This window comes from Falco biarmicus, chromosome 3 (genome assembly GCF_023638135.1).
Source record: "Falco biarmicus isolate bFalBia1 chromosome 3, bFalBia1.pri, whole genome shotgun sequence".
Classification (NCBI taxonomy): Eukaryota; Metazoa; Chordata; class Aves; order Falconiformes; family Falconidae; genus Falco; species Falco biarmicus.
The window spans coordinates 18,148,762-18,286,883 of NC_079290.1; the positions used below are offsets into that span (position 1 = coordinate 18,148,762).

At 42.9% G+C, this 138,122-nt stretch overlaps 1 protein-coding gene across 1 annotated transcript; it reads right to left on the minus strand.

The window, feature by feature from the left end:
• Window positions 1–47,034: 47,034 nt before the first annotated feature.
• FER1L6 (fer-1 like family member 6) lies at window positions 47,035–120,054 on the minus strand. The gene is made up of 41 exons (XM_056330414.1): window positions 119,981–120,054; window positions 119,161–119,243; window positions 115,988–116,114; window positions 115,311–115,365; window positions 115,084–115,215; window positions 114,294–114,356; window positions 112,694–112,772; window positions 108,822–108,978; window positions 107,665–107,851; window positions 105,864–106,056; window positions 104,472–104,815; window positions 100,984–101,092; window positions 99,026–99,206; window positions 91,627–91,747; window positions 90,225–90,325; window positions 89,503–89,593; window positions 88,597–88,716; window positions 87,349–87,501; window positions 85,822–86,008; window positions 85,129–85,253; window positions 83,061–83,195; window positions 82,348–82,497; window positions 78,412–78,522; window positions 76,083–76,244; window positions 74,749–74,932; window positions 74,364–74,548; window positions 72,743–72,865; window positions 72,572–72,611; window positions 70,748–70,860; window positions 69,485–69,616; window positions 68,326–68,451; window positions 67,177–67,304; window positions 65,146–65,316; window positions 63,803–63,963; window positions 61,664–61,806; window positions 60,259–60,347; window positions 58,180–58,278; window positions 55,515–55,756; window positions 55,006–55,169; window positions 52,191–52,291; window positions 47,035–47,548 (listed from the first exon to the last, which is right to left on the minus strand). The coding sequence occupies exons 1-41, from the start codon at window positions 120,052–120,054 to the stop codon at window positions 47,368–47,370; spliced, it is 5,622 nt and encodes a 1,873-aa protein (XP_056186389.1). The 3' UTR covers window positions 47,035–47,367.
• Between the last annotated feature and the right edge of the window lie 18,068 nt (window positions 120,055–138,122).

Genomic DNA, 138,122 nt, shown 5'->3' on the forward strand with positions numbered 1-138,122 from the left:
AGAGATTGGCATGCCATGAAGCTGTCAGCTGGGGGCTATCCCTGGGGGCATCAGGAGATACATCTGCCCTTACCAAGAGCCCTGAGCATCTTCTAATAGCAGTTAGAGCTGCAGGAATAGCAATATGCTGACATAAACATCTTTCTCTAGCTTCCCCAAAATGATCAAGCCAAGAAGCAGTGGATGAAACAGTGTTCAATCCTTCTCTGTGCCTAGGATATGGTTTTCCATAAAATGCTCAGGAAAAAAATGGGAAAATTATTCTCATGGAAAAGTTAATTCCAGCCTTCTAAAATTAAGAACGAAGGAGTTTGCTGGAAGTCTGGTGTCTATGAAGACAAAGGTGTGTGGCAAGTACATTGCTCTTATGTAGTGCAAGAGTTTTCAGAGCATTGTAAAGTGCCATGAAGATGAGTGAAGTTGTCTTTTGGCCTCACAGGAGGATGTCTGGAAGCCTCTTATGGTTTCTTCAGTCTCTGCATCTGCAGGTCCACATTTGTCAAGGCTGCAAATTGGACCAGCCAACAGAAGTGCTTTGACATGTATTGGCTGGCAACAGCCTATGCAGTTTTATCCTGCTCAGAACAGACATGCAGCTCTGTGGCCACTGCCTCCAACTCAGCGTGCCTCCACATGAGAGCTCCAGGGTGTACTGGGGTATGGGTCACTTAAACTTCAGCAGCAAACTGATACGACACCCAGCATCCACCCCGGTAGGCACAGGGCTGTACTCTCCCCCTGCCTTATAATCCCCATCAGACTGAAACTGTTCTTTATAGGGATGTAATGAAAACTGGCACCTCAAAAGCAGTCAAAGACACCAGTCTTCATTTTCAAAAAAGTGTTACAAGCAGAAAAAATGGCACCACATCAGAATAGATCTGTTACTGGCAGTTACGGTGCTTTTGAGTGTCCAGGTTTGCAAAATGCCAGGGTGAGATTAACAGAGACATAGTCTTAAGTAGTTTGCATGCGTGTGTGCGTATGTCTGTGTGCACGCACACTTGTGTTCAGATTTCTAAAATGCAAAAATAGCAGAAAATAAGAAAAAACTTACAGGGAAACAGATAAAGTGTTTTCAGGCTGATGACATGTCAAATGCAAATACATTTCTTCCATTCACATTTCTGCTTGTCTTGTTATCCTAAAAGGACTTTGATTCATTAAAACTGTAATAGAAGTCTGTAATCCTGCCAGCTGGATGGACCAGTGAGGAAAGCACATTTGCTGCCATTCCTTATGAAAACCCAGTGGAAGAATATGAAAGTCGATTTTGTTTCATGCACCATAGCAATTCTTCCAAACAAACTTGCAGAAGGAGAACATGAACGTACATTATATTCAATTACTTTCAAGGTAGGAATAACAAGTTAACAAGGCAAACCGAGCAGCCTGACATAATAATAAATTTAGTGCTGTTGGATCACCCAACATCAACCATTACCATGACATACTGAGGCATCAACACTCCTCTTACTGGCCAGCCTGGAAGTTAGACTTAGCTCTATCCTCCATAAGATAGTTACAAAAAAATATATCACTTTAATTCCATTTCAATGTGTCTAACATTATCAAGAGCTGAGCTGTAGAAGGGAGGCTCCAGTTCCCTTTCTCTGTATTGGAGGTGATCAGATTTCTGTAGGTTTGCTTCCCACTATGACCCTTCCTAATTTGTGACACCTCCCCCACTCAGCTGTGGTATTTTTCCATGTTTGAAACTTCATGAAAGTTTTGGATTTTCAGCTGGTGTTTGGTTACTTGGCCACTTCTTACACACGAAAGAAGCTGGAGAGGTGGGAGAAGCCTGAGGGCTTTTGGCACTGAGCTGTGACATGAAAAATTTTGGTCATTTATGCATAACTGCAGTAGATGTGGGTCTCAGTTTCAGAGCAGGCTTCTCCTGGGGCTGCAGCATGGGAACAGAGTAAGAGAGGGTTTCTGTTAGTGCTGAGCCAATATCCCTGCACACAGCTAAAGAAAGCAGGTTTAATGAGCTCTCTTAAAAACTCAGTTTCCTCTTAGAAAAAAGTATTAACAGAAAAATTTCAGCCAGCCTTGAAGAGAAAATGCGTCTTAATAGTGCTACCATCTACACGCTCTGTCCTCCCAGAGAGCCCATAATGAAAGCTACAGGCATTTGTAACTATCGCACGTCCTGGTACAAGGACCCCTGAGTGGCCTTGATCGGCCCCATTTTGGAGCTCTGACCTCTCCTGTGATCTGGTGACCGTATTAAACACAAATGGGGACACACCAGCTCCTGGTCTCGCTCTACTGACATAGGAAACCCTGTCTGATGATCACAGAATTGTAGAACAGCCCAGGTTGGAAAGGACCTTGAAACATCATCTGATCCAACCTTTTGTGGAAAAGGGAGCCTATATGAGATTATCTAGCACCCTGCCTAATCACATCTTGAAAACTTCCAGTGATCAAGACTCCACCACATCGCTGGGGAGGTTGTCCCAGTGTATGGTCGTTTTCACTGTAAAAGTTGTCTTTCTTATATTGAGATGAAACCTCTTCTGGTGCAACTTGTGCCCATGGGCCCTTGTCCTCTCTGTGTGGCTCCTTTGTGAAGAGAGCCTCCATCCTCTTTGTATTTTCCCTTTACATACTTGAGTACTGTGATAAGGTCCTCCACTAAGTCCTCTCTTCTCCAAGGTGAAAAGACCTAATTCCTTCCATCTTCTCACACAAGGCAGGTTCTCAAGCCCTTTGATCATCTTTGTGGCCCTATCCAGTCTGTCCGTGTCTTTTCTGAATTGTGAGGACCAGAACTGGTCACAGTAAATGATCTCCAAGTGCAGGTTCATCTTTAACTATTGTCCTTTTATTGTTACCCTGCTCTGACATTACCATCCATATCCAACTTTTCATACACAGACCACACAAGAATTGCAAATGGAGCTGAGGATTTGAAATAAGGTTCACTTGAAGGACTTTGGAAAGTTTGCAGAATTTGGGAAATATTCAGCAAGCAGTACCTAATCCCTCAGAAAGTTTTATGAACGATTATTATCCCTAGCTGTAAAATGACACTTCAGAATGAGAGCTGAAATGGCTGTAATTTTAATCTTAATGAGTGGTATTAAAAGATACACATAGACTTTTTGATTATTATTTTTATTTATAGTCGGCCTCATATGGTAACTTCTGATGAAGCTTCAGGATGCTCCTGATAATGCTTGAAAATACATTTGTCTCCACTGCAAAGCAGGAAGGGAGTGTTACTTGTGACAGCAGGAGAAAGCACAGAGGTGCATTTTGGCCATTTCATATAGCTGAATAATAAACTTTTATTCCATAAGAAAGTACCATTTAAAAATGTTCCTGAGAAACTATTTTTAACTTGCATGCCTTGAATGTAATGACAAAGATTCCATTTACTATAAAGCGGCAGAATCATGCACTTTATGAACATACACTGGTTTGAAAAAGATAATTTCTCTGGTCTGGTCAGTTCCATAATATTTTTGCTGCTGCAGCATCCTGTAATAAATCACTTCAGTAAGATTGAATGGCAGGTTTACTGCTTGTCCTTTTCTCCAACACAGAATTTGGTGTTTCAGAGCTGAGACTTTCCCTAATTAAAAGTTATTGATGTGACATAGAAATCTTGTTAACTAGGTATTTTTATAATAGATAAAAAAACTCAGTCACTTGTAACTTTGGCATTCCATTGTCCCCCAAATTGAGATGATTCCTCAGACTGCAAATTCAACCGTTTGCCTTCCAACGCTTTTGTGGCTTTCCCTAGCTCATTTAAGCTAACATCAGATGCCACAGACAACCCTTTTGTGCCTCTGCCTCTTTCATTTCACGCTTTGAGTCCTTGTTCCCCAGTATTCTCTCGACATCCAATTTCAAACTGCCACGGTGCTGCCAGAGTTATCAATGCAGCGAATATCAAGTAACAGACTCGTTAATCATGCTTATCTTTAATACATCAACATGTGGAATAGTGTGTGGGGGTCAGGTCGCCCTGTCTCCAGAAGGGTACAGTACCACTTGAAACAGAACCGAGAAAGGCAACAAGGGTGATCTCATCGCTTTAGTATGAGGAAAGGCTTTGAAAGACACCTCCGTCTGGAATGAAAACAACAGAGAGGGGATGTTGCAGAAGTCTGTAAAATTGTGAACATGGAGGAGGAAAGAAATGACTATTCATTACTTTTCATAATACATTGCACAGGTAGAACCCAATTAAATTACTAGGTAATAGGTTTAAAACAAAGAAAAGGACATACTGGTTAATAGAAGGGCAACTTCACAGCTGGGCTTCTTAAAGGAGGTCGAAAGTACAAACAAGCTCCAAAATGGAATAGATAAATTCACACAGTAATGCGCTGTCAGTAGGTATTAGACACAGTTATCTGGGTGAAGCTTCTGCCTAAGAGATCATCAAAGCAACTGTTTAAGGACATAATAATTATTTCAGGGTGGTTAATTTGGGCTAGCTCCACTCTGCCTCTGAAGGCCGAACACCCATCAGCACCCATCAGCAGTGGGAGTGCTTGGAGTGCTCCTGGAGCACAACTCAGAATTTACTTCAGCTGAAAGAAGTGCAGGTCCTGTCCAGCAGCGCCTGGGGACACAGACAGAAACAAAGTAAGTAAAGACGATCAAGAGGTTTGGTTCTGAAGTTCACTCTTGATGTGAACAGAGCACATGAAGGCTCACTGCTATACAGTTATGACCAAAGCACCTTGACTTCAGCGGGGTCACTTTCTTTGGAAGGGGAGAGTGGGAGAAAGATCACCTCTTCACATTAGTATGCAGATGGGGTAGAGGCATGAAATGCATTTAGTGCACCTAAATATAGGAAATGGCCTAAACATACAATAACACCATGAAGCACCCATGGGTTTGCTCATGGTGACCATGTGGAAAATGGCCTTTGATTGGAAAATGGGTTTGGCTCTCAAGGGTGGAAAATGGGTTTGACTTCCATGGCTGCCACCAAGGTTTCAAATTTTGTACCTGCAGGGACCAGTTTTCATGGTATATGTCCTCTCCTCCTGATCCAACAGCAGAAGTTTTAAGGGTCATATATGAATATTCACTGGTTTACACTTGACTAAGGATTAGATTCAGGCTTTGAAATTCACTTCTTTTAAAGAAATGCAGCACATAAAAGCTGCCTTGCTTTGATACACCAGAAAAGGAGAAAGAAAACAGAGGAATGTGGAAATTCTGAAATTTGATCCTTTTTGGTGTGAATACATTCGAAGTTACCAGTGCCTAAGAACCAACCCCAGTCCATGCAGGGTGTCAGGGCACACTGCCCTTGACACTAACGCCTTTGTTCGGTCTGCCTGGTAGGTGACTGATGGAATGACACCAAGTATTTTTGCATGCCCTTTTCTGCACCTTTTGGTAGTACTGCTGGGTGTGAAAGGCCAGGTGACAGCTCAGCCTTGGAGGAGTTTCGCTGTTCTTGGGAGCCTTTTAGCTATCAGTGAAAGCTGCATACCTCAGATCATTGAAAAAGTGGGTCTTGACTTATTGTCAGCAGACAAATCTATAGTTTCAGTGGAATTAAATTTTTAAAAAACATCTGATTGTATCCTGTCCTTTCTGTGTCTGTTTCCCCATCTGCACAAGACACTCACATATCTTTTAATGCCTTTTTGGGTTGTGAAGTCCTGTGTCTAAGCGAAGCAGAGTGATTCCAGCATTGGAGGGATGGAGGGATGAACCAAACCTGACCCATCTGGCCTCCATGCTGCCCCTCAGCTGCTCATCCGTCGTCCCTTCTCATCATGTAATCTTGCTCAGAGATCCAAATGAGAAGAATGGCTGGGAAAACCAGGATATGTTTCAAAGGCTCATCAAATGATTGATGAAACTGCTTCGTCTAAACAATCCATTCAGAAGAGTGGGTTGATTTCTGAGTCATGATGTCTGCTGAGATGTATGAAGAACTTCAAACTATTCATTAATAAAGAATCGTCCGACCTGATAATTGAAGCCTTCACAAGACAGACAGCTCAAAGAAAACAATGAGAAGAGCAGCATGTCCTCAACAGGCACATATGTTTGAAAGGAAAATGTGAATAGCTTTATATTAAGACTAGTCGGAAATTTCAGTCTCTCCATTTGATGTCTAATCAGTGGGATTGCTCCAGCTCTTGACAGTTTTATTCTTTTGTCAGTTGTGTGAGTACATTCAGCCCTACAAATACACAAAACCAGGCCAAACAGGAGGAAACATGCAGTGTGACCCTGTCTTTCTACCTTTTCGGCTTCAGGTAGGAGAAAAAGCCTTCTTCCATCCTGTCAGAATGGTATTGTAATCCATTGTCTGAATAAATATATCCTCTGCTGGATATTCAACACTTGTAAGAAGAAGCCGAGGAAACTCATTTCCTCATGGTTAAAGACATCTGATGTTAACAAGCATCCACTCCCACAGTTACTGCACCCATGCTGTAACTTGCCAGACCGTAGAGAAAGACTTAATAGTTGTTGACTAACTCAAAGTTTTTTGAAGATTCATAATAAAAGTCTATGAAATGGAATGAACTCCTTCCAAGTGACTGTAAAAACCAGCAAAAAGGATGCAACCCCTTCCAATATTCAAAATCTGCACCTAGAGTATGTAATTCATCTGTGTAATGATGTGATCTCTGTTGCCTCTGCCAACGGAACGTCCTTTTCCAACTCTACACCTCTAATCTGAAGCACAGGGTTACCGTTGAGCTCTAGGGAACGTTTCTATGTATCTAATTCTGAAATGTAGATTTTAGACACACTACATGGATTTACTATGAAGGTTCCTGGGACAGTTTCATCTGGCTCAGTAAAGGTTTTTGGGAATCTTAATGTCTGTAAGTTTCTCACTTTTGCTAGTGCAGGATAGCTGGGAACTTAGTGTATCCATCATAGGCCATTAATTTCATAGGTTATTCCTGAACAAAACCCAATAATTTTTCTTTGAATAAAGCAATAACGTCATTAAAATCAATGTATTTTTGTATAAATGGTAACTTAGTGAAATAAGGTGGGAGCACCAGCAATAGCAGGGGTTGCTTCCACATGTGAAGCCTTACAAGGCTGGTGACAACAGGGAGGTGCTTTGCTCCCGACACTGGCACATCACACACAATCTCAGTACAACCCTTGGGGCAGCCTCTGCAGGGGTTTCTTGGGCAGCACAACCGATAGAGATGTGTAGACCAGGGGACCAAATGGAAACTCATCAAAATTCATCCCCCCCCCCAGCCACATACAACATGGAGGAAAAGACCTCAGCACCAAATAATCCGATCTACCAAATCACTTGCTAGTGCAGGCATTTCTAATATGGACTATGAAAAGTTTGCAAATGTCTTTATTTTTGCAACCACATTAATTCTTAGTTGTATGAAAGACTGAATGACCATAATGATGTTGTATAACCTCTTAATACCTTTTTTCCCCATCTGTAAACTCAAAATAGTAACACTAGAACTAACGTCAGATGTTGTGAGGCTAAATGAACCTCTGAGGCCTAGCTGTCATCAAAAGATAGCTTAGATCCACTGCCTTTGATGATACTGTGCTCATACTCATCGCTGGATCTATCCTGCTGACTGTTTTATCTGATCTCTTTGCTTTGTAGATGTTAGATATAAAATAAATGGGAAAATATTTTCAGACTGAAGGGTGAAGCCAGTATCAATTTTGCCAACTATTGCATAACCATGGAAGTGATAAACCCCTAAAAGATTATTAAAAAAAAACCCAAAAAACCCCAAAAAAACCCAAAAGCCAATGGATTTATTTACTTTTGTCATGTTTTTATTATTTAAATGCATAAATATTAAAACCAGCAAAGACTGTTAAATAATTTGTTGTGACAGTCTGAATGGAAGGAGATTAGATTCACAATACTTGTGACTCTTGGATGAAGCCTAACAGCATGTGTTCAAATAAATTAAGCCTTCCAGAAACACATGTGGTTCTGTTAAGATTTCCAGAGAGGCAGAAGAGTCTCAGGTCCACATTAAGATTTAGAATGGAAACTGCTTAAAGAAAATTTGATATTTTTTTCATTGCCAAATATGACCTACCTCAGCATCAAGGACTTTCAGAAAAATACATTGTAAAGCCACAGGAATTGGCAGCTGCAGGAATTTTAAATGACTGATGCTGACTTCTGGGTTGTTTGTGAACCATTAAGCAGATGCTTGCACTTTTAGTTCCATGAAGGCTTTCCAGTTTTGCTCCTGACTCTTCACACACATGATCTCTCTGACAGGGAGCATACAACCAAGACAGCATTCTTGGAGCAACACCAAGAACTCGTCCCTCATCAAATTCTATCCCTGTTTAAAAGCAAGTTGGTTTTATTTTTTCTCTATTTTATGAAAATAACCTCTGTCCTCAACATGGGGTGTGGATAAAAGAAGAGTAAAAAAAAGGAAGTAAAAAATCTTTTGGGAAGACAGATTAGTGCTATATCCTAACAGAAATGAAAAGCATACCCGTATATTTTATAACTTGCCCTGTGCCATGCTGGTGCAGATGGAGAAGATAACAGATCATTCATGACCCTTCTGCCTCATTCCCACCTCTGTTACAGCTACAGTGTAAGGGCAGTGGGACCATCTAGCATGAAAACAAGTGCTTTGCCACAGAAAGACTCACCTGAAATCAGAAGTGTCCTGATTTGGAGGCAAGGTCACACCTCCTGTTTCTCACTGTCAGCCCTGGGCTGGTTTTTGGCATGTTAACAAAGCATGGCTTTGTTATTCACTCCAACTGGTTGAAGATAGTTGCATGAGCAGGACATCCTGAGCTATTGAATGGTTGGCCCTTGCTCCAGTGAGCGGGACTGAAGAAGGCAAGAGGTACCTGCAAATTTTCCCCCTCTGAACTGGCTGACTGCGTGACTGTGGTGCCTCATATCAGGCACGGGCCAGTACAGTATGTGACAGATATTAGGTCCCATGCAAACAGAATGAAAAGACAGCACTGTATGGAAAGTGTATTCTAAATATCTTCTTATTTCGCTCTTGATCGGTCAGTGCTGCAGACTGCAAACATACCTATGTGAAGAACTCACTTCAGCCAGTGCTGAAACCGCATTCACTTGTTATCTTTGTATTTAGTGGTCTGGCTTAGCCCACACACAGATTACAAATTGTGTTATGTCACATGGCTGTTGTTGCTGATTGATCTTTGGTTCACCAATGCCACAAAACCTCTCCCTAACCTTCTTCTGCTGATCTATAGTGTGGAAGAACAAGCTGAAGGCGTATTCTCATTGGGAAATTAATTTTTATCTCATTATTCAAGAAGTCCTGTGCTTTTTCCATATCTTGCAAGGTCAGGAATAGCATGGTTTTTTTCTAAATATATGTTTGCCTCTGGCCAAGCCACCTCTTGGGGCTCCACATCATCAATCAAAACTTATGCCAGAAGTGGATTTTTAAATGGGTCTTTTATGTTAAGTTGTATAATTGTTAATAGGCTTGCAATGATGAGGTGGAAAAAAAAGGAAAAATTAATGTAAACCTGTTTAGAAATCTCTATTCCTTGCAGAATTTGCCTAATTTTTGGAATGCAGAGTAAATCCTTTCTGTCCACAGAAATGGAAAAAAAATTACCACGTGTTCAAATGGCTGTTGCAGGTGAAGGTTGGACTTCTCAGAATGACTGTCTGGCTCAGACAATAACCAAACAATGGAGATGGAACAAGTCCCCTCGGCTCTGCTGAACTGTAGTACCTGTCCAAGTTACTACAGTGAGGAGGTAGTAGGTCAAAATTCAGTGAAAGACAATACAGACCAACTAAGCACCAGATGAAAAAGCTTGTCACATTACTTTTGGACTGGTCATAGCTAGTAGCTTGCCCATAGACAGTTTATTGATAACCAAGTTTACTGATTGTCAAAATTTATACTTTATATGTACTTGATATGCCCACAGAACATCCTTGCATCTCAGTCTCTCTTGATAATCAATGAAGACAGGGACTTGTAAGGAAGGAGTCATTCTGTCTATTTAGACACCATTATAAAAAGAGACAAACTGCATATTAAATCTGCCTGGTCCACCCTGCTGACGCCAATGGGTGATGAGATAGTGCAGTTCAGGTGTAAACATGGGGAACAGAAGCCAATACCCACTCAGATAAATCTTGGCTGTGCTACCCAGTTAAAGCTCCTTAGCACACTATATATCTGGATCTTCAGGTGCTTAGGAGTATCCACTTATTTTGGATCAGCTGGTCTGCAAAAATAACAAAAGACTGGGTGATTTTCAAAGACCTGTCCAAAGACTGAAGAGTTCAACACAGGTCACACCAGAAGTTCCACACCCTTCAAAATGCTAAAGCCAAGTCTGTAAAGCTATTACCACAAGTTCATGCTGAATTTCAGCAGTACTGGTTATTAGGTTGAAAAGTACCTGGAAGATGAAAGTAATTTACTACTAATCATGCTCTGAAACCAAATTCGATTTCTGAAGGACTTTAAAAGCTTTTCTTTAAATTGGACTTTTCTTCCAGATTATGCACTTTAGTTTTACTTTTCGAAACGTGCACAACATAGTCCTGATTTAATTGCACAACCAATGCAGTCACATGCACAGATCACATATTTACTTGTGCAAGTGAGGCCTGATCTTGCAACCACTGAATGTGAATAAAAGGACCTATATGCCTCTTGTGGTGCACGATCAAGCTTATGGGGACCCATGAATGTGGCTTGTCATTTCTGCATTTTCCCCTACCACCATCACCAAGCTCCTAAGATTTACAGGATATATCTACACCTTGTTGTTTGGGGTTTTTTTCCCCATTGTAGGTGCTTCAATAAATTACTTTATAGTTCAGGCCAGCTGTCCTTTGGGTCTGTCCTCCTGCGTATTGCTAATCCCCAGGTATTTGGCATCACTCAGTGCCAAACACGGACAATACTGTGCTGCGCCACTCTCTCCAGCTCCTGAATCAAGAGTGTCACTCTCTAATTCAGCCCAAGACTACCTTCTTCCCTTCATCTTGTGTTTGAATCTCCAGAGCTTTTTGAAGCATGAAAGATGTTATGTTTAAAAAAACCCATCTTCCTCAATATTGTCTTTATTGCTGTATTTTGGTACGTCCTCCGCTTCCTATAAGAGGTAAAGCTATTTCACATGTATTATTTTAAACACCTGCTTCATGTGACCCCAAAATTCATTAAAGGAATAAAGTGGCAAGCAAACAGGCATCACACCGGGTTTTAGGTTTTTAAATTACATCAGGAAAATTCATACAATCTGGATACGCAGTGGTAAATTATCATTGCCTTCCCCTCATAATGTCTGTAGAGAAGAGATAGCTGTTTCAAAGATTTGGGGAAACTGTTATTACCAAATAATTTGATGAGGAGGCTTGCCCCATCCTCCTTGCCCCCAGGCTACCCTGCCTGGCACCGGGACTGCGAGAGTTGGCAAACACTAGCCCCTTCCTCGCCTGCGCAGCAAGTTTCAGGGGGGTTCCCAGTGTTTGCAGGCTTCAAGAGGTTCCACCTGTCATGGGAGAAAAGGACCTAAGCACCTCACATCTGTGCAGGACAGAGTACCACAGCCCTTTCCCAACTCGATTTGTGCTCCTCCTGCAGCTCCCATAGGATTTGACCTATCCATTCCTCTCCATGCTGTGTAAGCAGAAAGCAGCGTATGTCCGGGTGTCCTTGAACCTTCTCCTAACATATTGCGCAACCCTCGCATTACTGTGAGCCAGGAGGTACGTGATCTCTACACGTCTTGGGAAAACATTTGATCCTGCCCACATGCCCTGGCTGGCATGGTTAGTGGTGCCGATCTGCAGTCAAAGAGCACTTCGAGCTCCCTACCTGCGAGCAGTGGGGTGAGGTCGGGTGCCAAGGGGGGATGTCCTTCTGCAACCACCTTGGTGCAGGTCCAAGGGAGCTACACAGCTCATGTGTGGCAGCCTCCAGAAAAGCCTCTGAGCAGGAGAAAGTGCAGTCACAGATGCTGGGCTGTTCCTTTTGTTCATTAGATTCTCTGGGCTGAGAAAACCCAGATCAAACAATTATACAGTAAACACATGATGCCCGCTCTGCACTGCCCCAGACAGAGCTGTATGGGCTCTGAGGCTGGGTTTGGCCTGTTGTAAAGACAAGGATGGCCAGTGCCTTTGTGAAGCCAAGACCTTTGTATGTAAATTGGCTGCATTATGTCTTTTTCCAAGATGCATTTAGTCTTTAATATGTAAAAGAGACATCCCCCCTCCATGTCTCAAGACGGCAGGATGGGTTGAACAGCTGGTAAGGAATTCCGCTCTCAAGGACTATTAAGGCAGTAACATTTAAATGGCATAAAGGCCATTGAGTGCAGGCCAACAGAAGCTCATAGCTAGAGCCAAAAAAGCCTGTAAGAGATCAAAGGCTCGTTACCACCCCCTGCTCAGCTCCTGCCTCATTCTGCCACATTCGTTGTCTCTCTGGGCCATGCTCCTGGACACTGAGCGCTGCCCATGTGCTGGACACTGGGGACTTGGTGCCTCATTTTACTGTTGCAAAGTCTTAGTGGTTTGGTGCCGGAATTACTGGTGTTGCTGGGGGGTTGTGGACCTACACCAGCAACTGGACCCTGCAGGGGGTTGGGACAAGGCCATGCAAATTCCAGGGATGTTCATTGACAGCCGGCTGAACATGAGCCAGCAGTGTGCCAAAGTGGCCCAGAAGGCCAACAGCATCCTGGCTTGTATCCAAAACAGTTTGGCCAGCAGGACCAGGGCAGTGATTGTCCCCCTGTACTCGGCACTGCTGAGGCGGCACCTGGAACCCTGTGTTCAGTGTTGGGCCCCTCACTGCAGGGGGGACACGGAGGGGCTGGAGCGTGTCCAGAGACGGGCAACGGGGCTGGGGAAGGGGCTGGGGCACAAGTCTGATGGGGAGCGGCTGAGGGAGCTGGGGGTGTTCAGCCTGGAGAAAAGGAGGCTGAGGGGGGACCTTGTCGCTCTCTGCAGCTCCCTGACAGGGGGCTGTAGGCACGGGGGGGGTCGGTCTCTTCTCCCTAGTGACAAGCGACAGGACAAGACAAAATGGCCTCAAGTAGCACCAGGGGAAGTTTAGATTAGATATTAGGAAAAATTTCTTCATTGAAAGGGTGGTCAAGCATTGGACCAGGCTGCCCAGGGAGGTGGTTGAGTCACCATCCCTGGAGGTATTTAAAAGATGTGTAGATGTGGCACTTAGGGACATAGTTTAGTGGTGGAGCTGGCTGTGCTGTTTATGTTTGGGCTTGATGATCTGAAAGGTCTTTTCCAACCTAAACAATTCTATGGTTCCATGACCTTAGTGTTGGATTGGGACAGAAAATGCTATTACCAATTAAATTCCTATCTGTAGGTGTATTCTTGCAATTTCCCAGGGTGGTGGACTTGTATATCTAATGATATAGAATTATGCAGGACAGGTTTTGTAATAAAGGATCGTTTTTTCCCTCATTAATTCCTGTTTAGAAGACTCAGCTATCAGGATGGTGGAGGAAATTTTCCTTTAAACAGGGACTGAGCAGTAATGAGGGACTGGAAATTATTTAAGTAATGTAGTGAACATTAATTCCCTTCTTCTGTTCTGTGTTACAGATTATAGGTAGGCATGTAATCAGACATAAGGATAAAGAAATCACAGAGTTTGGGGAAATGAAGGATTAAGGCTTGGCTTGATTTAAGCCCATGTGAACAACTTCCTTTCAACATTTATTACTTGTCTTAAACACTGGGATTAGGTTGTGCTAAACACTGGGCAAAAAACCTAGACAAAAATCCCTGCCTGTATGAATTTACCACCTGGACATAAATGAGACCGAGCACAGGCCACATGCAGGCTCTCTTGTGCCAGTGTTCAGAGCTGAAGGTTTGGTCCTGGACTGTCTACGCTCAGGTTTTGACCTGGATTTCTAAAATTATTGGCTCTCACTGCATTTACAGAATCATAGAATCACAGCATCGTTTCATAGTAGGGGAGCCCAATTCTGAAAACTGTGCTACAAGTGTAAGGCTGTGGGAGATGCATAAGATAGGAATTACAATAAAACCAGGTTTAAAATGTCTTAAACAAAGGAGGTAGCATTTCATGGGAGATACATACACTTGTAATGGGAAATTATACACAGCACTTCCAAGTTCCATTAAGCTCCTTGAGCTGTTTTGTGTGCTGTGTGGTGCAGAACATGACTGAAGAGATCTGCAGCAGAGCATGGTCCTGTGTCCTGTGACCTGTCCTGGCTGCATGCTTTCCTCGGTCATTCAGAGGAAAAATAGATGTTCAAGCATAGTAATTAGAGAAAAAGCAAATGACTAAAAAATTTCAGATGATAAACGAATCTGTTGTTGACTTGTGCTAAAAATGCTTGCATTTATTCATGATTAACACATAGGACCATGAATCCTGGGTCATGCATGTGGTAGGCAGGGCCTAGTGTCATGTAAATAAATAAGCAATAATGCTCAAGTGACCTTTTGCCAGTGTATTAGGAGAGTATGTTGCTTGAGGTATAAATCATTGCAAAAGCTACTGAAATTTGCAAGCTAACACTGAACAGCTGTGGTTTTTCCACAATTAAGTCAAAGGCAATTAAAAACCACAGTAATCAAATATGAAGTTCTTATTTTAAATAAAGACAGACATAAGAAGTGTGTGTGGGGAAATAAAAATAGCAAGTAGCAAAATTCAATGTGCTCTGTAGCGTGGAGACATGCAGAAAGGATTGGGACTCATTTCTGAAATCCCTTATGCCAGTCATTTCCATGCAACGTGTATTGCGAAGGAACCAGAGAAACACCTTATCAAAAATGATAAAATAGCAACAAGACCACAATGTACAAGGAAACATAATCCAGAGCGCAATGCAGGGTAGAACTGGGGGGGTGACGGTAGCTGTGGTAGTTCCTTACAGAGAGGAATTCAGCCAGTTCAAAAATAGAAGTTGCCAGGCAAAACAGAAAGTCCTGGAGACAAGCAGGTGGCTGCAGCAGATTTTTGTTTGAAATGCTAAGGTGGGGGAAAATTACCATCTTCATCCAGCTTTTCTACTTCTTGAGATTCAGAAGGAGCCAGGAAAGCACGTGGAAATCTCTTGTCTTCCTACTGAGCAGCCCCTTTCATGGGAAAATGAAGATGACGTGCAATATTAACTATTGCCTCTTCTCCAATTAGTGCATTGATGTTCTCTTCAGTCCCACAGTTTGAGAGGTTACTTAGAGGACAGATACTCTTACAAATGTAATTTACTGTGTCAAAGCAGGTATTTTTTTAATTTTATTTTATTTTATTTTTTGGTTTCTCCAGGGCTCTGAAACACTGTTTTACATCCCTACTAATGCTTGCAGCCAGTTGCTTCTGGCAAGGAAGGGACCTTTTCCTAAAGTAACCAGATTATGTCAGAAATGGGAATAGGCAGAAGCAGACACACATCAGCCGGAGCAATCTAGCAATCATTCTCAAGGGGCCCTTAGCAAACAGCCTCAAAGCACTCTCAGTACAGGAATTTACTGGCAGTGTAACCAAATAAAGTGCAATGCATTGCAAGAAGAACAAAACATTTTTTGTTGATTATACGCTGCATGCAAACCAATAAACAAGATCAAAGTACATGCTTTTGTAGAGAATTAATTTTAAATGGGCTGGGCATAGACTTCTGTGTCAAAAATACCTCTGCTGTGATTAGATAGGGAAAGATATATCATACCTGTCTGGATAGCTGTAGTGCATGGATCTCCATCTGAGCTCCTCATCCTGAGCTTTTCCACTGTCAATGGAAAGAAAAACTAGGCAATTTAAAATATGATTTATGTAGTGTATTTTAGATACTGACTTTGGAGTGAGATAACCCTAGTTGTAACCACTATTAAGTGAAGCCAGATAAATGTCTCTGACGTTCATTTCTCTACCTTTGATGAATCCTACCAGAGGAGTACTTCACCCTAAGAGACCTTGGCCTGTGCAGGCTGCCACTACTGCCCAGTAACTGTAACCCTCTACCCCATGTGGGGATGCTGGTTTATCTCAACCTACAGTATTTGACAGTCACCTGGGACAACCTCACTGATGGGCTAGGGCTAGTAGTGTCTGACCTTTGTCTGGGTACTCGCAGGCAGAGCACCTCCTGGGAGGATTATGATTATGGCTACCGACAGACCTATGCCCTTGGGTAGCACTTTCTGAAGCAGGTTTTTTTTCTGGACTTTGCATCTTCAGTGATGCCTGAGTACTACCCATTTCACTTCCTAGCTGTGATAAGGACTGCAAGAGCTGTACTTCGCAGAATACCTTACAGCATATTGCTAGGAGGACAGGCAGTCTAGTCTTTTCTCATCCTGCTACAACAGGTGTTGAACAGTAGTATATCAGTCTATAAAGATCTAATGCATCGATAAGATTCCCCCAGATCCTTTGGTCTTCAGTAGCACACTCGGGTATACTCTGGTATTTAGGTGACTAATTTCCACTTGGCTTCTGCTGTTGATCTATCCTGCTCTCCCTGTCTTCCTCCTGAAGCTTCTTGCCATATCTTTGTTTTTTCCACAGAATTTTTTAATTTTGAAAGTTTATATCTGCTCAAGGTGGATATGAAAAGTATGCAGTAGGCCTGAAATCAGAGTCTGGGGAGGATGTTCTTGATTCATGTCTGTCCTTCGAGCTCCTCAGGAATGGCAGTTTCCACCACTGGGAAACCCTAGCATTTCTGATCTTTCATTCCAAACTGGGGGAAAAAAAGGAAATCCAAAATTTTATACCAGTACAGACATTTTCAACTGCAGCTGTGTGCGCAGGAATTAAGGAGGAAAGTTTGAATTCTACTAAACAAATATTTTTCAAAAGAAAGTTGTTAGGAAATTTTCAGCCAAGCCTACCCCATTATTCAGTTCTGATTTTTTTACTTATTTCACTTGACAGGATACTGGCTTAAAAGAGATTATTTTGCCAGCATGCTGTTCTGTAACATTTGCTCATATTATTTGAGTAGCTTTTCCCCAGATAGCCCGTGGGTAGCTGGTATAAACAGTAACATATATATTGTGACTACCTTTCTAATTTCAAAGCAAGTTGAAGTTCATTTGCTACTGTGATTTCTGTTTGGCAAATGGCTTCTGGTCATAAACTACGATGTAAAAGATGGAATCACCTTCTGTGTTTGTGCAATTAAAAAGAAATGATCAGTCTTAAAAAGTCCTGTTGTAATGCCAGTAATGACCTTATGTGCACAATGAGGTGATGAGCATTTTCCCTGTAGTTCTTCTTATGCTAATGAGGTGACTTTGTTCTTGGTTTTGCCTTTTCTATGGCAAAGGTAGGAAATGCCAGATGCATCTCTGGTGTAAACCAATGCACCTAATAAAGGGACAGAGTTGATTAAGTGAATTTGAAGAGCTTTTCTCCAGCTGATAGAAAATATGGATATGAAGCACCAAAAAGAGCACAACAGGATGCAGAGGGATTTTACTCTGTGCATATGTTAGAGAAAACAATGAGTGCATATATTTGCATGCTCAGGAGGGGATTTTATATTGTGTGCACTTGAACGTGAACTTCTTCAGTACCTTCTGGGTCCTACCTAAAATCAGCAGAGCACTACCAAGAAAGCCAGTCCCATAGGGACTGTGCAGCCATCACCTCACTTCACCTCTGTCCTGGCCTTCTAATATTTCCTCCGTGAGCAACAGCTGCACATCAGGGTAAGCTCTGCTCAGGCCAAGGCTCGACTGGCATCCTCCTCCCAAGCCACCCTGCAGAGGGATCTCACTGGCTAAATACCTTCAGCCTCTTCTCCCCTTCTTTTCTTTCTGAGCCTTAGGGGAGAAAATTGTCATTGTGACATCTGTAAGTGAAAAGAAAAATTGTGATACTTTATAGCTCATGTCCTTCATGTTTCTCAAAACACTCCAACAATCTGTAAGTTGGCATCTCATTTTTCTGAGTCAGAGGTCTCTGAGGCAGAAGGGGAAAATAAGGACTGTGGGGCAGTATCCATGTCAGTCTTTAGATGTCTGAAAGTCTGCAGGTTTAGTTTTAACTGCTTGCACATGCCTCCTCTATATCTATGGGCCACCCAACAAAACAATTCTTATCGAAGACTGGAACAGGACAGGACAGGACAGGAAAGGAAAGGAAAAGAAATTTCAGCTGGAAGGGATCTACAGTGATCATCTAGTCCAACTGCCTGACCAATTTGGGGCTTACTTAAAGTTAAAGCACAATGTTAAGGGCGTTATCCAAATGCCTCTTAAATACTGGCAGGCTTGGGGCATTGACCACCTCTCTAGGAAGCCTGTTCCAGTGTTTGGCCACCCTCTCGGTACAGAAATGCTTCCTAATGTCTAGTCCAAACCTTCACTGGTGCAGCTTCGAACCATTCTTATGTGTCCTATCACTGGATCCTAGGGAGAAGAGATCAGCACCTCCCTCTCCACGTCCCCTCCTCAGGAAGCTGTAGAGAGCGATAAGGTCGCCCCTCAGCCTCCTTTTCTCCAGACTAGACAAGCCCAAAGTCCTTAGCTGCTCCTCATGGGACATTCCTTCCAGCCGTTTCATGAGCTTTGTTGCCCTTCTCTGGATACATTCAAGGACCTTCACACCTTTCTTAAATGGTAGGGGCCAGAACTGCCCACAGCACTCAAGGTGAGGCCACACCAGTGCTCAATACAGTAAGATAATCACCACTTTAGACATCTCCATTCAAACTAGTCACCCTAAGTTTCCTTTCCAGTCAGTGGAGAGAAGTAGAGTGTGATTCTTCATGTCTGTGATAGGGTGAGATGAACTGCACTTATTCCTCTCCATTGATCATAAAGGTAATTTAGTGATGACTAGCCTGTCTGTGTTTTAGAAGCTGATGTTCAGTGAGTCACACTGCAACCGTTGTGATAGATGTCAGTGTTTTCTCACATCACTTTTGATAAACCGTAAGACTACCGGCTGATCTGTGATGTACATCATGTCCAGACTCAGCTCCAAGGTACAAACAAGACTGATGTTGCTTGGCCTTAGGTGTAACATGTACTTCTTATCTCATGGATTCAGCAAACTTTAGAACTAAAAAGTTCTACAAAGTAGTTCACTACAATGGCGGTTTGTCAGCCTGAACTTGTGTAAAAGGGTGAGAAAACAAGATGAAAGAACTGGTTTTGTGGTCTTGGCATTAGTCAGCTTTATAAAGTTTTAGAACCAACTAGCCTTGACTAAGGAGGATAAAAAACAGGAAAAAAAGAACAACTGAATGAGAAACTGCTTTGCAGGCCGTTGTAGCTTCTGAAAGCCACGTCCATCCCACCCACCACATTCTGGTGTACATCTCTGAAGAGACACAGGTTTTTCCAAGTGAGGACCATTGCCAATCCCAGGTAGAAAATGTCCTGTTCTGAATTATCACAGGTTAGCAAGTTTACCCACTATTAGCTCCATCACCAGAACCTGCCTTCGATACTGCTGGTTGTTTTGGAAAACATTTGTAGGATTGGTGCGATGCATAGCCATGGTCTCTAGTTAGTATGAACACGTCATATTCCTTTTCTCTGTATTTTCAGGTTTATGATCTTGTATGATAAAACTAAAATGAAGTACTTTTCACTCATCATATATTCCAGTAAAGAAGACACAAATCATATCTCCTGAGTAAGAAGTGTATCTTACCTCAGCACAACCAGTCATCTTTAGCTGGGATGAATTACAGTCGTTCCATCTTTGCTGGTATAGCCACTGGGATGTACATCTTCTTGAGGAAGTTGTTCTCCAGTGCCCTTTGAGTCTCTCCTGATACTCTTAGTGCCACAGGAACCATTTATCCATGCCTGAAAGGGTCATTTTGATTTAACCAGAGGAAACAGGGAGATAAAATATTATAAATTCTTCCTGATAAAAAAAAAAAAAAGATATTTCAGACATAACTTTAATGGAGTGGGAGGGTGGATGTGTTTAAAGTGTCATATCGATTTGGCTAAATTAATTGTTGAGATTGATATTTCTGGTATAATCAACCAGGAAAGATGAAATCAAACTGAGAAGCAGATACTGTATTCAGAAATCAATCCATTCATTTGCGTACAGGCCATGAGAGAAAGATTAAGGGGCAGACAGCTGCTTGATCATCATTTCAGTTTTCATCTATGACTTTTAAGTAATAAGGACTCCATTTCTTCTGGGTTAAGTCTTACACAGACATCAGCTTTGCAAGCCGGGCCAGCACAAATAAAACAGTAAAGTGAAATGTAAAGGAGGAATATGTTTGGCTTTTACAGCATTCTTGTGCTTCTCTGTGCAGGGCAGAATCAGCTCTACCTGAGCCATGCTGGGCTTGAAATCACATCCATTTCCATGAGAACTTTTATATAAGCAAAATTTCTGGTAATTGCAATATTGTCTTTTTCTTCGCTTAAGTTGAGCTGATTGAATTCATAGCTGAACAAGAAAACAAACAAGCATCACCCACCCACCCCCAAAAAAAAAAAAAATGGTGAGAGGAAGTAAAAAGCCCAGAAGAAATGGATTTTTAAGTGTTTGGTTCAGCCAAGTCTGAAAGTCATGTGCTGAGTGTCTGAGTGAATTGACATTTTCTCACAAGTCACATAAACCTTGTTTAGCAGGAGTAGCTCAAAACTGACTCACTGCCCGCTCTCTCATCTCACAGCGCTCATTAGCTGACACAGCCTGCCACCCCAGCCTCTCAGGCACTGTGTTTCTCTGCCACTCGGCTTTTACAAATCCACCGACAGTTTCTAGAGCACTTTTCAAACACCATACTACTTTTTCAGAAGTATGTGTGAGCTATAAATGACAAAACGTGTGTATTATGCCTCTGCACCAGGAAGGAGAGCTGCTTGTGCAGTCTTGCTTTCACAATCCACATTTTCCAGACATAGACCTTTTTGTTTTTCCTAGGATGACGCCTCTCTTTCTCTCTGCTCCTTTCTTGAGCATTTAATTGCCTTTCATCGAAACTCTCACTGATTTTCTTCCTTCTACCCTCAAAAACAAGAAAAAAAAAGGAGGTTGACATTTTTGATAGCTGATTTTTCTTGCTGAAGAACACAAGGCTGCAAACTCAGAGGAAAAAGTAAATTTCACAGATTTCAGCATCTCAGATACTGTTGACTGAAAGAAATTAAGTAATTTCTTACTTAAATTAAGTAAGAAATTAAGTAAGAAACTCAGAGCTATGACGGAGGTTTTATGGGTATTCTGTCCCCACCGAATTCTGAGCTGGAAAATTATAAGCTCTTGTGTCCATGGCAATACATGAGGGATTAATTTGGTCTTTCTTGTTAATTTATAATGTCATGTACAGTGGATGTCACATGACACAGACTGAAGTACACAGTTTGCTGAGATACAGACCCTGTGATTCGTGCAATTACCTGTCTCAGAGGCATGGCCCGTGCAATGCATGTTTGCAGGGAAGGACAACAGCCTTCTCCTTTTTCCACAAGCTCATGTGCCAAGAGAACAAGGATATCAGCATTGTAAACTACATCAAACGTGCTACAACAGAGCAACAAGGAGGAAGATGAAGGAGGAAAAAGAGTGAGCTCCAGAGTTGAGCAGTTCTCGAAGCCTGGGTCAAGTAGTGCCTGAGAAAACATGAAGGCACCTTGAGCAGTGGAGATAGGTGTGATGGTCCTGTGGAAGGTGCAAGTCAAGATCTCAAGGGGAATACAGTGGAGAGAGAGCTGGTGCAGACACCACACAGACGTCCTTGGGAAGACAAGCTTTCCTGTGCATGCCGTTGTCACATACATGGCAGGGAGCTGCGCGTCCCAGCTATGGAAACCCATGCTTAGAGGATGAAGTCCTTCCCTGAAAAACCCATTGTTACTTTGAAGTGTGGCCCAGTTTTCAAGCCCAGTTTCAAGAGCTAGAAAAATGGATTTTAACTTTACTCCTTCCATATTGTGTATTCTTAAAGAGCACTAAGCCATATTGTGGAGCATTTGTCACCTTGGAGTTTTCCACAAACCCATTGAGTCTCCCTGACACTCAGTATACAAATAGCCTCATGTGTATGATGTATGGTGTATGATGTATGACGTATGATGTAGGGATGGATGTATCATCTCTCCCTAGCCCACCCATCTCCAGGGAGAAGGGAAAAGATTTCTTCCCCGGCCATCCCACGTTTCGAGTTCATTGTGCTCTCTGTTTGAGTGTATCAACAAGCAGGTAGGCTTGGTGTGCATGTGTATGATCCCTGACTCTTCATAACTATACATCAAACCATCACTGGATTAAAAAGTGTAAGTTTTCTTGGGAGCACCATTTAAGCCCTTCTGGCTGAGGACATTCTAGACCTCATGTTTTGGTTTCCTGACAAAAGCAGCCATCAGCTACAAACATTGTGCTGAGGCACTAAGTCATTTTTCTTGTTTATATTATGTACCAGAAACGTATAGGGTCATATGTTTTCCTGTAAAGGTAGCAACACATTGATCACAGGTGATTTTATGGATGCTCTTGGCTCCTGCTCAATTTATCAATCACCCTCCTCGAGTTTATCAATGGGTGAATTGTCAGAGGTACTATCTGGGTTCATTTCATCTGGTTAAGTAGAATTCCATGCTGAAAGGGTGGTTATTGGTGTTTAAAAATAGTGGCATAATAGCAGTGTATGCTTTAATTAATATTCTTTGCCAACTCAACACCAACTGAGCAGTCTCTCCAAACCTACCCAGACCACACAGATGAAAGCTTGGTCCCATGCCACACTAGGGACATGAGCTGCAGCTCAGCCCATGCAGCAGAGCCAGTGCTCAGCTGTGCATTCCTGGTTCCTGCCAGGCTTTGTCAGCACAACAGCCACAGGGAAACACGCAGTAATTCTGAGAACTTCAATCATCACGTCTTCCTGTGAGAAAGAATAAACCAGGATCTTTTCTTTCATTTTCTCAGAAATAATTGGTACAAAGTTATATCCAGGAAGATCCTATTTAATAATGATTAATCCCAGTCACAGCCAATTTGGTCAGTTATATTAGAACAATACGTAAATGGATGCACAAGAAAATTATATGATTTCTTGTTTGGGGAGAAATTTGAACGTACTTTTTCTTCAATGCTAGATGAGTCTATCCAGTTTATAGTTTCATCAAGCCTCTTTTTCCATATGTTTTTTACTACCTGATGCTTTTCTGTCCTTCAGGAATCCCAGGTCCCACACACCAGGCAGAAAATCTGAAGAAAGAAAGATGTACCCTTGGTGGAAGAGGACCAGGTCAGGGAATACTTCAGCAAACTGGACATACATAATTCCATGGTTCTGAAGGGATGCACCCATGAGTGCTGGGGGAGCTGTCATATGTAATTGCAAGGCCACTCTCGATAATCTTTTATCAGTCATGGTGATTAGGAGAAGTGCAGGAAGACTGGAGGAAAGCAAATGTCACTCATCTGCAAGAAGGACAAGAAGGAGGACCCAGGGAACTACAGGCTAGTCAGCCTCACCTCGAACCCCAGGGAGGTGGTGGAGCAGCTAATCCTAGAAACCGTTTCCAGGCACATGAATATGATTCTTGGAGAATCTTTTTTAATAACAAGATAAAAAGCTAGGTGCAATTAATGTGAGCTGTTTCAGCCAGCTGCTGCCATAGGATCACATTAAATTGCACACATGACATTGTGGATTATATCACCTCCAAGAGAAATCTGGGTTGACTAGCTCAGAGGTAGAAATCTGTATCTCTGGGTATTAACACTCAGTTACTTGAACGCTGCCTTAAGTCTTAGGTGAGCTAGCAACACAGTGGGCAATCTCTGTGTGTCTACAGGATGCTCTAGAAAAGAGAAATATAGTGAGATGCAACACAGTATCACTGAGTAGTAGTGAAAGGTTTTCATGCCCAAGTACCTAATGTCAATATATGGAAGCTGCACTGCTGCCCTCATCCCAAGATCAGAATTTTTGCTGCCAAGGTTGTCTGTGCTTTATGGGATGCTCCCAGCACAGAGCAACGTTTGACATGGAAGAAGCTAGCAGCGCTCATTTGATTTTCTTGGCGAGTCTGGAGATTAGGGTTTCTCTTGGAGGACCAAGTGGAAGAAGCCTCTGATGGAACCAGAGGAAGTGGTCTGAGCCTGGATCCCCTCTGGAGCCGTGGATGATCCTTCTTTGCCTGCTTGGGGCTCAAAGAGCAGAGTCTGCCCTAGAGCCATGGTTAGGGAACACAGAGCAGGCTCTGAGGGACAAGGACTTTTGACACACAAACTTACTGAAGCTGAAAATGGTTTTTCACAATAGCTGATGCTTGCAATTTTCCACGTGCCAAGCACCAGAGGCAGCCGTTTTCCCTGTGGGTTGCAGATGTCAGATCACTTAGACACTTTAACAGAATTTCAGACATTAAGTATTATGAGCTCAGAAAAAAAAAAATTAAAAAAATTCTAAAGCAAAGTGAAAAGTTCAGAGGTGACAAGCCCACAGGGAAATAACAGTGGTGTGAGGATGAGACTCCCTGAAGTACCAGAAGCATTTGCAAGTCAGTGAGGAAGATTTATACTGGGGATTCTCCTCGTCTCTTAGGTCCATGGGAACATACTGCAATGTGAATACTGATGTGCTTGTTCTCAGAGCCTATGATTTAGAGGAAGTGTGCACTGGTCACTAGGCTTGCTCTGGCGAGACTGCAAACAAGGATGAAAAATAGGTATGAGCAAATTGTGGGTATTCAGCAGGGTGTTACTGAGAGAGAAATCATCTTTACATGCTCAGAAATGGAATCTAAACAAGACCTGAAAAAGTGCTGTGCTGGGATGGCTCAGGGAAGTTGCAAAGATTCCTTGCTATATTTCAGTGCTGTTGAAGAAATTATTTCTAAGGCTGCCTTTACAGCTTTGCAGGAGGTTCGTGATGGCAGAAGTAATTGGTGAGAAAACACTGGGGTCTGGGAAACTCTTGGCTACTTTCTGTTTCTTAGTGCATACTTGCAGTTCTCCACATCTGAGAATATGTATGGTGCTGTGTTCCCTGGGCACACGAGACTTCCAGGCAACTCCAGCAGCAGGGTCTGATCCGTCTCCAGAAGTGAACACCAAGTAGCAGCTCTAGTCCTTTTTCTAGTTGCCACAGGTTCACAACACGGCTCTGTGAAATGAACAGCTCAGCGACTGAAGTGACAGCTTCCTCACCCCAGGAATGAGCCTTGTCTGTGTCGCAGTCCAGTGAGGGATGGGTAGGTGGAAATCACAGTTGTGTGATTAACCATGGAATGACCCTTGACCAATATGTGAAGGAGAGCAGTTTCCAGGGCTGGAAAGATGCTCCCTTTCCTGGAGACCACGTGTTCAGCCTGTTCTGAGTGAAAGACCTGGGAAAAGCCCCACTCGTATCTCCTTACCACGCCTTTTAGAGGAACAGTGTGCATGTGCAAACCTACCCAGGCTACAGAGCGACCTGGCTTCCCTTATTATTAAAATAATTCTCATCACTGAGTCTAGTAATTACATTCAATTCCACATTGTAATGTTTGGAGTCACCCTCAGGCAGATGTAATATCCTAAATCCAATTAATTATGATCCCTTTCCTGGAGATAGACCATTTCTTTTAATGAAAGAGTCACATATAATTTTTATATAACAACCAATTCTTGGCCAGCTTGACAAAAGCACCTTAAAGAGGCTGCCACCATCACAGTCCTTGGCAGAGAGAGACAGAGGCAATGATCTCGCACTGGATTTATGGCAGCTGGAGATCCTTCAGATCTGGTACCTGATACCTGAGATACAGGTGTATGGAGATGTACTTCTCCCCTGTCTGAAGAACACTTTATGGAAATGCTTTTAGGTCATGGCTTCGACATTCAGTAAAAGCAAACCCAATAATATCAGGTTCCATAATAACAAGTGACCTTACAAATCCACTTGAAGCCTTACTTAAGACCATCATTCCTGTAAATATGATAATCATTACTCAAATATCCCTTTTTTCTGACAAAAGCAGTTTGATTTCAGGGCAATGTTCTTATTCCTAGGTACTACATATGCCGTCTCTCAGTCCTCAGTTGAAAGGGTTTATCTTTTACATATGTAAATAATCACTTAACGTGTCACATCATTGTTATAATTGGACAGGCAAAGATAACAAAGAAAACCCTAGAACCTTGTCATACAGGTTACATTAATTTCTTGTCAGATTAGGTAAAGCAGAATAACAAAAAAATATATTGTATATAGCAGGCATCCCTTCTTGCTCAGGACCTCACTGGGCAAGCCTCCAGCCACGGGAGGAGGGTAATTCCTATAACACGCTTGATGGTCCTTCAATCTTCACATCCCAGCCTCTCTTTTTGCTGTGTTTTCCTTTCAATTTAAAATATTGTTAACGTCCAGTTTGTTATCTTTAAATGTCTTGATATGAATGAATTCTAAATAAAGGGATTTCTGTCTACCCTTTAGGTCCTTTACTGAGAAATTTTGCATCTGTGATGCTTTGTCACTTGTTAGTCGCAGTATTACATATTTTCTTTTGCCTTGTCTTGCATTTATTTGTTTACAGTATCCCAGCAACAGCAATCAGGGGCCTGACTGAATTTACATCATTTCCTATTGTCATGGGGAGAGCAAAAATGACAAAGATATAAGGTAATATGTTGCCCAGTTGTTTAAGCAACACGGAGTCCGCATACAGAAAATGCATTAGTTTAGCTATATTCAAGCCCACAGAAATGGCTTTTTCTTATGAACCAAACGAGATTGCTTTATGACTGGGAAATTGGGCAAAAGGAAAAACTCAGATTTTATTTGCAACTACAGAAAAGAAAGAAACAAGATTTATACCTCAGGCTTCCCCAGATGAAGTGTTGCCATCATGGGGTTATTGCTCCATTTAGTGAGGGATGGGACAGGAACAGCTTCTTCCACCACTTTCCATGAGAAAGAGTAGTCCTGACTGAAGCATTAAGCCCAGGGAAAGTTTTATAGAGAAAGGTGCGTTTCACCTGTCTCCTCCCTGTCACATGCCCTGCTGTGGCTTAGGGACTGCACCACTCTTATTTACCCCTGTGGCGTTTGTGTGATATGATCCATGCATCACACTGAGACTTCAGGTGCTCAGCTCAGACTGAGACTTCAGAGATGTGGCAAGTCCCAGTCGCTGGGACGTTATGTGCTGCTGGTTCCCTTCATGGACCTCACTCACTCATCTTTAAGACTTCCATGGTGGGTCACTGCCGGGTCTCCCTTGATGTAATATCCCATTTTTTCCTTAAAAATCCTTTGTGTCTAACCCTTTAAACCTGAACTGATATGTAGCTATATCCTTTCAATATCCACTTCAAATTTCCTTCTAGCAAACATAGCATCCATTTGACAACCAGTACATGAATTTCTGCCACTAGTAGAAACCAGTTTCTCTTACACATTTCCTTTCTTCCAACCTCTGGCATATTTTTGTGCTGCATTGACACAGATAAGGGAACTGCAGTACTCTGTAGGAAACATGGGAAAATATTAATCTTATTAAACAAAAGAATACATTAAAACAGAAATAGACTGTTTGAAAAAGCTTCACTAGCTATGGTTAGTCGAGGTACAACCTCACACAGTGTAATGCTGCTGTAGTTCTACTGGATTTATAGCTGATTTACTTCGGATGGACTTATGTTACAGAAATAAGGATAAATGAGTGGAATTTTAAATGGATTCAACAATCTTCCATCGACCAATTTCTGATCCAAGCCTTTAATTTCTTTTCATTCACCACTCTTTGGATAGCTGAATCACTGCCTTGTATTGCACCAGAAGAGGGATCATGGAATAATTTATAACAATAATCAACCTTCCGCCCAGTCTGTCACAAGTAATCTACTATTAACAGGAGTGGGAGGCTGAGTTTCCATTGGGGGGGGATACTGCTATGGGGTACATTTTGTGTCTGATCCTCAAAGTTCACTTAATCGTGATCTGATCTGAGGTCAGGGTAAGACACAGAATTTAGATGATATGCAAATAAGCCACGTCTGCCCTTCACTTGATTTTTGAAGCGTCTGTGTTCTCTCTGAATCCTTACAGCAGCCTTTTTCTTGGTACCTCTTCTGCTCAGATTCTGCACGTGATAGTCCATAAGGTCACTCTCCATATAATGACACATAGGAGTAAAAAAAGTGTCATGATACAATAAGGCGTCTTCCACAATTTGATGTGTTGTGTGCATCTGTCCTGATGCTCTTATGCTCACCAGGCACCTTTCAACTGAAAAGTTTTAAGAACGGCTTTATAGAGCCGCTGAGATTAATGATGGGGAAAATAGTTTTCTTCCTTCTTCTGAGCTGGCTGCTGTACATGCCTGTGAAACACCTGACTCCCTCACCTTTCCCCAGGCAATACAGCTCAGCAGGTCACACCAGGCTAATTATTAAGGTGACTTTTGCAATTACCCTGCAAGGCCCCCGAGGTTTTCCTGCTGCCCTGTTCAGCATGGATGAGGTCTCAGCTGGAGCACTTGGGTCATCAGAGGCAGTGATACAGAAATATTAAAAAGGTCTTGAAATACACATCAGGTTCCTGTGAGGGAGAAAAGAGTAATCCCCATTTCCATCCCATGATGGGCAGGATAAGAAAAACCTTTCTGGGAGGTCAATAAATGAGGAGTGATCTACTTGCCTGCTCTGAAGGCAGGATCCTTCCAGTCGTACAATTGGCTTTATAAGCCTGTCTCCTATCACTTGTAATTTTGCTCAGGTGCAACTGAGCTGACATTTCCTAGCCTGGGAAATCTCCCTGGACCTGAGGTTTAGTGAAACTTTCAGCCCAAGCAGTGACAAAGTTTCAATTTCCACCACTTTTCTTGGCTCTATTGCTGACCTGGACTGGAAGGATTTGGTCTGGGAAAACTGCAGGTTTTGCTGTTCTCAGTCAACCACTCCAAACTGTAGGAGCTACTTTCAAAAACCCCAAACCTCTGTTTGTACATGTCCAGTAGAGACATCAATATTTTGTGGTTATCAAACAGAAAGGCTCTGTGCTCAGGGAAATGAGCTCAGCCCCTACCAGTTCTTGAAATAAGTGATGTCTGATCAGGTGTTAGAGAAGTTCCTTCTATTGCTACTTTGGAACTCTCACAAGATGCCTTTAATGTCTCACATGCAGCTTTCCACCCCCCAATAAACTACATGAAAAAGTGATGCTAGTGTGGCTACCTCTCTGAGAACTGGTATAGGACCTGTCTCAGTTCCTTATCTCTGCTAACTTTAAACACTCTCCTTGAATTTGGAAACTGAGATGAAGAACAAGCCTTTGCCATCTGCTTGATGTTAGTCTGCCAGGGTCACTGGATCAGTTGCCTTTGTGGCTGTAGAGCAGTACAAAGCCCCCACACCTTCATCTGCATCCTGCTGATACTTTCAGGGGCAGAGGACCATTCAGATCCTGGTAGAATTCCTGAGCAGGATCTGCTCCCTGTTGCCATTCATGGAAGCACCATCCAGCTTCTGGGCTGGTTTCATTATGAAATGGGCTTTTTTTCAATCAAACACCTATCTGCAGCGCAGTTTAATTTCTTTGCTAGTTAGCTTTAGTAATAGTAATTAGCAGATTGGAAGAGCATAATTGATTTCTGAAGCGTCTGCAGTGATTTTCCTGCTGATTACTTGAAGAACAGCAATGCCCTGAACCCCAGGCAGGATTACAAGAAACATCTGTGTCAGAACAGTTATGAAAATGACAATAATATCACTATATGAAGAAAAATAAACAGATTTCTCATATTCCCCAAAAGAGATTGATGGATAAATGCTATGCTGGTAGAAGGATAATGGTATTTCCACTTGGCCGAATATGGGGATGGGATAGTTCCTCCTTTCTTTATAGTTATCTTGGATAGGGTCGTGCCCCAACGTTGGCTGAGAGGAGGCGATGCAGTCCATGTCAGGAAACAGAGATACCTGATGGGGCAGTTGTGCTGGGCCTGGGCTGTGACCTCAGCAGGATCAAAACACAGAAAATAAACACTGAGGCAGGAGAGTTCTGAGTGTTTTTGGAGAGTGCCTTGTGTAAAACTCCCCATTCCCTCAGACAAGTGAGATATGTGACAAGAGCAGACAAAGAGAGAAGGTCACCTGGGGCTGGAAGCCATCCCTCAGCTGCTGGAAAGGGACTTCTGTCTGGGAGCTGGTGCCAGGGAACACCACCTGATGAACATTAAAGCTCCGCAGAAGGCGTGCCATCACTCACTGCCCTGGGTGGCAGGTCCCAGCAGTGCCACCTGTGCATATCTCTAATTCACCTTGTTGTTACTGAAGTCTTCTCACTTCCCCAAGACTTCTAACACCAGGCAAAGCACGGATGGCAATGTGATGGGTTTATTTCAGCCAAGTCAAAGGATAGGTAGCTGCACCTCAAGTAGGAGAAAAGATTATAGAAGAGAAAGGCAGAATAAAGGAACCCAACCTCAGATCCTACCTGTGCAGAAATATTCCTCCCTGGTATTGGCTGAGATGCCCTACAGTTTTTCTCAGCTGGAGAGCAAAAAGCAATTCAGACATCACCAGTCACCTCCCTGCATGCTGCTGCTGTTCAGTGTTGAACCCTAAAGGGGTTCAACCCCTGAGGTCTTAGCCCTGACCAAACACCTTCCCCGTCCCTCCCAGGGTAGCTGTGGCTGAGCTCCCTTTTGCTCCTTTCACCTGTGATGGACCTCCTTTCCCAGCTGTGTTTGAATTTCACTTGCTGGTTCTTTCCTGTAACAGGGAAGCAGCCTTGGTGGCTCAAACTGTTGCTATATGGCACCATCTGCTCTGACACCTTCCCCTGTCATGTCTTTTGGAGACAGGCTTGGAGGTGTAACATGCAAAGGTAACAGGAGCTCCTTCATCCTCCCAGGTGGCCCCTCGGTTCTAGCATCTTCGTTGGCTGAGACCTTCCTTCTCCTGCAGTAAATCACCCTTTGTAAGATGCATTTATTGTGCATATACTCTAGGCAACCCAAGGTCCTACTGAGCTTTATCTCTTAACAGGGAGCAAGAACTACATCACTGATGCAGAGGATGGAGTTGTCTAAACTGCTCACTCCCACACCTGCCCGCACACCACTCATAGCGGGCTTGCTGGGAAGTCAGTATTTATTTCTTTATTTATTGTGATGTGGGGTATGGAGGCAGCAGCTGAAGAGTTTTTCATTACTTTGGTCAGTACCTGAGAGCAAAATATTTTCCTTGATTTAAATAACTATGAAGGACTCCATTGGCATATTTTCTGAGGGCCTCATGTTCTTTAAAGAGTTTTATCACCTCCCTGATATGATGTCAGATTTTACAGATGGAAAAAGGACTTGTAAGAATAAGTAATAATGAGGCCAACAGAGTTGTGAACTACATTGGAAGAGCATCGCCAGCAGGTAGCGAGAGGTGATCCTTCCCCTCTGCTCAGCACGAGTGAGGCATGTCTGGGTGCTGAACCCAGGGCCAGGCTCCCAGTGCAAGGGAGACATGGACATACTGGAACAAGTCCAGCAAAGAGCCATGAAGATAATTAAGGGACTGGAGCATCTCTCTGGAGCTGAGATTGTCCATCTTGGAGAAGGCAAGGCTTTGGAGATCTTATCCATAAGTACCTGATGGAGAGGGAGTAAGGAAGACAGAGTTGAGATGGTACCCAGTGGTACCCAGCGACAGAAGAAGACACAAAGAGCACAATTTGAAATGCAGGAATTTCAATCTTCATTTTACAAGGCCTTCCAGTTCCATGAACAGCACAGGGACTATTCGCTTCTGCATCCCCATAATAAATATGCTGAAAAAGACAACTCAAAACTAGGGCCATGTACCTGTTCAGAACACACAAGGTGAAGAAAAGCTGCAGTGTGACCATATATGAGGTCCCAAGAAGGGACACGATAATCACAGTTTAAAGTTTTCTTCAAAGGAATCACTAATGGCTGCTTAATGAGGGTACGTAGAGCCCACTGTGAACAGTGTGAACAGATGTGAGTTGGCAGGCTACTGAGGTCCCTCCACACTGGCCCGTTCCTCCTGTGCCTGGGAGCAACCCATCCCTGTGCAGCAATTAGAGAATGCCCCTTCCTGAAAAAAACTACGGCCACCACCAAACTTCTCCTTTTCTTCAAAAATTAGTTCACAAAAATTAATTTCTGTAAAGCAAGTATGTTCCTTAAAATTACCAGCCACCCCAAAATCCTGTTTCCATCCCCTGTGCCCACCTCAGGCAGGCAGGTCACTGTGAACGGCCTTTCCTTACAAATTCTCAGTCCTTAAATGGTCTTGCAGGTACAAGTGTAAGCATACAGACTTGATATATTTTTTAATCTAGTTCCACCACAGTTAAATCAGCCACTCCCATTCCCAGTAGCCACACAGGGGCATTAAGTACAGCCTGCTATCCTAGCTACGTCCTCTTCAGCTCTTCAGACTTGACAATATGATGGGATATGGGAAGATGCTATTTGAATATACATCATAATTCAAGCAGTAGCAAAGTATACTGCATTCACACACACACACTCCTACTAAGGTATACTGTTATATAAAGACTTTAAAAAAATCTTCCTAAAATCCAAACTCTTCCTAGTTGTTTTCTCAAAAAATGAATTAAGGAAACTTACAAAACTTTTGCCAAACACAACCCTGTGAATTAAAATTCGTATCTTGTTGCGTACCACAAATTTGTGGCTCTGTAGCAATATTGCTTTTACGGTGCATGATTCTCTTCTTCCTGATACCCTCTCTGTGCTCCACATTCTCTACACTATCTTGCCTTCCCTTTCCTCAGGTGATATCTGCCTCAGCACCTTTCTTTCCATCCTGTTAGTATCTTTCCACTTGAGAGGTACCAACCACATTTCCTTCAGTGATGGTCTGATACACAGCTCATCAAACTGTGACAACTTTTCTCTGCTGTCGGTGCCTGTGAAGCTTCCTGCTTCTATTGCAGATCTGAAGAAGCTCTTGTGTGCCCCAAAACTTGCCTAATTCTTCCTTTTGCCCTGGCTGGTCTAAGAAGAGATGGTGTCTTAATTTACATACCTTGTCCTGTCTTAAAAAAAATTATATTCTTAATTTTTTTAAAGAAATGTTTACACAGGGATTTGCTTTAGGATGTCAGAGTGACTGAGCTCGGTGCTGGAGTCTGCAGTGTAGGGAGCGCCGCATTTGCATCACCAACATCCCCGTTAGGCCAGGTGGATTTAGAGTCCCTGCAGCACGGTAACTGCACTGCCGTAACAGCTTTTCTGCTAAAGGACTTGAAAAATATAACCACATATAACTCTGAATTACTTATTCTACAAACAGAAAATGAGAAAAAAAGGAACAAATGGTAACACTCTAGGTAGATAACTCACATTCTGCTCTTTAGTGAAACCGGTTGCTTTATGCTTTACCAGTCGGGTTATGGCAAGCCAATATATAAACCTGCAGGGAGCTATGATGAGATGAAAGACTTGTGGCATGAGTCTGTTCCATTTCAGTCAATAGTAAGAGGTGATCAGTGAAAGCACAGCACAGATTATGGATAAAAATTGACATTCTAATAAAAATGTAAGGAAAATGGTAGATGTGGTTGAAAATCACAAATGACATGCTAGAATCTTCTCTACCTCATTCATTTGGTCATATTCTGAATTTTTACTAATTTTCAAACTGAAATGTTACTTATTCTTTTGCCACAGCTGAGAAATTATTTAGACTCCTTTCCAGCTTTTGCAAAAGCCAGCACAATACGAAGGCAGTAGGTTTGTCTATTGGGCCCAGCGTTGCTCTGCTGAACTCTCTGGTTGTTAACCCAGCACCATCTCATAACCACGGTGGTTTGATAGCTAGGTCTGTTGAAACAGCTTGTTCTGGGTCCCTGCTGCAAAGCATTCAGGGAGGTTTCTCTCCACCATCGCTCCAAATCGCCCTAGTGTGTGCTGTACATTCCTTTTTCCAGCACTGAAATGCCCTTGACTAGGAAGGTTCAACTTTGCAGCTACTGACTGCTAAAAATGCTCTGTGGCATTGGCTGCCCCACCTCAGTATGTCCCTTAAGGTGTTATTTACATGCCACCCACTGCTTGAGAACTGCACCTGGTGACCCTGGATGCAAGAAATTGAGCTCCAGGGCTGCAGCAGTCACACTGCAGGAGTTTAGAGAAGCTTTTTTTTGTTTGTTTTGTTTTTAAAGAGAGATTTATTGGTTTGGGTTGGGTTTTTTTCCCCCCAGTCCTCATCTTCAGTCCTGCACAACAAAAGCTTGAAACTATGAAAACCGGAGCTACTAGCAGCTTTTTTATAATGGAGCATTTGATCACAGTGGCTCTATCTTAACTGTGTGTTCAGTTTCCTCCAACATACCAAGCTATCAGAAGCACATATATTTGATGAGAGGCAACAGAAGTTTTTTCCAAAGCTTTCAGCAGTAAAGTCACTTAACTCTCAATCTGCTGACTGCTTGAAGTCCAGCAATCTCAAGGCCCCCACACACATCCGAAACACAGCTCCCACTGTGTTCAGTGAGAGCAGAACTGCTTCCCCATGTGAAATGAGGGGCTACACACTGGCAGAGAGCCATTTCAGATTAATGTTTAAGCTGTGCTGTGGATGATTGACAGTGCAAACCATATCGTCTGTTTAGTAATTAGTTGAGCATGAATGCTCTGGCATGCCAATGTTTCAGGAGCTCTGTTCTGATGGCGGGTGTCACCATGACAGCTGTGCGAGGTGCGAGGAGGATGCTCTAGCTGCACACAGCTCGGCAGGTAACTTGCAGCTGCGCACATGCCATTCAGAGCTGCGCTCAGCTTGCTTCCCTTTCAGTGCAGTAGGTGAAGTAAAAACAACCCACAAGGAATCCTATGTAAAAGACCTTATGACCCTGGGATGGAAGGTAATTTGATGGATTAAAAAAAGGAGATCACCGCCATGCATTTTCATGTCAATAGCCCGGTGAAAGCTCTGGCTTAATGTAGTTATAAGCAGTGGGATCAAAGAGCTCTCACAGATGAAGTACTTGCAAGCTGCCTCAGGTTTCACTAACAAATTTGCCTTGCCCCCTCAAAAGCACTGACAGAACAATACTGCCTGTTTTTTCTGAGACAGGGATCATAATTTATTTAGTTCAGTTCCAAGAGAAACTGCCAGTGGTTTTGAAACGAAGGGAGAAGCTTGCATAAAGACCTGCAAAAATGCTATCAAAGCCAGAGAGCTGAGCTGAGTTGAAACCAGATCATGCAGGGGTGAGCTAGTGCTGAGTGAACTCTGATCCTGTCTGGTGCTGAGGAGCCTCGGCAGCCTCAGAGCCTGTCCTCCATCACACATCCCACAGGGCACCTTGGTCCAGCAGGTAAGTCTGCTCCTGTCATGCTCAAGCTGCTCTGAAACCTGGAGGTAGCAGGACCAGCTGTGGAATTTGGAGATGATTCCTCCTCTGTGCTCCTGCTGCAAAGTGAGATGCGCAGGAGCTGAGTTTCAGGTCTGGGTCTGATTTGCGCTGCCAAACCTACCTCTATGTAAAATGCACTTTCACTTATTTCCAAGCAGGCTGCATGTTTTCCAGTCCCAAGGACTGCAGAGATGTAATCCACCTGCTTTTATCCTTTGATTTGTAGCCAATAACTGAAGAAAGTCAGTAATAGAGGTTCCGTATATAACATGCTGTGGGTACTTTGCACCACACAAAGCAAGAGTGAGCCCCATTAAACCAGGCGTACATCTGCTTTTCATTGCTGGTGGAAGATGAGCTTGCTCTATTGGTATTTACGATGAAAGGAGAACGCACAAGGTTGCTTTCTTCCAAAGAGGGAATTACTTGTTTGCTCTGGCAGTACTGGGAATGGGTGGCACAGGGGAAAAGAGATGGGGTTTAGCTGATCATTTGGTGATGGGAAATGTTTAATTTTAGCAGTGAGTTGAAAGCTGATTTGGAAAGCTTGTTGTCTTGTGATCAGGAACTGCAGGAAAAGTCTTGTGCCCTTGAAGCATGCAGAGGAGAGGTCTGAAAGCAGGGAGTGACCGAAAGGTATTTAATGGGTAGGATTTGTAGTGCACACTCTGTTCATCCTTCAGCCCTGTCAGATGTGATCAATTAACAAAGCAAGGCATGATCAGCAGGGCTGGTTAAAAATTGATTTGATATTTCTCTCCCCAGGTGTCAATCCCCCAGCCTGCATGGGGGGTCCTGGGGATGCTCGTTGTGACTCTTGAGGAACCTCCTTGCAGGGGGAGCAAGATTAATGGGAGTAAATTTAGACTCAAACCCGACGCTTTTTGTGAAGCTACTGAAATGTAAGTGACGGCAGAAGTCAGTGTTTAGTTTTGTGTGCAGCAAGATAATTTTCTTGCCATGAATATATTAGCATATTTGAATACTAACCAAGTGGAACAACCTTTCAGGCAGATGTCAGACCTTTTTTATTCTGTTCCTAAAAAAGGTTTTGTGCTTGGCATAAGCAGTGGAGTGTCTGGAATCTGACACACACCCAGATGCCACAGGGAATCCAGTCAGCATCCCAGTGACTACAGGTGCAAGTGATTTACAGGTGCAGCTTCCCTTTTTGGGTCCAGTGGGAAGAACACCTTGGATGGCCTAACACCTGCTGGGAAGTAATTTGCCTGATGTAGTAAGAAATGGCTTTGGCAAGAGGGCATTCAGCTGTGCAAGATCTCGCAGTCTGGAGCGTGTTTGTGGTACAGGCCCCCAAGGACTGATGTAAGTACTCAGACTGGACCATGCCCCTTGTACAGCTCTGGGCACAGCTCTGCCACCGTCCCTGCCAGCTGCTGCTGGGTGGACAGCTGGCTTATTGATGGCTCATGGTCCAACCTGACACAGCAAGCCCCAGTTCTCATCAGTCTCTGCTTCCCTGTCCTTAAATCCAGCTAACTTCTCAAACCACTAAATAAGAATGGAAACACTAAAGCAAATCTATAAAATTTTAGCCTCAAAATTGGAGGTGATCTGGGGGAAAGTGAGGTTCTTGGAGATAAAGATGACTCTTAGTCAAGGGGCTGTGGGGGCTTTACGGCCACTGGAATTTTAGAGGGCTGTAGTGGAATTTGGACTACAAATATAGTTGTTGCCAAACTTTCCCTTTATAGCTGCCTGCAAAATCTTTCGTTTTATGAGCCAAAAAAAGGCTCTGACCAAAGCCTATGGAGTCAGTAAAAAGCGTTCAGCTTTTCCATCTTTTCTCTCCCCACCACAGATGTTATAGGGAAAAAATGCTGACAAAGCATCCCAGCTTCACTCTACAGGCTGAAAAACCTTTCATGTCAAAACTCCAACACATGGATGAGCTAATAAATTCCTATTTCTTCAGCACATGTGTTGACCCCTTACTGCACAGGTCTGTCCTAATGGGCAGTGAGCATCGCCAGTGAGAGATGTTGACCCAGGATCACATGGACAGCGCTGGAGAAGGCAGATATTCAACTCTGTTAAGGGTCTACCATGCTCCTGGGAGGGAAAAATCACAGTGCCTGGCTCTGAAACACATCCTCCATACCATCATGTTTTACACATCCAGTCAGTAAGTTATCCTCACAAATAGCTACTCCAGCTCCTCGTGCCCAGAACAGGAAGACCTGGCCCTGGTACATCAAAATCCACCCACACTCCCAGAGCTGTGAGCGAACCCTCTTTGTGGTCATAGCTGCTGCTGAGACATCTGCGTGAGCTGTACCCCATCAGGAATCAGTCAAAACAGAGCCTAGGACATGCAAACAATTGCCAAATAGAGATATTGAAGGAGGAGAAATGTGTGAACTGAGCAGAACAAGATGACTCTCATTAATCCTCTGATTAGCGGGTGGTTCTTATTATTACTGTTTGCTTAATATATTGACTTTACTGTATGATATCCACTGCAATTGTGTTCCAAGGCTCTAAAATAGCCTTTGAAGCTGCTATAGGGCAGCACTTTCACACAAGCTGTGCTTACCCATCTGCACTGTGGGTACCAGCTCTTGAGAGCTGTCAGTTTAAGGCAGAGCTGCTCTCTTGGGTGAAGCTATTCACACAGCACGAGCCAAGAACATAACGATGGTGTCAAGAGGCTGCAGGCTTTTGAAAAGTGCTTTGTTTAGTGTTTTGGTGAGGTTTTATTCTGACGGCTAATTAAAAGTTCATCACGTGCACCAAACACAGCCAATGTTTATTTGCTGTACAGTCATACTGACAGGCCAGTGCTTTGTCAGTATCTCAGAACTGTGTGCTTGTTTCTGGAATGGATTAACTATCACTTATCTGTCAGGAAAAAAAAAAAAAAAAGAGAAACATCACTAACAAATAAGTAAACAAAAAAATAAATCCTTGTCTCTCTTGACATGCCAACAGCCTTTGGAGTTGCTTTTGCATTTGGATCTTTTCCTAATATTTTCCTGAAATCTGGCATGTAAGTTGCAGTGCAGAGCTAAATGGCATGGACCAGCAGGCTCTGGGAATGACAAACCTATTTGGATTTCCTTGTGCTTGAAACCTGTCCCTTAGCCCAGCAGGGGCTTACAGCAGTAACCACTGCTGATGGATGCAAGGAGCTTTGATCAAGGATGAAAGTTTGAGAGGCAGGGCTTCCAAACGAGGCAGCAGGACCAGCTGTAGCCACTTAGGCTGCAGGTAACAAAAGTGGGTGAAGGCCTCCCTCTGAGGTGTGGTACTCCAGGGTGGTCAGCTGTCCTGCTTCAGGGACTGAGCACACACAGAGACCCTGCTGGATGAGAATGGTAACAAGTAACAAAGAACTGAAATAAAAGGAAACTGAGGAAGGCAACAGCAGTATGTCTGTACTGTTCAATCATCTCACCTAGCAATGTAGGTATCTGAAGAGTTCTTGATCTTTATTTCTAATATATTTATATATATCTTGCAGTAGCTCCCATCCTCTAGTGACTCTCAGTTTTGCCTATGAATGGATGCAAAATTTCTGTATGTGCCTGGGGCTGGACATGGAAACTGGAGATAGTTTCCTTCTCCAGTCTTCACTCCAGCTTCTGAGCCAGCAGTTGCATGCAGTGGATTTTCTGTTTTCTACCTGGCTCACTGGCAGGAGCTAGCTGCTTGCAAAAAAAGTACCAGCCACCAGCACAGCAAAAGGTGGAGGAACTGCTGGTAATGGTGTCCTCCTGTGCTGGCAGGTGAAGCACAGCCCTTTTGAAGAGCTGCAATGTGAAAAAAGTTCTGTGTTGTGATGAGCAGGTAATACTAAAAGAGGAGGGTGCTGGAATTAGCCTGTTAATTAGCTGTCAGCATCATCAGAGAGAGTTCAGCTAGGGCCACTCTTTGGTCAGTGGGAGAGAGGGAACAGCCAGAGATGTTTCTAGCTTGCTCTTAATGAAGGCGACCTCTGTTACTGCCGCACAGTCTTGGAGCCATGGCAGAGGCATCCAGGAAACGGATGCATAGTTTCTGCTAATTAATATAGCTCTGATTAGTCTCTGTTCCTGCTTGCAGAAGTGATTAAAAGAGATGCAGTCTGGAAGACTTTTTACAAATCATCTTTTCTTCATCAGAAGTATGTGAAAAGTTATTTGTTTGTTTTTGAGATGGAGACTTAATTAGAAAGTGGAAGGGAGAGGTGGTTGTCATGCACCAAATGTCTGGGAGCCTGGAACCAGATCTCAGGTTGAGATTTTCCCCGGTCACAAATAGCTGATAGAAAATATATAAATTAGTCTGGAAGGAGACAGCACTCTGCACTTTGGAGCCAAAGGCAAGCAGGCTATTCAGCCAAGCTCATAAATATCCCTTTTGGAGCTCACAGCCAGCACAAAAAAACCAATGAGCAGCTCCTCCTGGCAATCAAAAGCCGTTTTTGTGACTAACATGTGGAGGAAACTAATTCTTATAACACCTCATCAGGGGGGTTGTTTCTTCAAATGTAAAAGCCATTTTAAGGTAGTCATTAGTCACTATGAGATCAACCTGCTGGGTGCAGTGCAGTTTGCAGGATGGGAGTGAGGCATGGAAAATCCTGCAGGAAGCAGGACAGGGCAGACTCCTTCCAACCCTCCCCAGACACCGCTGGCTTCACAACCCCAACCAAGCCACCTTCCCAACAAACACCTCGGAAGCAGCAACTGCAATATCACAAGATATTTCTGTGCTTTGTGAAACAATTCAGTGCGCTGAGATGGAAGTTTGATTTATAATATCCCATGTAGGATGGATACAGCTGTCTAGCTACATGGAAAGCAGAGTGGTCATAGTTAAACATGAAGCTCTAGGGTACCTTTAGATGAGGAATAAGATTCAAAGGTCTGAGTAATGCCTTCCTTTTTCTGATAAGCCCTTAATATATCTTGGGCGCTGGTGAACATGTTCCTTTGTATTGAAGTCAGAGTGGAAACGGAGGACACTCGGCACTTACTGCAAGGTGCCAGGACTGGCTTAAGATGGTTTAATACATGCAGTGTAAAAAGGGAGACCCCCAGGTGTCGAACCTTCTGATAAACTAACTTCTGGAACTATGATCACATGAACATCAATCATAGTGCCTTCAAATCTTTTCTGAACAAGAAAGAAATCTCTTTACAGGTAATATGTCTTCAATTTGTCCAGAATCTTAACTTGCAAGAAAGTTTGTTGAGGGGGAAAAAAAACCCAAACCAAAATCCAACAAAACTAAACCCCAAACTAAATAAAAAGTATCCAACTCCTCAAACCCAGAAGATTCAGGCCATCTCATATTGGACTTAAAAACCACAAAGAATTAAGTTTGCAAAGAGGCACAGAGCTGTTGAATTTAGTTTCTCAGAATTATAATTGCAGGATAAAGATGTATACAGTCTATTTTGGAGCTTAGCTTTTTTCCCCTTTGCTTTGTAGGATAAATTGTTCTGCCAATCCACAAATTCAATACTCAATACAACATTAATGCAGCCTAGCTATCAACGGCCACTTTCAGTATGGTAATCCCACCAAAACTAATTGTGTTATCCACAATTTCTGCCAGTCATATTGCTATCTTCCCTTTTTGCCGTGTTAGCAAGAAGCTAAAAAAGTACAAAGACTAGGCTTTCAAAAAAGATATCCCTTCTTTACAGATTGAAAATTGGAGGATACATTTTCAAGAGCTTTTACTTTTATTACAATTTAGGCAATAGTTACGTGTCTCTACATGGGAATTTTTACAGATTTAGACAGTTACTGATGCTTTGTGTGGTTTGCAGGACAACTACTCTGTGGCCTCTCAAAAGGCAAAGAGGAGTCCATGGCAGAGGAGGAAATAGCATCAGATCTCTTTATTTGTGGTGCTTTTCTACACAGAGAATTCAAACACCAGCACCTGGCCTGACGCACGGTTACACCCCCGTGTAGGAAAGGACTGTTCTACCTCTGAGGTGAAGCCTGGTTTATCCTGAAAGCTTTAGTCTCCCTGAAACATTCCAGGGGTGCAGGCTGATTTTTTTTCGGTCAGTATCAATCCCCTTGGACTGACCTGCTGAACTGTCTATTTTGTGACGTTCCTGGCATTTTGGAGCAGGTATGGAGGTGGCAGCTGCGCCACTGCAACCACGGCTGTGCAATGGCTGCTCACTGACACCTCTGAGGGAGCTGTGGTTCAGCATGAGCAACCAAGGGTCCAGCTGCAGTGGGGTGCTAAAGGGCTGGGGCAGTCAGCAAATACATGCATTTCCATCTCTTCCCCCCAAAATAGAAAGAACTGCATATAAATGATAGCCAGCAAACCTTCTTTCTTCTGCAGAAACAAATTAGCACATCTCTGATGAGAAGGACAGCGTGAGTTGCTGGAGTTGCTCCCGTGTGTGAAAGGGTTCTTCTGATGTCCCTGCTTCCCTCCATGTCCTGCTCTTCTGGAGTCTGAGCAATTCAAGGACAAGATGCCGGGCTGGGCTGGTGCAGTGACTCAGAGCCTGCCAGCACCTCTTACAGTGGCTGCAGAGGTTCTTCCTAGTCTCCTGGCTTGTACTGGTGTGGGGAGAGAGGTGAGCATTCACCATGCTCGGAGTGTGATGTCTGCCAGCACAGGACCTGGAAACACTTGTCCATCAGCTAGGTTGTCAGAAAACCTCCACTTGGCAAAGCCCATTTATTTTGGGAGGGAGGCAGATGTGCTGCCTCATTCACAGCAGAAGCAAATCAGCCCTTTGCCAAGGTCATGCAGAGATGGGAGAGGGATGTACCTGCTGCCAAGGGGCCACACCGCAAAGAAAGGAAAACAGATCTCCAGAGAAGGTCTCTGAAGAAAGCGCTGCAGATGTGAGCGTAGCCGGTCTGGGGAGCCCATGTACTAGCCTGGTCCTGCATGCTGCCAGGACACACGTCGCCGTCTGAAATGCAGACTAATGGCACAGCACAGAGGAACTGACTGGGACCTGGTGAGTTTTGCAGAAAAGACTTTGTGGATGATGGTAAGCATCTCCTGGCTGGCACAGCAGGAACCTGGGCTTGAAACCTCCTCCTGCGGCACAGCCTCAGGGCTGCATCTTGCCAGAGCCAGGGCTGTGTGGGATGCTGCGGTTGTCCTGGCTCTGCTGGGTGGCTCAGCATCAGCAGGGGCTTGGTGAGAGCTTGGCTTACAGGGAAATCAAGTGCTACTTTTCTCTGTCTCACTTAATGGGCAGGGAGGGGGAGTTAGGAATTATGGGGCGTTTTCTCCAATCCTTTTTTTATGCTGTGGTAGTTCAGGCTCCCTAGTTGTGGTGGCAGTGGAAGTCTATGCTGGGGTTTTCCTGAGGGTTTGGTGATGGGCTGGGATGTTATGAGTAGGAAATAGCTGGTAATGGGTGCTGCACATGGCCCCATCCTTAACCCCTCGTGAGTCTGGTGATCATTTCACACTGTGGTATGCCCCAGGTGAGCACAAATAAACAGCTGGACTTCAGCAGCTGGGCTGGGGTAGCTTTTGCTTACACAGGTAAATGTTGTTTCTGTATTGCAGGCTTCCGTAGCAAGAGTCAGGATCAGCAAGTGTGTTCTTTGGGAGCTGCTACACTGTGCAGTGTGAGACAAGATTTTATTTTGTTCTAATTAGCTACTGGGTTTTAATTGCTATATGGTATGCAAAATTGTCAAAAAAGGTCAATAAGACCTTGTAAGACTCACCTTTTACTGTCATATACCTGATCATCAGGTAGCCAAATCAATGGTAACAGCTCCTTTCTGTTCCTACAGTAGGGAATCAGGCAAGATTGCAGCAACCCCCACTATGTACTGGTTACAGTCTGCTTCTACTGGCCAAGCTCAAAACTTCTGCTGCTGCTTAAGCATTTCATGCTCTTGCTTACCTGTAGTATTACCATGCCACTGTATGTTCCTGAACTGAGCTAATAGAAATGACAGAGAGATAAATTAATAGATATTTTGCTCAAGGACTTGCCATTCAGTAATCTGGTGGGGTTTTTAACTATTTTTCCCTTTTATGGGAGGCCCTGACAGAAAAGGTCCGATAGCAATTTTCTATCACTTTCCTTCTACTCTGTTAAAGCAAGTGGCTTCACATCTCTGTTCTTCAAAGGCAGCAATGTTTCTTCATTCTGGCTGATGTAATAATAATGTTTTATAAATAATTCATTTTAGTGTGCCTGGGAATATGCCTGGAGCTGAGATTTTCCCCCCCCCCCCCCCCCCCACAGAGAACCATTCCTCTTCTAGTGGTTCACATTGTAGATTAGGTGTTAGGTTCTTCTTTGGTTTTCCTGCTTAAAAGTAGACTTTCAATCTCCTTTCCTTGAATGTTCTTCAGCTGTATCACCAGAGCAAGGCAGAGGTCCATCTTCCTCTGTTGCCCCGTCTCTGCTGATGTGCTGTTTGGCATCTGCTGGTAGCATTATAAACCTGTACAATTCCTTTTGGTGCAAAGATTTGCCTAGTGATTGAAAATGCAGCACATCTACCTACAGCAGTGGCCACAGGTGTGGGTGACCACTATTTGCTTTGTGTCCTCATATGTCCTGTTGAAAGCAGCAAGGCTTTGGCACCAATGCATGTTTCCAAGCCAGAGCTGGCTTCAATATGGTCAGCATGATCCTCTGACACATCTGACCCCAGTCACCCACCTTGATGTGCCCGTATCGAATCAGCTACAACTGGAGCCTAGAGCAGGAAGGGGTGATCAATGCCCAACTTGCTCCACAACACTAAATCATGGATGGGAATCTGTTCCCACTCTGCTCCTTAAATGCCAGCAGGAGGTGAGTTTGTGTCTTAAAATCTGACACAGGGTACCTGAAATTGGGCATGCACTTGGAAATTATTACACCCCAAACACGAGTCTGTCTTCAACAGTTTAGGCATAGGTCTCTCCATCTTTCAAGTTTGCCCCCCAGAAGGATGACATCTGCTCCCATCCGAGAAGAATTTTGTATGCAAAAAGCAGTGTTTGTTGTTGCAAGCCAAATGTCTCAAAGCAGGACGTGCTTTTTTAGATCAGAAGTGGTAGGCTATTATTTCCAAATATTTGGGGGATTCCTGGCTAGCCTTCCCATTCCAAGAGTACAATCTTTTGTCCACAGATCTTGAATTTGCCAATGGTAGCACTCAGCTATTTAATGAGCTATTTGTGGTCAGAAACCAGCTGATAAAACTCCAAGTTCTACCAGCTGGCCTCAAAATTGAGCCAGTATAATTGTAGACTAATGTTGAGATAACTGCTCAGGACAAGGATCCCGTCTTCTTGTATGAAATAGGTAAGAGCCTTTGACAATAACAACAATCCTTGCTATAAACCTCACTCCTCACTGCCTATTAACCACAAAGCCCATGTCACCATAAATTCATTTAAGATGCAAAACCATAACATCTGTCATCTATATGAGTAGTCCAGCATTGAGTACTGCTATATTTCGTCTCTGTAATATTTACTGACAGCCCTACTTCTCCAGCTACTTTGCAGCCATCTGGAAGATGATGAAAAGGTATTTGATTTAGCTTTGTCCATATGACAATGCTGTCCAGCTCAGCCTACATTTGTTGAGCGTAATGATAGGCGGTTTGAGAGTTGTGGAAGAGTTATCTTGCTTGTGTTTCGGCTGTGTGGTACCCTTTTTAGCCCAGGCTGCAGGGCTATGCAGGGATAAAGGAATCTCTGTGTTCAGCAATACAAGGGGCTCAGGAATGATTGTGCTGCAGGGGACTGAAGACCCTAGGGGCAGCAGGAGGTGAAGGAGATGGCTCTTTGCACTGGGATGCAAGGAATGAAGGGACACAGGTCTTTGCATGGTCCCTGCTCATCCAGACTCAGACTAGGACTTGGAGGGAGATGTTGTTTAATCCATCTTGTCCTAAGAGAACTGCTGCCACTGCGTGCTTGTTGCTGGGGCCAGAGCCAAGGCTTGGGCCTGGAGCCGTGCAGGAGGACCCTCCGGCATGGGTTGGGTGCTCAAGCCACAGTCCTGGCAACAAGGGCAAACAAGCAGAGTAAGGACAGATGGACTCAGCAGCTGCCATGCAGGATCAGGCCTACTTCCCTGACACACTGGGAAAAAAATCAGAACCATTGCTTTTATGGCTGTCACAACATACTCTGGTTGTCATAATTTATCTCCCACCTTTTGCACCAAAATATTTTCTTTTGCTCTTATTGGAAGTTTTAAATTGCATTTACAATATTTATGGTGTGGTAAGACACATTAGGAGAAATAACGTTTTCTTTTCTGTTTCATACAGGCTTAGCTGCAAATAGGGAAAAATCGACAAACAAGTGGCTTCAGAGGAATGTGTCACACATGCTGTGTAAGCAGAGACTGTACCAGACGAGGGCACAGAGCAGAGTGATAGGAGACAGAGGGACTTGGGCACCTTTCCACATCGCTGCCTTGCACTGATACATTTGATGAGAGCAGATTCAACCATTTGTGTTCTGACTTCTTAGTCATATCAAATACACTTCTAAAGGTAAATAGCCTGAAAGCAAAAACCCAATGTGGCCCTTTGCCACATGTCTCGTTGTAAAGCAATTATTAACATACCCAAATAATTTAGTTATATTTATTGTATCCTTAGAATGTGAAATTCAGATGAAATACTAAGTCACAATCTGCTGGATGAGGTGGGGATGGGATGCTTTCAGCCTGCCTTTAGCCATCTGCCTCTACTGTCAGTGGAATGAGGCAGAGGCACTTTTAGAGCAATTCATCCCATCGAAACCAAGCTCTAAAATGCTTCTTAAACGTAAAATATTTACTCTGTGGAAGTTTCACTGAGATCCATTTTCAGAAAAATGCAATTACCTGTTTTGTAGGCCAGAGGGGATCACAGGAGCTCTTTGCATAGCCTTAACAGGCCAGGTACAAGCGGCCCACACAGGCTTCCCATAGAAGTGGCCTCTGAGAATGATGCAGATGCCTACATTTCTACTCCTGCACCCTGAGCTTGGCAGAACTATCAGCATTTCTAGGATTTCTTTTTCTTGCCTAAAATTTGCAAAGGGTACTCCCACTTTGTGTAAGTGGAGGGTGATAGAAAGCGTTTTCTCAAAGGTCACCTTTACAACATGTCTAACCATGGATGAGACTAGAGAAGATTGCTATAGCTACTTCAGATTCATAATCACTCATTTTAAGGCCAAGTGGGATCATTAAGTTATCAAGCTTTGCTTTGTGCATGACACAGGCTGCAGCGTTTTCTGTGTTCCTCAGTAGATGAGGATTTTCACATTGACAGCTGTGTAAGGTTTTGTTCCTTATTTTCTTTAATCTTCCATGGTTTGTTCCACTCTGCAGACCTTTTCTTTTTCATTCCTCTTTCCCTTTCTTTGTCAAGCAGCAAGATTCTCCCTGTTCCCTCTCCTTTACAAGGATCATTTGCTACCACAGTGCCTGTGGCTGAGGGATCTTCCTGATCCCTCCTGCGACCTTCAGCACTTTCAAACTCCAGCTGAAACAAGTTCTTCCCATCTCTGTTTCTACCTCCCCCATCACCAACACTTACCTCATTTATAAGTGCGTGAGCACAGAGCTCCTACTGAGAGGTGCAGGATGAATGCTGCACGTGACAGCAAATGAGACAATTTAACTTTAGCTTTTTTTTAATAAACCTTTTATCCCAAAATAATCATGCCTTTATAAGGTCATTGAAAAACAGTTCAAATAATTACAAAACTATGCAAAGACTGAACTAACATTTATCTTTGTATACAGATTTTGCTGTTAATATTTAATCACTTGTCTGTAATAAACACTTGACTGAGAAATCAGTTTCTCCATAGCATCGAGGAATTTACTTTCAAACTCAGTTTCAGGTGCAGAATCAAACTTCCATTTTCAATGAAGCTGCAGCAGTATATTAAAGAAGATGTACATTAAGGATGAGTCTGAATGAGCAGCCAAAGAAGACATTAAAATATTCCAAGAGAGTTCCAGTTTCTGGTAAGAATAGTTATGTTTTCTTTTTACAAGGAATGAGATGTTTCAGGTTGATTAATTCTGTATGCCTGAATTTTATTTTTAACTGGAGTGTTTGTATATGATTGGTTACAGTGAGAGCCATAACCTACGCTCATCCTAGAACTATCCTATGACTGATCGCACCTGGCAGTGTGTAGATGAAGAGCACCAGGAAGACAGTGAGTATAAGCAGAATTATGCCGATGATGATGTACTTCTTGTAATTTCTCCAGATCAGGTGATACAAACACTTGAAAGGATTTACAAACCAAGAGAAGGATGTGTCTGGTCGGCTAAGGGGGAAGGAGAAAAAAAAAAAAAAAAAAAAAAAGAACTTTTGTAAAAGCAGATCCAGCTGTTTCCAAAGCTACCATGCTGCAAAATACATATTTGAGTCTGAAAAGGACCTTTAACTCCTAGGAACACACTAAAGAGTTTAGAGGGAACTTCGAGTTTCACATACTATTGGGTCAATCTTCTTCCATCCATTCCACAGCCCAAGATCCACAAACCACTCAGAATGAAATTCCAGTTCACTCTTCATAACTACTCCAATTTAAGGCAGGATAAGGGGTTCAAAATTACAGACAAGACTATGATAAATCCTTAAGAAGAAATACAGACATCTTGAACTTGAGAACAAAAGCCTTCTGGTCATTGCAAGGAATTTAGCATTTGAAAAGGAAAGTTGAAAAAAGCATTTGAAAAATGTGGCACTACAAAAACATCCGATTGCTCAGTGAGTCATAGTGCCATAGCAGTCAGAGCCAGCTCAGGTCTGCCATATGGGCCAAAACAGCACATTTTCAGAAGAAATTTAAAGCAGGCCTTCTGAAACAGGGAGCTGAAGGAAACCCAAAACCTAGGTAGTTTGCCTGGGTACTAAAGAAAAGCCACCTTCTTCTGGTGGAGAATATCTGCATCCATGATCCTAACTTTTTTCCAAATGTTACCCCATGTCATATTCTCCTCCTTAACAAGGAGTTTCTTCACACTGTACAGCAAAGCTGGTTGCATACAGAGAGGAAAACTATGTTCTCCTTAGGGAAAATGTTGGTGTAGTCTCTCCTGTTGAAGGAATTCAAGCAATGTCTTAGTCACCTGGAGAATTCAGCGTTTAGCCTGTGGAAGTGAATGCCAATGTAACAAAGTCTGTAAATCTAAAAAGACTAGCTGAATATCTTTTAAATAAAGACTGTGTGTTATTCTGAAGTAGACTCAGAAATAAATCAAGAAATAACCCTTCCAGGTTAAAAGGAATTATTAAAAAAATGTATGCACTAAAGAGTACTTATTGAATCGCAGCCTTGAGTAACAAAACCATTAGTCTGTGTGTTCAACTCCTTAAGGGCTTTTCATAACCTTTAAAGACGGGAGGGGGAGGGGAGAAGCCAGACTTGCTCATTTAATTTGTTTCTTTGCAACATAGGCAATAGAATTCCCTATCAGCTATAGCAGCGTATTTATTATAAAGACTGCATCTGCAAAAGCATCTTTTCTTGATTGGCAGAGATGAAGAGATGGATATCCTTGTGGTGCTTTACAGTCACGGCACTTTATTTTTCATTTGCATGTTTTTCTTTAGTTCCCAGACATTTAATTTTTGTCCACCTTTGCTCCGGTACATTAAAGAGTCTGTTACTCTCTTGTAGTTTCTTAAGGTAATTTTGGGTTTGAAAGTATTTTGTTTCTTAATTTAAAAAATTAATTATGTAAAACAATCTGAAAAATTTGATGTGTGAGCCTCCATGATTAGCAAAAAAAAAAAGTGAACCTTTAGTATTGGCATAGATATATGGACGTGCTGACACGAAGTTCCTTGAGATCCACTTCTTCCTGGAGAACTCATTTGAAGTTCAGAAACATTTATCTGTTCTCTCTGTTGATTCTGACTACTCTGCATGCATGAACCACATCATATTTCATCACTTGGGGGCAGTGAGATGGCAAATTTTAATACCAGCTTTATGGACCTGGGGTATGTAATGCCTTCAGCTATAGTTTATTTCCTTTCCAGTGAGGGTCTAGCTAAAATAGTATTTACTATCCACGTGCTGGTGTTGCTTTAGCAACACCACTTAGGATTTATTTTGCTTAACTTTAAAACTTGGGTGTTCAGCCTGGTGAGTTGTGAGCTGTCTGTATGTGGAGAGGAAGGACCTTCTGGAGGATAATTCATCTCTTTCCCCAGATCCATCTTAAGATGTGTGTGTTAAGTAAATGGGATGACTACCCCACCTGTACTTGAGCAGCTACAGAAGGAGCCTGAATGGCTTGCTTCTGAAACAGGTAATGTTAAGTGAAACTAATTTCAGTTGAGGCATACATCTCAATTAAGAGTAGAACTGGGTTAAGCCATGTGTTGGCTGTGTATTTCATCATAAAAACCTAGATGTGGAGCCTCTCTAGTGCAAGATCCTGAGGGAGGCTCTGGTTTTGTGGCTTTGGGTCAAAACACCTGGAGGCCAGCTGCGCAGCAGAGAAGGGACCTCCAAGGTTAGTGACAACCTCTTGGCCCATTTGCAGATAAAATGGCCCTGAGGTGCGTGGGCTGGGCCTGAAAAAATGAGAGGAAAATTACATGATGCCTTTGTGCATGCTGCTGACAACCTGCACATGTAATCCTCCTGTTACATACAACACTCGCTCTTAAAACTGCCTTGGCTGACTGCTTCCCACCACATGTATTTCAGAGCTACCCCAGTCCTCTCTCCTCTGTAAGACAGTGCTTTAGCTTCCATTGCTGGGAATCTTTCAGGCAGACATCTGTCAGGCATGAATCATCCTACTTTTGGATAAAGATGTTGGGTGATATGATTAATCAAAGTCTTTCCAAGGTTAATTTTCAACAAGCCTCTGATACCTTTAATTTACAGGCTAAATTTATAACCTTTGTACGAGTATTGGCAATTCCACCTTTATGCTATTTTATCCTTTTTTGTGTTTATCCTGAGATATATATCAAACCAACAAAATTAAACAGAACATGCAATGATTACCATTATGATTAGCAATTGATTTTTGGTAGCAGGAAATACAACATCAATTACTCTCTTTTTTCTAAAAAAATCTAGCTCGTTACTTTAGTAGGACAAAGTGCGTGAGCCAAAACAGATTAGAGATATGTTTTTTCTGAATGCAAAAATCTCAGCCCGTAGTATTTTTTTAATGTGACAAATATTGAAAGATAAAATGCTTCTTCTAGATCATCTGCCTTTGTTAAACCACTTAAAAAGTTTTATGATGAAAAATAAGCATCTTCATTCTTTGATTATGAAGTACAAAAAAATTAGAGATAGATTTGTTAAAGTTGTATCATTCCTGTATGACCTGATTTTCACGTTTTATGACCTTCATCTGCAAGTGATTAATTTATGCAAAGATAGAGAGATGTATGCAGAGGTCAGTTTTCCACTGACACACAGAAACTAAGACATCTTTAAATGTGTGCAGATAATTCTTAGAATCACAGAATCATTTAGGTTGGAAAAGACCTTTGAGATCATGGAGTCCAACTGTTAACACTACCAAGTCCAACACTAAACCATGTTTCTAAGCACCATCTCTACACATCTTTTAAATGCCTGAAGGGACGGTGACTCAGCCACTTCCCTGGGCAGCCTGTCCCTATGCTTGACAACCCTTTCAGTGAATTTTTTCCCTAATATCCGAGGTTCTCATAATTAAAAAGCCCCAAACAAACAAATGACATAGGAAATACTTCATACAGTCATTTTAAAGCACATAAACATGAAGGCTCTACAGAGGGCTCTAGACAGGCTGAGCTGAGGCCAGTTGTATAAGGTTCAAGAAGGCTTAGGGCTGGCTCCCACATTTGGGTCAACCAACCCCAGGCAGCACTACAGGCTGGGGCAGAGCAGCTGGGAAGCTGACTGGGGGGAAAGGACCTGGGAATGGTGATCAACTGCTGGCTGAGCATGAGCCAGCTGTGTGCCCAGGTGGCCAAGAAGGCCAACAGCACCCTGGTTTGTATCCAAAACAGTGTGGCCAGCAGGACTGTCCCCCTGTACTTGGCACTGGTGAGGCCACACCTAAAATATCTTCATTTTTGGGCCCCTCACTTCAAGGGACATTGAGGTGTTGGAGTGTGTCCAGAGATGGGCAACGGGGCTGGTGAAGAGTCTAGAGAACAAGTCTGATGAGGAGCAGCTGAGGGAACTGGGGGTATTTAGCCTGGAGAAAAGGAGGCCGAGGGGGGACCTTCTCGCTGTCTGCAACTCCCTGACAGGGAGCTGTAGCCAGGTGGGGGTCGGTCTCTTCTCCCAGATAACAAGCAATAGGACAAGACAAAATTACATCAAGTTGCACCAGGGGAGGTTTAGATTGGATATTAGGAAAAATTTCTTCCCTGCAAGGGTTGCCAAGCATTGGACCAGGCTTCCCAGGGAGTGGTTGAGTCACCATCCCTGAAGGTATTTGAAAGACGTGTAGATGTGGCACTTAGGGACGTGGTTTAGTGATGAACTTGGCAGTGCTGGGTTAACGGTTGGACTTGATGATCTTAAAGATCTTTTCCAACCAAAATGATTCTATGATTAATAAATAGAATTCATCTGATCTCTATAGGTGGCCAAAGTGAGGTGTTGTGTGTATGCATAAGTTATGATGGTTTAAGAGATTATCACGTGCCAGGTCAGCTATGGAATGAGCTCACATGTGAACTCTAGCTGAGGACAAACATTCAGCAATGCTATTTATTTGGGCTTGCAGAGGACAGCATTTAATCTAACCTGGAAGGTGGTGCCAGCTACAAATGCCAGCAGCAAGGCAATGCACAAGTTGGACAAATGGCTTGCTCAAGGTTACAGTAGGAAAGAGGAGAAAAGCCAGCAGAGAAGCAAGGAGACCTGACCTTTCACATCTCCTGCTGAATTCCCCTTCACAAGTTCATTTAATGAGTATGTTCTTACTCACTGTGGTTTTTCCAAGGGCTCGGGCTCCTTTCGAGCTTTTCCTACAGGATTCTTCTCAGCTTCTTCTGCTGTGACTAGGTGAAACTCAGCTTCCACCTTGCCCTGGATCAGAGAGATCATACATAAGCATCCAGTCCTAGGTTATTATTAGTAAATCACACCAGGATTTGGCTTGTGGAGAAATTATGGAACCAGCCAAGGGCAAAGGAAATTGATTAAAGAAAATAAGATAATTTTTTTGCAATTAAAGAAAAAGCACAAAGGAAATGCAGGCACCAAGTTCTGACTTATGTTCAAGGACCAAGAGGAAAGAGAGGTAGGGTGTTTTCTTCCAGACCTATAAATATGTTTTCTGTTTCCTAAACTATAACATAATTAATCCAAGAAGACCTGTCTTCTATCTATTGCACACCTGGGTGAGCTGAATTGCCGAGCTGGAAGCTGTGTTTCCAACATGGGTCAGGTGTAGCCCACCAACAGGGAGGAAATTCAGCCAGTCACAAGTGCTGGAGCAGTTGATCTGTGGGGTCTCAGCTCACAAAAGGAAGGTGGGTAGAAGTGAGATCTATGTGCAGAAAATATCATGCAGTCCTAGAGCTCTGTTCAGAGTAAAGGAATAGTGGTCTGTCAGATGGATTCAGTCAATTTTCTTGACGAATGGCCAGAAGATGATACTCAGAGCTGTGACCAAAGGAGAACTTTGTTCAGCCCCAACTTACTGATAATTTCTAGAATTCAGAAAAGTCATAATGTGATTTAACTGTTGATTTACTGCTTGTTTTCACTGTAACAAGCCATTAAAACTTGTTGAGTGACTAATAAAATATTAGCACATATAAAAGGTCATGTCTGCTATGCCTTGCATTAGAAATATGTAATATGAGTTATTTGGACTCATAGTATCAACTGTGATTTCTGCTATGGAAACTAGAGCTTCCTAAATATGGATTAAAAATCTGTTTTTCATTTACAGCAACAAATCTGTTTATATTTCTGTCTGTGTTAGGTTACAGGGATGTGCTCTCTTTTCCCTGTTCTTTCAGGTAATGTTCTTCAGTACTATTGCCACTATAGATTCAATTAGGCTAAAGAAAAAAAATAATAAAATATTTCAGAGATTTAAAGATTCTAGTAATGATTAAGAGTGGGTAAATCAAATCAGCTTCATAAAATCTGCTGTGATGGATGAAAACCAGACAAATGGCATTTCATTTGTTTGTTATTTTCCTACCCCATACCTTCGTGGATATCAAAAACTAGAGGGTTAATCTATGGCTAATGGCTGGGATTCAGCACAGAACTGGGCTGAAAGAAGGATGCAGATAAAAGGGATCAGTGTGGAAGACTAGGAGATCAATAGATGAAAGTGGACTGGGAGAAAGAATCAACTGTACTAGGGCTGAGAAAATGGAGGTAAAGCAGGGATTTGGGAGCAGAGTCCATTCACTAAGTATGCAGTCACCTGCAATCTGAAGAAGGCAATTAACTTGAAGATGGCACTTTTTATTAAAGCATTCTTCTTGCTGGAATGGACAGAAATATGAAGGAAGGGTGAGGTTTAGGAAAACCCTTGGAGAATCAATGGAAGGCTAGAGAGGGAGGGAGGGAGAAGGGCCAAAGCAGGTGAATTTGTAGAGGGCTATGCTACAGGAAGGCAGCTTGTAGCTCTTGGTGCGCATCCCCAAAGGGATCTGGATGCACCTAAAGAGACTTCAACCACACTAATCCCTGGACTGGACTGTCAGGATGCCTGGGTTCAGGTCCAAGCTCCCAAAGTACTCTGTGGCCACGTGAGCACACCAGCTTGGGTTTCTTTACTAGCTCACACAGCTCTGCTTCATGCTCTTTTTCATATAGACATACCCCAAAGATCATGTGCAGAGTTAATCATCAGAATGTACTTCATGCCTAGATATATGCACTCCACCTAGGAAACAGAGGATCAGAGTTGTCTTTCATTTACACTGAGAATCCCTATACTGCTGTAACAGTACAAAGAGGCCTTAAAGACAGGAAAAATTGAGAAGTTGTTTTAAACACTGAGAATTTCTGTATTTCATTATCCAATTCAGTATTCCAGTAGCTCCAGATTATACACAGAAAGCACTACAACATTATGAAGGGAAGCTGCAGCAGAAACCCCTGAGAAAAATGGCTAGGTACATGCTGAGTGAGATTTACACACTCCTGTAAGCCTTGTTATGCTAGAGATTTGGGGTAAATGAAAACTTCTGGGGCAGCATTTATATTCTTCCTAGGAGGATACTTCTAAACATAACAAGTCTTGTAGAGTTTGGGGGAAGCTGCATTGCCCTTTGCATTCCTTTATACCAATTGTATCCTGCCACTAAACCAGAAAAAAATTGGCTTATTGAGCACACAGGGGCTGTGCTCTTTCTAGTTGAGATGTGTCACTGTCAAGGAGAATAATGGCAGGTTCCAAAATCTGTTCCTTTGCCCTAGTTGGAGTGAGAAATAAATAGTAAAGAAATAAATACACAGGTGAGATTCCTCCCAGGATTTCCTCAGCTGACAAAGTTGTCTGTAAACACCTGATTTTCTACTCTACCCATCCACTGTGCTGGGCAATGAACAGTGGAAGAAAGCAAGGAACAAGTACGAAGTGCTCTGGTTGCCTGGGATGATCTGAACCAGATCTATGGGGAACCACTAAACCATTTAGAGGAGCCCTATGGCTTGCCAGTGGTGATTCTTCTTCAGATACCATATCCAAAATTAGCATCTGTCTGTTTCAGGACCTTAGCAGAGCATATCGGTCCCAGAGAAAAGCTGTTCATCTGTAGCGAGCTGCTTACCGTGAGCTCCCCAGCTTTGATAAAAGGCCACCAGCCCCTGACGCGCTTCTGCTGAAATATGGAGATCTTGTTTTCTGCACTTGCTGCCACAACTATGTCTAGGTCACAGCTCTTGGCTGTCTTTGCTGCTCGAGGGAATCCATTCAGGTTCAGTTCAAGCGTGCCTGGAGGGAGAAGGAATGTGACAAGACTCAGAAACCAGAAAGACACAAAGGCATTCAAACAGTGGCTTCCAAATGAGATACATGGAGCAATGCAGCAGCTTGGGCCCAAGCTTCAGAGCTGGGGATCTCTCTGTACTGTCAGTTGTTCATTTGTGTTGCCCTGGCATTGTCTTATCTGAGTTCCTAATTATTCCCTCTCCAAGAAATGTCTAAGTTTACAATGTAGTGCTTCAGAGAAAGACAAGCAAAAAGTTGGGTCTCAGACACCTCTCTGTATGTACCTCTACAAAACACAGGTCTGGCAGGACCTCCAGTGATGTTCAGGCAGATCTATTGCATACTTACCCAAGAAATCATCTGAAGAGAGGGTTTCAAAGTCCCACACCTGAAGAACCAGCTCAGCAGGTATTTTGCGCTCTGACTTTTCCAAGGAAAATATGTTTTCTCTTTTACTAACCACCACTTGTTTCTCTGCTGGGAGATAGTGGAACGGGAACACAAAGCGCCAGTTGAAGTTACCCTCTCCTGTCAAGGAGTTGTAATGTACATCTGTCTCCTGCTTGTCCTCTTCCAGGCCCTTTATCCATCTGTAGCAAGCACACAGTGGAAAGCACTGCTGTCACCAGGGGAGCTTGAATTATGGTTGCCATTATTTGGTTACAAGCGTGATCATTTACTAATTCCTACCTAATCAGTCAGAGGCAACACACTGTTCAGGACTGTGACATGCACCAACAGCCCTGGCTCCGGGATCTCAGCCACCACCTCCCCACCATGGCACAGGCTGCAGCAATGGCCAGTGATGACCAAAAGCCAAGAGTGAGAATATGATTTCTATTTTGATCAGACCCCAAAATACCAGTTGGAATTTGCTCTTGGCCAAAACGTCTGTCTTCTTTGGGACTGACAAAGACAGAATCAGTCATTTGCCCACCACTTACCACCCAGCATTCATGTTGTGCCACACTAATAAATACTGTGTCAGTGTCAAAGACTGATTTCAGTGCTCGGTATTAGAGTCTAAATTGTTTGCAGCTGCTGTTTGGGGGTATAAACATGGTGAAAGTATGGCTGAAAAGGTCTCTCTTTTTTCTTATGATTTCCTCTTGGTTTCTGCTACAGTGTGCACAAGATCTGATGTGCAATGCTACGGTACAAAAGGACAACACTTTCCTAAACATAATCTTCTCTTCTGGAGAGCTCCACTGAGGTAACGATCCAGCTAGATATATTTTAGCTGTAAAGATAGTTTATCACAGCTTGAGTAAAGATTAGCATTTTTTGGTGCTACATCCAAAGTGTGGCTTTTCCCTTGCAAGCCTCATTATTTCAAAAAGGAATCAGGAAAAACAGTAATAATCCCAAGCATGGCATGTCCCCCAGTGCAAATCCATGCCCGGGGACAGATCCAGTGCCACATGCAATGTCTGAACACAATGAGATTTGTGTCTTCATCATAAAGGCACAAAATTAAAAAGTTTTCCACTCCCTGTCACACTGCTCTGGCATTGATAGTGATGTCCTCATGTTATCACACAGCTCAGCCCAAAGGCTGGCTCCTAGTTATTCCCTCAATTTTTCACTCTCAGAGCTACTCTGCTACTGCTCTGAACACATTAGTTTATTGCTAAGTTGGACATATCTGTGTAAACACCAGTGATTTAAGAGCAGCTCCTCTCAGGGAACTACAAGGGGAGGTTTGCTCAGCCAGTGCATGCAGTAACTGCACTTGTGGCACGCTGGGGGCCGTACGGCTGTATTAGCACCTGCTTTACCTGGGTTAGTATCACCCACTCCAAAGGAGTGGTACTGTTCCTGGTGCCCCACACAGTTCGGTCAGAGCTAATGCAAGTTTGCCTGGTAAAATGCAGGTAGGTATACCCTAAACAGAAGTAAGAGCTGCTACCAGATTGCCCTGTCTTACGCTTACTTTGGATTTCTTATTGCGTTCACATGATTTTCAGAACCTGCAAGGTGGAAAACATCCTCCTTTCCCTGCTCCATCAGTCCCAGTGCTCCCTCCCCCAGCTCTTTGCATTTAGTCTTTGGCAATCCTGAAACAACTTTTTAGGGAAATTCATGTTGCCATATGCCTAGCACTCTACAAATTCAGATTTTTCCAGGACTCCACAATGACACAATTCATACTGGCATATTAATCTCACTCTCTAGCAGTGGAAACACAGCAAGAAATCTATGACCAATCTTGCATCTGAGATTTCCAATATTTCCTACTAACACTTATACCATAATTTCCCCCCAAGCCTTTCTGGTACCTGCATCCAAAGCCTGCTCAGAAGCAAAAGGTGCAAAGCAGTACTCCAAAACAGGCAAGTAATTTTAGGAAGTAACCTGCTAAAATCTCAGGAAAAAGCTGGTCTGAGTGTCAAGCTTCCCTTTTGCTCTCTCCCTTTTCATTTCTGTTATGTGATATGGTTTACTGATTATCCCAGTTACATCTGTGAAGCTGTGGCAGACGTTTTGTCTGCAGCAGGAAGGAGGCGGAGAGCAGAAAGCACACATGATGTTCCTCCCAGCATGGCCATGGTCATTCACCCACACATGCTCCCTACATGAAGTTTAGAAAATATTTCCAATAGAAATAACCTGGCAAACATCTGATTTCTCGTTTCTGATATGTTCATAATTCCCTTTTCTCTGATTATGCCAGATCTCCCTGCAGCTGTGTAAACTCTTACAGTTCAAATTCTCTAAGTATTTTATTTTGCTAAACTGTGGGCTTGGTTCTCTTCTTGTGCCATCTCTGCCTGAGCGGGAAAGAACAAATAGTGTCATTTTACAGTGACTTGATTTTAAGAACAGAAAAAAAAAAAAAAAGCAAAAAAAAAAGCAGTATGCAATACAGCTGAGTAATTTAGGCAGGCATTTAGAGCAAAATGCCCAGGTCACAGAAATAGCTTATTGGATATTCTCAACAACATAACTTTTTTGTCTGATTTTTGAATGAAATATTACATGTTCTTTTGAAAACAAGTCCTGAAGAACTTACCCTTTTACATAGATATCACTTGATTTTTGCCCCGTGAAGATATTTTCATCTTCTAGAATTACATCCTCTGTATTCCAGATTATTACCCTCAGTTCGTAGCTGGAAAAGAAAAGAGAAGAAAGTATGACTGCATATACTTAAGCTCTGGTCAGACACTAATGTAAACTTCTATCAAATCATGGTTTTATGAAGTGAGAAATGTTGTATCTGTGCAAAACTTTTAAAAAAAGAGCCTCAGGCCTCTTCTGTTTAAAAAAGTCTAGAGATAGAGTGGGGATAGTGGCTCCTATCAACTCTTGGAATATGCTGAATGACAGCGGAGTCACTGCCAGCTTTGGAGGGATGGAAAATTCCTTGCTTTTTGTGTGCCTGTTCCTTGTCATTTCTTTTCACAAAAATGCTGAAGTGAAATAAAGCAAAGCTGATCTGAACAACATCATCGAATCAGTCTCCAAAACAGCCAGCAGTTTGCCAATAAAAACCAGAGTTCCCTCAGAGGTGCTTTTCTGAAGAAATGCCTAAAACCATTATTTTTGGTGCAATGCAGTGCATTAAAAGGCACTGTTTAGAGATATTTTCATGTAAGCAAGCACAATCATCTTTAGAAGCAACAGTAAAAGGAATTAATGTTTTCCCATCCTTTCCACTCCCTATATACAGACATTTATGGTGGCCATCCAAAGCTCTAGAAATACAAAGTGAAATACAGATGTTGCAGGTGAGATAAAAAAATTGATACTCAAAAATTTAGGTATGCCTTGAGTCATTGTATGGTCTGCAAAATAAAATAAAAAACCCCTATGTTTGAGAAAACCAACATACGGTTTTTCTGATGTAACGTGTTGTCTTGGAAATAGCCTCAGCCTCAGATGTGAAGCAGTTTGCCCTAGAAGTTACCAGATACCCTAGGTAATGGAGCTCTTAAGGAGGTGTCAACCATGAAAATCAAGCCTCTGCACTAACCAAAGAAACTTTCATCTGCAGTGCTCCGTCAGAGTCTTGTTCAGTTGAAGACTGTCAACAAGAAATGTTTTCACAAAGTGTCTGAAGTCTTGTGGAGCCTGGAGCCTGTTTTGCTGCAGCAAATATGCTTTTCCTCAGCAAAATGTGTAACTCATGTTTGCATGCTTACTTTCTTTCTCAAAATTAACTGTTTGACAATATTTTCCCCTGCTTGTGTAGACTACAAAAATGGCAGTGACAATTTGGTTTTGTGGGTATGATTAGTTCTAAAGCTTTTTGAACTGGAAAATGCTTGTTATTAAGGGTCTTTACAGAAAGTTCTGGTTTGAAGAAAGTAGTTACATAGACTTACTTTTGTCAAATCTTGGCTTTTGTGAAAGGAAAAAAGTTTTTATTACGTTGTTTCTTGTTCAAACATAAATAATACTTTAATAGTACCTGGTGCTGCTTCAGACATAAAATTATCAGGAAAGGCCTTCCTAAAATATTGGAATAAAGCTGACACAGGATGGGCTGAGAACTCTGTTGTAGTTTTTGTGTTTCATTTACAAACATTCACTCAGCTTGAAGAACTATGTGTAGCATTGCATATAAAGCGTCATAAGTATCTGTGTGAAATCTGACAGGTTATTCCAAACATATCTCTTCTATATGTTGCTGCTTTATGTGTTTCTTGATCTTATCTTTGAATGAAGTGCTGGGATCCAATAGATGTAATACTACTGCATCAGACTGAAGATCTCATCCAGGGTCAAATAAGTTATCTAGCTGAAAGAGGTAGTGAAACTGGAATTACTTCTTTCAGCTCAACAAGTGGATGATAGCATCAGAATTATTAAAGGACTCTTCCTTCTAGCTAGCTGAAATCTCTGTATGAAAAGGGGATCTTTTACAAAGAGGTGTGTGATATCCCAAATGTTCTTTCAGTAGTTCCACGGAGGAGACAAAACTACATGCTCTCATTTGCCTTGAAGTCACGTGAAGCTACGAAAACTTTTCTCAGGATCACAGAAGTTTGTTGTGATAGTTCTTTTATAGTTCTTTCCAGACATTTAAGGAAGACTCAGTCTTTGAAGACTTATGTCATTAGGCTGGGAGGAAAGCACATAGTATTACCCTTTGGGCTTTCTTGGTGAAATGTCCACTGGGGGTCCTGGCAGAGGCATGTCTTTAGGAAACATGTCGACCCACATCTGTACACGCCCCTTGAAAACAAAGAGAGAAACATCTCTGTAACCCTATTTTAGAGAGACTTTAAAAGCCTTTAACTGTAGTCCTGATGTCCAAAACCACCACTTCCTCTATAAACACCAACCAGCTCACTATCCTGTAACGATGATTTAATCTATAAGGTTACTATACAATGTATTTTTTTCATACACGTATTCTATCAGTCTCTCAGGGATTTGGTGAAGTTGGAATTGAGCTCAAACATTGGCAACTTTAAGGTAAAAATCATATTAAAATAGTACCTTATGAATGGGGAAAAAAAGATTCACAGAATGACAGAATGGTTGGGGTTGGAAGGGACCTCTGGAGACCATCTAGTCCAACTCCTTGCTAAGGCAGGTTCACCTAGAGCAGGTTGAACAGGATCGTGTCCAGGTGGGTTTTGAATGTCTCCAGAGGAGGAGACCCCACAGCCTCTCTGGGCAGCCTGTTCCAGTGCTCTGTCACCCCCAAGGTAAAGAAGTTTGTCCTCATTTTTAGACAGAACCACCTGTCCAGGGCTGCAATCCTACTTGTTGCCTTGCTTCCTCCATACAGGACCCTGAACTCCACTATCTCATGGTGACTGCAGACAAGGATACCCCAACCATTCCTTCTCTGTTTGTGAGTACAAGGTCAGGCAGCACACCTTGCCTCATTGGCTCCTCCACCACCTGTGTCAAAAAGTCATCAGCAATACTCTGAGGAACCTCCTGGACTGTGTGTCCTAGCTGTATTGTCTTTCCAGAAGGTATCAGACTGGTATAAGTCCCCCATGAGGACCAAAGCCTATGATCATAAGGGTACTTCCAGCTGTCTGTAGAGGGCCTCATCAACTTCCTCTTCCTGATCACGTGGCCTGTAGTAAACACTCACAACAGTGTCACCCACATTAGCCTGCCCCTTAATCCTCACCCATAAACTTTCAATGCGTTCTTCACGCGCCCCTAGGCAGAGCTCAATATGTTTCCATTTGCTCTCTCACACAAAGAGCAACTCCCAAGAACTAAAGTCTAAACACAAGCAGAGTTTGGGTTAACTTAATGCAGTAAAGCATTTGAAAGTATGAAAATGTGAAGTTACACCTTTTGTGATTACTGTGTATTTGGGTAACTGGCCGTACATACATGTGTGACAATTTCCAGGTTGATACGGTACAAAGTCTCATCTGTGGTACAACACTCGGATGCTCTGTAAGTTTGCAGGTGCAAATAGAAACCACAATAACTGGAGGAAAGAAAAACTGCTCCTGGGTCTACCAGAAGCAACTATCAGAAGGTGGTCCATCACCACCACCTCTGAGCTGCTCTACCTGTTCCATGCCTGGCTTATCCTTGTGGTAGAGAGGCCGAGTCTCAATGTGCTCTGGTACCAGTTTGTATCCAGCTCCAGGGATTTCTTCCCAAGCATGTAAAACCTTTAAGGAGAGATGTTCATACGATTCAACTGGCTCCTCTACACAAAAAAAAAAAGTCAAACAAAAAGAACAGAGAGAGCTGAATTACAATGTTGGACCCCTTGGTAACACATTCCATTAATTATTCAAGTTGGTCATTAAAAATTTTCTTGAGCTAAAAGGAAGGTTTTATGAATCCCAGCTAAGTAAAGAAAGGTCTTGAAATGCATTTAGTTCTTGTAAATAAAGGTACACACCATGGTAACTAGGAGATTAGCACTTAGGCAGCATTTTATCTGCAACACACAGCAAGTAATTTTGCTATTACAGCAGTAGTTTCTAACAGCAAGAAAGAAGACTGAACTAACCTTTTCACAGAAAATTGCAAATGTGAGGCTTTTTTACAGCTCATGAAAGACAAGGAGACTTGATTGTGACAAAGCTGACAGAAAATAGGCATTAGTAATTATATAATGCGCCTTATTTTGCCTCATGATGGCAGCAGTGAAAACCCTCCTGGACAACTGAATCACACCTCAAAGGAAAAGGGTTGAAGTTCACAGGCAACAACATGTCACCTCTTCACCATTTTAGCTTGGCCACTGGAGGAAGGGAGACGCCAGAGATAGCACCTCAAGGAAGGATCAGTGCCAATACTAAAAGTAGGGTGGATATTGGAAAGCAGAGACAGGCTTTTGATCTCTTGAGCTTCTCTTTCTTGTCATTTTTTGTGGGCTCAACACAAAAGGAACCCAGACTTTTGAAGAGGGGTATCTCCTAGATTAGAAGTACCCAAGTGAGAAGTTGGCTTCTTTGTGTCAGCAAACTGATATCACTTTTCCTAGGGGTGTTGCTATCTCCGAGTTGCTGATAGTTCACAAAAATGTTTGTTTGTGATTTAAATAGTAGATATTAAACACTTCACAATGGCTTAAAGAGTGAGGAAGGATGACCCTGTGGTTATGAGTCCTGGTTCCCTTTTGGGCACCAACGTGTGTTTGAGATGTGATGTATTTCATCTGATTTTAGCCAGCTAAAGGACAGATAAGGGAGTAGAGGTTTCCCTACACTGCCACATTGTCCACTACTGTCTCCAAGACCAGCTCCTTTTGTTCCCCCTTGAAAGTCTCCATCCTTTTTCCTTACCCTGGGTATAAAACTGAATCATAGAATGGCTTGGGTTGGAAGGGACCTTTAAAGATCATCTTGTCCAAATTCCCTGCTATGTGCAGAGACATCTTTCATTGATGGCTCTGTCCCACTCCACACTTAAGCGATACGGATACTCAACTTCCTGGTAGCTTTGACTTCTTTTTAATCTGGGAGCTCTGAAAGCAAGTTCTGTCCTACACCCTGGATTCATGGACCCCACAGATACCCAGCTATCCACAGCACTGTGTCAGTGCTTCAGAAGACCAGTCAGAGTGATAATAAAGAGGAGGAAAAAAACAGAGAGGAAAGCAAAGTAGGTAAGGTAGGACTGGCAGATAATTGGCCTAGAACTTAACTGGTCAGAGACTTAGTCTGACCCTGAGTAACTCACTTCACATCTGTATTTCCCTTCCCCCTTCTTCTCACTTCTTGGGCCTGCTTACACTAGTGTTTTAATTTAGACAGGGAATGCATTTTTGAAGACTCTCCCTGACTTCCCATGCTTTGACTTGCTGTGTGGAAGGATCTCAGAGCATGCACGTGGACTTCTTTCAGATGAAACAAAGCCAGAAGACATGTTCCAAGAGGGTCACCTGCACTCCAACCAATCCTGGGCATCCCATCCTTGGGATCAGGCAGGAGCTAGTCCAAAGTATCCCCCAATGCCTACCATGGGGATGTCAGGTGATCAGCAATAACTCTCTCACCCTACAGATTCTCTGAAAATAAGCCATGGCAATAGCTAATGTAGACACAGCTTTCATCACCACAGTATTTCAAAGCAGAGGCAGGTTCCAGTAATCTGACTTTAGAGCACATAGCACAACAGGGCCCCAGCTACAGCTTGGGCAGGCTCTTGGTACGTCTACAATGCAGTTGAAGAACGATGAACTGCTTCATTACCATTGTCATCTTCTGTGAAGATTGTCTGTCCCTTAAAGACTTTCATTCCTACTTGTATCTCCCCTGGCCGCATGAAGGGTCCATTTATTCTGTAGTCCTTACACAGCTTAGTGAGGATCTCACTTGGCTTGGTTGCATCTCGCCATGCATTGTACCCTTCTCTGTAAGGAGGGAACAAGGAGCAAAGAGAAATGGGTGAGATTTTCCTTCAGCAAAGTCCACTTGCAAATCAAGACTTCCCGTGCAGAGACTCACTTTGTGGTCAGTGGCCCTAACATCTGCTCAGGCAAACTGCTCTGAATTGTCCAGTGCTACGTCTTACTTGAGACACCCCTTCTGTCTCCTCAGGTCCTGGGGCCAAACACTCTTCTCTCTTAAAAAACAGGAAAAGTTGAAGCAGCCTCACCCACAGCTTAGGTAAAGTAGCCCAGACGTTGGCATGCTCCCCAAGAGGAAAAGGAGCAGAGCTCATTCAAGGACTAGAGCTCATTCCCTGTTCTACCTAAAGGATTCATGTCTATATGTTCTACCTCCATTTAATGAGAAGTGTTCTGCGGCTCCCACATGCAGAGGAGAAGCTGAGATTATCTCGGACCTGGAACAAGCACATAAAGAAATACCTCGCACTGGAGGCTGAGCTGGCAAGGGAAGTCCTGGGGTTTGCTCTGCGCTCCTGGATTGCTTTTCCATGTTGCCCACTCTTTGTTTGTAGATAGAGGAACAACCACAGGAGAAGAGCCCCAAGCCCACATCTCCCACATTAGTGCCCCACCCCAGGGCAATGGAGTTATTTTAATTTGACTTTCTCTGCATTAATTAATCTTTGTGCACAACGTCCTCGAGGCTGCAGCTGTATGACAGGGACCAGGAGCTCAGCACCACCGCCCTGTGACTCACCACTGTTGCAGCGGCCATGACAGCAGTCCCGCTCTGCTCCTGCTCCCCTCAGTGCCACGCCCGTCCCACCAGTTTTGCTGCAACAACTCCAGTTGCAGATGAATAGTGGAGAGCAGAGCCCTGTCATTACTTCTGACAGATTTTTTTTCCCATTTGCCCTTTATGCCTGTCCAAAGGCAGTTTATCAAGCAGGTATATTAAACATAGGCTGGTTACCATCTAAAATACTTGGTGAACAAAGAGTGTTGTTAATTTTAAAATATCCACTTCCTACTGAGCCTGGCAGCTACCCAAAGCCACTGCTAAGTTCTTTGGTGAATTTTAATTAAAATGCCTCCTGTGCACTTTTGTGCTGGAGAAAGCACAATATTTAGCTACATCTGGAATTTCTCCTTCAAGTCAAGTAACTCACTGTGTGCTCTGCTGCTGTCTGAAGAGGTACTTACATTTCATATTGACTTTGTAGCCCACAGGTAGCTCGATGCCTGCTGTAGAAACGATTTTCCAAATCAATTTTAGTCTCTCCAATGAGATCATCTGTTCCCACGAAGTCATGGTCGTAGATCAGGACTGTGAGCAAGGAATCCTTGGGGAATGTAGCTTGTATTTCAAATGATCTACAGCAAAAATTGAGACCTACATGCAGTCAAATCAGTTTGGAAGCCCAAAAGACTGAGTTAACAAATACTGTGCAAACAACATGTGGACAGTGTCTCTTCTAATAAGAGACAGTGTGTGTGTGTGTGTGCGCGTGTGTATGCATGAGTGTTTGGTAGTGTTTTTTGTTTCAATGAAATACCTGAACACACTGGAAACACACAGGGCAAAATTTTTTTTCTTTCCCCTGCTTCCGTACCATCCCCTGTACAGTTCTAAGATCCTTCCCACCTACAGCAGACAGAGCAATGGGACAGAGCTGGTCAGCTGCAATGGTTTATCCTGAATCCAATAGAGATGGAAGCATGGAAATTACAAGGCTAATGAAGCTCTATGTAAGAGTTCTCACATGCTTTTCAGAAGCCCCAAAAGGGACATCTGAGTCTTGGCTGTTTTCTTTCAAAGGCTCCAGGTTAAATATTGAATATAGGAATCTGGGGGCACCCAACAAAATGATCAGGCAACAGTTTTAAACAAGTCTCAAAGAAGCAAAGATCAGAACTCCCTTTTCACTGAGTGCATTTGTCAGGGATAGGAATCATTGTCGTTGAGATGTTTAGGGAAGCCAAAAATATAAAAGTGATTTTAAAAGGGATTTAACAAATTGGTGGAAGACAGGACATCCTCATCAGCACAACACTGCCTCCAGATTTCTCCAAAGCACAGGTAAAACTGAGCTTTGTCTCCTGAAAAACAAATTTTGTCCTTTTTCTCAAAGTGGCCAAAGTAAATTTTGTAGCAACAGCAAAGCAGTCTCTGGAGGACAGAGGGGTTTGGCAATGGTCTTTTATTGCTAGAAGTTGGTGGTGCCATGATGACCAGGGCTTCCAGGATGATGAGAGGTGGTTACTATGAGTGATGCTACTGCTGTGAAGGATTTGCTGGTCCAGCCACCCCAGCCACTGGCAGCAGCATCAAGGACCATCCAAATGAACAGCCCATTCCTAACCTTGTCTAAAATAAACACAGTGGCAATTTTCCATTCCATCTATATGCATCTATGATGGCTGTACTTTACAGTTTATCATAATGATCATTCACTTGGAACTTCTACTAAGGAAGAGTTTAAATCATAACAACTGAGATGGCGTGCTATGGAGGGACCGCTCTGTTCTTGTCTTTTCCCCTTAAACTTTTTTCTTTAAATCTCTGTTTTTGCAGACAGGACCCTGGCCTAGGGGGCTTTCTGTCCAACATAATATAGTTTCTCTGTCTTAATGTTCTTACAGAAGAACATTTTCGATCTTCCTAAAACATGGAAACTTACTGGCAAAAAAAAATCACAGCTATTAGAATTAACAATAGAAATACATATAAAACATTTATAATACAAAGTTGATGTTTACTGACAGCTTGCCCCTGGCTCCCCCATTCAGAAGGCTGTGTGGGTTCAAAAAACTAGGGGTTTTTGTCCTAGTCCTAAAATTAGGAGATTTATTTGGCTCTCTAGTCAACCTGAAATAGCAACAAAGGTTGTGAAATCACACTTTACTATGCTAATATTTTTTTCACTTTAAACTTAAAAATTACATTAATTTGCACAGACAAGATCATTTGTTGCCTCATTTCCTCTCATGCATCATTTTGCAAAACTTCTCACAAATTGTATTCTGCGATGTTTTTTGACTGGTATGAAAATGAAATAATTTATAATCATACAAGGTGACACCACTTTTCAACATTTTAACCAGCAGAATTGCAAAACATCCAAACAGGCAGGAATCAGCATATAACAAACACTTTGGAATAGTAACAGCAATAGTTGTGGCAAGTGATAAAGCAGAAACCACCCCTGAATAAGAAAATAAGCCACCACTGACCTTCCAAATACTGGATTTAGCTGCTTGGGGATGTAATTTTCCCTGTCTTTTATTTCTGTGTTGCCCAGTCTCAGCACAATGTAGGGATCTGACTTGCCATCTGGATCAGCTGGGCTGAGGTTGAACGCCTGTTATAAAGAAAGACTGTGTCCTCACGAAGCATGCTTAAACACAGCATGGTCACGACATAGGACCGTGGGTTTCCTGCCCAATCCTGGGTGTCCTGCAAATGCAGGGGCTTTGCTTGCCTCATGTAATATAAAATTGGGCATTTAGCTTTGCAAGGTACTGGGGAAAGATGATCTGGAGAAAAGAGTTCGCAAAGGTGGAAGGTTTAAATGCTGTCCCACCACTAAGATAGAAAAAAAGATGAGCGGGAGAGGCAACACTGAGGAAGAAGATGGCTGCACAAGTGCATGTAGGATTCAGGAAAGGTTTCCCAAAAATACTGGTCCAGATCACTGAACAGTGTAAAAGAACTTTTCAGACTGTATTTATGAGATAGCTTGGAAGTCTTTATATTCAGGAAACAAAGCAATCTCTTCCTATTCTTCTTCCTAGTCTTCTCTTCTGTTTTATTTGCCATTCTTTCCTTCTTACACCACCTGCAACTCTTGTTTCTCTGAAATACCAGCTCCTTCTACCCCTTTTACTTCTCACATTGCACTCTCTCATCATCTTGTCCTTTGTATTTCCACCTCTTTCTCCATCCCATAACTTATTCACATCTACCACTTTGATTATATGCAGTTCATAGCCCTCAAAAATATGCTCCCATTTCCCCTTTACTGAGGTTTTGTTTGAATGTGTGCAATTTTGAAACAACTCTACTGATTGAAACTGGATACATTTGCATAATGTAGCTGGAACCGGTTGTCCATACTACGTTAGCTATGTCTCTAGCGCTTTCAGTTTGAACAAGTAGCGTGATTCTCCGATCTTGTGATTTATCGTGAGGAATATGTAACAATTTTTCTACTCTGAACACCCATTTCTACAACATGAAACGTCGTCTGAAATACGACCAAAACATTTCTACCACATGGATGAGGATTTTCACAAGCTTCACTGCAAAGATACTGGAGGTAAACTGAGTTGAAAAGAAACATCCAAGTTATTTCAAGGTTAAAAGAACATCTGCCTACTTACTGCCACAATATAAACCCTGATGAGGACTTTGACCGAGTGGTTTGGTGGTATTCCTTGCAGAATGCGGGGCTGCCCTCCATCCAACAAGCTGCCATCCTCAGGACTTGGGTATATGCAGAAAGAGCCCTGGTAATACAGTGCCTTTTATCTCCCTCGAAAACAGATGAAGTGCAATACAAAAAACAATCCTTTGAATGCAAACAAAACCTCATTCATGCAGCCTGCACTACAGTACATACATATACACAACACATTTTGAGGTACCGCTCAAAGGGAACATAGGCTTCAGTGCACTAAATATAATCTTTTAAAATGTCTTTAACTTATAACATGGTACTATCATCATATCTAGATGACTGCAAGAAGTACTTTTATTCCCTTAACTCTCTATTATTTAAAGGAAAAGCACCTGCAGGTGTTCTAAATCTAGTTTTCTTAGTATTAATATTCTAAAATTAATATTTTGCCCTTAACTGTATATTTGCAAACTGAGAATTCCATTGGGTTAGTTTCACAACAGTGTGACTGGAATCCAACTGTATTTTTGCAGCCACCATACAATTCATATAAATCAATATTGACTCACTCTGCTGAGTAGCTCGTACTGCCTGAAAGCAACTAGCAAGTAATTTGAGCTGAAGTCTGCATTGCAAACTGATTGCAGTATCACTGAGTTTAATCAGTTCCTCTGAAGTACAAAGTGCTTGGATTCCTACTAATATTACTCACACTTTGAGCTGTGTTTTCAAATTGCCTAATGGTGCCCTGGATCAGGCTGTGCAGTTTTTTCTAACTGGAGCACTGTAAGCTTCATTTAAATTACTGAAAATTAAATACAAGGTGCTGTAACTGACAGTGCAGTAATCAAGTTGCATTAGTGGAACGTGGATTATATAACACATCTCTTATTTTCCTTCTGTGATTTAAAACTTTTTTGTAATACCTTGTTTCAAAATAAGAGTGAACACCCGGTGGTGGATGCTGCTTTCATCTATCAGGTAAAGGGAACGGAAAAATATGACTCTAGATCCCATAAAAGAGATAATTCTATTTACAACAGACTGTCAATTTCTTTTTCTTTCATCTTTGGTATACCTGAAATATGCATGAAAACATAAAGTCTCTAAATTATTACCCATTTATTCAACGTTAAGCTCACCTTAAATTTTCCTATTATTCTGTCTCCAGAGTCAGCATGAGCTTCGTCATTAGATTTTCCTCTTAAAAGCTGGAAAGTTTTCACCCAGTCCTCAAAGTTATTAAATTCACTCTCCAAGTCTCCTTCATAAATCTTTGAAAACAGGAGAATGCTTATTTTTTGTGGTGCAGGTAATATATTTATAGCAACTTTTTTTTATTACAGGATGACTAGAAATCCATTTTGACTCAAAATACAGATTTTAATAAAACCAAGGTTTTGCAAAATTCCTTGGGGGAGGGGGGGGGTGCGGAGTTAATTCCCCACTTAAAACAGGAGCAGGTTTGTCCTTAACCGGTGTCCTTCCCAACTACTGGAATAACACATTAATGCAGCAAGTAGAAGCGGCTCTAGAAGGGCCTGAACAAACATTTCTAAGCACTGGTGTGGGTGAAAAAAATGTGGATGCACTGCTCTTTGCTTCTGTTTTCTCTCTGCAATGTGCCTTTGATGTGCTGACCCATTCTGGTATATTAATATGTCAGGATGTGAGAGCGAAGCAGACAATACAATAAAGTCCTGTGGAGACAGAGCTGTAGGATATGTAAAAACAGCAAATCCTTTTTAAAAGGATGGGGTTTTTTCAACACTCTCCCCCTGTAATTTGTTAAGAGTTATTCAGTGTGAAATAGAAGGGCCTAGACTAGTGCCACATCTTAAAAAATGGAAGCAGCGGTTCCGAATTCTCCTTTATTCAGCTAGAATCTAATCCAAGCAGTTCTAGTCTTTTCAAACCTCTTCATCTCTCCAGTCATTTTGCATGACCTATATAGTTTCTTTGAATTCCTTCTATCGTTACCCAATCAAATCTAATGCAAGATGAATATTACTTCCCCATCAGGGACGATGCACTAGTGATTACAGCAATGCTTTCATTACTCATTTTTAATTCATTCTTAATAGGCTGTATTATTTCCAACATGAAATTGGGTATTTCCAAATTCGGTGTTTTACAGGCAAACAACAAAACAGAATTTTCACTAAAGTCTCTCTAGGTGTGTCTATACTGATAAACTGACAGTCTAAGGCCACCTGCCCTATGAGGCCCTGGTTTCCTCTGGGGCCCATGTGCTGATGTGCATTATCACTATCATTTTGGTTGGTTTATTCCTTTAAGGTGTATGAAATAAATGTATGGAAGGTTTACTAAACTCACCTGCTGATGGCAAGCTTTGGGGAGACAGTGAATAACAACCTTACCTCAGAGCCTTACTTCTCACTTACCTGCAGTGTTGCTAGGTTTGGAGTTTCTTTCTGTTTCCTTTTCAATGTCTTATCCTTCTTTTTTTCTGGCTCCTCTTCTATGATCAATGCAATGTGGTCCAAAGTCTGCTTATCTGCAGAGATTTCATGACATCATGTAGGTTTTAGTGAGCAAAGCACACCAAATGCTTCAGATAAGGATGCAAAATACATTTGAAATGTTCCTTCTCCATTCATTCTTCTGCTGCGAAGCATGGGGTCCTCTATTTTCCCGCTGCTCCTCCCAGGCAGAGAGGTGGCATTTGATCGTCTCTGTGGCTAACAGTCTTCATGATGAGCTTGGTTGACAGAGTGTGATGGTGTCCAGCATCACTCCTTCCCTGCTGGCCATCTCACAGACCACCCTTTTCCTTCCTCCTCCCAGATAAAACTGACAGATCTTAACAGCTTTCACATAAAATTTAAAGCTTATTTAAAACTGGAAGCTGCTATTTAGGCTGACTGATCCAAGTCCTTCTCTGCTCAAAGGCATCACAAAATAGTGTATCTCACCTTGTGATAACCTACAAGTATGAGAAATGGGAGGTGGTATGACCAGCCTCAAGCCAGACTCCAAACACCGAGGGGACTTCCCAACAAAAAGAGGGTGAGCTCTCAAATATGGCACTGAGATGGTTGAGTTCATAGATTGAAATCTGGATTTTTAGTTCACTTTACTTTCACTTTTTGAGTAGTTCATGTATGTTTGATACCACTGTTTAGAAATATACGTGTATGTATATATTATATCAGTTCTGTCTCGTCTGTACAATGATTATCGTAAGTGAAAATATGTGACAAAAATTATCAGAAGAGAATTTATGAGATCTGAAGTCAGTGGTCCAAAACAACATGCCACAGCTGTCTGAATAGCATGTGGATGGATGTCACAATAGCAAATAAATTTCTAATTGTAAGTGAACACCACACCTTTGTAGAACATTTTCTATCAATTTCCACCCTGTAACAAGTGAGTTTCAGTCAGAAACTGATCTCTGCCTTATCTCTCAACAGCCCTGATGATCACTAAAACACTGTCAGCTGCTATTCCCAGAATTATACCGTCTGACATGTAGGTCGTGTCTTCCATCCAGAGCAATCTCAACACCTCCTTTAAAACAGAAATCACCTCAATCACTGGTGAATGCAGTCAGCTCTGACATGGGAAGATGTTATAGCTTAATTCTGAATACCAGCTACTGTTAGGAGCAGTAAACATTTTTTTTCTTTCCCTGCCTGCTCAAGCAGTCACATTTGTCTAAAAAATTTTTTTCTACAGCTGTTTGATTGTGGGAGGACCTGCTAAGCCATGGAGTATACAGGTATGGAGACAAATATACATACACACACCAAAAGCCTATTTCTGGCCAACTTTTTTGAGTTCTTGTGCAAAAAAAATTCCGCTAGAACCTAAGCTAGACACAAAGCTTTTCAGCTATGGAAGTAACACACATGACTATGAAGTCGCCTAGCAGAAGCTGTTCCTACATCATTGATGCTGAATTGAATTCAAGATGGAGAGAAGCTGCTTTTTCTGAACCTGTTACAACCGCAACCTAAGATTATCCTAATCTCCACCTTCTATCATTTGGGACTTCGACTTTCCAAATCTCTGCACATGAGATTAGAAAGACAGAAACCTCATGTTAACCAACACTGCCTATGAAGTTTTAACCTACTCACTGTCTGACCTGTAGAGGAAAGAATCTGGTATACCACCAGTACTCCATTACCAGACGGTAAAATAGTAGAGAAGCAAAGTATTAGTAGGACAAGTAAATAGAAAAATGCAAACGATTTACTTACTGTCTTCAGGTTTTCCCTCACTGGAAAAAATTCCTTTTGCCTTTCAAAAGAAAAAGACGATGGACAAACTCCTCATTATGAACGTAATACCGAAGAGGAATCATTCAGCAGTAAATCTACTTTTACAACATTGCTCATCCATGAGAGTTTTAGGCATGCTGAGTGACTTACCTTTTGCATTTTGAGCACAGAAGCATAGTATTTGGACCACCAGTCAATAACATTTTCAGCTGATTCATCTGCAATTGTTCTTTTTTTCCTCTTTGTTGACCGTCGGATAGATTTTTTCATATCCTACCGAAGAACGGGGGAAACACTGTTGAACACTAGAACTGAATAAAACTAATCACCTGACTCATGAGGTCAAGCATGAACAAACCTATATGAAGAAATTATCAACCTCCAAAAGCTAAATAAATGCAATATGAATTAGTGTCTCCATCTTTTAATCCAAGACACTTCATCACAAACATCATATTATTAAAGCTATCTCTATTACCTACCGACGATGCCAAAACTTAGAGCATTTGAAATATTGTCACAGGAGCAACCCATACAGCAGGAAAATCTACACAGAGAAATAGGTAATGATGTTTTAAGGGATGGAAACATTCAGATACAGATTGGCTTCTCCCACTAAAGTCTGCAAGTATTTTAACAACTCCCATCATTACTTTATTGCCTTTTGGAAGAAGAAAGAGTCCCAATGGTTGCTGCAGTTCAGCTGTTCTCTTCTTACAAAAAGCTAAAATCTGAATCTGAAGATCACCTGCTCATGTGGCAAATCTTACTGACTTCATTTCATCCTACACCCTTACAGAAAGTTGTCAACTTGGCTGGGGAAGCTGGAGCAAAGATAGATAATTGGGAATGATATATAAGTGGGAATAATAATAAAAATGGTTAATTTACGGGGTTCCCTATAGGACTTTTTTCTTACTATACTTTGCTGTCATACTTTAAAATTTTTCTATACCAGATGAAAGATGCAGACTGACTGGTGTGTACATCTGGAGAACCAGACATCCCTGCAGTTTCTTTGACCTTCTAATCATGAAGGATGCTGGAAGCATCTGACCACTGAAACATCAAATAAAGAAGCATGCTTTATGTAGCTGCAGAAACAGCTTCTGAAATGGAACTCGCTCCTGCATCCTCTGCTTTTATTGTTGTTAATAAAAGAGTGATTGTGATGGGAGAAACTACAGAGCAAGGCGGAGCATGTGCATCTGAATAAAAAATAATGTGTACAATCTAAAGCGTATACTGTATTGTAAACCCCATGCTGATCTGAACTGCCTGTTTTCACATACTTTCCTTTCCTCTACCCATAGATTAACACCCGTTTTATATTTTGACTGCAAGATCTTTTGGAAACAGACTTTCTGCTCCGCATTTGTACAGCATCTAACACAAGGGAGGCTGTCATCCCTGACTAAATGCTATGGACACAGAAACAGTCATTCACAGTGGGAGTTTTGCAATTAAGTAGATCATTCAAGGTCAGGAAAAGCAAAAATCCTATTACTACAGTAGTACTTGCCCATGAGATGACAGTCTAGGACAAAAGGAAAGAAAGGAAGTATCTGTTAATGGAAATAATGAAATTATATGGGCTCAAAGCCACATTGCTACCTAGCTCTCTCAAGGGCCAGCAAGATAGCATGGGTGTTAACATCAGTACCCAGAATCTCTAATCGGGAGATAAGTAAGAGATTACCATTTTATAAGGAAGGGTTGAAGTCTGCAGGACTGCAACAGAAAGTAAGCTGACAGCTTCAGCTATACCCACCTTCCGTTTTCTGTCTTTTCCTGGTTCAGAGGCAGAGTACTCTGGTTCAGTAGCAGGACGTGTTGTGAGATATGGGTCTGGCTCTACCACTGTACATTTACCCTGCTCCACCTCGGCATAGATGTAATCAGCTGAAAATGGTTCTTCTTGGGGTAACTCAGCAGACTGGGATGACTCAGGTGAAACTGCAATTGAAACTTTGCAAGTTAGGTAAGATTTAGCCAGAAATGCTATCACCACATTTGGTGATCATCAAAAGATCATATCATTAAGGGTTTGACCCTACACTCAACACAATAAAGCATATCCTCGAAGTGTGTGCCTAGTGTTAAGCCTCCGAGTAGGTACTTTGTCTTTCTATTTGGGGTCAGGGTTGGACATTTACCTCTCTCAGTTTCTACAACGTCTAGTCTGTTTGGTGCAGCTTCAGGACCCAGTTGAGTTTTACACAGGAATTGCTTAAGGCAATTGATGTTATGTGTTCCAACAAGAGTACTCCTCCCAAACGCTCTCCAGTCAACCACACAGATGCTTAGTGGTGGATGCAAAAGTTCATTTTCAGGCAGCTCCTAGTGGAGGACAAATAGCAGCATGAGAATTGCTACAGAATACAGAACACATATAGAATATTTGTCTTGCACAGCAGTGAGGCTTTTACTCTTCCCTCCCTTCTCCTCAGCTATTAACATACTCAAGAGGCAAAATGCATACAGCATAGGCAACATAGTTCTGTTCATGGTTTTCTGCAAAGTCTGGAGAAAGCCTTGCTCTTAAGAACAGAGAGTGGACTGTGTGACTGTGCTACAGAGTTGAGTCCCACGCTGTCATTTAAGAGCATCTCTTGTTAGAATAAACTGGGAGAATCAGGAACATTCAGAAGGAATGAATGCTGTGTTGGAAGTTCTGAGTCTTAATGCCACTGCTGCTTTGTTGAGGGCTGTTAACCTTATCTGCCTCAGTTTGCCCAGCCATGAGATGTGAACACTGGGTGGTTACATGTCTTATAGGATGAATTACGAAAGGGAAAACAGCTCTTTGGACATGTAACATACAGTGGAAGCTAAATATACTTTAGCAACTGTATTTTAGTATCCAGGTTAGTGTTTTGATATCCTTTTGCCTTATAAATAAACTTCTCTTTTGGTGTTAGTAACTAGAGCAAATTGAATAGATTATTTTTTTCTAATGCTGACCTTTGTCCACTGAAAGTACCAGCTTTTATAACCCAGACAACAGGCAATGATTAGATTTACAGTCCATAACAGCAAATGTTACAATATGAAACAGTCCAAAGCTCACGAGCCAGAAATCATCAATCCTCTTAATGGCCCAGTAATATATGAAGGAAAATTTAAAAAATTGAAAGCAAATAAAGGAAACAGCACTACCCTGCAAAATGGGAAAGGAGGAGGAAAAACGATGAAAAATATCCCTGTTATCTGCCAACAAGTTCCAACCTATCAGTAAAAATCTGATTGCAGCATATTTCCTTGCCTACTTGGGACATAACATGAGGAACATCACCTTCTTTTATCATATAGTTTTAGCAGAAGTCTTTTAAGGTATCTTCAAATCAGTAGTTTTTGCATGAGAACTGATGTCCCTTAGTATTTAATCAAGACACAGTGGAAATTATTTGACAAGAAAGGAAGGAAATTAGTAATTAACACCCTGCCTAACAAGAGAACAGAGAGGCAAGGAGCAGCATGCTCTACGTACCACTTCAAACCAGTCTGCAAGGCCACTGAAATTGGGATTTTTCTTGTAGCTTTGGATGACAGAGGATTTCACTCCTTTCCCTGCACATTCGATGAGAACCTGGGGGCGATCTACAGAGAGAAGCTGGACTTTCTTCAGCTCTCGAACACCCCAGAACAGGACCTGTGGTGGGCAGAGAGAAACATCAGCAGCCTGCAGAGACCCCTCAGTCTGTGGGAAGCCACTGCTGGGATCCCATCACCTTGTATTCCTTTGGGTATGCAGGACTACCAGGAAAAAAAACAACTTAAATCCAATATTCAATATCCATCAGGGTTAACGGTGGAAGTTAAAACAATTAATAACATCAAACAGTTATCAAGGAGTAATTGCCAACAGCAAGACATAATAGTGACATTTGAAAAAGTTGTCTTTTCAGCAGGGCCAGGGGACTACTCATCTGAACAGCAGGGGCTTGGTTTGTTTAAAGTGTCAGAGCTGTTGAAGGAGCAAACAAATCCCATACGAGCAGAGGTTTGCCAGCTGAGCTAGCCCTCAGGTCTGCAACGGATGACAGGAGGTCTCTGAGCAGCTTTCCTTCAAAAGACCATGCTCCTGGTCTGGAGGACAAGGAGACTGGGTCTGTAAAACAGAGGTCTGCAGGAAAAATGGGACTTTATACAGCACACGATGGGGGGCCATGAAGGAGAGCACTGGGGTTGCGAGAGATGGTTACGTTACAGTTGGTGAGAGAAGCCGTGAGTCTCATGAACCTAAAATGAAGACTGGAACCTTTCAAAAGGGAGCATGGGTGGCTTTGTGGACAACTGAACACTGGCAGGACTGGAGATCTGTGTGAGTCCGGGACTGGCAAGGGGCACTGGAGGGGCGTGGGGATTGGTGAGATCCTGCTCTGTTCCCGGAGGCTCCCGATTAGAGTTGGGGAACACTTCTGTGGCTCTGTGGCCTTTTCTACTAGTGTGAGATACAGTTTATAGTATATTAACGAATACAGTTGTGTTACATTCATTTTGTGTTATTTCCTTGCTGGATGCCCTCCAGAGTTCATATTTTCCTTTACATACATGCACTTCAACTATAAACCTGTTCTTGCAGCAATTTAACTGTCTGGATCTGGATGCAATTTCCCTGATTTCAAGGTGCCTGAGGTATCAGACTGAGAAGCAGACTTATCCTGTGCTCTCTCCAGAACCAAAGGAGACAGATATGCACTTTCAAAATGTGATTTAAGATCTGAATCACTCTGGAAGTGTGGCTGCTTTGCTCAGCTGTCCAAACAAGAAGCCTGCAGCAAGGATGCTTCTAAGCTGAGTGCCTTACAGTTAGTTAGGATGAATGTCACAGCAGTGTGAAATAGAAAATGTACAAGCAGCACAAAGCAATCATGCTGCAAGGGCAGGAGGAAGGCTTTCAGAGCACAAAACTTAGAGGAACACCTAAGTTTAAGGATTTAAGCATCAGCAGATTAGTTCATGGGCTTATCTACCTTGCAATATCAGGTGTAAAAAAAGTAACACTGCTAACAAAACCTCTTCCCTATGTACAGAAAACAGCAGCTTAACTAAATGATATAGCAGGGCTAATAACTGTTCTCTCCTTTTCAGCAGCTCGATTGCTTGATCTTTGAAGGCAAAGCTGGAACTGCTTCTGGGCTCCTGAAGGAGTATTTTTGTGGAAGAGCCACCAGGTAACGCAAGCAGGATCTGACTTGGCACAGTAAAATGGGCAAATAGGCAGGTGGTGTGAAGGCTGCAGGATGAGTGACAGTGAGTGGTGAGTCTGGGCAGCATCCAAGCATTACGCTGATATGAAAAGATGTCACATTTCCCTGCTCTCTAACATAAGGGGACTTTAGACCCAAATGGTGCAAGAGAGGAGGGTAGAGAAGGTGCAAACATTTGTATGCAGGCAGGAGACATTGCTTGACTGAAGTTTGGGACCAGAAAAAGCCTGGGAGGTGGCTGATGCTGAACTTCACCTCCAGTGAGGTCAGCTGCAAGGGGAATTTCTCCATCTCATGGAAACACCTCCCTGGGTGGCACAGAGAGCAGGTCTGCCAGCCACGCTTTGCCACTGGAGCCATCCCCTCCCAGCAGGTCAGGACTGAGATGTAGCCTTCCCTGGCCTCAGGTGGAAGCACTGCCTTGCATGCCCAGCCACAGAGAATCAATGTGATCTGAGCTTACCGCATGTAATTTGGGATCCATACGCTATTTTTAGGTGATTCCTGTTGATCAGGATTTTAAACTCATCAACTCTTACTGTCACAGTTCAGGAACAGAATAAAAGAAGCTGAGATTTGGAAATGGAAATATTCTAACTTGCTCACCTCCACTCTGTACTTGCTTAAAACTGGTCGGATATTAGCTGGGACTGTGTAAATCTGGCCAACATCTGGTGGATCAAGTGGGGGAAGTCTGTCTGGGCCCGACTCAGGAATCTGAAAAATGAAGGAGTCATAACTTAGGCTGGTTTTCAGAAGAATAAAAAAATCAGAAGTCTCTGTGAATGGCACGCAGAACACGTCAATTTAATGCAGTTTTATAAGACACATTGCAGAGCAGACAGGTTGTGCTGTGAATGTGACCTGGATTGCTATGTGTCCTGCTGTGACGCTAAAACATTTGGCAGGAAGAGTATTCCATAGAATTGGTTTATGAACCTTTCCAATAAAAAGGCTCCTTTGTCCTAGGCTGCCCTGAAGACATACATGTGCTGAAGCATAGTTCTATTTACTAAAAATGGAAAGCATGGTAATTCTGTTTAACAAAAAGTCCCAAGAAAAAGTGCTTAGAAGACTTTCATGGGAAAATTCTAGATCTGATTCTAGTTCAAAAAGGCTGGTGAACAGACAGCACACATCAGCGAAACCGCACACTTGCTAGGCAAGTGTGCCTTTGGCCGCTGCAGAAGCGCTGTCCTGCATCGTTGCATGCTGCCATCATTTAAGAACTTGCAGATCGCATCTCCAGAGTTTGGGCTGGGTCTTCTCAGTGCCATACAAAAATCTTGCTGCAGGCAGCACTTACATTCTTTGCCTGTGATCGCACATAAGCCTGCCCCACCTCCAGGAGCTTACTGGGGTGTATGGGAGCACTCAGTGCCCTGTGGCTGCAAGGATGGCAGGCTCCACCACAGCCCTGGGGCCTGACTGTCTCTTTGTCTCTTGCTGTGCTCCAGGCTCTGCTGCCTGTTCCTTTCACCTGCTGTGAGAAAGCTCCCTGGCTTCATTTCCCAATCCCTTCTAATGATCAACTATTATTCCATGACCTTCTCAGTCCTTTCAGGGCAGATCTGAAGCCTGGCCTGACTTAGCAAATTTCTACATAGAACAGCTGAAGCCAGCACATGCCGATGAGCCCTACCAGGAGCTCAGGCTGCAATAGCAGAGATCAGTAAGAACACAGGTTTCACAGGTGAGCTAACAACCTACAGACAGAGCTCTCCTCAGCTTTCCCAGGCAGTACAGTACCTAAAGCGTACTGTGCGTACAGCTTCCGGGAAAAAGAAACGCAACTGCTGGAGCGCTTCAGCGTTCCTAAGCTAACTTGTTAGTTTTGAAAGGTGAAGCAACTGAGGTGCAGCTTTCAAAGGACCTGTAAAGTTCAAGTCTTCTGCTTCATTTAACTAGGCCACCTGTCTGTTATCTGCAGCGATGTACAGTTGTGTGGGAGTTTAATTAGCATCAGGGAGAAAGAATGTGTGCCCTAGTACCTTGCAGGTGAGGGAGATGGGTGGAAAACATGTCTTTCAGCAGAGCACCTGCAGCATATATGAGTATTCACACAACTAACAGCAATAACTCACATGCACATGTTTAACACCTTTTATCACTAAAAATCCAAAGCAATTCACTTCATAGATTTCATGGAACTTGAGGCCAGAGATCTAGGTCTAGTTCCCCAATGTATCTGGTTTCTATCAGTCACCTCTGTCATACCATTTAAAAAGCCAAACAGAAACACACAACTTTGTTCACAATACTTGCCTGTCTAGAAATCCACCTGTTTAGCTTTAATTATATTCCAAGCTTACAACTCTACATTAACTGACATTAAATGCTCAAAGAATTTACCCCATAATAGACTAACTGGTACTTTAAATAAAAGAAGAGGCAAAGACCACCTGAACCAGATCACAGACCAGCTGCCGTGTCCCTGCACACAGTTCACATCCCAGGGTACCCACTTTCATTGCATTCTCTGACTTGGGTTCTGATGACAGGTGATCAAGAAAAATATATTAATCTGCACATTACAGTGACCTTATGCATATGTAATTTCTAAACCTCACCATTTATTAAAAAAAAAAAAATTAAACTATAACATACATAGCTAATTTTGTCTCCTCTTACAGCTGTGAGAAGGGACTAGTTCCAAAGGATGTAGCTCAGGAGCGTAAGGCTAGTGAGAGCTCACATCTGAGGACAGAAGTGCCTCGTAAAGAGTTTTATTAAACTGCACTCTGTGACTGCAAAACCTAAGACTGATATCAAATCAAGATTACCTGGATCTTCATTTTTGTTCTTTTTAAGTACTGCAGTTAACTGAACAGTTCTTATTGCAAGGTCCCCAGTTTTCCAAAATCTAACAGCCATTAGTGGACGTGAGAGTGTTTCTGTATTACACTGTTAATTTTAGTGAAATTAGCTTGGTATAACTCAGAAAGGACTTTGCTTCATGGCTACAGTGAAACTGCACAGAGCAAGAGGTGAAGGCTGATCTAGCACTCAAATGACACTTGAGGAAAATACCCACAAGGTGTGTTTAAAAGGGGATTTTACTTTTTTGATTATAAAAAAAAATAAAACCAGTAAATCCTGAGCCCACTTTGAGCAAAACCATGACTCCTAGTATTCTTTTAAGCCTCCTATTTTCCTAAATGCCAGGGTGCTTTCCTATAAGAATCATTTTGTCCCTTCAGCAAGACATAATAGCATTCATTTTGAAAAAGGAGCATTAACTCACACAAAACTCCTTCAGCTGAAGCAAACGGTACCTGCAGATCAGTGTTATCAAACACGGTATGTCATGGGAAAGGTTATGGGCTCGGAATGAGAATAGATTAGCGATAAGAGATTTTTGTTTCCATCCTCACAGAGCATCATCAGGAATCTCCTGATGTTGGAAGAGGCCACCGGCACATCAGCTTTGGGAGTGCTTTGAAGCCTGGCAGATGTTTACATATGTCTTTACCTAAAAATTTCTATAATGTCCATATTGCTATTATCTGCTACGTGAGATGCTCTAGAGTGTTGTCACTGAGAATAATAGTACAGAGCTTGAAAATAAGGACTGTGGGGTCTTTACTTAAAGTTCTGGTCAACACTCTAGAGAAGTCTTAGGGGTATATTTGGATATATCCCAGAAGCAGTGCTGCTTCCCTTGTCCCAAAAGATCACCAAAAAAAATATACAATGCTCTCGTTATTCACCAAAAAGTTGATTTCAATTAAAAAACAGGGAAATTATGGCTAAGCTACTAGACTCTATCCCTAGGTACCCACCATAATGAGGAAATGTTCCACATGGTGTCGTATTTCAGGCTTTCATCAAGAACATAATTAGCCCATCATGCTTAAAAGCCTGTTTTACCTTGGGAATATCTGTAAAACGTGTCATGGAGTTCCACGTTTTTCCCATTTCAGATTTCCGAATAAACTGATATAGCTTTTCAGCAGAGAGAAGTTTCCTCTAACTGGTGGCTCTGTAGATTCCACTGAAATTCACTGAAATCCCAGGCATGATACACCTCACTCATGCGTCTGCTGAATTTACCTTTTGCCTTGCAGTTGGAAACCAGTGTAACATTTCTCTTCAACGTGTTAGGGATATCTGAAAACTCAGTCTCCCTAATGCAATCCTTATTATTCACCACTTTCTTTTCCTTAAGAGTGAAAGCAGTATTGAGACCTTTGAGGCTGCTAAAGTCAGGGCCATATGCTACTCCAAAGAGGAGGTCATTGCAACGGCGGTAGGATTTTCCCAGTTGTTTCACAGGCCAGAACCCAGTTTAGGGAAGGGCAAAGTGATGGGCAAATGACGCTCAGAGTATGCAAGGGGCTGGTGGTGGTGTGCATGGAGAGTGGCCCCTGGCAGGTTGGAGGGAATGACAGAGATTCCATGGGGACTGTGAGGTCCAACAGCAGAATGGTCCTGCTCCAGCTGCAATTCCCTTTAATTCAAGAGTGCGATAGGCCTTGGTGCCATGACTGCTTTTGTGAGTGCGGGGTGTAAAGGTGTAACAGTCAAGAAAGTCTCGCTTACCTCCAGAAGCTCAAATGTAGCAAGAAGGTCTCCTCCTGAAATATTTCCACAATGCAGTGGGTGGTAAGAAAGTTTAGGTGGTTCATAGTTTTGATCAGCAAGTCTCACCACAGGGGCAGCCACTGTAGACCCAATATATTCTGCCTTACCCTAAAGGAGAGTACAGGTGTCAAAGGCATTTGACCTACACAGCTGTCATAGCGGCCAAGGTGATTCAGAGGTTAGTATTTGTGAAGAAAACAAACCCAACTTCCCCTGAAGGAAAGAGCAAGGTAAAACGCAAGGCAGCTATGAAAATGGAAGCTGACTATTTATTACCTCTTCAGAGCATCAAAAGTTTCTGAGCTCTATATTCAGTCAGTGAGACTGTGTCAGAGTTTGCATCATCAGAGATAAATCCGTATCTCCTCAGACTTAGATACAGTATTTACGGTTGTGTGCAAGGAATGTGGGGGCAAGATGCTTCTGATTTTTGTAAGCCGGTCTTTGGGAGCGTGATTCACTTGGGGGAAAAAAAAAAAGACCACAGCTTTGCAAGGACATAAAGTGAATCTCAAGGCTGTTTTCAGATGTTCAACTGCAAACCACTGTAAAACTGAGCTCCATTCAGCAAGATCATGCATTTAATACCTATTCAGTTATACAGCTTTGCTTTCACATTGGCAGTAAGATGTAAGAGCCCAGGTTTTTACTAAGAAGGATTTTGAGTTTACCACTGCATCATCATCATACAGCTCGATGACGATCTCTGGTGGAAACTGAGCAATCTCCTCCCGGTCACCATGAAGCACAATGCTGTTGAAGAGCAGCATCTGGTTCCAAGTGGGGGATAACGTCTGAGAAATGATCTAATGAAAGAGAGGAGAAGTTTAATGAGCTATGAACTGTTTGGTTGGGAGTCCTTCTGCAGGGCATGCTGATCTGCTGGTGACGTCCCTTCCCACAGCCAGAACAACTCCTTGCCTGAGACACCAGGTTTTTCAGCTGCTATTCCCAGCCAGAAGAATAGGATTCTTTCACTTTGAGGTCGGTATCTCCCATTTCCTTATCCCGTTTGCCTCACAGACCCCCCACAAGCATATCAATATACGACCCCCGGTCTGTGTAGACAAAACTCAGCATTAAGTTTAGAGGAAAGCTGTAGGCTTAGGAAAGCAGGCTCAGGTCCGATGATGATATTAAAATAAAGCTTTGCCCTAAACCAAGGCCAGTTTTCAGTTCTCCAGGGTACACTTTTTCAATCTTGCTTTTACTGCAGTGTAATGATGCAACACTTTATGGGGAAAAAATAAAAAGAGAAATATATTTAATAAATCACTCATAATAAATCAATAGTTTTTAATTTGTTGTAATTTGGCTTGCATGGATGCTTATGGCATTTCATCATAGACAATGTTTTATCTGTCTTGGCAGGAAATATATTTAACAAAGATAATATTTAAAGGAAAAATATGCCAACTGCAAAATAACTCATAAGCTGCTATCATTCTTTTGAATGGAAATAAATCTCTTAACTACAGTTTATTGGCACTTGCCTGACAGTCTTCTAAAAACATGCAAGTTGTTGACTGCAATATTTTATTCAGGTAGCAAATAAACTTAACACACTGTGCCTATAAAATCCTATTTTTCCTGGGCCAAATTCTACTTTTCTGAACCTGGTGTATCTAAACAATTCACCAACTTCTATTAGAAGATAAAATCACATCACAGGGAAAAAACAATTCATATCCTTGAGGCAAAAGCAGCACAAACAGGCACCTACAACTTAGAGCAGAGAATGGTTTTTGCTTCTTGCTCCATTTAGCACATGCTAGAGAACTTGCTTTGTAAAAAAAGCAGGTGACAGGAATTTTATATTTAACTAAATTAAGACAGTCTTCTGTGGTGGTTTTGGGGCGAGAGGATGGATGGAGGGGTTAAATAATTTTCCTGAAGTGAGACCATATTTGACACAGGAAATTCTGTTTGTGGCATGGGTTTCAGAACTTCCAGACCCATTTTAACTCCAGGGTAATTGTAGAGGCCTCAGGACCTGGGAAATTCAGTCTTCATGTTCTGTGAGGGACCATCTTCCTGCTTATTTGCCAGGGTTGTACTTCAACCCTTCTTGCTGGAGCTCTGTTGAAGATCCCCCTTCTCTTTAGAGGGTCAATTAAATGTCCACAGGAGACCATTCTCCCCCTGGAGATGCCTGCCTGAGGGAGATGTGAGATCACTCCTTATGGGCACATTTTTGCAGCATTTAAGTGGTGCAGAAAGTCTCACACCTCTTTTTTTCAGCTTATTTCAACTTTGCCACTCTAAAACCATCAGTATGCGTTGCCAAATTCCATTGCAAAGAACCATGCTGGCTCACATGGCTACAGAAGCTATATAAAGGTCTTCACTCTTTGCTCAATCATTGCACGCATAGACTGTAGGAAAAGAGAACTCTGGGAGTTCATCCTCATACCAAGCAGTGACAACAGCCCAAATTAAAAACATACAGAAAAAGACATAGACAAAGGTAATTCACTTGCTACAAAGTCCCAGTAGCCCCAGAGAATGTGACATCTGGCCAAAAATAAAGCAGTACTACTGCACTTCATGTTAGGAGAGTAGCAGGTTATGCTTAAACTTTTGCCTTGCTTGCAGTGGACTGTCAGGAGTTGCCCTTTAAGAGCACGCATCTAGGTTTTCCTGCTAGGTACCTCCTTGCAAAACCAAGAGTTTTCCTTTTCACAGCTTAATTGGAAAAACAATGTGTTTTCATTTACTGAAAGAGACTTTGGAACTTACCTTTGTGGTCTGGCAGCGTGATGTGAAAGTAACTTTTGCAAATGGATCGGAAAGTCCCGTGCTGTCAGCTGCAATGAGCCCCCTTGCCTGATACATGTGGGCTCTCAGCTGGAAGAGGTGCGGGGCTATGGCATTGCAAAGAAAACAGTCATGTCAGCTTCATGGAAGTGATGCAGGACATAGGTAGGAAGGGAAGATTCATCATCACCTGCCATCCAACCAGTATCTGACAAGGGGAACTGTTGCTAGTGCTGGCTCACTAAAGAAACACCCGAGACATTCAGAAGTTGTGTAAGACTTCTGTATTCACTTAAAATCAATGCCCAATCTAAGTCTCTACTGCAAGGTGGTTAACTGCCACTTTTTATCTCCCATCACTGATTTATTTACTAGGTGTTCAACATGGTAGCTTCACCAAGACAACTGGAGGATACTCCTCATTACGAGGAGACAGACCCATGGGACGGGGAACAGAAATTGCAAACAAATAGGTCCTTTCTTTCCCTCACATCTGCAAAGTGTCAGTGGCAGGACTGATGACTTTGCAATAAAGCCAGCCTTTTCTGATGAAAAGATGCTAAGTCATGATCATCTTAAACAGTTACTTTAAACAGAGGTTGTGCCACCCTCCGAACTAGAGCTTTTGGGGCCACATCTCTTAGTTACTAAAATGGAGAAGAAACAGTGCCTTACTTTTATACAGCAGGCAGGCAGGTGAGGGCACCGCACTGTGCCCTGAGTTGGTCTTAGATGATAATTCAGTCTCATATCCTACAGGCAAATTCTCCATGATGCTGTAGGCATAGCTGGCATGTCCAAGCCATAGGTAGACGTCCACCTTTGCCTGCACAGTCCAGCCCAGCGGGCGCTTGCCTGGTAACTGATGAAAAGAATCCACTCATCACCAACAAGCTCAAGAAAGAGAGATGGCTAGATGTTGAGTCCTACCAAGCCAGAGTAAAATAAAGGAGCATTCACTGAGTTGATATACTGATAAATGGCATTTCTCCACAGTGAGTGGCCCTGAGACTCATTTAGCACAAGGAACTTTTGTGGTTCTTAGGGAAGAAATGAGTAGTTTGCTCAGTTGAAAGTCTATGTAAATGGCATACTGCCATATATGCAGAGGTTTGTGCAGGCTACCCTAACAGCTGCAAGCATATCAGTGCTAGCTGATACCCTACTTTTCCCAGACTTCAGCCTGTTTTCCATTCCACACAGTTTTGCTGGTCTCCAATAGTTAGTCCCATGTATTACCAGAAATACTATTCCATTGGGCGGGTCAGAAAACATATTCCAGTATAAAACACTACTAGTCTTGACAAAGAGTAGAATTATTTCCTTCCTCTCCCTTCCCACTTCAACTAGATATGCTAAGCTAAATATTTAGCATTATCCATTCCTAAGGTAATTATTGATATTGAAGGGGCTGGAGGGTAACTTGTGGTATTTTTTGTTCATACAGGCAAAGAGTACTGTGCTTAACAAGTACCCATGGCCACGATCAGGAGCTTAGATATTTCTATCTGTTCTTTAGTTGTGCTTTATGGGAGTACTCCCAGCAACTCCAGGTGGAAAATGACTAAAATGTTATTATATGAAGGTATCATTGTCTTGTGAGTTTGGGCTTTTCCAGATGGCCATAGTAACAATTACATTGCATAATATTCCACTGCCAGGTACTACCCAGCCACAGTGCCTTTGTAGGAGTATATCCACTAAGACTTTCCTTTCAGATGAATAATTCCATAACAATATTTTGAACATACATTGCACAAACCTAGGCACATTTGAAATAGCAAGCATGAGTAAGTGCTGTATTACCTCTGAATACCTAGGTTTCCTTGTTATCTGAGTTGCTGCATGCTGATGTCCTACCAGTCTCCTCCCAGACTTTCATGTGCTGCATTCTGACATCTTTGCCAGTGAAGAGGTTGTACCTCTTCTGTTTATGTATACAGATATAGATAAACAATGTTACATACTTGCCATAACAAGTAGTGAGAGGATTAATTACTCATACACCAAAAACCAAGCAATGAAACAGTGCTTAAAGAAGGACAAGCATAAATGTAAGAAGAAAACTAACGGCAGATATAAATGTATACACATTTTTACTACATTACAAATATGAGCCTGTAAAATACAACCCCTGGAAGAAATCTGAATACCGAATGCTCCCCAGGCATTACCTGTGTTTGCAGAGTGCCCCAGACTTACTTTCAGGAAATGAGTTTTAATCTTCCCACAGTCCTTGCCTTTCTGTTCTTTCACTGGGGAATAGAGTATGTTTTTTGCTGGGACTCTTGCATACGCAAGTCTCTTGTTGTTGCTGAGCATCCAGATGAATACATCAGGCACTGTATTCTGTGGCTGTTAAATGATGAGGAACACTGAACTAAAACTGAATTCTTTCTATGAGCCATCACCGTTATTTTTTGTTAAAACACTCCCTGCCAAGAGCTGATTCCCTCACAGCTCCTATGGAGTGGCAGATGTGCACTCGGACTAAAAAAGGCTGTCTCTTCATGCTTTGCAGTCCAAACCTCCATTCCTAAGCACAGCTGAAGGTAAAGAGCTTTGCCGAGTGATTAAGGAGCACCCATGCCATAAACCATTTCAGGAGAAACTGAAACTAAAAATCTGGGTCTGATTCTCTCTCAGGAAGCAACTTACCCATACACTGCTTAAGTTGAAAGTACCTACCATGGAAATGCCATCAATTTCATCTATACCAGCAACCAAAAAGGACTGGGGCCAAACTCAAGCACTGGCATCTGACCATCTATTATGCTTGTGTAACATTTCTGCAAGCAAAGCCTGAGCATATTTTGAAGCAAAGACCAGCCAGGGGCTGTTCCCAGGAGGCACTGTGAGCAAGGTCACTGTTTTGGGAAGGAAAGGAATTTAGCTGTAGGCTGCAAACCATGCCAGGCTGTACCCCTTGCTCTCTGAGCCAGGGAATAGCCTTGGCCCTGTTTAGTTTGCTAGCAGAGAGAGCTCTCAGAGGGACAGCACTGCACTGACTGCATTTTGGCCTGATGAGATATGTCTGTTCTGTTATTTTCAGGCTTAATAGCATGTCTAAGCAGTGTCTGCACAATGAAGTATAGCACAGAGACCCTCGAGTTCACGCGAGTCCGAATCACTGTGTCCATACAAGCGGAGACATGAATTCAGATCAGAAAACAAGCTGTCTCCAAACCACTCCCAAACAGGGCATATATGAGATGACCTTATTTAAAAAAAAGGAAAAACTCTCCATACCGCATCCTCTCCACACCACACAGCCCAGTGTTTCCTACCCCAGTCTGCTAACAGCTCCATTTAATACAAAACAGGATTGGGTCCAGATATCCAAAGACGACCTCTTTGAATAACCAGGCCAGGAGTTATTATTCACACAGGGTGATGAAAATCAAAGTCAAGGCCTAGATTTTAAAATTATCTGATTTTATGTTGGATTACCTCATCAACCAAGAATCGAATTTTATCTATAAAGCTCTGAGTCTCACGCATCATTTCATCCAGTGACATCTTCTTTTTCTGTTGCTGAACAATTCCCTTGGCGTCACTGGACATTGCTTCCTGCAGCCAGGAAAGAGAATACGTATTTTTATGTATTATCAAGTAGTTTGAACTGGACACAGCAGGAGAAAACAGTCTTCAATTCAAGTTGAAAAGAAAAGATGGAGACACCTGGTTCAAGGTAACAATTACCTTCTTTCTCACAACAGACAGTGATCAATTCTTTGGAGCTGAGTAACATAAAATGTGAATGTCCCCCATTTTCTTTGTATGTATACTGCATGTATGGAAGTCCCAAGAGACATGTGATTACCACCTAGATTTATCAGGCCTTGGTCCTGACAGAAGTCACAACCAAATTCTGTGAAAAAACAGTAAATAAAGCTAATAAATACTCAGATGACCTCCACTCAATTCAGATTCTTCTCACTGGTTCCCTGCAGGAGGTGATTAGGTCCAGGAATACCAAATGCCAGACTTTACTAGTCTTGAAGTTGAGCCCCACCACAGTAACTAAATGCATAACAGCATGTTAATTTGGTGGTTTTCCACTGAACTCAGCATCATCTCATCTTAAAATGAGCGGGAGAAAAAAATCAGCTCAATATTATAATGTCTTATTTGTATTTAAAAACAACAGGTTCTGAATTAATTATTTTAGCATAACTTACAACTCTTTATTAAGCACAGCAGGGTTTATTGAAAAAAATATTCTTGGATATTACATTCATACTAATTGCAAAGCATTCCAGTATAATGAAATCAAATAGAAATGAAAATGTATACATCCAGTGTGCTTTCAGCTAATATAATTGCATCAATGCTTAAAGGAAAAAACACACCTACCAGCTGTTGCTTGAACAGCATGAGTCTCTTTTTGTCCAAAGCAGTGTAGTTCAGCCCTTTGGGCTTCTTTTCAGCAATGGTAATGAAGGCCCTAGGACAAAGGAATAACAGGGTCTTTAAATATGCTATTTTTTTAATGTGAGCTGCTAAAATACTTTGGAATGAAATGTTCTCTGCCTACTGCAGTACATGAACCAGAAAACCGATGATGAAATTCTCTAAAATAAGTATTGAACACCTCTAAGATAGGGTCCAAAAACTTTGCATCACATTTCACAGAAACAGGGTTTATATCTAGAAATCAGGGTTTGTATCTATTTTGAGCCCAATCACGTCAGCTGACACAAAGCCCACTGGGTGATTTATCCCAGCATGTGAAATCCTTTGTTTTTATCTTAACCTTGTCCTTTTTTACAGTATGTCTATCACATGCTTTATTAAATCCTACTTATCCCATATACATTCTAGTCCAGAAAGCCAAAATAATATGACAATCATTGGCAGTAGTCTACTGCCAATACTGAATATTAAAAACAAGACAATATTTTCTCCGTATAAACAGAAACTACAACTGGGGAAGGCCTTTGCTTTTATAGCAGAATAAATAAAATTTATATCTCAGTAAGTTTACTGTACTTTTTTTTATTATCATCAGTTTCCTTGTCTAGCCTCAAATTTGTAGCCAACATATAAAGTTTATTTACTAAAGTAAATGTAGTTACCTGCTTTGATTGATAAAATAATTTAGGGTTGTCCTCATTTTCTCCTCAGATGCTATCTCTGAAACCTTGAGCAAGTCCTTTACTTGCTCTAATGATTCTTCCTACGAGAAACACATGAAAAAGCTGTTACATAATGGATGGCACTTTGTCTTTCTGCCAGTCTTATAACACCATTATTCACTGTATGACTAGCAAGAATGAGGGAGGTGACTTTGTAACCTGACAGAACAGGACCTTTGATATATCACTATGCTTGAAGTGCACAGAGAGGACTCCAGCAGCATAATTTATATTCACCTTTGCCCAGCCTCTCCAACTACTAGTCCAAGCCACTACTGCTTGGAGCAGCTTTGGTGTCTCACTTCTTTGGTAAAGATCAGCCATTGGGAAAGATTCTCCACTAGGTAGGAGGAAAAACTGTAGTTCTCCTTGGTTCTGTTTCCAGCCTTGCTGCTTAAATTTAGCAAGTTGCTAGAGTAAACTTCTTAAACTTTAGTGGGCACCTGAATCCACGTGCAAGGTCTACCGCAACACGTACTGTCATCACTGAGAAATGGAGTCTCTTCTTGCAAGCTAAAATAAAAAGCTGGATTTCCAGCAAGGCGTGTGGGTGTTCAGGTACACTGACAAACACATCTCTCTATATGTATAGTCAAATGTTTGATTTTCAAATACCTGGGTTCAAAATATTGGCCCGTAAGCCACTGTCTTCTCATGATACAACCTTGCGTAAGTATGACTTCAGTGTTGTGCTCATGAGGTATATAAGGATAAATGAGGGATGAATCAGACTCTTAATCTGAGTGCCCCAAATTAAAATATCCAACATTAGAAGTCACTTCAAAAAAAAATACAACTACTTTCTTGAGACTTGATAGTCAACTTCAAACAATGGTAGAAAAACCATCATGATGGGAAAATGCTATGACTAGGGCATTGCAGTGACTGCCCATGGGACGATATGCCATTTTGTCTTTATCAATGTTTTTAGGAATACTAAAACCAAAAAGTGTCCTTTAAAGAGTCTCCAGCATAAACACAGGTTAAGCCATGTGGTCTGAGGATGAAGACATCAGAGGAAGAGCCATAGGAGACAGATTATTCTTATCTCATATTTTAATTGTTAGACTGTTCTTACAAAGAAGAAACTGTTTCTGACAAAACAAGACAGCCCTACAGCCAAAAAAAAAAAGAACCGGTGGACAGGAATACTTCACTAGCTCTAATAGATCAAAGTAATTGGGAGCTGGGGGGGGGCGCGGTGAGAAGAGGCTAATCTTTCACAAAACAAACAGCAAGGAATGCAGTCGAGGGAAGTTCTGAAGGGCTGTTTTGAGGAACGTGACCTCTCATTGACTTACCCTGCTGAATACGTGAGCCTGGGAACACAGTTGCCACTTACCAGGTGATCTGCCATTTTCTCCAGAGTGTTGGCAGAGTACAGACGGAAGGTCTGGTCACCCCAGTAGCTCTTGACACAGATACAGGGCTTCCTCTCATCATACGGTAGGTACTGATAGTTCCTGTGAAAACAAAGTACAGAGCAGATCATAAAGGTGAGAGAGGAGTTCAGGGCAAGGTGTGGGAAAGAAAAACTGTTTGGTGCTCTCTCACAGCGCAGAAAGTGAGGACACAACAGGATGTGTTCACATGTGCTAACCAGTAAATGCTGGGGAGAACAAACACGAACCTCACTTTTGCCACATGTGAGATCCCCGAAGAGAAACGTCTTGAAGTCAATAGATCTAATTTCAGTGCTTTCCAGGGTGGGAGAAAAGCTGGGCAGAGAGCCATGCAGAGAAGCTCTGAAATACTGTTAATGGCAGAAAGCAACATGGGACAAAGGAGCAAAAATTAAAATCTGATCACCTCTTCAAGAGCAATGGCTCTGCATACTACACAGCAGGAGAGGCATGGCAGAGTCTCACCACCACATTACTTTCAAAAGTGCTTTTTTTTTCAGAAGCAATAGCTAGCAGAGATTGACATTTCTTGGCAGAAGCTGATCTGCAGGACCCTGCTTAGTAAAAGGGATACCAAACTTATAATAACTCTGTGATAAAATGCACCTGCTGATCTCCCTTTTCTCTTTTTTTCTTAGGTCCAAGTTGCCATATTGACTCTTTTTGCAATGCTACTTTCTTTGGGTGTCCAGCTGTATGAATATCTTGTACTGAAAAGAATGAGCAAGATGACAGCATAACCAGAGGCTCTGATGACTTCAACGCACACCGGCCACAAAGACTGATGTTTGATTGGAGTTGTGGTATGCACTATGTCAAAACCTTGAACCTGATAAGCACGTTGTCCTCCCTTTATATAAATTCTCTAGCCCTATGAAACACCATGCTCAGGCATACTGGATTTAACACCTGAGGTCTCATAATTTTCCTTACTAATGGTGGCACAGTGGAAAGGTTTTTAACGGAAATGAAGATCTATATAATCCTTTATGTTCTTCTGGGAATAGCTCTAATCCAATACATGCTCTGCAGCTGAGAACAGGCTACTGGAGAGCTATTTTCTGGTGTATACTTCTGTTGTGGTTTAACCCCAGCCAGCAACCAAGCCCCACGCAGCCACTTGCTTACTCCTCCCCAGTGGGATGGGGGAGAGAATCAGAAAGGGTAAAAGTGAGAAAACTCATGGGCTGAGATAAAGACAGTTAAATAAGTAAAGCAAAAGTTGCATATGCAAGCAAAGCAAAACAAGGAATTAATTCATCATTTCCCACAGACAGGTAGGTGTTCAGTCATCCCCAGAAAAGCTGGGCTCCATCACACGTAACAGTTACTTGGGAAGACAAAAAAACCTCACTCCAAATGTTCCTCTGCCCCTTCCTTCTTCTTCCCCCAACTTTATAGAATCATAGAATCATTATAGGTTAGAAAAGACCTTTAAGATCATCAGGTACAACCATTAACCCAGCGCTGCCAAGTCCGACACTAAACCATGTCCCTAATTGCCAGTCTACACATCTTTTAAATACCTCCAGGGATGGTGACTCAACCACCTCCCTGGGCAGCCTGGTCCAATGCTTGACAACCCTCTCAAGGAATAAATTTTTCCCAATATCCAATCTAAACTTGGCACAACTTGAGGTCATTTTCTCTCATCCTATCACTTGTTAGTAGGGAGAAGAGACTAACACCCTGCCTACAACCTCCTGTTGTAGCTGTAGAGAGCAATAAGGTCTGCCCTGAACCTCCTTTTCTCCAGGCTAAACAACCCCAGTTCCCTCAGCCGCTCCTCATGCGACTTGTTCTTTAGACCATTCACCAGCTCTATTGCCCTTCCCCGGACACACTCCAGCACCTCAATGTCTTTCTTGTAGCAAAGGGCCCAAAACTGAACACAGGATTTGAGGTTTGGCCTCACCAGTGCTGAGTACAGGGGAACAAGTGCTGCCATGATCCTGCTGGCCACACGGTCTCAGATACTAGCCAGGATGCCATTGGCCTTCTGGACCACCTGTACATACCGCTGGCTCATGCCCAGCCGGCTGTCAACCAGCACCCCCAGGTCCTTTTTCCCCAGGCAGCTTCCCAGCTGCTCTGCCCCAGCCTGTAGCACTGCCTGGGGTTGGTGTGACCCAAGTGTGGGACCTGGCACTGAGCCTGGTTGAACCTCATGCAATTGGCCTCAGCCCACCGATCCAGCCTGTCCAGATCCCTCTGCAGAGCCTTCCTACCCTCAAGCAGATCAACGATCCCACCAAACTTGGTGTCATCTGCAAACTTCCTGAGGATGCACTCGATCCTCTTGTCCAGATCATTGATTAAGACATTAAACAAGACTGGACCCAGCACTGAGCCCTGGGGAACACCACTTGTGACCAGCCACCAACTGGCTTTAACTTCATTCACCACAACTCTTTGGGCTCAGCCATCCAGCCAGTTTTTTTCCCCAGCGTGGAGTACACCCATCGAAGCCATGAGCAGCCAGTTTCTCCAGGAGAATGCTGTGGGAAATGGTGTCAAAGGCTTTACCTAAAGTCTAGGCAGACAGCATCCACAGCCTTTCCCTCACCCACTAAGCAGGTCACCTTGCCATAGAAGGAGTTCACTTTAGGCAAGCAGTACCTGCCTTTCATAAACCCATGCTGGCTGGGCCTGATCACCTGCTTGTCCTGTATGTGCCATGTGATGGCACTCAAGGTGATCTGCTCCATGCCACTCCCCGGCACCAAATTCAGGCTGACAGGCTTGTAGCTCCCCAAATCCCCCTTCCAGCCTTTCTTGTAGATGGGCAGCACATTTACTAACCTATAGTCCACTGGGACCTCCCTAGTTAGCCAGGACTGTTGATAAATGATTGAAAGGGGTTTGGTGAGCGCTTCTGCCAGCTCCCTCAGTACCTTTGGGTGGATCCCATCTGGCCCCATAGACTTGTGTGTGTCTGAGTGGTGTAGCAGGTCACTAACCATTTCCCTTGGATTATGGGGGCTTCATTCTGCTCTCTGTCCCTGTCTTCCAGCTCAGGGGGATGAATACCCTGAGAACAGCTCATCTTACTATTGAAGACTGAGGCAAAGAAGGCATTAAGTACCTCAGTCTTTTCCTCATCCTATGTTTCCAAAAAAGGATGGAGATTCTCCTTAGTCCTCCTTTTGTTGCTAATGTATTTACAGAAGCATTTTTTATTGTCTTTAATGGCAGTAGCCAGATTAAGTTCCAAAGTGGGGCTTTGGCCCTTCTGATTTTCTCCCTGCACAACCTCATGACATCCTTGTAGTCCTCCTGAGTTGCCTGCCCCTTCTTCCAAAGGTCATAAGTGCTCCTTTTTTTCTTAAGTTCCAGCCAAAGCTCTCTGTTCCTCTGTCTTCCTCCCCTCCAGCTTGTCTTTTGGCACATGGGGACAGCCTGCTCCTCCACCTTTAGGATTCCCTTCCTGAAGAATGTCCAGTCTTCCTGGACCCCTTGGCCTTTCAGGACTGCCCCCTTTCTCCCTGAGACTCTGTCAACCACGCTCCTAAACAGGCCAAAGTCTCCCCTCTGGAAGTCCAAGGTAGCAGTTCTGCTCACCCCTCTCCTTACTTCTCTGAGAATAGAAAACCCTATAATTTCACATTCACTGTGCCCAAGATGCCTCCAACCATCACATCACCCACAAGTCCTTCTCTGTTCACAAACAACAGGTCCAGCGGGCACATTCCCTAGTTGGCTCCCTCACCAGCTGTGTGAGGAAGGTATCTTCCACACATCCCAGGAACCACCTGGACTGCTTCCTTCCAGCAGACATCTCGTAAGTTTAAGTCCCCCATAAGAACAAGGGCTAACAATTGTGAGACTTCTCCCAGCTGCTTGTAGAATATTTTGTCTTCCTCTTCATCCTGGTTGGGTGGTCTGTAACAGACTCCCACCATGATATCTGCCTCACTGGCCTTCCACCGGATTCTTACCCATAAACACCCAACCTTATTGTCACCATCATTAAGCTCTAGACAATCAGAATGCTCCCTAACATACAGCTCTACCCCCCTGCCTCTCCTTTCTCACCTATCCCTTCTGAAGAGTTTACAGCATCCATTGCAGCACTCCAGTGTGCAACCCATCCCATCATGTTTCCATGATGGCAGCTATGTCATAGATCTCCTGCTGTACAAAGGCTTCCAAGCTCCTCCTGTTTGTTGCCCATGCTGCGTGCATCGGTGTAAATGCAATTCAGCTGGGCCTGATCCTACCACCTTTTTGGAGGGAGAAGCCCTCATTCCTACATGACCATTCTCAGGCATTTCTGCGGTTTCTAACACATGAATAACCCTTGCATCTTTGCACATGGATCTTCATCCCCTACCTCCACTGAAACGGAAGATCCAAGGACCTCACCAGCACATCATCCCGCAGACACTGGCATGCTTCCCCCAGGCTTATCTCTAGCCAGCCTGGGTATAACTCTTTTCCCCTTCAAATCCAGTTTAAAGCTCTTTCAATGAGCCCTGTTAACTCCTGTGCTAAGATCCTTTTCCCTCTTTGAGACCAGAATACCCCACCTGCCACCAGCAGGCCTGCTGTCGTGTAGACCAGCCATGATCAAAAACCCCAGAATTTGCCAGTGACACCAGGCTCGGGAGCCAGGTATTCATCTGCTGGCTCTTCCTGCTTCTTCCTTTACATTGCTGACCATAGTGTCATATAGTATGGAATATCCCTGTGGTCAGCTGGGGTCAGCTGTCCCAGCCGTGTCCCCTCACAACAGCTTGTGCCCGCCCAGCTGCTCGCTGGTGGGGTGGGGTGAGAAGCAGAAAAGCCCTTGGCACTGTGTAAGCGCTGCTCAGCAGTAACGAAAACTTCCCTGTGTTATCAGCACTGTTTCCAGCACAAATCCAAAAGATGGTACCATACAAGCTAGTATGGAGAAAATTAACTCTATTCCAGTCAAAACCAGCACAACTTGCCTTCAGTATTTCTCCACAGAAACCGATTCTCTAAATAATAAATAAAACTACCCAAGCCTCCTGCTCTTCAGAACGTTCAACAACTAGCTGCAAAAATGGTTGCATTTTCTATTTCCTCTACCCTGGGAAAGGCTGTGGTATCCAAGAAAGGAAAGTGCACTTGGTATGGAGAGAAGACTTGTTCTTCCATTTCAAGGTTTCTCTGTCTGAGCACAGCCAAATTTTTAGAAAGTCCTGCTCACCTGCTCCTGAAATCCAGAGTCCCAGTAGGCTGAGTTAGCCGGGCATGGTCATTCACCTTGTGGGACCAGAAGGGGCTGGGATTCTCATGTTTGCTTGTAAGGATCCCTCAGATACTCTAAGTCATTTCAGATAGAACTGGGCACATGTGTGTAACCACTAAGCCAAGCCCACAGAAACCAAATCACTTGTTGCTCTTGAGCGTCCTATCCCTAACTCCTAACTTCACACACGCCTAACAGGTTTATGCAAGAATGTTTCTGTTTAAAAAGATTAAGATTTTCTCTATAACTTCATTTTACTGCCCTATGGGATATCAAAAGAGAAACAGAATTTTCCATTTACTTTCTCCTCAATAACCTACAGCAAGGTGAGCATTACCCGTTCTACTCGGTGCATAGCAGAGCTACACGAGTCTCAGGCAATCATTAATTTTGGTGGTTTCATAAGAGGGAAAACCACTTCAACTGTCCCCCAATGCCAGAACGTCTTAACCTGAAATTCATAGAGCTTATGGAGTCTTCCTACAGGATTTACTAAGAAAAATATATAGCCATGAAATAACTCACATGGAAGACTGAACTTCCATGTCTCTTATTCCCACTGTGAGAATTCAGAGGAACCACTTTTTCAATGTTAGCTTACCCTTGCTATACATTTTGACATAAATGTGGAAAATTCCTGGCAATTTCATGATGTCTGCTTTACAAGTCTTACTGCTCTGCCTTCTCCTTTAATTAGTTAGTGTTTTTAATCTCCAAAATGGACCCTTGTTATCCTTTTCTACTGTTCATTTATGATTTTAAAATGCAAAGTTTATCTAAACTATTGGCTATCCCATTAAGTACTGATTATACTAAAAACATCCAGCGATGAGACCAGTATGATGCCAATATAAGATGACAGTCATAAAGTCAGTAGTTGGTGTCTGTGGCTGGCCAAACTGTTTTAGATAGCACAGGAGGGAAAAAAAGATGCAGCATTTTACATAAATTTGAGGAAAAGAGATCTTCTTTAATGAGAAAAAAAATTGTTAATATTGGAGTGAGCCAAGCAGTGAATAGAAGATTTGAAGAATGATTCATTCTTTTACAGCAGTTCTTTAAATCTAAATTCTTGTTAAGGGAAAAACTAAAAATCCCACAACCTCCCAGAGAGGATAATCACCCAGCATGTACCCAAATCTGCAGTCCTTTAATGAGGAGAGACAACTTTCTGTCAAATATTGGGTTTTTTCTCCCTTCTCTGTTCATTTGCTGAAGAAACAAAAATTTCTGCTATGGTATTTTCAGTCTTTTTTTCTTCTACTAGCTCTGATTTAATCTGAGCCATTGATTGCAAGAAAGGATGAAAGTACTTTTTTAACTGAGGGAGGTCCAGAAACCAAACAGATCCAGGTTGGTATTTCCCACCTGGTCCTTAGATCTGTAAACTGCTTGGCAGTGCCTGGCCTGGTAAAGAAAGAGGTACTGCCTAGTCTTGGCACTCAGCAGTACAGGGATCATTACACCTACAAAATTAACAAAGAAAATATTTATTTTTATTAGCATCTTTGAAATTAATTAAACCTTTACACCTTAAAACCTTTAAACCTTAAAATCAAGGCTATTTAAAAAAACTGTTCTGCATGTTTTAATCCATTGCTCCATTCCTTTTTTCAAGGACTATTTCCTCCTACTTCTGTTACTTTTTGCTATTTAAGTTTGCATCTATAATTATGAGCTCTGGGAAGTGTTCTGGGAAGCTGACTTTGTTTCGACTAGATTTCAATATTTTTGATGTGTTATTCTGCTTCTGGAGTGGTCACTGGGTGGATGTTACTTGTGATCAGACTACGGGACCCTACACCAAGGACAGCACTGAAAGGAGTTGCACTTGCCTATAGCTTTCTGATCTATAGCTGGTGTAACACCTCCTTTTTAGAAACACCAGAAGTTCAGGAGCTCATGAGGCCAAGATTAGAATATGAGTGTAAAATAGCTCAAAGCCCATTCACTTCAGTGGAGCCTGCAAAATTTACTGTTGTGAAAGATGTAATTGAGGATTTGAAATCCTCAGTTGCACACTACCTGTTTAGTGCTGCCAGGGTTCATGAATGAGTCCTGCAGGATCACAAAATAGAAACTAGAATCCTGCACAATGAAGTTTTGAAACCAATTCTTACCTGTTCCCACCTGTGATCAGTGGCTTCTCGGGGGGGGTGGTGGATATCAGGGGTACTCCAAGGTTGTACGAAATTTCACCCTCCACCTCATGTAGCAAGCTTTCTTCTGCTTCTCCATCATGTAACTTCTTTTTCCCTCCAGCTCCTGCTGACACCCCATCAGTAATATTTCCAAAATTACCTAGAGACAGAGAGTTACAAGTGAAGAGATGACTAGCTTGGAGGCAGTAAACCTGAATGAGGTTTAAAAAAAAGAGAAAGACCAGTCATACCAGTGGAAAATCATTATCCCCTCCTGTTCATTAGGTGTTCCAGCCATAACGCAGTTTATAAAGCTCCTGACGGGGTATGTCGGTCCCAATGACTTTTCAGACTCCAGGACTGTGCTTCCTTACCTGCCCTATGTGATATATACCTGGTATACTACCCCCACCACTAAGTGATGTGATCTTCTGATTGCTGGCCCCCAGGACCTTCTGCTTTTGTTAAAGAAACTCAGAAGCGAAACAATACTGCTGTTGATATTTCTAGACCCAAGAGCCCAAATTATGTGTTTGATTTACACAGCAAATGTATGTCTTGTTTACAACATATGGATGATAATTTCAAAGTCTGATCTCAGAAGGGCTAAAGCTCATTTTCAGACAAGCAAATCTGGCATAGTGGTGTTGCAGAGTTAGTAATAACAATGCTTTGAGGCCCCAGCTTCAAGCCTAACACCAGACAACTCTGCTAACAATACAGCCATCTTCTCTCATAGGATTTTGCCTTAAAGGGCAATTATCAGCACTGGGAAAGAGGTGCATCCATCAGATGGGTAATTACAGATTTTATTACAGACAGGCAGAAACCATTCCCTGCTGGAGAAGAATCACCCCATACATCTTGATCTGGACTTTTGGTCCAGCTTTTCATGTAAATAATGGCCATTTGCCAAATTCGGATCCAAATTTCAACTGCACAGGTAGCTGGTAGATGTTCAGGTCCAGAATTCAGAGCCAGATTTATCTTTAGTATTAATTCTGACAAGAATCAGTATAATTTCTTGCCTAACTATACAAACGAGCTTCTTGTCATTCTCAGCTTAGCTTCCTGCTAAGTTTCAGCAGGAATCTATATCACTCATTGATTGTCTTGTTTGTCACAGACATCTCTCCCTGCACACATAGCCTTACAGCTGAGCACACTAAGGTACACAAGCACAAAGATGGGAAGTGCCAGGGTGCTACTGTGCACTCGGATTCGAAGTGGGGTTTGTACAGACATAAGCAAACTTCTATATGGGAAATGAGACAAATTCAAGCTTCTCTCAAGGGAAATGTGTTCTGCTTTTGAAAATACCCACTCAATGTTCATGAAAGTGTCTTCATTTTCTCTTTAGTCTGCTCTTGGGGACAATTCAGCTCCTCCATGAGGGTATCACTCGCATAGTACAGTCCTGCTTTACTCAGAAAGAGGACAAGCCTTACCAGAGAGATCTTAGAGGACAAGCTGCTGCATGCATTTTGAGGCTTGGCTCTACATCACCCCCATGCCCCACTCACAGACTCACATGCAGCTCAGCAGGGTTGGCCAAGATGGTCCACATGGATCTTCTGTGCAAAGGGGGTCCCTCACAGCCAGGGACTAATTGCAGTGGACACTACAGAATGAACTCTAACCTAAAGTAAATTACTTGAGTTTTGTTTGCCAAGAGATTAGGAGGCTGAATATGGGGTAACTTGCTCTATATAGTGGGTGAGAGGATTTGTATTAACACTGGGTATCTGGGACTAGAGACAGATCAGTATGCCTAGTTTGACTACTATCCAGTGAAATTATGATCAGGGTTTAATTCAAATGTAAGCCCGACTCTGAAGCTGACTCCTGAGCCCTGAGACACAGCCGTCAGTAACACAGAGCCTTCACTTGCTCCTGAGATTCCCTCTCTCCTTTGGAGAAGAGCTTAACACACTTACCAATGGAAACCTCAAAGGTTATTGGCTTGTCTCCAACCTTCCTATCAATCATCGTGGCTTCAAAAAATGTCCCAAAGAGGAGAAATTCCTGAAATTTCTCTTCATAGATCTATTGGAGAAGAAAGAAGCAGGAAAATCACATTTATTTTACCTTCTACTCTTTTTTTGCAGCACAGAGGAGTCTTTATAAGCCTTTAGCAGCAGTGTTACTGTCGTAAACCTATTGGTCTGAAGTGGTTGGCGAGGCACAATTTGTAGGAAGTAATACGTCTTCTCTGAGAAATAGGTATGACTGGAAAAAGAGATAAGCCTATGTGCTTTGGCCTTGTCAATATTGTCTAGTTTATATCAGAACTGGTTACATAAAAGTCATTACCCCTCACTTCATACTCTGCCTCACCAGTGGTCGCTGCTAAATGGTTTCAGCACCTTCACATACTCTTGTACCATCATTCAAATTATACATCTATGGCCGTTCAAGGGCAGTTTAAGGGCACTCTTTTAGCGCAGCAGTAACAAACTATCACCATCCGAATATGTCATTTATCAGTGAGTGTGGCCGTAGTCTTCCTTCGCATTGCAATAGTAAATGCTGCCACCATACTGCATCCAGGCAGGGGAATGCTCACCCAGCTCTGCTTTCCCCAGGATGACCTTGACCTACTGCCCATGTGTTTGTACTGCCAAGACTCTGACCTTGCCCAAAGTCAAGACTTTGACACTCAGCTCCCAGTGACACCAGTAAGACAGAGAGATTTCTGGTATCCACATTTTAGATGGCAGCCCTATGCCAAAGCCTACTGAAACCAAGCAGTCCTCCCTTTTTTTTTTTTTATCCTGCTGTGTTTTAAACCATAGAGCCAAAGGTGGGATCTAAGGGGCCAAGGGGAGCACATTCCTCCACTCTTTGCCTTCCCTGGTATCACTAGCCTCAAACCAAGGCTAAGCTCAAAGGTGATATGTTTTAAGTTTTGAGTTTTCCCCAGATTTACACCCTGACTGCCACAATCTCTCCAATGCAAACCCTACTCATTTCACAGTATGGGCACCAGTGTGCTGAAGCCCATTAGGCAAGATCACCACTAGCTTATTTTGCAACCGAGTGAGGCACTGAATAAAACATCAGCTGTATATGAATATTTGTTTCCCTGACTTTGCAAAGCAGAAACAGCTTTTGACACAGCCCATGATCTCTTAATTTTGAAAAACATCTGCTATAGACAGTAGAAGGGCATAGGTTTAGGTGAAAGGATTAGCAGCATCACACATCAAAGATAACACCACAAACAGATTGCAGCTCTGGAGTAACTTTGGCTTCCTTGCATCTTGATTATTTTCAGCATGAACCCAGAGCATAGGGTGTCTAATAAAGCTGAGGCTCAGAAACTATGACACAAACATCTATCTCTCATTATAAAGAAAGCAAATTGCATATGTTTTACATCATCTTGCTGCCAGAATAGGTCAAAAAAGTTGTGCGGTGGGGCTGGGCAATTTGCCTCTGTTGCCTCAGAGGCCCTATGAGACATTTTTTGCCTTATTTGTAATGTCCCCAGTTCCTGCTTTTCCTTTCAGAGAGCTGTAATACAATTACTGTGTCTTCTGTAGCATGAAATATTGCTGAATGTCAAAAACAAAAGAATATTAAGCATCACTGTATTATGCTGTTGCCTTTTATTCATTCTGTATTTAAAACTGAGGCAGAGTAGCCAGAAATAAATCCTTTTTACTACTATTAATATTTATTGGTGTACAAAGGGACTTGTTCCTCTACTTGGAGTATTTAGCTAGCACCTTGGAGTATTTAGCTAGCACCTAAGACCATAGTGTTTGAGCCCCTCACAATAATGGATTTCTGCCATATAAAGGATAATCTATATTATAGAAATAAATTTCTTCTCATATCACCTTGATTACAATCTTCAGAGACGAACCGAGGGACAGAGGCAATTTACAACTATATGAGTAGGTAAAGCAAGACCAGTGCACAGGTTTGCCCAACTGGCTTGCCATTTCTCCGCTAACATACTCCTTGATCTGCTCCAGCTAGCACTCATGCTGGCAATGCCAGGGCACAGGCCAGGGAAGAGCACTTCTCAGGGCTGGGCTTCAAGACCAAAGGACAATTTCCTCTCCCCTATTTACGTGTAGAGGTGGAGTCAAAACACTAAGAATCAGATATAATAAAGGAAACGAACCCTGTGTTCAGTGCTGGGCCCCTCACTGCAGGGGGGGAAACGGAGGGGCTGGAGCGTGTCCAGAGACGGGCAACGGGGCTGGGGAAGGGGCTGGGGCACAAGTCTGATGGGGAGCGGCTGAGGGAGCTGGGGGTGTTCAGCCTGAAGAAAAGGAGGCTGAGAGGGGACCTTGTCGCTCTCTGCAGCTCCTTGACAGGGGGCTGTAGGCAGGGGGGGATCGGTCTCTTCTCCCAGGGAACAAGCGACAGGACATGACAAAATGGCCTCAAGTTGCACCAGGGGAAGTTTAGATTGGATTTAGGAAAAATTTCTTCATTGAAAGGGTGGTCAAGCACCATCCCTGGAGATGTTTGAAAAACATGCACACATGGTGCTTAGGGACGTGGTTTAGTGGTGGACTTGGCAGTCCTGGGTTGACAGTTGGACTCTCAAAGGTCTTTTCCAATCTAAATGATTATAGGATTCTATTTATTGGGTAAAAAAAAAAAAAATAAATAGAGCTTGCATATACATGTACCAATGTGCTTTTGCTTCCGGACAGTGATGTGATGGAGCAGGGAATTAAAGCTTAAGTGTGGCTCAGCACCTGAGCCCACATGTCCTGCCACAACTGCATGACCTTCTCAGAGCATCATAGCACAGATCTGCCTATAATGTAACCCAGTACAACAGGTGGAGTTAGGAAAGTAACACCAGTTAATGCCAGCTGAGACTGAGCACATGATCTGCAGCCCTTCTCGTAAAGAGACTAGCAATCTAAAACTATGTTGAAAATCTAGGGTTAAAGGAGGAGAGTAAAACAGGCTGGGATGCATCTCTCTGCACTTGCACAAATTCCGTGTCAGGTATTCCCTACTGACTTCAACTGACAAAACTGACCACTACCGATTTTGTCAAATGACTGCAGGAAATTAGAATTTATAATTAACAGCTGCTGCGATTGGCTTTCTGTCAATTCTTTATCAGATTTGTATTTAGCAGATATGACAACATGTAAGTTTCTACCAGGAACACATGGATGCAGCTAGTGCAGAAGGGACAACAGGACAGGAGACTAAGTTTTATGGAAACCAAGTCCTACTTGCGATGTTTTTATGAGTTACAGGTACACATTAATGCTCCATTTTTGCTGCATTATTAAGGGAAAGTCCCAAGACTATGGAGGCATGCAAGAAGCTGTAGGGAGCACATAAAAGCAGTATTACATGGCCTGAACCCAAATACACATATCAGTGCCATCCTTGGAGGTTTAAGGACATATGTCAATCAATCTCTTAATATCATACTGACCTCTGAAGGCACATCGAATGGCTCCACTTCCACTTCAGTTGAGTTCATCTTATCTGAAAAAGAAGGTGACTTTCGATCCTCTCCTGTTTTCTCAGTTTTGTCTTTTCCTTTGGGTGCTTTGAAGTCTTTAGATGGCAATTTGATGTCCTTGATAATACTTGAAAACTTCGACTCACGGGCTCCTCCTGAAAGTATCTCCACAGCAATCTCAATGAAGAGACGCCCCCTGAAGGAGACCCCTTCTCCAAAACCTTCATTAAGCTCCTGGTGGTCATCCATGAGGCTGTGGTTCCTGGGTGAACCATAGAGATTGATCCAGGCAGGCCCAAAGGTAGGCAAAAACCCTGGAGATAAAGCACCTTTTGTGGCATTTCTGCTAGGTGTTAGCATGCTTTCCTTACTGTCTGCTCCAAGAAATCTTGCCTCTTGCAACCAAAAGCCAGACAGGACTCATTTCTGTGCAGGCTGGGATACCTCATATTCAGCATTATTTTCAGAGCAATTCTTTGGCACCAAAGAGCCTCTGCCAATACCCAGCCAGGGACTCTGCTGGTGTGGAGCTCTTTCTCAGAAGGTGTTCATACCACACGTGCTGGGACATGAGGTCTGTTGCACCTCTTGAAAAAAAGAACTTTCTCCCACAGACTGGGGGCTGGGACATGGTAGGAGAGGAACGGAGGCTTTTTCACCCAGTTCAAACTGTTCCCAAGCCCATGTCACTACTCAGTTTACATGGTTTATCTTTTATTTTCTGATCAAGGACTCAGATACACATTTGAATTGCCAAGTTTAAGGAGTTACTATGCCTTTGCTGAGCGGTGATAACTGACCATGTTCCACATGTAGATCGCAGAACGTCAATAAGGCTACACATGTAGACTCAAGCATCAGTAAAAAGACTCCAGGTAGCGAGCTTTACCTCACATAAGTGAGGACAAACACACTAGTCCATCATACCTCCTTGGGATGCGATAGCACCCAGCTGAGCCTTACCTAAACGCCTTGCTCTTACTGGGTAGATCAAAACCACAACCCTACTCTGTCCATGATTTGCACTTTGTGCTTTCATCACCCAACTGAAACTTGCACAAACTATAAGCTTATATCAGTCATCCCTAATGGACTAGAGCAGACTATTGCCAGTCACAAAGAAGGTACCAAGTTATGTAGCAGCTCTGTAACAAGACAAGCAGTGGCAGACCTCCATGCACCAAGCACAATGTAATGTAGCTTCAAATTAAGCAAGAAAAGGTCTCTCAGAACCAACAAAAACTATATGGATGTTCACTTGAGCTCTGGGCATTCCTAAAATGGGATTAGCCAGTGCCCAGATACCAAGCAAACAGATTTTACCTTAAGGGCATATTCTAGAGCAGACATTTTCCCCTTTACCTTTGTCACCGTCTTGTTCATCTGATATTTTCTTCAAGTCAATGAAGTGGGTAGCTAAAGCCACATCATTCATGCTGCCTTCATCCCAGACCTGGATTTTGACTCTTCGACAGAGTGGAGGGAACATTTCCTTGAAAATAATCTGTTCGTGCCATACTGGATCTGCACAGCTCTTTTGCACTGTCGTTCGACCCTGAAATGAAAGTCCAGCAAATTTAACCCCAGAGGGGTCAGACTCTGGAGAATAGCAATGAGTGTAGCACAAATTGCACTTGGCAACATCTCTCCGGACATTTTTAAAGCACAAATTGCTGTCTTGAAAGTACTTGGGCTTTTCTATCAGCTTGTTTATTTTCCCCTCCATATCTAATAAAAGACCACATTATGGCTAAAGAATTCTCACCTCCACGCGGCAGAGCCTGGAATAAGATCTAGTTCTTCAGGGCCCTTATGCACAAAACATAACTAGGAAGCCAGGCTCTGGCATTTCTGTTACAAACTGCACATCTTCAAATGGCTTTTGAAATACCCGGGTAGTGGTAATGCAGCGCAATTTGTCTCATAAAACGTGAAATTCATTACAGCTGCCAGACAGCATGTACCAATGAAACTACCTTAAATGAGGCAATTTATCTAGTATAAAATATGATTGCTGCAGCTCACATTCTGGGCATATGCCTGTGTGCTAGGGATGTAGAGACTGGAGCCATGCCTCCTAGCCTGCAGGAGACAGTAGGGCCATTATCACAGTCTGTGCAGCCACAGGCTGTGGGAGGCCTTCTACTTTCACATTGGTGGGGAGAACAGAGTCAGGGAACACACTGACGATACCTCTAAACCCATGTTTTATACACCAGCATGTAAACTCACATCACTGATCCATTCTCATGTCTCCTTCAGCCCTCTATTAAACCTGCAGCAGCTGCATGCATCCGACCGTTTTAACCCATACTGGTTTGGGATGTAATACTTTGCAGTTTGGATTCACAGCAAAACACAAAATCAGCACTGAGGCACTCATTCTCATGCCTGAAACATCTGTAAATTACTTGCTGGAGTTCTCCCTAAGGCTTCCTTGCACACAGAAAGCATTGCTGGCTTAAAATCATTTCCAGTTTGATTCTTTCCCTATTTACACCAATAATCAAGACAAACTCGCTGACACGGTGCTTCACAGGTGTACCCCAGAGGACCAGGTCCCTGGAATTCCTCTGTACTCCTCTTGCACCAAAGTCAGAAGGTCCCTCTCGGCAGGTCTCTGTAGCACCATGTTTGATGTTGAAGGAGCTCTGGGAGCAATGAAGACAGGCAACACTGAGACAGTCTACTCAAACACTTCTGCTACCCACAGAAAAGCTACAGAAGTCCTGAATCACAGCAGAGTAATTCAGAAGTCAAAACACAGCCCTACAATCCAGACTGACCCATCTTCACTGATTTCATCCCTGCTTCCCTTTTTCACTCTAGGAAGACCAGAACATAGCACTTAATTAATACCACACTGGGTAGTTCACTGTCTTGTAACTTGATGTTTTAATAACAGATCTACAGAATTCTCCTTCCCCTCCTGCTGCCTGACTCTAACCTACTGCTGTGAGGCTGATATTAGATCAGCTGGCATTAAGTGTTTCCATCACTTTGTTCCTGCATAATTTAAGAACTGAAAATTTTCTTTCAGATTACAGAAATACGCTTTTTACTTAATTTATGTAACTATAAAGGACATAAGCATAATCACATGCCTGCAGCACAGCTAATAGGAAAGAAGGCCTACATTTGTAATCAAGAGGATCCCAATTACCATTTGACCTGCAAACATGACCACCACATAGGGATCCACAAGGTCCTTACTGTCACCTACGAAAGCTTTGGTGACATTGGCCATGATACTAGAGTTCATCTTTGGAAGTCCTTCTGCTTTGTAAATTCTCACATAAAACCTGGCCCATGGTCTTTCAGATGGAAAGCCTTTGGGGATCAATAGGTTCCTGAAAGACAAAAAGAAGCCATTTCCTTAAAACTGAAAACTCAAACAATGAAGTAGTATTTTTTCCAACAAAATTGTCATCTCTAGTTAGCTTGCACCCTGACAAGACAAAAAAAGGTGTAAGAATTTGCTTCTGCATCTAAACCAAAAAAATTTCTGGTTACCATGAGAAAATCATAGAATCGTTTAGGTTGGCAAAGACCTTTGAGACCATCAAGTCCAACCATTAACCCAGGACAGCCAAGTCCATCACTAAACCATGCCTTTAAGCACCACATGTATGTTCTTGTTAAACACTTCCAAGGATGATAATTCCACCACCTCCCTGGGCAGCCTGTTCCAATGCTTTCATGTAGGATACCCCTTTACTTGCTCTTCTTAAGGCCCAAGAAACCACCTCACACACACATACACACACTCCTTTCCCTGTAGACCATGTGCTCCAGCCCTCCATCATCTTGGTGACTCTCCATGGACTTGGTCCAGTATGTCAGTATTGACCAGAAACATTGATCTTGTAAAATTTGAAGTATGCTGGCAGCATACTTTACCACCTTGAAGGAGAATGCTAATGCACTTGAGTTTATCTAAGGGTATGGAAAATATCCATACACACACATCTGATAGAGGAGAAGGAATAGCTTTTCCTCATATTTTTAATTCATATTGCACTGCTCTTCAGAAATATTTAGCTGGTTTTAGACCAATGAACCTTCTGTCAGGGGTAATCTGGCACTTAGCCACAATGCATGGTCAACTCCATCAGCTGCAGAGAAGTGACCCTAACATGCCCTTCAATTTAATTGAGGAGATTGTAAAAGCTCTCTTTGAGCACATCAGAACAGCCAGGTGTACAATGCCACCCTGCTATTAACCCTAAGTTAGCAAGGAAAGGACTGAAAGGAGCACAGAGGACCCCCTTGAGGTACTTGGTAAAGAAGAAAGCAGTAAAAAAGAAACTATTGCAGTACTTTTCAATCTGCTCCTCAGTATCAGCTGTTTTCTGTGCAGCTTGTATTGCATCACCTTTCCCAGTCACACTGATGTCACACTTCAGGTATCCCTTGGCTCCCGTCCTAATGTCAGCAGGGTCTGTGAGAAGCGCCCACTTGTCACAAAACTGATGACCTGTAAGAAGGACAAACTTAAATATCCAAACAGTAGATGCAAAAAATGTAAATAATTCTCCTTTCCACTCTCAGAAAGGGCACTGCAAACAACCTGCCTGCTTTCAGGAGGGTCATGCTGAAGCACACTTTTTTACCGGGCACATCTGGAGGGTCCAAAATGTTGTGTGACCAAAAAGAACGGATCTAGAGCTCATCAGGAACAAGCTCATCTTCATCAAAGGTTACTGAGATCAGGGACTAAAGACCAGTGGAAGGTCAGGTGAGATTTCAGCACCTGTGTCATTGTGGGAAAATCACCTTCAGGGGGGGAAATCAGAGAAATTTGGGTCCTAACAAGTGCAGTATTACAGAAAGCTTTTTTAGGCTAAAATCCAGGTATCACCTTCAGGATGGGTGGTATGCACAGAATCTACATCACCACAGCTCCCTAAGCCACACATCCTGCCAGCTCAGCACATGCTGGTAGGAGTGACGGAGAATGGAGCAGAGCGAAAACACTGCGACCATGCTCTGTTGTGCTCCCTGCAGGAATGGGAACTCGATAGCACCATACAGCTGATAAGCTGCATACCAGTTGTTGCATGAAGAATCCATGAGATACCTGTGGCTGAGCCAACTACCGTGGTACAATTACTTTCCTCAGATGAAATAATCTCATAATACTAATGCACACTCCATCTCAAAGTTATCTGCTTCCAAGGTACTTCTACACCTCACTGGGCACACGATACCAGTTAGTAAAAACAATATGTATGACTAGAGTCACTCAAGCTCCACCTAAATGTGATGGAAATGGACTAGTCCTGGACTGAAATAAATCCAAAGCGGGGGAATTATCATCTAAACTCCTGGATTGCCCAACTCTGATTCAGTGTTCACAAAGCTAGGTCAAGCTGAATCACTCTCTAAAGTTGTTATGAAGGGACTTCTAATCAAGGTAGTCGCCCTTGGGGAGGATGAGAAACAAAGAACAGACAGTGAAAAGAACACCGTTATCTAAGTTACACAGAAAGAAGCCTTCAAGTGAGGGAAGTTCTGGCTATGAGAAGAAACAGGATGATAAGGTGTTGCAATCCACTGACATCATCAGAAAATTAGTTGAAAATAAGACAAAGATAATTGTGGTAGTGGGAGATCATGACCTCCAACTCAAATAGTCCCCCTGAAAGAGGGCAAAACCCCACTTGAGGAGCATGCATAGTTAGTAGAGAACTTCAGTAGCCCTATCTGAAGATGAGTACTAATTTGCATTGGAAGCGAGAAACTTGTAACCAATCCTGTGTATGATGAATGAATATGCAATGTACTATGAAGTATAAAAAGTGGACAGATGAGGGGAGAAGTGAGGGAAGACTCCATCGTAACTTCTGGGATCAGTCGACAGGCTGAACCTGTCTTCTCCCCCATAGGGATGCGTTGACTTATGCATGCTAAATAACTAACTCACAACAGCTGTTATTAGTGATTATAATTTAGTTGTATGTAATTTAGTTGCATATCATTTCAAGCTTGTTTTTGCAGGCAGTCCCTATCATCGGCAATCACAAACCTTAATTTGTCATGATGTCATACTAATAAAGAGTGCGATTCCGTAAATTGTTGGTGTTGGTCCTTTGTGGGCACTAGCAGTTGCCAGCAGTGGGTAACACATCCAAATTAAGTGGGAAGACCAGCTGAGGGGTCCCCCTCATGCTGTTGGCGTGTTTCCCTGAACAAGGCAGTTGAATCGCCCTCCGATCCAGCGGGACTGTTCAGCAAAGGGTCCCTGTAACGGGATGCTGACAGACTGGCCCGGCACAAGGGTCTGGGCTTTCCTGGGGTGCCAACAGACAGATCAAACACCTGGGGTTGAGAGGATAACACACACACCCCACACACGCACACCCTTTCACATGACAGTCATGTTTTAACCCCAGCTGGTAATTAAGTACCACAGAGCTGCTCGCACACTTCCCCCTCACCCAGAGAGATGGGGAGGAGAATTGGAATGTAAAATTTGAGGGCTGAGATAAGAACAATTTAACCACTGAAATAAAATAAAACCAAAAGAACAAAAATAGTTACAATAAAAAGGGAGAAGGGGAGAGGAATGAAATCCAAAGGGAAGGGAGAAAAGAAAACAAGTGATGCACAATACAGTTGCTCACCACCTGATGACTGATGCCCAGCCAGTCCCTGAGCAATGATCGGCAGCCCCTGCCAACCCTCCCCCCCCCCAGTTTATACACCAAGCATGATGTCCCATGGTACATCTTTGGCTAGTTCAGGTCAGCTGTCCTGGCTGTGTCCCCTCCCAGTTTCCTGTGCCCCTCCAGCCCTCTTTCTGGCAGGGCCCAAGAAACTAAGAAGTCCTTGACTTGGTATAAACATCACCCAGCAACAACTAACAACATCGGTGTCCTACCAACATTGTTTTCACACCTAATCCAAAACACAGCAACAAAGCACTGCCCCAGCTACTAAGAAAATTAACTCTATCCCAGCTGAAACCAGGACAACCTGAATTAAGGCTGAGGCTTTATGAGGGAAAACCAACTTTTTGATGAGAACTGTCTGAAGATCTCAGAACTCTCCAGCGGCAAAACCCTTGCTGAGAGCAATGGCAAGGCATAACACCGGCAGCCAGCTGAGAAAGGAGGCTGGGCAGCTATCAGAGGAAGAAGCAGCAGCCAGAAGCAGGTTTGGCTCCATCTTTCCAGTGGGAAAATGCACAAGACAATTCACCCACAACAGCCCTTGCTGCAGTCCTGCTTCAGCAACCCCCCTAAAACTTTACGTAAAGTCCTTGGCCATCACCTTGGGTGTGTAAGGGAGTGGGAGGGAGAGACCAGAATATACCAGGGATATGAGCTCAGGATCACCCCTCAGACACCACCCTCCTGTAGAAGTGTGAGCAGAAGATACAGGACAGACTTCAGAGACTAACGCAGTCTGAGTACGGACGTAGGCTGCTCACTCCAGTCAGGCCAATACTCTCTTCTGACTCTTGCAGAAACCCTGAAGGCAGCATGGGGCTTGAATGACTCTACACTTCTGCCATAACTGGGTGACATCTATAGGAAGTGGCCTAAATACATTCATTCTTAAAGACTGAGAAAAGACTAGGTCCTTCAATAACTATAGAAGAAAGATACATGTTTTGTGGATGGCTGTAAAAACAGACCAAAAAAGAGACAAGTGATCTTTTCTTAGCTTTAGATTTCCAAAAGCACTGGACAGCTCTGAAGATGGCAGGTCAAGTGGACCCATGATCACATCTTTGTCATCTCCTTCTTTTCTCTCCCATTATGGGCTGCTCCTCCTCTCGTCTCATGCTCTCCTCATCATTCCTTCCACGCTCCATCCCACTCTCCCTCCCTCCATCCCTTCTACCCCAACACACGCTGCACAGTTTTGGATGCTCTGCTACCAATGAGTGGAGTTAGGTTTTGTAGAGCATTGAGCTGCCCTCTCTACCCCTGAAGAAAAGCTGTTCTTTGTAAGTGCTTCCCACCAATGGGCAGATTCTCAAGGTGTTTCCAGTGTTGAACCTGTTTCCAAAAATGTGGCTGGTATCCAAATGGAAAAACAATCTTTCCAAAAACCTTGTTAAGTTTATCCCTTGGCATAAACCACAAGCATCTAAGTGAAATAGCAGCACACCTCCCTCTCCTCTCCTTCCCTGCCTCACATCTCATTTAATAGCCAAAAAGGGCAGAAAATGCACGACTTACCTGGCTGACTATAGACTGTCCCCAGATCTACTTTAAAGGAGCCTATCAGCACACTCCCAATCAGTTTATTGTGCATAACCTGTTAGAAAAAGGCTGGTTAAAGAGTATCATTATCTCTCTTCCCAGTGAGCATAAGCAAAAGTAATCCAAACAAAGGTCTCCTTTGGTTCGGAGGTAATAAGCCGTGACATCCAACACCACCCAAAACTGGGTGTACACAACCACAGCAGATACAGCAAGCATTTGAAATCTGTTCTTAACCCAATATTGTGCCAATTTAGAAACTGATATAGTTGCATCCAAGTGGAATCACACAGGTTCATCCCAGGTCCCAGGATTATACAGTGCAGGAATCAGATGGATGTGTCTTCAGAGGATGCAGTTGTTATTACTTACCCTGGCAGGTTTAAATAAATTGTGATGAATATAAACACATGGGGCATAACTGGTTTCACACTAGGCTGCAGAAACCATGTAACTCTCTGTGCAATATCCGAATTGCCATAAGAACTGAGTACACCCAGAGGAGGAAGAATTAAAATGTTTCTTTGCAATATTTCAATGTGCATATAAACTAAGAGACTCAATTCTGATTTACCTCTCACAACATTAATGAAATCAGAGAAGTGATATAGATGTAAATGAGATGGCAAGCAGGCCCCAGTGAGTGTGTCTCTGTCAAGCACAACCAGCACCGACCCTTTCCTGGTGTATATTTTGGAAATGGACAAAGAACTTCAGGGGGAAAGCACCTTTCCTGGGGCAACAACTCAGTGCTCATTTCTCTGGCCAAGTGGTGGGACTTTTGGTATTAAAAATGCAAAAACCAGCTCATGAACAGCACAGCTTGTGATATTTCTAAGTAACACAAATACAGCGCTGTCCACAGTCTCAGGACATCTTCCTTAATTCCTTAGCAGCTTTGCTGAACGTGGTGATGAACCTCAGGAGCCTCTGGTAAGACAACTAGCATGGCTCCATAGGCTTGGCCTTCCAAACTGCAAGAAGTCCAAGAGCATGTGTGTCTTCCATCAGGGCTGTTCTAAGATGTCACATAGCTTCACCAGGACTTGCAGCAAGCTGCGGGAGCAGCACTGAGCAACCGGAGCCCACTCCCATGCCAATAGCAACCAGCCACTGACACTTCCAGGCAGCCTGGGAGCTGCTGCTGAGGGTAAGGTACCTGGATAGTTTAGGTAGAAACAGTTGTACCTGAAGAACTGAGGTAAGCCAGAAGTTTCAACTCGGCCATTTGAAACAAGTGGTAGCTTAAAAATTAGAGGGATGGAGACAATGCTGAAAACACTTAACTGAGCTGAATTTTCTCATTCTACCTCACAGGTTGCCAAGCCAGCAATGAGTGTCCCTGAAAACACACAATCTTCCTTTAGGGTTATGCTCCTTCAAATCACTGCCAGCTGCCGCCTTTCCTCCTTTTTCTGTTCCCTATCCTTTCTCTTTCCTATATTTCATGCTGACTTTATAGTGCCCTTGGTACCTAAAATTATTTCTCTTTTCAATTACATTAAGAAGAATCATTTAGAGCCAAAGTGACACCATTGACCTTTACTTACTGTGCAAAGCTTTCCTAAGTACTTACAGAGATGTTGATTATTTTGTCAAACAGGAACACCTGTGGTCCAACGAAATCAAACACAAAGTACTGTGGGAAAAGGGAACAGTAGATCAGAATTGTCTTTGTGCTGGTAGCCAGCACCCTCAGCAGCATCATTTAGCTTTTTGGGTTACTGCTTTAAAAAGTCCTGGTGTAGGGGTGCTGAGGAGGCAGTGATGGACATAGAAAATCCCTTTCCTTGCTCCCTGGCTCATGTCTGCCGTAGCCCAGACCTGTTTTCCACTCTCCTCCTTGTGTGGCTGCACAGCACTGCCCTTTGCAAATACCCACAGCCCTCACTCTGCATCCCAGGATACTGCCCAAAGGGACAGGCGGCACAAGGAAACCCAAAGGACTGGTTGGTTTTGGGGGTTGCTTTGGTCTCATTTGTTACCAGCTGGGACAAACATATTTCAAGGAAACGCTGAAATGGTGAAATGGTAGAAACGGGAGGCTGAAGGGGGGCATTTAAGACAAAGCTCCCAAATGGGCCATCTGAAAAAATGCAGAGGCAGTTGTATTAGGGCAGGATGCAGTGGACGGGGTGTGGAACAGGATGGACCGAATTTGAGAAGAGAAAGAGCAAACAGAGCTAAACCCAAGGGAGCTACTGGTGGTGCTTGGCCAAGACTGAAACTCAAGCAGTTCCTGCACAGATCTCCCTGCTCAGACATGTAAGTGCTACAAACTTAGTTCATCCCCTTTTGAGCTACCAAGTGGTGGAGGCTACCCAGAGCCATTGAAGAAAGTGTCTTCTTCAGGAGCAAGCACCTACCTCATTGTAGAAAGGGGCGTTTGTGCCTTCCTTTACTGTCGTTTGCTTCTTCTCATCACCTATCTCGATCATCACCACAGGGTCAATGTTCTCACCCACCAGCTGTCTGGCCTCAATGATGGTGATGGCAATCTGTGGGGTACAAGGACACAGCGTGCACTCCTGGGATCAGGTCTGGCCTGTCCGAGAATTTCACAGGCACGTAAGGGCAGTCAGCCCCTGCTCACCTGGTAGTTCTGGGATTTCAGCTCCTCTCCGTGAATTCGGGTCACCAGCTTCGCCCTGATTAAATAACAAAACAGGTAATTACGAATGTCTAGGCAAAAGCTGGTACTTGGACACATGTCGGAAAGACTTTGTGTCACTAAACAAGCATTGTTTATGGCAGGTAGCTTGGTTGTGAACTGTTAGGCTGGATTTCATCAGCAGAGACCACCGATTTTTCTAATATACTTGGTGATAGGGAAATATTTTGCATCCACACTGACCAGTGCAGCTACCTGCCATGCATGAGAATTATTTCATTTGTTGATCCTATTAAACCTGACTCCATTCCTCCCCTGTATGGAAAACACACAACTACACAAACTCTTAGCTATAGAGATTGCTGGCCCCTTTGACTCATTTTCATTAGCAGAGTTCATTAGCACAATTGAGGCACTCAGACTCCATTTCAATCTCTCCCTGAACTGAATAGCACCTGGTGACAATTGGTCTTGAGCTGATAATATTTTGCTGACAAGTACATCCCGCTCTATCATGTGGGAGAGCAGGAGTGAAGGGATCACTGCTGTCAGCAAATGGATTTTCTGTCAGCAGATGTATTGTCCTGGGGCAATGCCACTCCCAAGAATGATGGTAAAGGTTTTTTAGAGGATGTTAGGTAAGGTACACCAAGAAATACCTTTTCCTCTTTGGGCTTGAGGATCCCAAAACATTGGACCGTGCATCACTGTTCATTAGGTCTTCCTCTCCCTCTTCTTGTCTTCTGAGAGTGTCATGGTGAAGATTTGCACTTTCATCATGATCACCTGATGAAGAAAACAATCAAGAAAGTAAAACCCACCTCCGATTTCTGCTTGCAAAAAGCTAACTTGGAGCAGAGCCACAAACTCATCAGCATGAACTGAATATTTTATTTATTCGGGTATCACAATTAGAGATACAGTAGTGGTTTGTATTGAGCAGCGCTGATTACAGCAGCAGCTCCCCTCCTGTGCAATATCACATACCATGTAAATTGCAGCTATAGCAGCTCTCTTCACCCCATGTGCACACACAACAGTCACATGTACACCAGTCACGTCTGACTGCCCCACCTCTCATCTGCCAGAAAGACAGCGGGACAGATTATTGCTGGGTTTTGCAGGTATTAATTTGCAGCAGTGAGCCTGCCATTCATGGTTTGTCTTTAACAGTTTGACACACCTCAGTCCCTTCCAAGCAACCAAAGCAGCAGAGCCTAGCTTAGAAATCATTTCTCACCTTTCCTCTGTGCAGAGATGATGAACTGGAGAATCAAAGACAGAGAAATAGAGTTGAAGAGCATGATTTATGGGTTTTCTTGTAGAAAGTTATATTTAAATGAGAAAAATTGCTTCCAAAAATACTTGGTTTTCTTCCCGACCATAAAGAAAATCTCAGCAGCTAGCTCAGATGTACACATCTACATCTGGCCCTTCCCATGCTGCTCGGCTTTGTCCTCGTGGTTTGACAGAAGTCCTGCCAGGATCTCTCCCTCTTGCTGAACATGTGTTCAACACTTGCCTTGGGAAGGGAGCTGTGCGCTTTAGGTGAAAGTTTAAAATTCGGGTGCCTGTAGTTCATTCCAAGAATTACATTTTTAAGCCAGAAATGTTCAGTGACTCTGGATGTGTAATTTCAGGTCTAGAAACTGTCAAGTGGTAGCTGCAACAGTAAAGATGATTTGCCCAGCAATATCCAGGGGCCTAGGTGACCTTATGGATGATCTCACATCAAAGGAAAGGAAACACATCCAAGTGCATTTTCTGCAAGTACTCTACAACACTGTGCTCCACTACAAAACTAGACAAAGAGCTGTAACAGTGCTTCCTTGTCTCTTTGGTCACTTGAGGGGTGTTTAGAAACTGGTGATGGTAGCAAAGGACCATCCACTGTACAATAAAATTCGCATGGATAGCCCTCATCAGGTGTGAATGTTCCTCTTTGAAGCTGGCTTCCACAAGCCCCTACTCTGAGGCAAATCACCCGTCAGGTACAGGCAGGCACAACTTTTGCTTGTGTTGCAAGGCAGCCAGGCAGGAGTCCACTCAATGAAGGTTCCTCCACTAGCAACCTCATGTAACATATATGCTCCCTGACTGCCGCCCTGGCTCTTGTCCAACTTCCCTAGAGCACAGGGAAGGTGAACTTGCCTTCACATCCATGTAGGCATAGCCTGATTTTCAGCCCTTGAGGCAAAGGCGTCTGTCTATGGGTTTGCTTCTGTAGCACCAAGTTCCCATGACTACCCTCCATATCCTATTTACTCTAGAACATGCTGTTTGATTATGGGTGTGTAGTAGTCTGTATTGTTTGCTCTGAGGCCAAAGCACGTTAAACTTCCCCCCATGACATGTCTGGGGGACAGATGTGTCAGTATGACATCCTGTCTGGGCCACTTTTTGTGAGTTCCATGTGGTTTCTGTTGAGATGGAAACTCTTTCCAAAGCTTCTTTCCCTTTATAGCTCCATTTTCCTGTAACTTGAATATCTGAATTGCTATCCTTTCCCCCTTCTCAATAACCATATGTATGTTGTGCATAACCAACCAGCAGGAATTATTCCCTTGTATGGATCCAATGACAGAAAATGCAGATGGTTCACTGAGTGACAACATTCCCCTACTGCACACTTCCCCGATAGATCTCCTAAGCCCAAATCCCAACAAAGACAAGAGAGAACTGGTGATTGTTTTCTTTGCTACTTCAGATTCTTCAGCAACAAAGACACTAATGAAAAGATGAAGATGCAGCATAAGTACCCCAATCTATTCAATGATTCAGTCATTTGAGATAAACAGAGATCTGAATGCTCACATGGAAGACTGAAGTAAACTACAGTATACTGTATCTTGTAGAGCATGGTATTTTTCATGGGGCATAAGATAAACTCCAACATATCTGTAATTGGTAAGAAGTTTGATGGTCCAGAAGTCTAAACACCTTGCTGTAAGGACCAGAGCAGAATCTTTTCAGAAGTAGTGTGCCCTTTAGGTAAATAATGCTTATGGCACAAAATAGGTATCCCTGTTTCTGTCCAACAGTGAGCACAGACTCACATGGCTGGTTTATTACAACACTGTGATTCAAGGGCTGTACTAAATACATAGTAGTCCATGTTTTACAAATTCCATGAAATCTGAGGCATGAGAATGCAAGATAAAGCTATAGAAGGTGAAGACACGGCTGAACTACAGATTTTGATGCTTGGGAGGACTGTGGTGATAGGAGAAAAAATTACAGTGGTTGGATGTGCAAGGGAATGTGTCCTTAGCTTGGAAACCAATGGTGTATTAAGGGAAAGAAACAGGAGACCCTGCATGTCATATGGATGTACCCACATCTGTTAAAAATAAAAAATAATTAAAAAGAAACCTGCCATACACTTAAGAGGAGAAATGCTACTAAGTAAAGCTCCCAACTTTACCAAGCCAGCCCATCCAGCCATCAGAGCCTACTCAGGCTTTGTTCTTATGGTTTCTAGAAGCAACAGATCTGGAGGAATTACATACCTGTAATGAATTATCTATCTCTAGAGCAGAAAAAAAAACTTTCAAAAATGTGTCGTCTCTCTATGGTAAGAGTCATGCTGACATTTTTGTTTTACTCTACCACATACAGCAGTCCAAACTCACAGAGTCTGAATGCAGACTTAATGAAACAGTTAATACAAAAAAGAATTAACTCTCTGTTTACTTGGGAGTGCCAAGGATTTATTGCCCGTTTTATCAATACTAAGCCCTAAGACACAATTCAAATGAGTTCACATGAAATTAGATATAATATAATCCCCCACCTGCTCTTCCAGTTGCAATATTCATTTATGAGGCCTTACCCAGTGCATCTTTGTTTGCAATAGTCAGCCCTTTCTCGCCTTTTTTCTTCTTCTTCAGCTTCATGCCAGCAAACAGCCCCTTTCTAAAAAAGTAAAGAAAAGCAATCAGTACAGTATCTTCAGCCCTTTTCTGAGATGGACTCTAATTTAACTCAAGGAGCTGTTAAGATGGAGTCTTGATTTCCAAGTAAGATCATTATATTTGGATTTTTCTTTTATTGAAAACAAACAAAAGAAGGCTCTGATTTTATAGTACATCTAACTTTGTTTATTTTTAAAATTTGGCTACCGGCAAACACACTGAAAGAAGAACCGAAAGTTCTTTTCAAACCAAAACAGCAAGAGGCAAAGAAAGGAAATCCAAGACAAGTTTCCAACCTACTGACTTCCCACACACGTAATTCTTATACCTGTGACAAGATCAGAGATAAAAGCTTCTCACAAATTACAGGTTCCAGATCAAAAGCAATTTTCCAGTGAACTAAGCAAAACATAAAAGCAATTGTGTTAACTTTCTTGGTGAGCACACCCACTGTAGCAGCAGCACATACACCACAAAAGCTTTTGCCATTTCTTTAGTTAGTTCTCACTCCCTCGCAGCAGCAAAGCCGTGAACAGGACTGGACAAGGGTTTCTTCTCAAGCTGTGTTAAAGAAAGGCTTCTGCCCAGCATCAACCCCAGCTACCACTGCGTGGGGCTTTTTTGCCTCCCACTTGTTCCTGTACTGGATTAGGGAATTGATCCAGCTTGAAACCAACTAATGCAGTTAAAGCTTGGTGAGGTCATTTTTCAGATCATAACTGACTACGGTGGCTCTACAGCCTCGTTAGGCCTTCCTTATTCTTCGCATTCAGCTCAGTTTTGGCTACAGCGCCTTGCTGGGAGCCTACCATAGTCATCCAGGAATGAGGTGTGTTCATGGGATGAGATGTAGGAAGGGAAGCATGGCCCCCATCTGGTTGCCATCACGGATAAAACATGCCAAGACATTCAGCAAGGACTCAAAGTGCAGTCCTGCTTCTTGGGAAACTGATGGCAAAACTCCCCATGACCCCAAGGCAGTACAGCTGCCCAGCTAAGATAAAGCACCTCTCCCAGTGACAGCACAAGCCCAGGGTGGCTGTTCAGAGGTCTGTGCTGGTTTTCCTTTCCTACTTTACTCTTCTACTGGTCCTTCACCTCTTCAGCGAGTAGACAGAGTAGAAAGAACAGTTGTGTTTTGTAGAGTTGGTTTTAAAGAGGGAGGTGAAAGTATCTCTACAAATGCCATACAGTATTTTCCCTTCAACAAAGGGTCTCTTCTTTTCCTCCCATAGCCCCCAGTCCCTTCTTGGTTGCCAGCCAGCCTCATCCCACCAAACTTTGTTTGCCCCATGTGAGGATCCAGGAGCACTTGTCCTGCAATAGGACACCGATGCTGTTCTGAGATTTTGCAAGAACAGAACAAAGCATGACTACAAGACTAATACCTTTAGCAGTCTGCAATTTACACCTGACCTACTGCTCCAACTTCTGCTCTTCCCAAGAGCTGAGGCAGGGGCTGACAGAGAGGGAAACCTGTGGGAAGAAGGTGGGACTTCTCCCCCTTGCCCCTGAGCAGGGCTCAGCACAGCATCCATTCTTAGCAATGTGGAAGAGAAATACCATTTTCTGTGTTAAAGCTGTGCCCAGAGAGGCCCTTTCAACCCAAGGTTTCGGAAATAGGGTGGGAAGCAGCCGGCTGTCCTGCAATTGCCTGCCTGAGAGTTTAAAGTTGGCAGTTTGCACAGTTATCCTTGCACTTCGGGAAAGGACTGGCTACTTTCTATCGTCATGACTTTCTTATCTTTTCTTCCTTTTACAAAGTGTGTGTTTTTAAGCCACATGATTCATCATTTGAGAGGGTGTTGGGGAATGGAAATCAAATCTCTGAGCACTGGAGCGTGCAGTTTAATTTTTCCAGGTTTCTGGAGGTTTGAACCAATGTTTAATAATGACCCTTAGAGGCTGCACATGTTTTTTCTTGCTGTCAATCAAGATCTGGTAAAACAGTCACAGTAATGCAGGAAACATACACAAAAGTTTTTCCTTAATGGTAAACTGGGCAGTGGTTGGGAGAAGAGTGGGTGATAATAGACTCTTGGCTTTGAATACCTGAACTAAAACAAAAAAAGAAAAAATGGGAAAGAAATCAGTAGAACCAATCCCAGCTTGAGAAGCTATTTTCATCAAATAAAAGCCTGTGGACTTACTGTCTTGAATTAAGCAGACCAACCTGACTTATACTCAGAAATCCAAACTGCAAACAGGTCACTTGGCTTTCTTTGATGGTGAAAATATAAACCCCACTGTTGCAGATCTTAACTGCTTGCTGAAATGAACATAGTTCAGATTTCATATTGCATAGTAGTGAAATATGTGATTCTGTTTGCAGGCAATTTGGTCCTTTTCAATTTGAAGTGTCAAGAACACTTCAGAACACCTGAAAATTTCATTTTGAAATCTTGACATTACATGGGTTTATAGTTTGAAAATATATACTTCTATACACCTCGTTTTGAGAGCTGAAAAATATTCACTAAATCCTCTGCAAATTTGTGAGCAGTGATGGGTTTTAACCCATCCAGAACTTCACTTTTATTAATATATTGCTCTGTACTTTTTTCCCAATTATTGGTCACATAATTTAAAGAGGAGGTCTCTGGGCATGATTTCATTCTACAGTTTTCCCAAGGAAACAAATATGCCGCCTATTTAAAAAGGAGAAACAACCTATGCTGCGTGAGAATTTTGTGCTATGAACTCTACTGACAAACAAACCAGGGGATGTGAGTGGAAAAATTAAGGATTTAGTATAAAGGCACTATTTTTCAGGTTCTCTGTTAGCCACAAGCACACAGTGATAAACATTCAGCACATTTTCTGCCCTCCCCCCCCCCCCCCATCATCAAAGAACTTGTTTGCCTAAATCCACCTGGGGAAGTGCACAGCCTGCCTAGCCCAAACAAGCAGGCACCTACAAGCTGAGCAAACCTGATAGCAACCAGTGCTCAGACATCTGAAATCACCTGCAAACTCAAAGTGCATTTAGCTATAGAGGAAAAGTTACTGCATACTGGAAAGGAAAGCTGATAACGTTCAAAGTTGTATTCAGAGCAAGCAAATTAAGTTTACTGACCAGGCCTAAGAGGAATGTCAGCAATGCTGGGCACAATCACAGCAAATGCACAACTACATACCAAAGAATGCCAAAACTGGACCAGTACAAGTGGCAGTGTAGTACCAAAACAAAAAATGTCTTGAGCAAAAAAGAGTCAGATGACAACTGAAGGGAATGGCCATTATTAAAGCCTGATGTGGAAACTGGGCCACCTTCCATGATTTTCATATTTACATAACACTGAAACTTCTTAAAAACAGAACTGCAGTGGGTGCCATAGAGCGACAGAAAGAGCCAAGCTTGAGATCACTCCACAGGTGCCAACAGCAAAATCTGTCTTCAAGGAAAATCAGATTTCAGTCTCAGCTTTTTAGCCTACCAGAGGTTTGGGCACAGAAAGGCACCAGGGTGCACCTGAGCTCTCCTGCATCCCTGGCCCCACTGGCTACCTCGGCCAAGGGCAGTTGTGACCATGCAGAGAAGTGCCCCTCAAAAGCACCAGGGAGGCAGCAAGCACAAGCCACTTGCAAAGCTCAGCTATGAGAAAGGAGAAGAGCACGGGATTGTTTGCTGAGATGGCAGGGCAGCATTCATTATACACAGGATTTGCCAGAGAGAATTTTCTCTGTAAAGGTCTAAGCTAAGTAAATGAAGATTTCAGGGAATGGAGGGTATCAATCCCTCACAACAGAGATGTTCCATCACTTTGATAGGTAAACTGCTTGTCATCCAGTGACAGTGTACTTGCTCCAAATATTGTGTACATAGGTAACATCCATGATGCTCAAAAAAATCATTTAGGCTTCTTTAAAATGTTCTGTGGATACCCTTTTTGCAATAGAAAGTCTGTTCTCTTGGAAAGCAAAAAAGAGAGTAATCTTTCTTCCAATTTCCACAAATGTTCCTTTTCACCACAGCTTCAAGATAAATTCAATCAGTTGTTGAAAACTCGGAAATTACTCCTTCCTCTCTCCCCGAGATTGTGAAAAATTTCACAGGAAAATCTTGCCAAGAAGGGAAAGTTTCAGGCTTCCATGCTGTTTCACCAAACCTGATAATGTTCCCAAAGTTATCCACACCCATCTGTCATCCCTAAGCCAGGCATTAAAACTGTGTGCCACCTCTAGGTAGACCCCAGAGATGTCATGAGGAAGGGTCTCCCATGTTCCCCACAGGACCTCCTGGCTGTCAGCAAGGCACAAACATGGCACTGCAAGAACCTGGGAAACCAGGAGAGACTTGGGGCGCAGAAAAAAAATCTTTCATCTTGGACCTGCTGAAACCCGGTGAGGTTGTCAGCAGCACTGACAGACTTCAGAGAAGATTAGCCCCCATATGCTACAAGATGCACAAACACAGATAAGGATTTTGCTCCTTCCTGGATCCAACAAGCTAATTTAAGATACAATAAAACAAATTAATGTCCAAAGAGAAGGTGGAGGAGAGTTCCTACACACTACCAACAGGTTTTCTATTATAAATGCCTTGATTAGAAGCAATTAAAAATCAGCCATCTCAGCTAATCAAGAACATTGCTTAGTTCAAAGAGGACTGAGTCTCTGAGCTCCCTCCATGTGGGGATTGTAAAAAAAGCTGGAGAAAGGACAACTTTTTCTGTTCTGCATATGTACAGTGGCAATGTGGGCCCTAGTTTATGCCTGTGATTCATTGAGGTTTCCCTGCTATAAATAGTAAATAAGAGTGGGACACCAACCATCCCACAGCATTTTGACTGTACTCAGACCACGTTGGATTTGCACCAGAAATCTGTACATATGAAGGTTCATTTCCCGTTGTCAGTGAATTAATTTTCATACTCTTTGAAAAAGACTCACAAACTGTGTTCTCCTCGCGTCAAGATCTATCCATGGCAGCCTCCAGCTTTCCAGCTTGTTAGCTTTCAAAGAAATCCACTCGTGCCATTTCTTTTTCATTTAATCTGTCCTGTCAGCACAGAGGCTTCACGATCTCTTCTTGCACAGCATAATGTTCTCTCAGATATCCAATCATTGCAATTTGCAGTCTAATTTAAAAGGAAAGATGGCAAAAAAACCCCACTTCGGAGTAGTCCACAAGAGTACAAGTGACCTTACTAAATACTGAATCTCCTTGGAGTTTTTCCACATTGTTTAAACTTAGTTTCTTCTTCCAGCAAAATCCTTCAAAAAGTCCGTATGCCCAGAAAACTGACATATCAGGAGAGCAGCTTCTTGCTGTGGGAATGGTCACACATCATCCAGAGGCAAACGGGCACTTCTAGGGTGCAGGTAATAGATCACTGTAGATACTTACTGTGGGATGGCAGAAGCCAGTTTTCCGTTGGTTATGAAGTCAGAAGAATAACCTCAGCCCTCTAAACACAGGCATGTGTAGTTCAAGAAGGGATTTTCTGTCCCCTTCCATAAGGCCCCCTTCTCTCAGCACACTTTTCTTCCTCTTGTTCAAGCAAAACTCCGTCTTGGGCTTAACCTGCATCAGACCGAGGTACTTGTCAAGGTCAGTTTCATAACCATGAGCCTTGGGATGCCCTTCCCTCGTGCTGGTGTGTGAGCCATGCTCCTGGTGGGCACAAAGGAATTAAACCAGGGTATTTGGATTTGGAAACACGGAGGGCAGACACAGAAACAAACCCCATTTTTCCAGTACCTCTCCTGAGACCATCCACAGGTCCTCAAGTGGACAGGATGAGTGAGCTGCCAGGGCGCTCCTGGCAGCAGAAAATCCTTATTGGAGCAGCTGCTCTGCTTTTCCCCCAGGTCCCTTCCTCCCCGGAAGCAGCAGTCTCAGAAAACTTTCTGGAACTATCAAAATGATTTCATTCAGGGATAATCAAAGGTTTGTGCAGCTCAGATCTGAGCCAGCTCCAGTGCCTGAGGATTGTAAAGCTATGAGTACGGTCACTGCCGTGACTGAGAAAGTGTTCAAAACTGAAGAAAGAAGAAAAACAGCCTTCAGCCTTCTCGCACACAGATGTAAAATTTGTTAGGTTGGTCTATATCTTTGCATTCTGTTATTTGCATTTTATAATGTGGTTTGGTTGGGGTTTTGTTTTTGTTGGTTTTTTTTTTTTTTTTTTTGCAACTCCTTAAAATTCTGCTTCTGTCAACTTAATTTCATTTTCCAAAGAATTTTGCAGTAGATCAAACAATATTGCACTACGTGGATAATTATCGCTGTGTGATTAGTTCTAATTTTTATCAAATAAACACAAGCAAAAAGATTCTCTAATTCTCTGTTATAAAAATATTTTCTTTCCTTTTTAAATGCAAAAACATCAGAAAGACTCTCGGCTCATTTTATCCTTCCACAATATGTACTAGTCAATGAAACTGAAAGGAAAAGTAAATTATCTCATAATTTAAACCGCTCTTTTCAGAGTAAAACATAATTACAATACAAAGATGGGGCTTCCAAATAAAAAGCCTAATCAATCTAAACTATAACAGAGGCATAACTGTTTAACTCTGAAACATCTTTTATTAAGCTAGTATGTCATTTGTGATAATAAATGAAGTCCCAGGGAAGAAATTTATTGCATTACATTTAATTGTCACAGACAGCTGGATAAAATAGATTCTGTGTTCTTGAACACACAGAGAGCAAAAAACATCTTAATGAATGGTTAATGATGTACTCATTTCATGCCTTCTTTTCTCAGGATTACAGAAGTTAATGGAAGATTTTGCCTGTTTATTCATTTAATGTATCTCTTTTGCTAGTGCAGGGTTGCTTTCTACAGTGTATTGTCAGATACTTTATCCCAATTCAGTAATAAGACTCCCTTTATCTCAAAATCCATTACTTCTGCTGTGGTTCTTTCACAGCTGAGGGCTCTCACTAGCTATCTTAACTTGTTTCCATTTTTCCTGATTTCCCACTGGTTCTGCTGTTGTAACAAGTCTAAGGATTTGCAATGGAAAATCTTCAGCTCCTCAAGGGGGTGAATGCACAGTCCTGTATGATAAGCTGCTATTTAAAAACCACCTGTGGCACACGCACAAGTATCAGTTCTGAAGCTTGGGGTTTTTCACACCTATGTGACTACGATATTCTAGGTCTTGTCTCAACTATTGGTATCTCATCAATAAGAAAATAAAATTACAAGATGCCAATACAGTGGTCAACATTATTATACACTAACTCTGTATAATCAAGAGCAGGCACTACATCAGCTATTGCAACTCAAGAAAGAAATTCTGCTGCCTTTGTGGATAATTCTCTGGAAAACTTCAGCTTATCACGCTGCAGCAGTCAAAAACTGAAAGCAGCCATTAGGAAGTCTAAGAAATTAGACCAAAATATGACAGGGAACATCATATGCCACTAGATTACTGCATTTTGACTACTGCTTGCTGCTTTGATGGCCCATCTCAAAAGGAACTCAGAACTTAGCAATGTGCAGAAAACACTGGTAAGCGCGATCAGAGGATGGTAGTTGCTCTTGGCAGGGTCTATTCAGCCTGTATAAGAGATGACAGCCTGTGTTTTTAAGGTGGTGCAGTAAAAAGAACTAAGCATGCCTGAGAAGCACTGAACTGGCAAATCAGACTCAAGGAGATGGTCCTGGAGTCATCACCAGTGGTCTCCAAAGTCAGCAGCTCAGTGTGCAGCATCAGTAAAAAAAGCCAACACGGTGCTGGGTGGGTGTTGTCAGGATGGGTACTAGGAAGAAGGCAGTGAGTGTCATTTTGCCTCTAAAGCACTGGTCAACCTGAATTATTCTTTGATCCTGTCTCAGGATCTTGTGTGTGTTCACATCTCACATACTGTGCATGGCTTCGGTCTTCCCCCTCAAGGAAGAAAACAGGGTTAGAGGAGGCACAGAAAAGGGGTGGAGAAGCCACCTTATGAAAGGCTGAAACAGCTGGGGCTCTTTGTTTGGAGAAGGGATGACTCAGTGGGAATAGGATCAAAGTTTATAAACTTAAGCTGGTGAATAAGGTGAAGGCAGAGCTGCTTGCTGCTCAGCAAAACCCACAACACTAGAATGAGGATGCATTTGTTGGAACAATTCTAAAGATATTAAAAGGACCAGACAGGGATGTAATCATTAACACTTGTGATAAAAACGTTCTGGATGCTGGGAGGAATGGATCACAGAAAGTAGCCAGGTTCATGTGCTCTCCCTGAATACCACCTCCTTTTGCCACTGCTGGAGACAGAGCACCATGCCAGATCGATACTGGATCTGACCTCATGGGGTATTTCTCATATTCTGGTGGGTCCCTCATCATAAATACCAGATCTGTGCATGGCTGGGTCACCTAGAAGTCATGCTAGATTCCATTCAGGTATGGGCTCGTTACCACATTTCTGTCAGAATGATCAAAGCACACAGTACAAGATTTTTCCAGAATTATACCTGATCCAGCATAAAGCCTGACAGTGAAAAAAAAAGTCATCTGTTCTCTCAACACACTTGAACGGTTCATCTGCAGTTAGCACGGTTTTGTGTGATCACCATGTTCTTGAGAGGTACCTGGATTTACTATATTGTCTAACTGCAGCTGAAGTGGCATTTGGAATGATGAGTGACATGGAGAGAGGAACAGATAAAGAGTTTCTCAGTTTCAGTCCTGAGACAACAAAACAGGAACACTCAATGACATTATCAGGCAACGAATTTAAAACAAATTAGCATCAGTGTTCTTCAATGAGACACGTAAATCATGAGACATGTTGCAAGGCAGTTTGTTGAGATCAAGGAATTCTAAGAGTTTTCAGGTAAATTTATGGAGTTTGTGGCCACAGGGTCTGGTATCTATCCAGCTCATAAACTTCCTAAGTGCATGGAACTGCTAAGGGCGAGATTACTTGCTCATACCCGTTTCATAGACCCTTTTCCCAAGTATCCACACTTGGCCCTTCTTGGAAGGCAGAAACAGAGGTGAAGGAGACTTTACAGTTTGATCTAGTTGCTTCTATGTTTTTAGCATTTCAGTTAAGAAAAATATTATTTCCCTAGATGCTGTTATATACAGAATGATTAAAAGATGGTCTGGAAGAGGAAATACCAGGTGTATTCAAACACACTCTGCACAACCTATAATTTGAACTTTTTAATTGTGCACAGTTCTGCCACAAGTGATCTTAAAAGATCTGTGAAGGCTTCAGAAATAGCAGCACCACAGCACAGGACCTCTGCAAACACTGGACATCTACCCAGGCACATGCAGCCTTGGTTCTTTAAAATCCTGTCCCTTCTGCAGTAAAGCGATGATGTTTTATTGACACATTTAGCATTTTTATACACCCCGAGTCATGACAGCAAAGAAGTCACATCCTGAACAGATGCAAAGTAGCGGTCATATTCAACAACTTTCCTTAAGTCAGTGCACAAGAGCCGGGTAACAGATCTACTAAATACTAACATATGTCTACAAAATAAAGAATGCAGTCATCATACACAAAGGGGTTCATTTCTCCTGTTCCTGCACCACTTCTTAAGAGTCCTTTCCTCCCTCCACAGGGACCTTAAGCCATCACCTGCTGGTCTCAGAAAGTTTTCCCTTGATTTTGTGCAGGTAGAAAAGATTAAAGAAAGCACAAGGCAGTATTGAATAGATAAATACCAGGAATAATAATCATGTCTGCTAGGAGCAGTTAAACAAGCATTTAAGGACCTGTTTATTTTTTTTCTTTTTCCTTCAAGAAGTCTTTAAATATAATTAGCTGAATTTAAGTCAAACCTTGGAAGAATTAGACATACCTGTGGGCCTGAGGTGCCACTGATGAGGGTTCCATCCTGCTATTTTTCTTGCAGTCACTACCTTTTACATCGTGAGCAGGCTCTCTAAGCTTATATTTGCATTCAAGTTTGCTACTTGCTGGTAGCAAATGTGGTACTTGGTTAGTCAAGTTGGTAAACACTGAACAAGAACAAAGACTTAGCCCTGTGCAAACATTAACTCCTCTGGCTCTGCAGAGACCTGCAGGAGCAAGCCAGCAAGCCACATGCTGCCCTCGAGCAACAGCTCCAAGCTAAAAGGATGCCGAGATTTTCACACCCACCAACACACCTTGGAAAGGTTTGGACGTCAGTCTAAGCAACCACTGTCTGGAAAAAACAGGCCTATTTTAACTATTCGTGTATTTACGTCCAGTTATTATTTAATAAGAACAGAACAACATTTCTTTTTCTCTATTTTCTCACTTTTTCCACCCATATCTTGCCTGACCTCTCTATTGCAGCCCAGTGTACAGAGCTCCTGGATTGCGATTCCCCCTTCTACTGTCTTCCCAGTTAAAAGGCTTAATGTAAACTTTCACATTATTCACAGCTGTTGCCTCCAGCCTCATATGTACAGCTACCTCCTTGACATTTCCTCTTGGACATGATCCACTCCTTGCTGAGAACAGGTTACAGAGGCACAAGATCTCTTTTGTTCTGCACTTCCCACAAGACCATTTTCACACAGTTCCTACCTTTGTCTGATGGGAACTGACCTATAGAGAAGAAAGCCTATTACTATGAGGCTGAGTGTCTCTAAAGACACCTTTGGAAGGAAGTGTTTGAACCCCAGCAGAGTGGAGGGATTCATTCTTCCCAAGGCGCATAATTAAGTTCCCTGCTGTGATGAAGTACCCATACCATGCAAGGCATCAGTAGTCTTACTGGAGTGAGAAATATAACAGAGAAATTGAAATGACATTAGGGAGCTTAACCCAAGCGATCAGCCAGGTGCAAAATTCTGCATCCTTTCATTTCTTTTGGGTGACTTTTGGGAGACGGCTGCCTCTGCAGGTCAGGCTTATTTGCTCTGCCTCGTTTCAACAAGGTACGAGCTTCCAGCGTAGCTGTCCAGAAGCTGCCCTGCCCTTCACTGGCACCAATCCCATTCTTGTTTGACTTGAGTGGTTGGGCAAAGCTCTCCTAGGAGGAAAAATGGTAATTAAATCAGGTATCTCGTACAATCCTACATCTTTAAAAAGCACATGCAAAATCCCCTTTTCTCCACTGGAACAGAAAACTAAATGCTTTTTTTCTTCATTCACACTTCTGAAGTTTGCAGTCAGCCCCGAGGTCTTATTCTGGCTTTCTCTGGGAGTGCTTTTTTTTCAATTTCTTTTCTTACTTTCTCTTATCTTCTTTCTTTTTCTAATGTAAACAAGCCACCGTAAGAAATAGTAATAAGGACAGAAATCACCAGCAGCACATGCCTTAGGTTTGGGTGACGTGCCTATGCCCCAGGGGGTTACTGTTGCTCTATCTACCTAATTCTCTTAAAAGGTTTAACTTTTTCAATGAAAGGAATGAGCTAAGGAAGGGTATAGCAACGTGTACAATAGCACATCTAGTCTGGGTAGATTTGTCTGATAGCAAAAAAGCATGGTCCCCTAGGACATGCCACACAACACTGCCACTTCAAAGGACATTCACCAAAGCCAGGTTTTAAAGCACTCTGTTTCTAGATGAAATCCTAAACACCATGAGCAGCCAATGAGCCCTCCCAGTGGAGGCTTGCTCACAGTCTGGCAACATTTAAAAAAGGAAAAAAAGAAAACATAATTTAAAAAAAATCCATTTTTTCATTTCATGACTTCCAACCCCGTCTCTCTTGCAGGGCTGAATTCAGAAATGATTCATTACCAATACAGAATGGTTTTGCTACCTTACCCAAAAAATTTGCCACTGAATAAGCTGAACGGGCAGCTCTACAGGAGAAAGGTCCTGGGCACCCTGAGTACCCACCAGTTGCTGATCAATTTTTCTCGCCAGCAGGCAAGCAGGCAAACAAACTCTCCTTGTGAAGGCTGAGAGCCTCCCTTGCCAGGCTACAAGCCATCTCCATCATCCAAACAGCTTCTTTGCTAACTGCACAAAGCATCCTGAAGCACCTGAAACAAGCCAGCAAGCCTTCTCTTTGCTCAGCTGGAAACAGTGGCTCTACCCTGAGCACCCAATTAGTACTTGAGTAGCAAAGGAATTAGTACTTGAGTAGCAAAAGCTGAGGTGACCTTTCAGCAGCTGCTCTGACCTAATTGGGACTTTTTTCTCTTTCTCTCTCATTCATTCTTTCTCAGAAAGTGCTGGGGTTTGCATCTTATGAATCTGAGGCCAAGCAAAAACTCCCTTGTATTTACAAATAGGGTGTTTCTCTGAGCTACCTGATAAATCAAGGTGGGGGCTGTGCCCAGCGCCAAGTTATCAGATGTAAAGAAACAGAAAGCTTACATAAGGGGAGGTTTTCAATAGTCAATACATTTTAAAAGTGACTCAGCTCCTCTTCTCTTATAAAAATGTAGACCAGCCCTGGGCTAAGCCAGGCTTCCAGTGGAAGAGAACGGATAGCAAGAAAGCTGAGATACAGAGTCTATTTCCAGCCTTATTCCTGCCACATCCATAAAGTTAAATAGCTTTGGGTGGTCTGGCAAGTTAACGGAATTAAAATATTTACCTATCCAATGGGAAGAGCATCAGGAGACTTAAGTGTTGGTTTAGAAGTGCTCTGATTGAAACCAGTGTTTACAGAGATGGGCCAGTGCATCTAAGGCTTGAACAAAGTGGTTCCTCACAACTACCATAAGCACTTAGTGATGCACGTGTGTTGTTTTTCAGTTTCTGGAATTGGTGCAGAATGTTGGGTTACCCTCAGTGAGTGCATTTCCTAATCATCTTTGAAACCCTGAGGGACCTGGTGCCTTTTGCTCCATTGAGCCATGGGAGCAGGCTGCCCAGAGAGGTGGTAGGTGCCCCAACCCTGGAAACGTTCCAGGTCAGGTTGGTCAGGGCTCTGAGCAACCTGATCGAGTTGAAGATGTTCCCGCTTATTCCTGGGGTGCTGGACTAGATACCTTTAAAGGCCCTTTCCATCCCAGACCATTCTATGAATCTAAATGACCCCAAACAGGGCATGTTGATGCCAAATGCAAGCAGCTATAAACAGGAGTTAATTCATTTTGTGGTATGCCAGAAAACATCAGCCATAAATCATCTGTTACAAGGGAGTCCTCAAAGGGTTGGAACAATCTGATTTGAGAGAAAGCAATACTTGATTAGAAAAACTGAGAAGCTTCAATAGGCCACCTCCTCAGCAGGTATAAATTGGTGTGCTATGTCAGTGACTGGGTGGCCCTAGAAATGGGATTACTGTGATTTTTAATGGGAGAATCCACGTGCTAAAAACTATGCAGAAGCATCTAGCTAACGATCCAGCTGAAAATAAGTAAAGAGGTTTGATAGAGTCAAGTATAAAAAGCAGGATTTGGCTTTTGTAAGTGACGCTGCAGACCTGACTGTGGGTCAAGATAAGTGCAGAGATGGAAGTATCTGTACGGGACCATAGCAGGAGCTTTCTCCCGATGCTTCTTGCAGCTCCGGGGAGGGTTCTTGCAGCTGTTGGAGGGTTGTCAGCCAAGGATGGTGAGCTACCGACTGCTGCCAGGCCTGGCTGGTGTGGGGCAATGCTGCTGGGTTACCCTCAGTGAGTGCATTTCTTCCTGAATATTGAACTGATGGCTGCTTCGATGTAAAGCAAAATATTTCAAATTTGAAAAATAAAACAAACGCTTTGTGAATGTGAAGTATTACATACCCAGAGCGAGCTCGGCTTTGTGATAAGATCTCAAACTCAATCTTTTTGCACTTGCTTTACTAAATTTTTTTATTCTAGGAAGAAAAAAACATACTGCAGTGCAGAGGGGGTGGTACTCGAAAGCCCTGAATTGTAATCCCAATTTTGCCTCAAGGCAACCAAGCAGCTACTGGCAGGTCTCTTTGCCCCTGCTTCCCCTTCCACCTACCGGCTTGTCCAGTGGGTGCTACAGAGTGGCTCAGGCAGCACAAAGTGGCTCAGACACCTTCTAATGCCTTCGGTTCTGCTTTTGCAATGTCATAAAACCCTACTGTATTTACAGAAGTAATGAAGCATCAGTGACAGGCTTGGGTCTGTGCTGGTATGCAAAAGAAACTGCTCAGCCAGAAAGGCAGAGAGAAGCCTCATTGCCAGGAGGGGTCTGCAATCAGGCTGCAGTCAGGGCTGATACCTCACTCAGTGCCCTGTGGGTGTAAAAACAAGCCTGGGTCACCGTGCTGGACAGGAACTGTTCCCAGCCAAGCTTTGTTCCCATGAAGTCAGGCAGACAAGCACCCCTTACCAAGCCATTTCTCACAAGCAGTGGTTCAACCCTTCACAGTCAGTGCCAGGTCTCAGCATTCACGCCCGTGTTCTGCAGCTCAGCTGTGCATCCTGCTTCTCCCCAGTGGTCTTGTTATTTTATGGTACTCCCAACATACTTAATCTTCAACTTTCCAAAGACAGTTGGCAACAGTTATTAGCAATGTGGAACTAGAAGAGAAGAAGAAAAAGCCCCATCTGGATGGACTCAGCACATAGTAATACGTGAGGTTTGGACACGGTTGTAGGATCGGTCCCAAGTTAGTAGTTAGGCTCTTGTCAAGGTATGAATTAAGCCACAGTGGTTTAATTCCTCTCCCTCCCTTCCCCATACAAGCATTCCCAGTCATCGTAGGCTGCCTAGACCATGGATACAAAACATTCTTAGGGCTGCCCTATTTTGTACCAAACCCTGTCAGTCCCAAAGGCAGAGCTGAGAGCTCTTCCATGCTCCTTCTGCTCATTACAGCTATTAGGACTTATGGCCCAAAATTACAGCCCACAAATACGACCCCCAAGCTGCTGGCTGGTTCATCACTCTCCAGTGATGATATAAAGTATAATGCCGATTAAGCAGTGACATTTGCAAAAATGCTTCTGTTTTATCAGCATGTTGTTTGCACTGGAATGTAACTGTTGGCTGTTCAGCAGGGAGTATTAATCCCAAATGAATCCTTTCCAGCATAAGAACAAACCAGACTGACTGCTATGGGAAGTGCTCAGCATCTGAGCTCATCACACACATGGTGAGGTTCTCTACCAAGTAGGCATGAAGTTTAAACACTCTTCAGGAGGCCAAGCAGGTTGGATTCCATAATCAAAAAGGTGTCTGAGCACAGAGCAGCTCAGAAGTCACTCCACCTGGCAGAGAGCCTTTTTTTATTCCATCCTCAGAAAGGATGTAGCTTACCTTGCCAAGAGAAGTACAGAGGTCCAGCAGCGAGATACCCGTTGGGCACACGCAAGGACCCTGATGGACAGATGTGAAGGATAAGGGATGTAGCTTGCCCTCCCAGAGCTTTACCAAAAGCTACTGCCAATTCTTGAGCATGTAATGCAGTTTTTTATTTACAACTGCCTATGTATGAGAGTCATGGGTTTTGCTTTGGCATGTGCTGACAACACTTTTTTACTTCCCATGTCCCTGTGATCCTACATCACGAACATTGTATCTCTTTCCTTTTTAAATATATCCTTCCATCAAAAATCTGTTGTTATTGTGCCTACTTTAGTCCCAGTCTAAATATGTAACAAGACAGCCCTCGAAGAATGTAGAAGACGCTCCTAGATGAAGAGGCTAGCTAAGAGGTAGCAGGTGTTTCTGACATTTCTTGTAACAGGATGAATGTCCCACTTCTCTTAAAGTGCTAAGAATTTGTTTATTTCTGGCTCAGTGGGGCTGTGAAATGCTAGGGCTGAACACTCAGATATCTTCCAGAACAACCTCCTGTTCTGCAAAACTTTCAAATTAATCTTCAGTGTGATTTTAGAGGATTATCCCCATAACAGACTTACACTTTCGAAAGCTAGAAGAGTAGATGCTGCCTTCAGCCTTTCTACAGGTAACAAGTTTAAAAGGAGCATTTTATGATATAGCTGGTACAGTAATTGTGTACAACTTCAGACAGCAATCATTGCAGGGTAATTTGATTTTCAGTCTGGATAGCCTGTACCCTCTCAGGCCACATAGACTTCTTCCTTCTCTAGTCCTGAGCTAGTCATAAGAGAGAGAAAAAAATAATATCACCTTGAACAATTATTTGTAGAGCATTAGGTTATTGCCCAAGCCAAATCCCAGGGAGCTTCCAAGGGCTACAAGCAGGACAGGGGGCTGCTGCCACTCAGCACCAGGTGACCCGCTGGAGGTGCTGGTCAGGAAGGCAGCCATGGCCAGCCACAAGTGCACGTGTGCCGTGATTTAACCCGGCAGGCAGCTCAACACCACACAGCCTTCACTCACTCCCCCGCAGTGGGATGGGAGAGAGAACTGGAAAAGAGGTAAAACTCACAGGTTCAGATGAATTCAGTTTAATAGGACAGAAAAGGAAGGGATAATAATAATGATAAAAGAATGTACAAAACAAGTGATGCACAATGCAATTGCTCACCACCCGCTGACCGATGGCCAGCCAGTCCCTGAGCAGCAGGGCCACCACCCTCTGGCCAAATACCCCAGTTTTGTTGTTCAGCATGATGTCATACAGTATGGAATATCCTTTGGGCCATCTGGAGTCAGCTCTCCTGGCTGTGCCCCCTCCCAGCTTCTTGTGCACCCCCAGCCTCCTCGCTGGCAGGGCAGCTTGACAAGCTGAGAAGTCCTTGACTGAAAGCGAGCACTGCTCAGCAACAACTGAAACATCAGGGTGTTACCAACATTATTCTCATCCTAAATCCAAAACACAGCACTATGCCAACTACAAGGAAGAAAATTAACTCTACCCCAGCTGAAATCAGGACAACATACTTCACACTGATGCTGTCAAATGCCTTTAAACTGGACTGGAAATCAGTCTTCACTGGTGCTACAGCAATTCAGTTTCCATTTGCTACCAGAAAATCCAAACCTGTAAAAAGAAAGAGTGCCACCAGCCCAGACTTTCCAAAAAATCACCCTTTCATTCAAAGCCAGCTGTACCTTTCAGATGAGAGGGACTGAAAGTTTCCCAAACATCTCCTCTCTCCACCTTTATCATAGCCATCAACGTAACAGCTTTCATCAATATTGCTCCTTCATTTTACAGGAGTTGGAGGGAAGCTGTTCAAACAAAGGCTGTATAAAATGGCTAGAGCACTACTAGTGTCTAAAATAAACATTTTCATGTCTCAATATTTGCTTCCCATCAATGTCTCTGAACTCATCCTGCCTACACAGGGTGCAACTCAAAGGAGTTTGCTGTTTCAGGGGTATGATTCACACTTTGCCAGCAATAAGCACATTTGGTTGAACTAAGAACTTTCAGTTACTGCAGTACCTCTCAAGGTGTTTGCCAATAGCCAAGCTCCAGCAATTGCCATAAGCATTGTTAGTACCAGAGATGGAAGTGACTGGTCAAAAATAGCTGTCTGCGTAGTTTGGCAAGGAGCCTATCTCCAAATAAAATTTTGGAATGAATCTCCTTGTGAAGGATCAGGTCTGCAACCCTTGTGCTTCAAATTTCATTCATATTTTACTGGGACTATTTGGTAAAGAAGAAAAGTACACAAACATGAAATAAGATACAGATTATTGTATGAAGAAAGATTGTTGGAGGAATGACTAATATGCACCCTTCTGTACAAACATACAGAGAAATAATTAATCTTCTGTGTGATTCTGTTCATAAAATCACAGAATCATAGTTTGGGTTAGAAGGGACCTTTGAAAATCACATAGTCCAACCCCCCTGCCATGGGGAGGAACATCTTTCACTAGATCAGGTTGCTCAAAGCCCCATCTAACCTCACCTTGATCACTTCCAGGGATGGCGCATCCACAACTTCTCTGGGTGACTTGTGCCAGTGCCTCACCACCCTCATGATAAAAGTTTTCTTCCTTATGCCCAATCTAAACCTACCCTCTTTCAGTTTAAAACTGTTGCCCTTTGTCCTGTCACTACAAGTCCTGGTAAAAAGTCTTTCTCCATCTTTCTTATAAGTGCCCTTTATATACTGAAAGGCCACAATAAGGTCTCCCTGGACCCTTCTCTTCTCCAGGCTGCACAACCCCAACTCTCTCAGCTTTTCTTCACGTGAGATGTGCTCCAGCCCTCTCACCATTATTGTGACCCTACTCTGGACCCACTTCAACAGGTCCATGTCCTTCTTGTACCGGCAGCCCCAGAGCTGGATGCAGTGGTGGTGGGTGGCTTCAGGTTGGGTCTCACGAGAGCACAGTAGAGGGGAAGAATCACCTGCTGGCCACACTTCTTTTTTCAGTCCAGGACGTGGTTGGCTTTCTGGGCTGCAAGCACACATTACCAGCTCACGTCCAATTTTTCATCCACCATTATCCCTTAAGTCTTTCTCTGCAGAGCTGCTCTCGATCCATTCATTCCCCATTCTGTACTGATATTGGGGATTTCCCCAATCCAGGTGCAAGACCTTGCACTTGGTCTTGTTGAACTTCATGAAGTTTGCATGGACCCACTGCTCCAGCCTGTCAAGCTACACCTGGGCAGCATGCCTTCCCTCAAGTGAATCAACTACAACACTCAGCTTAGTGTCTTCTGCAAACTTGCTGAGGGTATTCATATTACTCAAGGTATTCATGTTACTCAAGGAATACACCCCTGAAGACATTTTCCATACCCACTGCCTCAAAAACATTTCTTCCCTAGGACAGTCAATTTGCTTTTTCTTGTGTTGCAGTCCCTAACAGAACTGCTGCTCATGTAAAGCATATTGCCCCAAACTTGAAATAAAAGTCACCCACTGTGTTGGCCATTGCTGGGGTTGAGGAAGGGAGGGTTCCACGCCGTAGTAGCAGTGCATAAGGCAGGATCTTCCTAGCAGACGAGTGGAGACAGACAGGCTCCTCCAGACAGCATTTAACAGCAACAGCTTATCTGGCATTATGTGAATTGTTTTCAGGAGGAATACTTCCCTCAATGACACCAAGCAGCATGGATCCTACACAGTACCTAAAATTAATCAGAATAACCCCACCCAGCCACCTTTCTACTGTGACAAGCCATTTTCAAAAGACACTTCCATTTTGTTTATTGTA

Coding starts and splice junctions, on each gene's coding strand:
- FER1L6 (XM_056330414.1), bottom strand. CDS start 120,054: ATGGTAGGCTCCCAGCAAGGCGCTGTAGCCAAAACTGAGCTGAATGCG. Junction 90,326..91,626: donor AGAAAATGGCAGATCACCTG/GTAAGTGGCAAC, acceptor TGTTTCTCGTAG/GAAGAATCATTAGAGCAAGT. Junction 60,348..61,663: donor ATAAGCCAGGCATGGAACAG/GTAGAGCAGCTC, acceptor TTTGTTTTCAAG/GGGCGTGTACAGATGTGGGT.